This window comes from Carcharodon carcharias, chromosome 22 (assembly GCF_017639515.1).
Source record: "Carcharodon carcharias isolate sCarCar2 chromosome 22, sCarCar2.pri, whole genome shotgun sequence".
NCBI lineage: Eukaryota > Metazoa > Chordata > Chondrichthyes > Lamniformes > Lamnidae > Carcharodon > Carcharodon carcharias.
Window position 1 is genome coordinate 26,564,721 of NC_054488.1, and position 144,179 is coordinate 26,708,899.

The following is a 144,179-nucleotide window of genomic DNA, read 5'->3' on the forward strand; positions in this document are numbered from 1 at the left end:
CCCACTAGAGCTATACCTTGAGTGCCCTACCATCTATTCTTAAGTAGTACATTCGTTTAGATAATATCACCAACTTCAACACCTCTGTGTTCTTTTGTCTGCGACATCTTTTGATTATCTGCTCCTATCACTAGCTGCTTGTCCCTACAACCACACCACCCACCTTAAACCAGCTTATATTTCACCCCTCTCCTAATATTCACCCAGTTCTGTTGAAGCGTCATGAGGACTCGAAATGTCAACTCTTTTCTTCTCCGCCGATGCTGCCAGACCTGCTGAGTTTTTCCAGATATTTCTGTTTATGTTTTAGATTTCCAGCATCCGCAGTTTTCCGTTTTTATTTCTAAATACACCATGCGTTATGTTCTGGCACCGCCCCCTGTGGTCGGGAGGAGTCGGTGCTGCACCGCCCCCTGTGGTCGGGCCTAGTCGATGCTGCACCGCCCCCTGTGGTCAGACCGGCTGAGTTTTTCCTGTATTTTCTGTTTTTATTTCGGATTTCCGGCTTCCGCAGTACGTTCCTCGGCATCACGTCCCTTCACAATCCGATTGGATGACTGTCATGTATTTGGATTCTGAGTGGCTAAGGCAGCTGTCAATCAAACCTGATCGACCTTTCCAGGTGATGCCTCCTGTCATTGGTCTAATCAACCGTCAGTCAAAGCACTGCCACTTCCGGTGGTGGGGATTGTCCTTGTCCAGCCAGTGAGCGGGAGCGGTTCTGTGAGAAAGCCGGCCGGTGTCCGCCAGAGGATGGTCGGTTATGACCCGCGGGCCCGGGAAGACGGCCAGGGGCTATCTCCCACCAAGGTGGCTGCGGCCGGGTCAATGTCCGGGCTCCTGACCCGGGTCCTTATCAACCCGCTGGATGTCATCAAAATCCGGTTCCAGGTAAAGAGGGAGAAGAGCAGCGGATAAATACCCAGTAATGCCCGGTAAATATACAGGATAACGGTAACCGTGTGAATGTAGAGGAGGATGGGTAAATACCGGGTAAATGTACAGGGGGGTGGGTAAATACCAGGTAACCTAGCTACTTACATAGGGTAAAGGTTAAATACCCTGTTATTGGGAGTGGTAGCCTACTTGATAATGTTGTGGTATCAATAATCCAGATGCCTGGACTAATGCTCCATGGCGGAATTTAAATTCAAGCAATTAATAAATCTGGAATTGAAAGGTGGTCTCAGTAATGGCAACCATGAAGCTACTAGCTTGTTGTAAAAGCCCATCCAGCTCACTCGTGTGCTTTAGGGAAGGAACTCTGCCGCCCTTACCTGGTATGGCCAACATGTGAATCCAGATCCACAGCAATGTAGTTCACTCTGGACTGCTTTCTGAAAGGCAGTCCAGCCTTTCAGTCCTACCAAACCACTGCAGAGATGTCGAGAAGGATTTAAAACTGGATGGATCACCTCACATTGAGTTAGGCACCAAAGGCCCAATCAACTCTACAGAGTCCTTCCCACTGACATTTAGGGACTTGTGTCACAATTGAGATGAAGACGAATTTTTTCATTCACCTTGAACTGCTGCAGTCCATGTGGTGTAGGTGCACCCACAGTACTGTTAGGGAGAGAGTTCCAGGATCTTGATCCAGCATCAGTGATGCAGCAGCGACATATTTCTAGGTCAGGATGATGTGTGGTGTGGAGGGGATCTTGGAGCTGATGATGTTCTCAGGCATCTGCTGCACTTGTCTTTCTAGGGGTAGAGCTTGTGGGTTTGGAAGGTGCTGTCAAAGAAGTTTTGGTGAGTTACTGCCGTGCATCTTGTAGATAGTACACATTGCTGCCACTGTACACAGTGGAGGGAGTGAATGTCTTAAGGTGGTGGTTGAAGTATCAATCAAGCGGGCTGCTTTGTCTTGGATGGCACTAGCTTCTTGAGGACTGTTGGAACTGTGCTCATCCCAGCAAGCAGAGAGTATTTCATAGCTTATATAGATGACGGACAGGTTTTGAGGAGTCAAGTGGTGAGCTAGTCACTGCAGAATTCCCAGCCTTTGACCTGCTATTGTAGCCATGGTATCTATGTGGCTGGCTGAGTTAAGTTTCTGGTCAATGATAACCCACAGGATGTTGATGGTGGAAGATTCAGCTCGAGCCTGAATGTTGCCCAGGTCTTGCTGCATATGGATACAAACTTCTTCAGTCTGTGATTGGTAGTCGGCATGTTTCCTTGCCTATATTTGACCTGATGTCCTTAGACTTTGTGGGGTCCAGAATCAATGTTGAGGAATCCCAGGACAACTCCTTCCCAATTGTAAACCACTGTGCTCACCTCTGGTGAGTCTGTCCTGCTGATAGGGTAGGACATACCCGGGGAAAGTGACAGAGGTGTCTGGCACATTGACTGGAAGGTATGATTTGATGAGTATGATTATGCCAAGCCAGTCTGTTGCACAGCTGCCGGAATTAGGAACATAGGAGGTATCTGGTTCGTCAAGCTATTCAATTAGACCATGGCTGATCATCTCCCTCAATGCCACTTTCTTGTGCTATCCCCATATCCCTTGATGGCATTACCATCCAGAATGTATAGATTCCTGTCTAGAATATGCTCAATGATTGAACTTCCACAGCCTGTCTGGGGTGGAGAATTCCAAAGATTCACTAACTTCTGAGCAATGAAATTCCTCTGCGTTTCAATTTTGCTACAAATCCCCAGATGTTAGTTGGGAGGACTCAATTCGCTTTCAGTGCGTATGTCAATACCGGGTGAACCATCTGGTTTTAATCCTCCTCGATTTCTCTTTAGTGGTTTGGTTGAACTGAGAGGCTTGCTAAGCCATTTCAGAGCTAAGTTCAGAATGAATCACATTGCTGTGGATCTGAGTTGCCTCCACTTTTTCAAGGGCAATTATGATTGGGCAATCAATGCTGGCCTGGCCAGCAATGCTCATATGCCAAAAAAACTAAAAAGAAAAAGTATACAGGGCAGTGGATAAATACTGGCATTACCAGGTAACTGCTAGAAGATAGGTTACCACATTAATGGGGTAACAAAAGAGCAGCCCACATGGATTTCAAAATGGAAGGACATGCAAAGTAACAGTAACCAAAAGTAGATGTAATGCAATTGGACTTTCAAAAGACCTTCACTAAGGTTTCATAATAGATTAAATAATAGGCTCATGATGAAGGTTAGAATACATGACTTCAGGGCACAAGTAACAATGGATAATAAGCTAGCGACAAAACAACAAACTCCGTGTAGGGGTTAAGGGTAGCTGTTCAGGCTGGCAGAAGGTGGGAAGTGGTGTTCCACAAGGACAAGTACTGGGACCACTTCGTAATTTACATTAATAATTTGAACTCTGGGATTAGAAGTCCAATTTCAAAATTTGTGAATGACACCAAATTGGAAGGTATAGTTAACACAAAAGGAAGATCGCACCAAGCTGCAATAAGACAATAAATTAACAGAATGGGTGTGTAATTGGCAAAATAAATTCAATTCCATCTCCTCAAAAAAAAATCCTTGACACCACTGTCATTACAAACCACCCAACTCCCTTTCCTCTCAAGTCTTTGAACATGTTGTAGCCGTACAAATTCATGCTCATTTTTCCTGGAACCTACACGTTTGAATTTCTTGAATCAGGTTTCTGCCCTTGCCATTGTGTTGTAATAGCAATTATCAGAGTCACATATGACATCCTATACAACTGTGACAAAGGTAAACTATGTTTCTGCACATCCTTCTCGACCTGTCTGCAGCTTTTGACAGAGTCAACCACACCATCAATGCCTCTCCACTGTCATCCGGCTGGGTGGGCCTGCTCTCACCTGGTTTCATTCTTACCTATCTAATTGTAGCCAGACAATTACTTTTTAAAATTTATTCGTTCACAGGATGTGTCTAGGCCAACACTTATTGCCCATTCCTAATTGCCCTTGAGAAGGTGATGGTGAACCACTACAATCCATGTGGTGTAGGTATACCCATAGTGCTGTTAGGAAGGAATTTCCAGGATTCTGACCAGCAATAGTGAAGAAATGATAGCATAGTTCCAGGTCAGGATGGTGTGAGACTTGGAGGGGCACTTGCAAGTGGTGGTATTCCCATTTATCTGCTGCCCTTGCCCTTCTAGGTGGTAGAGGTTGCGGATTTGGAAGGTGGAAGGAGCCTTGGTGAGTTTTTGCAGTGCATCATGTAGATGGTACACACTGCTGCCATTATGCGTCAGTGGTGGAGGGAGTGAATGTTAAAGGTGGTTGTTGGAGCCACACTCATCCAGGCAAGTGGAGAGCATTCTATCACACTCCTGACTTGTGCCTTGTAGATGCTGGGCGGGCTCTGGGGAGTCAGGAGGTGAGTTACAAGTCAGGAACATAGAAAATACGCGCAGGAGTAGGCCATCCGGCCCCTCGAGCCTCCTCTGCCATTCATTATGATCATGGCTGATATTCTAACTCAATGTCATACTCCCACTCTCTCCTCGTGCCCCTTGACGCTTTTAGAGTCCATAAATCTATCTATTTCCTTCTTAAAAATACTTGGTGACTTGGTTTTCACAGCCTTCTGTGGTAGAGAATTCCACAGGTTCACCACCCTCTGACTGAAGAAGTTTCTCTTCATCTCAGTCCTAAATGGCCTACCCAGTATCCTGAGATTGTGACCCCTTGTTCTAGACACCCCAGCCAGAGGAAACATCATCCCTGCATCCAGCCTGTCCAGCCCTGTCAGAATGTTATATGTTTCAATGAGATCCCCTCTATTTCTTCTAAACTCCAGTGAATACAGGCCTAGTTGACCCAATCTCTTCTCGTACGACAATCCTGCCATCCCAGGAATCAGTCTGGTGACACTTCGCTTCAATCCCTCTATGGCAAGTACATCCTTTCTCAATTAAGGAGACCAAAACTGCACACACTACTCCAGGTGTGGTCTCACCAAGGCCCTGTACAGTTCAGTAAGACATCCTGGCTCCTGTACTCTAGTGTTTATGTTTTAAGTCTATATGACTCTTCTTCCTCTGAAGAAGAGTCATGCGGACTTGAAACATTAACTCTGTTTCTCTCTCCACAGATGCTGCCAGACCTGCTGAGTTTTTCAGCATTTTTTGCTTTTGTTTCATAACTGTCTTCTTTTGTGCTAGGAATTGCTCCAACTGGCTTTCGCCCGATTCCCATTGACTTCAGTTTTCCTAGGGCCTCTTGATGTCACAATTGGTCAAATGCTGCCTTGATGTCAAGGGCAGTCACTCTCACAGCACCCCGGGAGTTCAGCTCTTTTGGCAATGTTTGGACCAAGGCTACAATGCGGTCAGGAGCTGAGTGGCCCTAGTGCAACACTCTGTATCAGTAAGCAGGTTATTGCTGAGTAAGTGCCGCTTGATAGCACTGTTGACGACCCCTTCCATCACTTGCTGATGGATGAGAACAGACTGATAGGGTGGTAATTGGGCAGGTTGGATTTGTCCTGTTTTTTGTGGACAAGACATAGCTGGGCAATTTTCCACATTGCTGGCTAGATGCCAGTGTTTATAGCTATGCTGGAACAGCTTGGCCAGGGACACAGCTAGTTCTGGAGCACAAGCCTTCAGTACTTTTGCCAGAATGTTGTCAGGGCCCATAGCCTTTGCAGCATCCATTGCCTTCAGCCGTTTCTTGATGTAGCATGGAGTGAATTGAATTGGCTAAAGACTGTCATTTTGATGCTGGGGACCTCGGGGAGGCTGAGATGGATCATCCACTCGGCACTTCTGGCTGGGCCCCTCCATCACTGAGGATGGGGATATTTGTGGAGCCTGCTCCTCTAGTTAATTATTTAATTGTCCACCACCATTTCACAATGGATGTGGCAGGACTGCAGAGCTTAGACCTGATCCATTGGTTATGGGGTCACTTAGCTCTGTCTATAATTTGCTGCTCCTGCTATTTGGCACACAGGTAGTCCTGTGTTGTAGATTCACCAGGTTGGCGCCTCATTTTAAGGTATGCCTGGTGCTGTTCCTGGCATGCCCTCCTGTACTCTTCATTGATCCAGGGTTGATCTCCCAGCTTGATGGTAATGGTAGAGTGGGGGATAGGCTGTGCCTGAGGTTGCAAATTGTGGTTGAATACTTGCAATGGCTTCTCTTCCTGTTCTCTGATGTCCCCCAGTGATATATCCTTGGCCACATCCTTTTTTTTATATCCAATGCTGCCCCTTGGTGACATCATCTAAACGCACCTTGTTAAAGTTCACATGTACGCCCAGCTCTGCCTCACCACCGTCTCTTTTAACTCCTCCACAGTTAAATTATCGGACTGCTTGTCCAACATCAAGTACTGGATGGGCAGAAATTTCCTCCAGTTAAATATTAGGAATACTGAAGCCATTGTTCTCAATCCTCAGTCCAAATTTGGTTCTCTGGCTGCTGCATCCATTCTTCTCCCTGGCAGCAATCTGAGATTAAGCCAGTCTATCTGCAACCTTGGTGTCACATTTGATTCTGAGATCTGCCTCTGACCTCATATTCGAGCCTTCACTGGAAGCACCTATTTCCATTACAAAAACAGAATTACCTGGAAAAACTCAGCAGGTCTGGCAGCATCGGCGGAGAAGAAAAGAGTTGACGTTTCGAGTCTTCATGACCCTTCCACAGAACTTGAGTTCGAGTCCAAGAAAGAGTTGAAATATAAGCTGGTTTAAGGTGTGTGTGTGTGTGTGTGTGTGTGTGTGTGTGTGTGTGTGTGTGTGTGTGTGTGTGGTGGGCGGAGAGAGAGAGAAGTGGGGGGGGTGGTGTGGTTGTAGGGACAAACAAGCAGTGATAGAATCAGATCATCAAAAGATGTCAACAACAATAGAACAAAAGAACACATAGGTGTTAAAGTTGGTGATATTATCTAAACGAATGTGCTAATTAAGAATGGATGGTAGGGCACTCAAGGTATAGCTCTAGTGGGGGTGGGGAGAGCATAAAAGATTTTAAAAATAATGGAAATAGGTGGGAAAAGAAAAATCTATATAATTTATTGGCAAAAAAAAGAGAAGGGGGAAACAGAAAGGGGGTGGGGATGGGGGAGGGAGCTCAAGACCTAAAGTTGTTGAATTCAATATTCAGTCCGGAAGGCTGTAAAGTGCCTAGTCGGAATATCAGGTGTTGTTCCTCCAGTTTGCGTTGGGCTTCACTGGAACAATGCAGCAAGCCAAGGACAGACATGTGGGCAAGAGAGCAGGGAGGAGTGTTAAAATGGCAAGCGACAGGGAGGTTTGGGTCATTCTTGCGGTCCAGAACACCTGCGGTCTGTCCGCAAGAATGACCCAAACCTCCCTGTCGCTTGCCATTTTAACACTCCTCCCTGCTCTCTTGCCCACATGTCTGTCCTTGGCTTGCTGCATTGTTCCAGTGAAGCCCAGTGCAAACTGGAGGAACAACACCTCATCTTCCGACTAGGCACTTTACAGCCATCCGGACTGAATATTGAATTCAACAACTTTAGGTCTGGAGCTCCCTCCCCCATCCCCACCCCCTTTCTGTTTCCCCCTTCTCTTTTTTTTGCCAATAAATTATATAGATTTTTCTTTTCCCACCTATTTCCATTATTTTTAAATATTTTAAAATCTTTTATGCTCTCCCCACCCCCACTAGAGCTATACCTTGAGTGCCCTACCATCCATTCTTAATTAGCACATTCGTTTAGATAGTATCACCAACTTTAACACCTATGTGTTCTTTTGTTCTATTGTTGTTGACATCTTTTGATGATCTGCTTCTATCACTGTTTGTCCCTACAACCACACCACCCCCCTCCACTTCTCTCCCCCCACCCAAACACCCCTCCCCCCCAAAAAAAAACACACCTTAAACCAGCTTATATTTCAACTCTTTCTTGGACTCGAACTCAAGTTCTGTGGAAGGGTCATGAAGACTCGAAACGTCAACTCTTTTCTTCTCCGCCGATGCTGCCAGACCTGCTGAGTTTTTCCAGGTAATTCTGTTTTTGTTTTGGATTTCCAGCTTCCGCAGTTTTTTTGTTTTTTTATACCTATTTCCATTGTCTGAGTTCACCACGTGTTTGGCTCACCTGCTGCTAAAGCTCTCATTCTTTCTTTTTTACCTTTAGACTCAACTATTCCTGGCTGGTCTCCCCCATTCACCCTCCATAATTTTGAAGTCATCCAAAACTCTGCAGCCCGTGTTTTAACTTGCAGCAAGTCCTGTTCCCCTATCACTTATGCCTGCTGGCCTTTGTTTGGTCCCGGTCAAACAACATCTTTACTTTAAAATTCTCATCCTCGATTTCAAATCCCCCCAGGACCTCGCACTTCCTTATCTCTGTAATCTCCTCCAGACCCACAACTCTCTGAGGTATATGCACTCCTTTAATTCTGACCTCTTGTGCGTCCCTAGTTTTAATTGCTCTATCATTGGTGGCCATGCTTTCAGTTTCTTAAGCCCCAAGCTCTGGAATTCCCTCTCTATACGTCTCCGCCCCTCTACTTCTCTTTTCTCCTTTTAGACATACCTTAAAATCTGCCTCTTTGACCAAGCTTTTGGTCATTTGACCTACCATCTCCTTACGTGGCTCACTGTCACACTTCTGTTTGTTTGTATAATACTGCTATGAGGTGCCTTGGGATATTCCAATATATTTAAGGCCCATGTTATAGGTAAGTGTGAAGTGGTACATTTTGATAAGACTAAGGAGACTTGGAATAATAAGAGTCAAATGAGATAAAGGAGCAAAGGGATCCAGGGGTTATTCATTCACAAATCAGCAAAAGTAGCGTTGCAGGTTGATGAGGCCAATTTCTTTTTTTAAAAAAACAAGCCGAGCACTGGGGTTCATTTTCAGATGGATGGAATTGAAAAGCAGAGAAATTGTGTTAAACTTGCATATAATCTCGATTAGACCACACTTTGAAAACTGTGAACGTTTCTGCTCTCCATATTATGAAAAGGATTTAGAGAGGGTGCAAAAAAATTCACAAAAATAACATCGGCATTGAAAGATTATATTTATTGGCGAAGTCTTCCTTCTAGAAAGGCGAAGGCTGAAAAGTGAATTGATAGATATCTTTAAAATTCTGAAAGGATTTGCAGAGAGCTGCATAGGCACATTGGGCTGAATGGTGTCCTGTGCTATAACCATTACATGATTCAAAGACAGGGTAGCTGGGACAGGGTACCCTTGTGGGGTATCCAAACCTTGATGTCATATGTTTAAGATCAATGATTATTGATAAATCAATAGAGAATTTAGGAGAAACTTCTTCACCCACAGCCTGGTTTAAAATGTGGATCTCGCTACCAGGCTATATGTTTGAGGGCTATAGTGTAGATGCATTTGGATTGGGGGAGAGTGGATTTTAGTAAAATAAGGCAGGATCTGGCCAAGGTAGATTGGGAACAACTACTTGTGGGGAAATCTACAGAGGGGCAGTGGGGGGTGTTCAAAAAGGAAATGGGGAGGGTACAGGCTCAAGATGTTCCCTCTAGGGTGTTAGGAAGGAGTAACAAGCCCAGAGAACCATGGATGACCAGAAATATTCAGGATATGATGAGAAGGAAAAGAGAGGCTTTTAGCAGGTACAAGGGAGGCAAATCAGCGGAGGCATTAGTGGAGTACAGAAAGTACAGGGTGGAGCTTAATTGATTTCATGGAAATAATGTTTCCAGAGATTGAATCTGGCATGGATCATAGGGTGATGGCCACTCTTGTGTTTGGAAACCAGCCTGCAGCAGATCCCTGCCTCCCCTCCCCTACCCCATCACCCTCTCGTGTTGTGTGGCTGCTAACTTCAGGATTATTCTCATATCTACTGCTCTGATTTTGTTTCCTCAGCTTCAGATCGAGCAGTTGTCACTGTCTGAGCCGGCAGCCAAATATCAAGGCATTCTGCAGGCGACTAACATGATATTCAGAGAGGAGGGTCCGCAGGCATTCTGGAAAGGCCACCTCCCAGCCCAGCTACTCTCCATCTCCTACGGAGCTGTCCAGGTGCGATGCATGTTTTCACCTCTCTCCCCGAACCGTTTAAGAGTATCTTAAAATATGGCAAAGCATCACTTTCTTACTTTGTTTTATTTTCAAACTTAGTTTGTGTGTGAATTTTTCTGCTTCCTGAGCTGAGGGATGTGAGTGCTTGAGAATGGAATGGGGCCCTGGGAGTGCAGTGGTTATGTTATTGGATCAATCATCCAGTCCAAATTCCACAATGGCAGTTTTAGGTCATTAAATTCTTAAATAGAACATTTTTAGGATTTATTGGAAAACTCTCTGGTACTAAAGTAGTCGCACTCTCATCTCTGAGTCAGGAAATCACAGGTTCCAACCTCACTCCAGGCCCTGGAAACATTCTCTAGATTAGCACTTTATGCAGTACTGAGAAGTGTCAATGTTTTCAAAAGAAATGTTAAACCAAAGGCCCATTTGCTCTACCCAGTGCACGTAAAAGATCCCACAGCACTATTTGAAGAAGAATTGGGGAGTTATCCCTGGTGTCCTGGCTAATATTTATCCCTCAATCAACATCACAAAAACTGATTATCTGGTTGTTATCATATTGCTGTTTGTGGGAGCTTGCTGTGCGCAAATTGGCACCTGCGTTTCCTACATTACAACAGTTCGAATTAAAATTTAATACAAGCACATGTCAATGGCTCTAAAGCGCTAGATTTAAATGCACGTCCTTTCCATTTTGATTATCTCTTTGATGTCGGGTGGCTAATTTACTTGAGCATTTTTTTCTTTGTCTTCCAGTTTGTGAGTTTTGAATTTCTAACAAAATTTGTCCACAATGCCATGCTTTATGACTCAAGGAATCCCACAATGCACTTTGTGTGTGGGGGCCTGGCGGCATGTTCGGCCACTGTTACTGTGCAGCCACTTGACACACTCCGCACCAGATTCGTGGCACAGGGAGAGCCCAAGGTGAGGAAATGGGGTCTTGGGGGAACAGGTATGTGGTGGTGATGGGGAGGGGATAATTGTGATGGTAAATGGTTGTGGAGGATGGGGGTAAAAGGCACAGCAATTAAACAAAGGCATCTGTATCTTATAAAATCATAGAATGGTTACAGCATAGAAGGAGAGGCCATTTGATACTTAATGTCCTTGCTGACTCTGCAAGACCAACTCAGTTCCCCTTTCCCCCCTGCCCTTTGCCCATAGCCCTGCGTTTTTTTTTCTCTTCAGATAATTATCCAATTCCCTTATGAAAGCCATGACTGAGTTGCCTCCACCACATTTTCAGGCAATGCATTTCAGATTCTTACCACTTGCTGTGTGTACAAAAAAAAATTCTCATGGTTCTTTTGCCATTCCCATAAATTGATGTCCTGTGGTTCTCAACCCTTCTGCCACATAAACTATAGATAGGTAGTTTCTATCTACTATGCCCAGACCCCTCACGATTAAATCTCCTCTCAACCTTCTCAGACCAATAACATTTCAAAGAATGGCATCCCCACGACGCCACCAGAAAGAAAGCCACTGGACAATATTTCACTTTTTAAAAAATATTTACTATAACTAATCAACTAAAACCAACATAATTCAAACATTTATTAACAGACGAAAAATATTTCCAACAAAGAGGTAAGTTTCATTTTAAATAGTTGATATAACAAAGATATGCCTCATAGTTACAAGCATTTGCATTACTTCTCACACAAATGGGACACTGCGTTTCCAACTTGCTATGTAAGACCTCTCAGTTCCCATTTAATCATTTTGGTCCTTGAGTCGCATTCACCAGCAGCCTTTGGAAGTCTGCAAGCACAGTTACCACCGATGAGCCACATGTCCACAAACCCCCTCTCTTTGGCCTGTGACAGTCTTGGTGGCACAGAATCCCCAGAGAATCCCTTCTCTGACCCCTTTAAGTAGTCTGGTGGGCTTTGGCAATACTGAAACTGCAGTAGTGGGTCTTGTCCAATCCATGTCCCTTCCTGTCTTCAGCTCTGTTCTTTCCAATTGAGTAACATACAGTAATACAATCTCTTGCCCTATTCCCAGATACCTGCTTTAACACGAGGATCTGTTTAAAGCATGACAAACAGAAAACTGTGCCATTCGGAGAGAACCTTGCTTGTTTCCTCTCTGAACAAATTCTGTGTGTTCTGAACTGCCAAACAGAAAACACAGGCTGACCCAACAGAAAACACAGGCTGACCCAACCCCACTGCAGTTAGCATTCTATTTACCCTTTGCTTCTTAATTGTTCATTCCCATGGCAACCTTGGGTCACATGAGGAATCATGCTTAGCCAATTTATTGGAGTTCTTTGAGGAAGTAACAAGTGCTGTGGATAAAGGAGAACTGGTGGATGTACTGTATTTAGATTTTCAGAAAGCATTTGAGTGCCACATCAAAGTTTATTGTGGGAAATAAAAGTTCATGGTGTGGGGGTAACATATTGGTATGGATAGAAGATTGGCTGGCTAGCAGGAAGCAGAGAGTAGGCATAAATGGGTCTTTTTCAGGTTGGCAAGATGTAACAAGTGGTGTGCCACAGGGATCAGTGTTGAGACCTCAACTACTTACAATTTATATAAATGACTTGGATGAAAGGATGGTTGCCAAATTTATGATGACACAAAGATAGGTAGCAAAGTAAGTTGTGAAGGGGACATAAGAAGCTACAAAAAGATACAGATGGGTTAACTGAGTGGGCAAAGGTCTATCAAATGGAGTATAATGTGAGAAAATGTGAAATTGTCCATTTTGGCAGGAAGAGAAAAGAGAAGCATATTATCCAAATGGTGACAGATTGCAGAGCTCTGCGATGCCGAGGGATCTGGGTGTCCTAGTGCATGAATCACAAAAAGCTAGTATGCAGGTACAGCAGGAAATTAGGAAAGCTTATAGAATATTATAATTTATTGTGAGAGAACTGAATACAAAAGTAGGGAGGATATGCTTCAGTTGTACAGGGCACTAGTGAGATTGCATTTGGACTGCTGTGTACTGTATTGGTCTCCTTATTTAAGGAAGGGTGTAAATGTGTTGGAAGCAGTTCAAAGAAGGTTTACCAGACTAATACCTGGAATGGGTGGGTTGTCTTATGAAGAAAGATTGGACAGACTAGGCTTGTGTCCACTGGAGTTTAGAAGAGTAAGAGGTGACTTTGATTGAGACATATAAGATCCTGAGGGGTCTTGACATGGTGGATGTGGAGAATCTAGAACTGGTGGGGGGGGAGGGGTCACTGTTTAAAAACAAGGGGTCACCCATTTTAACAGAGTGAAGGCAACATTTTTTCACTTGACTGTTGTGAGCCTTTGGAGCGCTCTTCCTGAAAAAATGGTGGAAGCAAGGCTTTGAATATTCTTTAAGGCAGAAGTGGGTAGATTCTTGGTAAACAAGGGATAAATGGGATGCAGATTTCAGGTTACTATCAGATCAGCCATGATCTTAGTTAATGGTGGAGCAAGCTTGAGGAGCTGAATGGCCTAACCCTACTCCTTGTTCATATGTACACAGGCATTTCTTGAATATAATGTCATAATCAGGAAACCAATTAGCCCTCTTTCAGAATATTCCCCAGCTCAGCTGGACTTAGAGCAAATATTGCACAGAAAGGAAATGCATGATTTTCCAAAAGCACAGGGATCATCATATGAAGAATAACCTCAGCTTTTCCAATCTATCCACATAACCGAGTTCCTCTTCCCTGGAATTATTCTCGTAAATCTTCTGCATCCTACCTAATGCCTTCACATCCTTCCTAAAATGCAATGAAGAAAATTGAAAACACAACTCCAGTTGAGGATGAGCCTATGTTCTATACAGGTTGATCATAACTTCCTTTGATTTTGTGCTGTATGCCCCTGTTTATAAAGCCCAGGATCTGAACTTTTAACTACTCTCTCCACTTGTCCTGCCACCTTCACTGATTTTTGCACATGTACCTCCAGGTCCCTCTGCTCCTATATCTACCTTAGAAATTGTATCCTTTTTTTTATTGCCTCACCTCATTTTTCCTATCAAAATGAATCTTTTCACATTTCTCTGCATTAAATCAATCTGCCACTTGTCTACCTATTCCACTAGCCTGCCTATGTCCTTTTGAAGTTATCACTATTCTCCTCATACTTCCCAATACCTTGGAGTTATCTGTCATCCGCAAATTCTGAAATTGTGCCCTGTACAATCAAGTTTAAGCCATTAATACAGATCAAGTAAAGTGGTGGTCCTGACACCAACCCCTGGGGAAACCCCACTGTATACTTTCCTCCTGTCCAGAAAACAACCATTCACTGTTTCTTGTCGCTCAGCCAACTTCTTATCTATGCTGCCACTGTCCCTTTTATACCATAGGCTTTAACTTTGCTGACAAACCTGTTATGTGGCACTTTATCAAACATCTCTTGGAAATCCAAGTATACCACATCAAGTGAATTGTCCTCATAACCCACACTGTTACCTCAACAAAAAGCTCAAGCAAGTTAGTTAAACACAATTTGTTTTCACAAATTTGGGCTGGCTTTCCTTAATTATTCCATATTGACTTTTTTTGTCCCTGAATTATCATTTCTAAAAGTTTTCCCACTGAGGTTAAGCTAACTGGCCTATGATTGCTGGGCTTATCCTTGCACCCTTTTATTAACAATGGTATAAAATTTTCAATTCTCAAGCCCTCTGGCACCAACCCTGTATCTAATGAGGTTTGGAAGATTATTGCCAGGGCCTCCATAATTTCCACTTCCACTCAGTACCCTCAGATGCATCTGATCTGGTCCTGGTGACTTATCAATTTTAAGTACAAACAGCGTTTCTAATAACTCTTCTTTACCAATTTATAGCCCATCGATATATCTCAACCACTTCCTCTTACATTATAACTTTGATAGCACCTTGGTAATGACAGATGCAAAGTACTCCTTTGGTACCTCATCCATGCCTGCTGCCTCCATGCACAAAGTCCCCTTTTGGTCCCTAATTGGCCCTACTCCTCCCCTTACCACCATTTTTACCAGGCATATTTATATGCCTGTAGAAAACTTTTGGGTTCCCTTTTATGTTGCCTGCTAGTCTCTTTGGGCACTCTCTCTTTGCTTCTCTTCACTTTCCCTTTCAAATTTCTATATTAAGCCTGGTTCTGTCATGTATTATCGACCTGGCAACTGTTATACGCAATAAAAGCAGAAAATGCTGGCAATACTCAGCAGATCAGGCAGCATCTATGGAGAGAGAAACAGGATTAACATTTCAGGCCGATGACCTTTCATCAGAACTGGGAAAAGTTAGAGATGTAATAGATTTTTGAGCAAGGGGTGGATGGGCAAGGACAAAGGAAGTTCTGTAATAGGGTGGAGGACAGGAGGGATTGAATGACAGAATAGTTATCTTAAGGGCCAAAGGGAGTGATGATGGGGCAAGAAAAGAAATAAACAAAAAATGTGCCTAGAGCAGGTGTCTGAAGACAAAAATATAAGAGAAACACCGAAACATGAAAAGAAAAGGATACAAAATGGGAGGGCAGAGTTTCTGGTGTGTAATTGAATTCAATGTTGTGCCTGGAAAACTAGAAAGTGCCAAATCGAAAGATGAGATGCTGCTCGTTAAGCTTAAGTTGAGCTGCACTGAACAGTGCTTCAGGCCAAGGACAGGGATGTCAGTATGTTTCGGGTTTTCTCTTCGTTTTGCTTTCAGACAGCTGCACACTTAAGAGAAAAACTGAAACATACTGACATCTCTGTCTTTGGCCTGAAGCACTGTTCAGTGCAGCTCATCTTAAGCTTAAGGAATAGCATCTCGTCTTTCGATTTAGCACTTTCTAGTTTTCCAGACATAACATTGAGTTCATTTACAGACCATAAACTCTGTGATCCCATTTTGTATCCTTTTCTTTGCATGTTTCAACTTTTCTCTTACTTTTGCCTTCAGACAGCAACACGCCTGCTCTAGGCAAATCTTCTGTTTCTTTGATCTATTCCTTGCCCAATTGCCATTCCTTTTGGCCTTGGAAGTCTAACTATTCTGTCATCCAGTCTCTCCTGTCTTCCACCCTATCGCAGAACTTTCTTTGCCCTTGTCTTATCTACCTCTTGCTATTAAAATCTCTAACTTTTCCCAGGTCTGATGAAAGGTCATCACCCTGAAATGTTAACTCTGTTTCTCTCTCCACAGGTGCTGCCTGACCAGCTGAGTATTTCCAGTATTTTCTTGTTTTATGTCAGATTGCCAGCATCCACGGTATTCTGCTTTTCACTTGCACCTTTTTTTTCCTGTTCATCTTGCTGTCTCTCTCTTTCATCATCCAGGGACCTCTGGCTTGCTTTGTCCTACCTTTCCCTCTTTGGGAATGTCTCCTTGACTGTGCTTAACCTTTCCCCTCTTTTAAGGACAGCCCGTTGTTCTATTACAGTTTTGCCTGCTAATCATTGATTACAATTTACCTGAGCCAAATTTGCTCTCACCCCACTGAAAACGCTCCCCCTCGCCCCATACAAATTAATTATTTTTACTCTGGATTGCTCGTTGACCTGTTCCAAATCTAACTTAAACCTTATGAAATAATGATCACTGTTGCCTAAATGTTCTCTTACTGACACTTGATCCACTTGTCCCACCTCATACCCCAGATTCAAATCCAGTAATGCCTCCTTCCTCATTTGGCTGGAAACAAAATGGTCTAGAAAATTCTCCTGAACACGCTTCACACTTCAGAAACTCTTCCCTCTCTGCCCTTTACACTATTAATATCCCAGTCTATATTATATAATTAAAAGCCCCCCAGGTATGACTCTTTAGCTTTTGCATCTCTCTCTAATTTTCTTTCAAATTTGTTCCTCTATATCCTTCCCATTGAACAGTACCCTATAGAATACACTTCAGTAGTAGAATGGTACCTCTATTGTTTCTGAGTGCTAAACAAATAGATTCTGTCCTTGAACCCTCTAGGGCAACCTCTCTCCAACACTGTAATATTATCCTAAATCAATACTGTTACCCTTCCTCCTTTCTTTTTCTTCCTATCTTTCCTAAAAGCCTTGTATCCAGAAATATTTAGTACCCAGTCCTGCTATTCTTTGAGCCAGGTCTCTGTTACCTCCACAACATCATATTCCCACATGGCTATCTGCACCTGCAGCTCACCAATCTTACCACATTATGCAAATTTACATATGAGCACAGTAAACAGTTTAGATGTTATTACATTCCATCTTATTCTGACCCCATCTAATATTTTACTATTTCTTAACCTAGTGTTATCTTGTCTACCTTGTTTCTCCTTTCTAATGTTACGTCCTGGTCCCCGCCCTCTGCCAAGTTAGCGCTTTTAAGAGAATATTTAACCAGGGTAGGCAGGAAGCTGTTACTCACCCAACATTGAGGCAGCTGGCCCTCTGGTTGGCTGTGGAATTGTTGAGGGTAGGGGCTGGTGTGTGATAGTTAGCCTCATGGTCTTTTGGGCTAAGAAGAGAAATTTTACCTTAATTCCTATCCCAGCTATGAAAATTTTTTAAAAATGGCTGAGGACCCAATTGGATTTGGGTCAGAGGCTCCAAAATGCTTAAAGTCTTGACTCTAACATGAAGAATGGACATTTGGGTGAGGTAGTGGAGCAAGTCTGAAATTTGAGCAACTGAATGCTAGCAGGAGGAGGGGAGAATAATATGGAGGTGAGGACTTGATGTGTTGGAGAGTTGGTGCTTAAATGTTTACAGATCACTAATGTTAAAGGGATCTTTTGTTTCTGCATGTTTGCTTTTGGGATGTTGGAGACTCATTTGGGTTACTGGGATCAGAACTTCAAGTCAAGGTGTTTATAGATGAGGAAAGCTGTTCATTGCTGTCAATGCAGAAGGCTAGCCTCTGTGGCTTTGGGCTGGTGAAGAGGGGGTTGGCCAGTGTCCCAGCCCCCAATCACCCTCCAGTCCTGCTTTCAATCCCACTGCTTTATCAGGAGTTCAATTCTGTGTGTAAAGGATGCTTCCTAATATCAGTTCTTTATTCACTGTTTATCAGCTCATACCTGTGTTGCCTTGTCCAATCTATCCTGTTTACAGTCCTATATTCGTCTGTAATGTGGCAAGTTTGTGTGGGCTGTGTGTGGGTGAACAGAATTGGGAGTTAAGTAAAGCACACACACACACACACACACACACACACACACACACACACACACACACACACACACACACACACACACACACACACACACACACACAATCCTTCCATGGTTAAGAAGCATACCGACAAAGTTAAAATGGTAAGTGTGCTGCTTTAGAATACTGATCAGCTCTGGAATATGCTGATACGAACATATACTTGTTTTGCAGGTTTACAAGAGTCTCTGGCATGCAGTGGTCACCATGTACAGAAAGGAAGGACCCCTGTCGTTCTATCGGGGCCTCACTCCCACTGTCTTAGCCGTCTTCCCCTATGCTGGGTTCCAGTTTGCCTTTTACAACATCTTTCACCATATCTCTGAATGGGCTGTGACACCTGGAGAGACCAGGATGGGTGAGTGATCAGTGGTAGGAGGGGTCTACGTATTGACTGGAACACTGGCTAAATGAGACAGGAGAGCTTCTGTGGAGGGGGGGGTAGTCATGATCTCATAGTGAGGCATTGGCCCTGGATAGTCAAGAGGGGGAGCAGGCAAAAGGGAAGCCAAATCATTCAGCTTCTGACAGGTAGGGTGGCATTTTTCAGACCTCCTATAGAGGTGTCATGGGGTAAGCTGGAAGCAGCATTGTGTTTTCATTGTTCCCACCAAGCAGCTGCTCATGATCATCATCTCAACAGTCCACCTTGCTGCCCTTTCCAGACACTGCCCCATTTCTCTTTGATACCCTTGGTCACATTGTTGCTAAGCAGCTATGGGCTCATTCCTCCCACACTTTCTTGTTCAAATACCTCTTTGTTTCTTGCCCTACTGTATTGGGATTGTCCAAGACAGTCACCCTTTCAGTACTCTATCATGGTGTGCTATCCCTTTTGGCCTTCTATCTCTACTGGGTCCATCTGGTCTATCATTCCGTTCCTAATCTGTCTCCCTCTGGCTCCATGTTGAGGTACAGCCCTGTTTTCCAGCTCAGCCAGCACCTCACCTGCAATGGATTCTCTTTTTCAACAGGTTTGGTTATCTTTGGAATGCACCATGATTCCATTCTCTTTCTATTTTCCATCCCTCGCCTACATACTTCGCCTCGGCAACTTCAGTATGTAGGCGAGGAATGAAATCTTTTGAGTATATTGACAACACCCGGCTAGACTTACTTACAGACCCCTCAGACACTACTGCCTGACCACTTGTCTGACATCATGTGATGATTGAGCAGAACTTCCTACAAGTTGACATTGCTGAGTTTGAAGCCAGCCTGTTCTGCTGCCACCAAACATCTCACATCTTGTCCTCTTCCCTCAGCTCAGTGTTTCCTTCACCCACCCTATCTAATGTCAGTGTCCTTTTTGACCCTGAGCTAAACTTCAGAACCACCAAGACCGTTTGGGTCCATCTCCACAATGCCTGCCCGCACCCAACCACACTCTGCCTCTGATTGAACCTTCCTTCATGCTTTTGTTATTTCTAGACCTCTACCCTCCAGTACTCATTTCATCAAGCTTCCCACCCACAGATCTCCAAAGTTCCATTCTACTCCTCCTGTCTACTTTATCACATGCTGCCCCATTCACCCATCACTTCTATTTCACTGTCTCCCCAATGTTGAACACCTTGAATTTTAAATCCTTGTTTCCAGACACCTCACCCCCTTCATCCCTATGCAACTTCCTCCAGCTCTCAGCCTTCAGTCACTTCACTCTAGCCTCTTTTGTGTCCTCAGCATCACTGTTGCCTTCAGCTATCTTTACTGCATTCTGCGCTTCCAGTCCTGATCTGCAGCCCCTTTCTCCACCTTAAAAAGCTTATCTCCAACCTTATTTCTTTGACCTTGCCTTCAGTCATCACCTGCTACAGATATTCAGCACTATTTCCGCACTGTAAAGAGCATAAGACATAGGAGCTGGAGTAGTCCAAATGGCCCTTTGTGTCTGCTTTGTTATTCAGCAAGATCACAGCTGATCTTCAGCCTTCACTCCATCTCTCCACACTATCCCCACATTTATGGAATGTGTGCCGTTTTGGACACCCGGTTATAGATGGGATATTGGAGCTCTGAACAGGGGGCACGGTCTACCTGATAGCCTTGTAAGGAAGAGAAGCTCAAAAAATTGGGGCTTTTTTCTCCAGAGTGTTTCAAAATTGTGAAATGGTTTGGTGGGGGTAAGCAATGAAAGTTCATTCCCACTAGTTGGAGAATCTGTAACAGTAGGACAAATATTGAGGATTATCACCAGAGGAACAGAGTGGATAATTAAAAGCTGTTGATTGTTCAAGACAAAAGAAAGTTTAGTACCTGGCATGCTTTACCATATGGGACCATTGAGGCAGAAACTCAAACATGTTAATGTAGACAACTCCAAATCCAAGACAACTCCAAGGCAGTACAGACACAATAGGTTGAATGGCCTCCATTTGCAAATTTTCTTGAGATTTTGGCAGGTAGGGGCATTGTAAGAAATCATGAGAGGCTAAAGGTATTTACTAGTTAATCAGAAATGAGACTGTTATATAAATGTGCTGGTTGCTTAGCTGGTGAACTAGGTATTGCGTTGCTGAGTGACTGCACTCTCATTGTGGTTGTCATGCTAAAACCTGCCCCCGGCACTTGCCTTCTGGCATTACCCCATCTACTGGCAGCAGGGTGAATTGCTCATGTTTTTCATATCAAAGTCCCACTTGAAGATGATTGGGATATGTTGCTGGTTTTGTATTTTCTCCACACAGCAGTCCCTTTGAGTGTTAACATGTCAGAGCTTTCAGTTTTTCTATTGTCCCATAATGTAGCAAAGTTGCCTGTGGCAGAGCTGCTTTTGATCCAGTCAGAGGTGCTCCCAGTCAGAGGCCACTTGGCATTTCTGTGGACAGACTGAGCTTATGATTTTCCCATGTAAGGAATTGCAGGCAAGGATTCTCATCCTGTTCAGCACCTGTGCCCTTACCCAGCTTAGCAGAGCAATGTTTATGGTGTATCATTCTGTGTGTATTCTAAAAGAAAAGTGGTGACTGTAAAATTAAGAACTTACATTTATATGCTGCAATTTCATGGGCTCAGCTCAGCCAAAGCATTTTGTATTTTTGAAATGTCACTATTGTACTGCAGGAAATGTAACAGCCAATTTGCACGCAGTAAACTCCCTCAAACAGCAACAATCGGATTGTCTGTTTTAGGTGCTGGTTAAGGGACCCAGGGATATCTCTTCAGCACTTCACATAACCCCATGGAATCATCTTACCTCCACCTGTGATGGCAGGTTTAGCATCAGACCTGAAAGATGGCACTCTGTTACTGCATTGGGAGTGTTGGCCTGACTCAAATCTCTGACTGAAGAAGTGAGAGTGCTTCCGTTGAGCCACATTCTTAACTTATTCTTTTTTGCCAGGTAATATAGAGAATCTGGTGTGTGGCAGCTGTGCAGGGGTCATCAGTAAGACACTGACATATCCCTTCGACCTCCTCAAGAAGAGACTGCAGGTGGAAGGATTTGAGCAGGCACGTGCTGCTTTTGGACAGGTGAGGGCTTTGCAGACCTATATGCACCCCTGATGCTTTGGCTCCATTGCATGTGTGAACATCTTGACTGGAATCTTGAAAGCCGCCAGATTTTGACGAACGCAATGTTTGATCACAAGCTCTTTCCACCTTGGTTTTGGAGAGGTGGGAAAGGGGTTTGTCCCAAGGTGTATATCCTACATGGTCTTGTAGCTTTTCTATTCAGTGTGCACAGGAATTTGTTTTCAAAATATTAGTCACCAGGACCCAAGGCAGGCACTATTATAATATGTCCAATCCTAGTGATCCGTGAGGATATTACATATTTGTACCATGTCTGCTCACATACATACTGGTTGGGGGATATTTTCATAGTATATTTTCATAGATATACACAATATCAGGAATAATGCTGAGATGTTTTGCCCTTCCGTACATAATAACACACCTTGCTCTACTGTATCATTTTTTTATTTACTTGACAGTGCAGAACTTGAGAAATACTGAAAAGCAAAGACATCCTGTCAAAGCTTCTTGGCTTGCAATCATCAGGACAGATGCAAAAATAGCAAATTTCAAAAGGAGCAACAATTTATACTGTATGAGAAAAGGGGTGATAATTGGTTGGCAGGTATGCACGGACCAGTGTGCAGGCAAAAGGAATATGACAACACCCCTTTGTCCTTTTGTCTATGACATCTTTGGCAGTCTCTTCTTGGCCTCTACCTATTACTGGCCCCCTATCAAGCTCTCCTGTCCCACCCCCTTCTACCAGCTTATATTTCATCTCATTTCTTTGTGTCTTAGTTCTGAAGAAGGGTCATATGGACTTGAAATGTCAACTATATCCCTCTCCGCAGATGCTGAATTTTCCAGGTATTTTTGTTTTTGTTCTAGATTTCCAGCATTCGCAGCATTTTGCTTTTATATTATTGCACCTGGTGCATTTGCCATGGAAATGCCTCGACCAATCAGAGCCAACTTGCCATAAATTGTTGTTCCCTTGGGATTATTGCTTCTGTTGATGAGTGCAAGATGAGAAGCTTTGACAGCATGTCTTTTTCTACAATAATCATTCTTTTGTCCATGTATAATCATGTAATAGTTTTTCAGATCTGCAGTGCTTCTGTTACTGGACTATTAATCCTAAGAACAGGAGTTTGAATCCTGCCATGATAGATGGAGAATTTGAATTTTGTGTTTAAAAAAAAATCTCATTGTCAGTAATAGCTGACAGATTGATGTAAAAACCCAAATAATTCAGTAATATCCTTTAGGGAAGGAAACTTTAGCCAGTGGTTCTCTGAAGTTGTCTAACAAACCACTCAATTACCATCAAAATCGAGGCCCATCACCAACTTCTTGCAACTAGAGCTGGGCATTAAATGGCTTGCCAAGGATCCCCACCTCCTAAGAATAAATGTTTTTCAAGGGTGACTGTGATGATTCTTCAACCAGCTAAATCAATGTCACACGATTCTCTGTGGCTTGCATATACTGCAGTCCGTTACCACAAGGGCAATGTTTTGACACAACATTACTTCAAGGAATTCAGATGACATGAAAAGCCATGAAGCAGTTGGACTGCTCTGCAAATCCCAGTGCACCTGAATTTTTTTTAAATGTCAGTAAGCCATAAAATTTGTCCTGGGGAAACCAGGGTGTAGCAGCCAAGATGGCTCAGTGGAATCCACCCCCATATACTGTTCTTCCCTGCTATCTAGTCTGTGAATGTAACCTCCGTTGCTTCTCTCTTTCTTCCCATCCTAGGTCTTACTGCTCAGTAGAATCCAATAACAATTTGCATTTCTTTCCATAGAAATGTTATTGAACAGGATTTGACACCAAGGCACATGATGCACTTGGATAAGTGTCCAAAAGCCCAGTTAGAAACAGGTTTTAAGGAGCTTCTAATCATGTAGAAAAATGGAGAGGTCCAGGAAGGGAATTCAAGAGCTTGGGACTTGGAGAGCTGAAGGCAGGGCTACTGATTGTGGAGTGAAAGGAATGGGGCTTGTGCAACAGAATATTGGAGGAAAGCACGAGGGTTGTAGAGCTGAGGAAGGTTAGAGAGTGAGGCAGGAGCCATGGAGGAATTTCAGTGCAAACTAGCATTTTAAAATTGAGGCGTTGCTGGACTGGGGGCCAATGTAGCTCAGAGAGTAAAAGCAAGGCGGGTGAATGGAACTTTGTGATATGTGCAGCAGAATGTAGGTGATTTTTCCTCTTTTTTAAATTCTGAAACTGAGAATTATGATTGACACAAACTCACAATCCAACACCTTTGCTGAGAATGTTAAACAAAACAGTTTTAATTAGCTCATACAGTTACTCCTTCAGGCGGTCAGTCTGAGATGAGTGTAGGCAGCTTAAACTTAGATCTTCCTGCTTGGATTATCAGAATTCTTCCTCTCGGATGCGTATCTTCCGTCTTCTTTCTTGAGAGTTCAATTGAGGGACTTTTTAAGGGGATTAAATATAAAATACACTTTGTGAAGGGGCTCAAAGAGCTCTTCTAGATGTGGATTGGTTAGTTGGGTATGTTGGTTGGTTAACTTGTTTCCAAATTGTCCTGCATTACCATAGCCATAAAAGGAAACAAATTGTTGTGGTGAGAGACAAAGCCTCAGTAGATAATTGGCAGGAAGTTCTCATCCAGTATTGGTATTACAACTATGTAAAAAGCATTTCCTCAAAGTGGTCCATGAGCTAAGAATTTGTGTGTGTATGCAGTCCCCTTTTTTGTGAATGATTTAATTTAAAAATAACCTACAAAGCTTTCGGTCTTAAATAAGGTCAAGGTTCATTTATTACAAAATTACTGCTGTAAGTTACTTAAGTAAAATTAACAAAGTCGTTAACTGAGTACATAGAGATTGAGTGCAGGCAAGGATAAAAGGTACTTATAAAGATGAAATTTAGTTCAGCCCTTTAATGTGTTGTTTCAGGCCCATAGCTTACAGTTAGTATTGGTTGTCTGGAGTGAAGAGTTGTGTTCAACAGCTGCGATAGCTTCTGTAGTCAGTTAGTTGGTGTTTGCATTTTCATGTGGATTCAGCAGGTTTTGGGAGAGAGCGGTTTCTTGTTCCTCACTAGTTCTGTCGTTATGGCACATGAAAATTGCTTGGATTCTTTTCAGCAAAACAACTGTTGATTTCTGGATAACTTCCTCTTTGTTCTCCCTTGGCCAAGAACCCTCTCTGATGAGATCTCTAAAACCAGGGGTCACTGTTTAAAAATAAGGGGTCAACCATCTAAGACAGAGATGAGGAGAATTTTTTTCTCTGAGGGTATTGAGTCTTTGGAACTCTCTCCCTCAAAAGGCAGTGGAAGCAGAGTCCTGCGGGACTCTGCACAAAATGCCCTTGGCAGCCTGTCTTTATCACAAACAAAACAAAATGGCAGCAAAATGAGCCATTGTATCATCAGGCAAACAAACTAATTATGTTGAGATCCTTTGAAGTCTCTTCCTGTCTCCTGTTTTCTCAGTGGCTAAGACATCTTCACACCTTTAGAAGATTTAATGGGCAACCTTGGAAGAGTCTGATCAGTTTTAGAGATAATAGTCTGAATCACAAGATATGAACAACCACACAAAGGTGCCAAGATGCCCGTTTCTCTATTTTGAAAACAAGAATTATGAGCAGGAGTAGGCCACTCGGCTCCTCGAGCCTGCTCCACCATTCAATAAGGTCATGGTTGATCTGATTGTAACCTCAACCCCACATTTCTGCCTACCCCCGATAACCTTTCACTCCCTTGTTAATCAAGAATCTATCTAGCTCAGTCTTAAAAATATTCAAGGACTCTGCTTCTACTGCCTTTTGAGGAAGAGAGCTAAGAGTTAAGAGGCTCACTACCCTCTGAGAGAAAAAATTTCTCCACATCTCCGCCTTAAATGAGTGATCCCTTATTTTTAAACAGTGACCCCCTAGTTCTAGCTTCTCTCACAAGAGGAAATATCCTCGCCACATCCACCCTGTCAGGACCCCTCAGGATCTTAAAGATTTCAGCGCCTCTTACTCTTATAAACTCCAGTGGAGACTAGCCTAACCTGTCCAACCTTTCCTCATAAGACAACCCACCCATTCGTGATATTAGTCTAGTAAATCTTCTCTGAACTGCTAACACATTTACATCCTTCCTTAAATAAGGAGACCAGTATTGTACACAGTACTCCAGATGTGGTCTCACCAGTGCCCTGTATTATTGAAGCATAGCCTCCCTACTTTTTGAATTTAATTTAAAGGTTTGAAAGCAAAAATGTATCTTTAAAACAGTTGTCCTTAAAATCTATAATATTATAACCACACATTCGTGACAATGGGATAGTGAACAAGCAGTACGAAAAGTCTAGAGGAGTTTAGATAGATGTCATCAAAACGCATGTGGAAACTGATGAGCTTTTGGCTCATGTTGTTGAAGGGCACCATTTATAGGAGAAATAGGGGATCAAAGATAATCCTTCGGGGAATCCAGAGGCAATGTTGCGAAAGCAGAAGGAGAAGCCATTGTGAGACATTTTCTGGTTACAACTGGAAAGATAAAAATGGAACTAGGTAAGGACAGTCCCACCAACTGAACGATGGTGGAGAAGCATTGGAGGAGGATGGTGTGGTCAACACTGTTGCATGCTATATCCTGTTCCTCTTTCCCCTTCCTGTTCCCTGCTTCCCATCGCCACAGAGTGTCTGGTACTCTACATGTGAAATCCTTTGGAGTGTTTACTTTCATTGATTTACACACACATTCCAATTTATGAAAATACAGAGAAACTAATGGTTAAGACAAGCCTATGTGGCAGGCACAGATAGTGGGAGAATTCCACTCTACCTGTGTCATTGGGGACCTATTAATAAATGAGTAGAAGGGTAATGTATGGAGCAGATCCGCATATCCTGCGTAAAACGTGCTGAAATCCAGGTTTGACTCTATCTGTGTAAAGATAGCCAATGCTACTCAGTCATCAGTCTGGACCCTTCATTGGGCCTGAACATCTTGAATGGGGGGAAGAGGAAAATTCCAGCTGCGTGATGATCTTTGCTGTAAAGTGGACCAGTGTAGTTGACAGGTGAGGGCAGGATCTGGTTGTGGAGCTCCCCTTGGTCACATTGTCTCTGGACGCTCATTGTCTCAGTGCGCTTTTGGAGATTGGCTCCAGTGAATGAAGAGTGTCCACAGAACCGAACATAAAACTTTGAGAGCAAGAGAAAACTAAACAAATACACTTGGTTTGTAATTAAGCAGCACTAGGGCTGAACTGGGGCAAAGTGCTATGTTGGGGGCCATGGTGTTAGGTTGAGGCTGGGCGCGAAGTAGCAGCTGCTAACCCCCTTTTGGTTTTTGCATTCCAGGTCCAAACTTACAATGGGTTCCTGAACTGTGCCTATCAAGTGGCTCGGAGTGAGGGCCTGAGAGGATTCTTCAAGGGCCTGTCGCCCAGCATGCTGAAAGCAGCCTTCTCCACTGGATTCAGTTTCTTCTGGTACGAGCTGTTCTGTGATATCTTGGGAAACCACAAAGAGTACAGGACATCAGCAACACCTGAATAAAGACGTCAGACACAAAACTCCCTCGCAATGATAACTGATTGGCTCCTTTTAAGTCATCAAATCCCTTTGACAGCCCAAATATGGCACTGATTTCTATTTTGAGTGTGGGCTCTTGCAATTCATTGGGAAAGATTGTGTCTCTTTAGGATCCCACTCACCCCAGTCCATCCCACAGTGAATCTTTGCACTATTGTTCTTTCTGGGTCATGTGGAGGTGCAAGTGGAACTGTCTGAACCACCTGCTGTTGTGAGATGTTTATAAAGTATGGCCCAGGATTCAACAGCACTCAGCTGTTGCTTTAAATGGCGAGATTACAACTGCTCTTGTTCTCAGATTTTAATTCCTAAATATAGACAACAATGAAATACAAAGTAGGCTATAATTATAGTGCTGTAATGGAGGTGATTTTAATATTTATTTTTCTAAAGAGATGCATGTATTTGGCAATCTGCTTGTCATTTTGTCTTAATTTTTGTGCCTAAATGCTAATATATGTAAATGTACACATTTAAACATTTATTGAGATCTTGGGAGTGTCGCACTGTTGAGGTTATAGGTTGCCAGCTCCTGTCAAGTATTTGTTTTCTGTAAGTCAGTACTGTACTGCTATGGTGTTTCCACTTGAAGTGGAGAAAGAACTAGGGTTCTGGGGAGGGGTGAAGGACTTAATTTATTTTATTGTTCAGATGAATATTTAATGTATTGTAATATAGGGGTGTCCAAACCACTACATGTGGATCACAAGTCCTGGTACAAGGTTCCAGGACTGATTCTCAGTTGGGTCGAAATCAGCAGATTGGGTAATTGCAGTCAATCTTGGGAGCAGGGAGAGGGAAAATCTCAGTCACTCCTGATCACTCTCTGCTTAGTGCATGTTAGCCACGAGCGGGATCAAGCTGAGCTGTGCTCTCTGTGGTCAAGCAGCCTTGTAACTTAGTGCCTGGACTTGAATGTCATTGATGACGCAGGTGATGTGCAAGTATCTGCCAGCAACAGTCAGCAACTCCAGGATACGGGAGGAGAACAGTGGAAGAAAAGATTGAGGTGAATGCTAAAGCAGTGAAACACCTTGAATCATTCTAAAGCTATTATGCAGTTATGTATCTTGTGGAATTGTCTCTTTGTATGGTTTATACCTCAAAAATATTTATAGTAGAATGTATTTTTAATAAAAGGGAATACTCTTGCTTGAACTTGACTGCCTAGTCTTCCGGTCTTCATTAGACACAGGGGAAGTGCCAGAGGACTGGAGAACTGCAAATGTTGCACTCCTGTTCAAAAAGGGGTGCAAGGATAAAGCCAGTCAGTTTGACCTCAGTGGTAGGGGAACTTCTGGAAACTATAGCATGGGATAAAATCAATATTCACTTAGACAAGTGCAGGATAGTTAAAGAAAGCCAGCATGGATTCATCAAGGGAAAATGATGTTTAACTAACTTGCTGGAGCTTTTTGAGGAGGTAAGAGAGAAGGTTGGTAAAGGAAATGCTGTTGATGTGTATATGGATTTTCAAAAGGCATTTGATTCAGCGCCACAACAGACTTGAGCAAAATTCTTGGTCGTGGAATAAAAGAGAAAGTAGGAACTTGGTTAAGAAATTGGCTCAATGACAGGAAAGAGAATAAAGGTAAATAGTTGTTTTTCAGATTGATGGAAGGTTTGTAGTGGAGTTCCTCAGGGGTTAGTGTTGGGACCCTTACTCTTTCTGATATAAATGACCTAGAATGTGGTTATGCAGGGCATGATTTCAAAATTTGCAGATGATACGAAGATTGGAAATGTCAGCTGTTTTGGGGATAGTCTTGAACTTCAAAAGGACATAGGCATCTTTGCAGATTGGGCAGACAAATGGCAGATGAAGTTCAAATCAGAGAAGTGTGAGGTGATTTATTTTGGCAGGAAAGATATGGTGAGACAGTATAAAATAAAGGGAGATCCCCTAAAGGAGATGCAGGAACAGAGAGACCTTGGTATATACATACATAGGTCATTGAAGATGGCAGGGCATGTTGAGAAAGTAGTTAATAAAGCATATAGTATCTTAGGCTTTTATTAATAGATGCTTTGAGTACAAGAGTAAGAAGGTCATATTGAACTTGTATAAGACACCAGTTAGGCCTCATCTGGATTATTGCATCCAGTTCTGGTTGCCATACTTGAGGAAGAATGTGAATGCATTGGAAAGAGTACAGAGATTCACAAGAATGATTCCTGAGATGAAGAACTGTAGCTATGAGGATAGATTGGAGAGGCTGGGACTATTTTCTTTGGAAAAAAGAAGGCTGAGAGGAGACTTGATAGAGGTATTCAAGATCCTGAGGGGTATGGACAAGGTAAATAATGCCAAACTGTTCCCACTCAAGAGAATACCAAGAACTAGAAGGTGCAGACTCAAAATAATTGGCAAAAGGAGTAAGTGTGATGTGAAGAAACCTTTTTTCACCCAGAGGGTGGTTGGAACCTGGAACAAACTCCCTGAAAGGGTGGTGGAGGCAGGTTCGATCAAGTTATTCAAAAGGGAATTAGATTGCTACCTGAAAAGAGAGAATGTGCAAGGTTACAGGGATCAGGCAGGGGAGTGGGACTAGGTGGAATGATCTTTCAGAGAGCCAGTGAGACTCAAAGGGCCGAATGGCCTCCTGCACTGTAAATATACTGTGATTTATCTCTAAATGAGGGTTGGGTTTTTGCAGGACATATCAGCTACATCTTATGTGCATAGAATGATCCCAGTTCAAGATAATGGAACACTTAGTCTGCTTGAGGGAGGAATGTTGACCAGGGCACAATGTAAACCTGGTGCCAGGGTCAAAGTCATCTTGTGGTTTGAGAAGAACTTGAAGTTGGAGCAGGAGGATCTGGTTATTGTGGTCCATGTAGGAATGAATAATGTAGAACTAAGAATGTGATTCTGTGGAGAATTTGAAGAATTCTAAATAAGAACCTCAAGGGTAATAATGTGTGGTTCAAAGAGTAGTGTGGGGAAAAGGGGTTTTGATTCATGGGGCGCTGGCACCAGTACTTGGGAAAGAGGCCACTGTTCCATTGGTGTGGGCTCCACTTATCTCAGGCTGGGATCAGTATCCTAGTGAATATTATTACTAAGGATGTGGATAAAGCTTTAAACTAGAAGTTAGGGGAGGCAAGGGTTCCTTAACTTCCTTATTTAGCCACGGATGATTCACCATTCTCAATCTTTCTTTCTCACTGGGATAAAGCTTTCCTGAGAGCTATTAGATATCCCCTTAAAAGTCTGCCGCTGCATATCTACTTTCCTATCTTTAAATCTATTTTCCTATTTCATTTTAGCCAACTCTGCCTTCATGTCCTTATAATTACCTTTATTTAGGTTTAAAACACTAGTCTTTGACATACGCTTCCCACCTTCAATCTAAACGTGAAATTCTATTATGTTATGATCGTTGTCACTTAGAGGCTCCTTTACTATAAGGTTATTGATTAATCCTGTCTCATTGCACATTACCAGTCTAGAATAACCTGTTCCCTGGTTGTGTCTAGAATGTACTGCTGCAAGAAGTTGTCTTGAATACACTCTTAGGAACTCATTTTCCAGGCATACCAATTTGGTTTGCCTAGTCTACATGTAGATTAAAGCCACCCAAGATTATTGCGGTACCTTCCTTACATGCTCCATTTCTTCCTGTATACTCTGTCCCACTGCTAGGGGGCCTATAAACCACTCCCACAAGTGACCTCTTACGATCCCAGCCAATGTTAATATTGGATAAGTCAGATTCTAGTGTGAAACCTGGCTTGATAGATCCTAACTTTTTTTTAGAAACCTTGGAGGAAAGTTACTGAACAAATTCACAGGTCTGCTGATGAACCTTTAACACAGAATTAAATATTTATTAAAACAAAAATGAACTAAATTATACCAAATAGGTTGGAAAGATCTCAATACAGAAGCAAGATGATGATTCAATTTCCCAATATTCCTTTACCCAGCAATATCTTTACAGGCATATGAACTACTAACTTGACACAAAGGCTCCTTGCTTGGTACTGGCACATGTGCAAACTATTTTCCCCCCAGTGAATTCTTCAGCATTCACTTGAGGCTTCTCACCCAACTAGTATCTCTTCCCCAAAACAACACTCACTATTGCTTCAACTGCAGAGCAAACATGAGTTCCCTAAACTCAGTCTCTCAGGGCTGAAAATACCTGTCATCACACTCTGACACCCACTGAATGCTCCCTGTCTTTCTCTGTCAGTTGACCACTTGTCACTTGACCAGTTGCTGCTGGGCAACAGCCCAGTTTTCTCAGCTTCATTTTTTTTCCAAAATTACTAAACTGCTAACCCCTTTTTAACCCATCTCTTTAATTTCAGAGGTTGAAGACCTCATTAAAATGTATATATACATAAACAAACCCATAGGTCCACCCAGACTACTATGCACCAAGGCTCATAAAAAACCTAAGTGAAACTGGGACCACTCTACCTTAACACAAAAATACATATATAATTAAAATTTATACATTGTTCATCACAGAGAGCTGTGACTAGTGGTGTTCCACAGGGATCAGTGCTGGTACCTTTTCTGTTTGTAGTATACGTAAATGATTTGGAAGAAAATGTAACAGCTAATTAGTAAGTTTGCATACGACACTAAAGTTGGAGGAGTTGCAGATAGTGAAGAGGATTGTCAAAGGATACAACTGGATATAGATCGGTTGGAGACTTGGGTGGAGAAATGGCAGATGGAGTTTAATCCGGACAAATATGAGATGATGCATTTTGGAAGGGCTAATACAGGTAGGAATTATACGGTAAATGGCAGAACCTTTAAATGCATTGACAGGCAGAGGGATCTGGGTGTACAGGTCCACAGATCACTGAAAGTGGCAACGCAGGTGGATAAGTTAGGCAGGAAAGCATATGGCATGCTTGCCTTCATCGGCAGGGGTATTGAGTATAAAAGCTGGGAAGTCATGCTGCAGTTGATTAGAACCTTGGTTAGGCCACACTTGGAATATTGCGTGCAATTCTGGTCACCACATTACCAGAAGGATATGGAGGTGTTGGAGAGGGTGCAGAGGAGGTTTACCAGGATGCTGCCTGGTCTGGAGGTTATTAGCTATGAGGAGAGGTTGGAGAAACTCGGATTGTTCTCACTAGAGCGACGGAGATTGAGGGGCGACTTGATAGAAGTTTACAAATTATGAGTGGCATGGACAAAGTAGATAGTCAGAATCTTTTTCCCAGGTGGAAGAGTCAATTACTAGGGGACATAGATTTAAGGTGAGAGGAGAAAACTTTAGAGTTGTGCGGGGCAAGTTTTTTACGCAGAGGGTAGTGAGTATCTGGAATTCGCTGCCATTGGAGGTGGTGGAAGTAGGTACGATCGTGGTGTTTAAGAGGCAGCTTGACAAATACATGAAAAGGATGGGAATGGAGGGATACGGACCCTGGAAGTGCAAAATGTTTTAGTTTGACAGGCAATATGATCGGCGCAGGCTTGGAGAGCCGAAGGGCCTGTTCCTGTGCTGTACTTTTCTTGGTTCTTTTCTACTACCCAAGCTGATTCTACATCTTGGTCTTGCGAGCTAAGGTCATCTCTCACTACTGTACTAATGTACAGAGCTACCCCACCACCTTTTCCTAGCTTCCTATCCTTTCAAAATGTCAAATACCTTTCAATATTCAGGTCCCAACCTTGGTCACCCTGCAATCATGTCTCTGTGATTGCTATCAGGTCATACATATTTATTTCGATCTGTGCTAACAATTCATCCATTTTGTTACGAATGCTGTGTGCTTTCAGATACAGAGCCTTTGACTCTGTCTTTTTACCATTTTTGCAATCTCTGACCTTATCTGCTGATACATTCTGCAGTTTGTATGGCCTTCCTGCCGCAATCTGCTGATTATTTCTCAAATTGCTACTTTACCATATCTCCATATACATGATCCCTTTCCCCCACTATTTATTTTAAAGCCCTCTCTACTATCCTAGTTATACAATTGACCAGAACACAGTTCAGGTGAAGATCGTCCCAACAGTTCAGCTCCCACCTTCCCCAGTGCTAGTGCCAGTGCCAGTGCCCCATGAATTGAAACCCATTTCTCCCAAATGAGTCTTTGCCCTATGCATCCATCTCTCCAGACTTATTAGCCCTACACCAATTAGCTTGTGGTTCAGTAATAATCCAGAGATATGACCTTTGAGCTTGTTTTTTAATTTAGCCCGTAGCTGCTCATACTTCCTAAGCAGAACCTCCTTCCTAGACTTGTCATTGGTACCTACGTGGACCACAGCAACTGGATCCCCGCCTTCCTACTGCAAGTTCCTCTCCAGCTCTGAGCAGATTCCTGAACCCTGCCACTGGGCAGGCAGCCCAGCCTTCCGGATTCTCGTTCTCGGCCACAGGTCACTGTGTCTATCCCCCTGACTATACTGTACTACCACAACATTCCTATTTACTCTCTCCATTTGAATGGCTTCCTGTACCACGGTGCCATGGCCAGTTCACTCATCCACCTTTCAGCTCATATTCTCATTCATACAAGCTGCAAGAACCATGAACCTGTTGAACAGTTGCAAGGACTGAGGCTCCTCCACTTCTACCTTCTTGATCCAAAGGTTGTTACCTTTGAGGCTCTGCTTTTTAATTTAGCCCCTAGCTGCTCATACTCCCTTAGCAGAACCTCATTCCTAGTCCTATCTATGTCTCCTCACTCGCAATCATGGTTCTTGACCATTGACCAAATCAGAAGACCTAGGGTGTGACTGCCTTCTGGAACAAAGAATCCAGATAATTTTCCACCTCCCTGATGCATCACAGCGTTCGAAGGTCAGAGTTAAGCTCATTAACTCTGAGCCAAAGTCCTCAAGCTGCAGACACTTACTGCAGACATGTTTGCTATGGATCATGCTGGTATCCAGCAGCTCCCATATTGCAGTTGCCATAAATCGCCTGCTGTCCTTATTGTGTGTTAGTTAATTGATTTTTCTAAATTAGTTTATAAATAATAAATGCTACTATTACTAATAAGCTTTATTACTGCTATTAAACCTTATTACTACTAATAAACCTGTTAAAAACTAATAAGTTATCTGAGTTTTATAAGGTAAATGAGAAAAATATTCATCAACTAATCACTTGCGACATCATACTTTGCTTTTTTTTCAGAACGTGGCCAGTTCACAGACTGGCTGCCACTGCTCTTTTTAAAATGAAGTCTCCCTGCTCTCTGCGCTCTTTTTAAATGAAACCATAGACGCGGCATGCAATAGACAGAGCTAAACTATCCCACAAGCAAAGGACCTGGCCGAAGTTCTGTAGTCCTATCACATCAGTTGTGGTGGACAGTTAAACAACTAATTACAAATATCCTCATGCTCAATGGTGGGGGAGCCCAGCATTTTAATGCAAAAGTCAAGGCTGAAGCATTTGCATCCATCTTCAGCCAGAAGTGCCAAGTGAATGATTCATCTTAGCTTCCTGCATCACAGATGCTAGTCTTCAGCCATTTTGATTCACTCTAGGTGAAATCAAAAAAACAGCTTAAGATACTGAATACTGCAAAGGCTATGGGCCCTGACAACATCTGACATCAACACTTAAGGCTTGAGCATCAGAACTAGCCATGTCCCTAGTCAATCTGTTCCAGTACTGGCATCTACCCAGCAATGTGGAAACATTATGAGGTATGTCCTCTTACAAAAGCAGGACAAATCCAAATGACCAAAAACTGCCCATCAGTCTACTCTCGATCATCAGCTGGAAGATATTGTTGACAGTGCTTCAAGAGGCATTTACTCAACAATGACCTACTCACTGATGCTCAGTTTGGGCTCCACCAGGACCAGTCAGCTCTTGACCTCAATATAGTCCAAACATGAATAAAAGAGCTGAACTGAGCTGAGGCAGAAGGATTCTAGAGAGTGGATAAACCAACCATGGTTAACCAAGGAAGTTAAGGATAGTATGAAATTGAAAGAAAAAACATACAATGTGGCAAAGATTAGTGGTAAACCAGAAGATTGGGAAAGTTTTAAAAACCAACAAGAGATGGTCAAAAAAAATGAAGAGGGAGAAAATAAACTTTGAGGGTAAACTAGCAAGTAATATAAAAACAGACGTAAGAGCTTCTTTAAATATATAAAAAGGAAGAGGCCAAAGTAAACCTTAGAGAATGAGGCTGGGGAAATAATAATGGGGAACCAGGAAATGGCAGAGGAGTTGAATAAATACTTTCCATCAGTCTTCTATCAGACACTAATAGCATTCCTAAAATACTAAATCATCAAGGGGCAAAAGGGGGGGAGGAAATAAATACAATAACTATCACTAGAGAAAAAGTACTAGGGAAACGAATGGAGCTAAAGGTGATTAGTCCTCTGGACCTGATGGGTTACATCCTAGGATGTTAAAGGACGTAGCTACAGAGATAGTGGATGCACTGGCAGTAATCACCCAAGAATCCTTAGGTTCTGGAAAAGTCCCAGAGGATTGGAAAATTGCCAATGTAACACTTTTATTCAAAAAGGGAGGGAAACAAAAAACAGGTAACTATAAGCCAGTTAGCTTAACACCTGTCATTGGGAAAATGTTAAAGTCTATTATAAAGGATGTAATAGCAGAGCATTTAGAAATGCATAATATAATCAAGCAGAGTCAGCATGGCTTCATGAAGGGGCAATCATGCCTGACAAATGTATTAGAATTCTTGGAGGAGGTAACAAACAGGATAGATAAAGGTTAACCAATAGATGTAATATATTTGGATTTCTAAAAGGTGTTAGATAAGATATAGCACATAAGACTAACTAATATGATAAGAGCCATGATGTTGGGCGTAGTATATTAGCATGGATAGAGGATTGGCTAACTAGAGTTGGGATAAAGGTTGGCAACGTGTAACTAGTGGAGTACCACAGGGATCAGTGCTGGGGCCACAATTATTTACAATATATGTTAATGACTTGGATAATGGAAGTGAATGTACTATCGCCAAGTTTGCGGATGACATAAAAATAGGTGGGAAGGCAAGTAGTGAGGATGACACAAAGAGTTTACAGAGGGATATAGACAGGTTAAGTGAGTGGGCAAAAACTTGGCAGATGGAATATAATGTGGGAAATGTGAGATTATGCACTTTGGCAGGAAGAATAGAGGAACTGGATATTATTTAAATGGAAAAAGACTGCAGAAAGCTGCAGCACAGAGGGATTTGGGGGTCCTCATGCATGAATCCCAAAAAGCTAGCATACAGGTTCAGCAGATAATAGGGACAGCAAATGGAATGTTGGCCTTTATTTCAAAGGGAATGGAGTATAAAAATAGGGAAGTCTTGCTAAAACTATACAAGGCATTAGTTAGACCACACCGAGAATACTGTGAACAGTTTTGGCCCCCTTATCTAAGGAAAGATATACTGGCATTGGAGACAGTCCAGAGGAGGTTCACTAGGTTGATCCTGGGTATGGAGGGATTTTCTTATGAGAGGTTGAGTAGTTTGGGCCTGTGCTCATTGGAGTTTAGAAGAATGAGAGGTGACCTTATTGAAAAAATAAGATTCTTAGGGTGCTTGACAGTGTGGATGCTGAGAAGCTGTTTCCTCTTGTGGGAGGGTCTAGGACCAGAGGGCATAATCTCAGAATAAAGGGTCACCCATTTAAGACAGAGACGAGGAGGGATTTCTTATCTCAAAGGGCAGTCAATCTATGGAATTCTTTACCACAGAGGGCTGTAGAGGCTGGGTTGTCAAGTATATTCAAGGCTGAGATAGACAGATTTTTAATCAGTAAGGGAACCAAGAGTTATGGGGAAAGTGGAGTTGATTATCAGATCAACCATGTACTGAATGGCCTCCTTCTGCTCCTATGTCTTATGATCTTCTGGTCTGAAGAGGAGATGTTACACTCTCCGATCCCGCAATGACCACACAAGACTCAGGCTTCCTTTTAAGCGATTTTATGCAAGCATATGCAAGGGAACTGCACTCATTCCTAAGAATGAAGACCCAGCTCCCTGATTTAATACATTTCACTATTTTGTACTTTTTTTATCATAATACATTTGAGTGCATTTGAATACATCTAATTGGTAACCGACATACTAACTCTATCCTATTGAGTACATAAACATGTGATTTTGCAGACCAAGTATTCTAAAAGATGTATACATAATTATATTATCCAAAAATTAAAACATGTACACAAAGACCTTGGTTCTTACAACTCAAGACTGTTTGTACTTCATCAAAGCCCCCTCTTTGTCCATTGTTCATCTCCCCATGTCTAAGCTAAAACCATCTGCCCCTTCCCTATCAGAAAGAGGAGTACAATTAATCTAATTTATATCATACTTTTGTCTCCAGTCTGACTCTCAAGGCTGTGCAATGTTCATCTTCAACTCATAATATGTTTAGCAGCCATGTCTGCCTGGAGATTTTAGGGGTTTTTCAGTAAATTCTTACTGTATTCTCTTTTAGCATTTTTACTTTCCCCCTAACATGGCCTAACTCAAAAGGTGAGGTGAGAGTGACTGCCACTGACATCAAGGCAGCATTTGACCAAGTGTGGCATCAAGATACCTATCAAAGCTGAAAGCAGTGGGACTCAGGGGAAAATTCTCCACTACCTAGCACAAAGAAAGATGGTTGTGATTATTGGAGGTCAATCATCTCAGCCCCAGTTCATTGCAGCAAGAGTTCCTCAGGGTAGTGTTCTAGGCCCATCTTCAGCTGCTTTATCAATGATCTATTGTCCATCATAAGGTCATTGATGATTGCACAATGTTCAGCACTATTCAGAACTCAGATACTGAAGCAGTTCGTGCCAGCATGCAACAAAACTGAACAACTTTCAGCCTTAGGGTAACAAGTAACATTCGTGCCACACTAGTGTCAGGCAATGGCTGTTTCCAAGAAGAGAATATAAGCAGGAGTCCAAGAAGACAGCTCAATACTACCTTCATAATAGTAATTAGGAATAGATAATAAATACTGACCTTGCTATCAACACTCACATTCCAAGAACAATTTTAAAAAGGCCAAGACCTGGATCAGATGAGGAGTATAGTGGGAACATTCAATTCTCTGCATCAAAGACTGCAACCAAAGACCCTTTGAAACCCAAGATTTGTGTCATTTGAATTAAAGGAGGTTTGTAATGTAGGAAATACATAGCAGGTTCCCTCAAACAACAATGGTGATAATAACCATAGATTCTGTTTTTGTAATGTTGATTGAGACATAGATTTTGGCCATGACAACAGTGATAACTTGCCTAATCTTCAAAATAGTGCCATGGGATCTTTTACACCGACCTGAGATGGGAGATGAGGCCATGACTTAACATCTGCTGCGACAGTGCCTCAGACAATACAGCACTGCATTAGTGATGAGAGTTATCCCACTAGGCCGTGGCTGATAGTATTTTTAGGCAATCTAGCGTGGTATAAGGGTATCAGGCAAAGCAAGGGTTAATGTGGGACTGGGAACAGTACTGCCCACTGTGTGATGTAAAGGGTCCCGTAATTAGAGTTTGAGAGAGCTGTGGATTGGATAGAGACCTATGCAGAAGCCAGCATGGAGCTAGCTCCGAGCTGGGACTATACCTTGTGTAAATGTACATAGTTATGTGTTATCAATAAACACTTAGGGCTTGAACTCCCGCTGAATGTTGGATTGCCACTCTGCTATTTTTTTACCTTAAAATCTTTCCGATCCTTTCTCGCCCGACCTCCTGACTCAGGCCGGGCAAGAAGTGTGCAGAGCAGAGCGCTTCCAGGGCCTTCAGTCGGAGGTTTCAGAGTCTGATGCAAGGAGGCCACACCCCCTTTCTTACTGCACTAGCTGCTGTAAATCAAGTAGGTTTAAAGGTCCAGCAAGAGAGAAGGTAGGTTTGTCAGGTAAGTGGTTACAATTTGGAAGGGGGGTGTGGATGGAGGTGGGTAGGGTATTCATGGTGGTGGGGAGGGGGAGTCCTGTGGTCAGGTAGTCCCCTTGGGATTCAGGGGTGTGTGATTAGGGGGATTGGGCTTTGGGGGAGTCCTGTGGGGGGGGTGGGGGGGGGGGGGGGGGGGGGGGGGGGGTCGGTGCCCAATAGTTGCCCAGAAGCCAGAAATGGTTTTAATTCTTCTAAATTTTTCTGGGTAACTATTGCAGTAAGAAAGTCGGAAGTTGCATTTAAATTGCATTTTCGGATGGTTCTCAGTGCAGGGGAATTACCCGTTGGAGGCTTGTACTTCCTGGGCAATTGCATGGAACCCTTACCTGGGAACTTTGGGGGATGGGGTTCCCCAGTGCACCTTTTAGGTACCCCCACCCCGATACACTGCATTGGAGCTCCAAAGTTACAGTTAACCATACAAGATTCAGAACCTCTTCATGAGACCTACTGAATATACAATATGAGACATTTGTGCTTCCCATGACACTTGCCTTTTACAATTCTTGTCTCTGAAATTTCTTGTTTCTCTCCTGTAGGCACTGACCTGTACTGAAGTGCGCTACAGTAAACGACAGCAGACCTCCGAAAGTTTGCCTGACTGGTCTCGGCTGTGCCTATCAGAAAGTTATTCAATTGTGCAAGGAATCACAGCTGCTTCTAACTTCACATAACAGCCACACATGTGCAGTCTCTGGGGTGGTGGAAGAGATGTCAATAGGTAGCAACTGGGAGCAGGAACTCTGACTGCAGCTGCCCTCCTTAGCTGACAGGTGCTGCTGCCCCAGGTTGAGAGCCACAGAGTCAGCGCAGACCTAGGATCTTCCCGACTAATATCAGATTTAAACTCAAAGACCCACATCGCATGAAAATACTCCAGTAAACTCATCAAAAACATGAGGAAACATCAAATAATCTGGCCCTCAGCCACCAAATAACAAAAGGAATGCTTTAAAGCAAACAGGGTCGTGAGACATAACGAATGAAAGATAGGGACATGGATGAGCCACTGAGGGGAGACTGGGAGCATGTACTAGATGTTGTATGTGTATATTCAGTACGTCTAGCCCTGTATCTAACCTATGCTGAACCTGTCCTGAGAGTCTTGAATGTTATAGTGTAGACGGAGCTTTACTCTGTATCTAAAAATTAACACACAGATAAAGCAAGCAATTAAGAAGGCCAATGATACATTAGCCTTTGTCATTGCAGTATAAAAGTAGAGTCTTACTACAGTTATGTAGGGGTTTGGTGAGACCACACAAAGACTGTTGTGTACAGTTTTGGTCTTCTTATCCAAGGAAGGACATTAGAGGAAGCCTTAGAGGGAGTGCAATGAATGTTCTTTAGATTAATCCCTGAGGGGATTGCCCTATGAGGAGTCTTTGAGTACATTAGGTCTATATTCTCTAGTGTTTAGAAGAATGAGAGCTGATCTCATTGAAACAGAAAATTCTCAGATGGCTTAACAGAGTAGACACTGAGAGGTTGTTTTCTCTGGCTGGAGAGTGGAGAATAAGGGCCATTGTCTTAGGATATGGGGGTCTTTATGACTGAGATGAGAAGAAATTTTTCCAGTCAGAAAGGTGTGAATCTTTGGAATTCTCTACCCCGGAGGATTGTGGATGCTTAGTCAATGACAAATGCAAGACTGAGATCAATAGATTTTTGGGCATTACGGGATCTAAAGATTTGGTGATAGGGTGAGAAATTTTCAAATGTCTCTGTATGCCAACATTTACTAGACTCTCATCTATTTAAAAGATTTTTAAAAATTCTTTTCAAAAATGACCTCAGAGGGTGATCGTCACTGGCCTGTGCAACGCGCCTCAGGCCCAGGTAGGGGTCCCATGCTTAGGGTAACAAACCATGGCCGAAAGCAGAACCAGTGAATTTTTGGTGGTGATGGCAGAAGAGAAAGAACAAAGGACAAAGAATAGTACAGCACAGGAACAGGCCCTTTGGCCCTCCAAGCCTGCGCCGATCATATTGCCGGTCAACTAAAACATTTTGCACTTCTGGGGTCCGTATCCCTCTATTCCCATCCTATTCATGTATTTGTCAAGCTGCCTCTTAAACACCACTATCGTATCTGCTTCCACCACCTCCTCTGGCAGCGAATTCCAGACACTCACTACCCTCTGCGTAAAAAACTTGCCCCGCACATCACCTTTATAGTTTTCTCCTCTCACCTTAAATCTATGTCCCCTAGTAATTGACTCTTCCACCCTGGGAGAAAGCTTCTGACTATCTACTCTGTCCATGCCACTCATAATTTTGTAAACTTCTATCAAGTCCCCCCTCAATCTCTGTCACTCTAGTGAGAACAATCTGAGTTTCTCCAACCTCTCCTCATAGCTAATATCCTCCAGACCAGGCAGCATCCTGGTAAACCTCCTCTGCACCCTCTCCAATGTCTCCATATCCTTCTGGTAATGTGGTGACCAGAATTGCACGCAATATTCCAAGTGTGGCCTAACCTAGATTCTATACAGCTGCAGCATGACTTCCCAGCTTTTATACTCAATACCCCTGCCAATGAAGGCAAGCATGCCATATGCCTTCCTGACTACCTTATCCACCTGCGTTGCCACTTTCAGTGACCTGTGGACCTGTACACCCAGATCCCTCTGCCCGTTGATGCACTTAAGGGTTCTGCCATTTACTGTGTAATTCCTGCCTGTATTAGACCTTCCAAAATGCATTACCTCTCATTTGTCCAGATTAAACTCCATCTGCCATTTCTCCGCCCAAGTATCCAACCGATCTATATCCCGTTATATGCTTTGACAATCCTCTTCACTATTTCCAACCTTGGTGTCATCTGCAAACTTACTAATTAGCCCAGTTACATTTTCCTCCAAATCATTTATGTATACCACAAACAGCAAAGGTCCCAGCACTGATCCTTGTGGAACTCCCTAGTCACAGGTCTCCATTCAGAAAAGCACTCTTCCACTGCTACCCTCTGTCTTCTATGACCAAGCCAATTCTGTATCCATCCTGCCAGCTCACCTCTGATCCCATGCGACTTTACCTTCTGTACCAGTCTGCCATGAGGGACCTTGTCAAAGGCCTTACTGAACTCATGTATATAACATCCATTGCCCTTCCATCATTGATTATCTTTGTCACTTCCTCAAAAAACTCGATCAAGTTAGTGAGACACGACCTCCCCTTCACAAAACCATGCTGCCTCTCACTAATACGCCCATTTGCTTCCAAATGGTAGTAAATCCTGTCACGAAGAATCTTCTCCAATAATTTCCCTACCACTGACGTAAGGCTCACTGCCTGTAATTTCCTGGATTATCCCTGCTACCCTTCTTAAACAATGGCCATTAAACATTGGCCATTCTCCAGTCCTCTGGGACCTCACCCATAGCCAGTGAGGATACAAAGATTTCTGTCAAGGCCCCAGCAATCTCCTCCCTTGCCTCCCTCAGTATTCTGGGCTACATCCTATCTGGCCCTGGGGACTTATCCACCTTAATATTCTTCAAGACGCCTAACACCTCTTTTTGATCTCAACATGATCCAGGCTATCTACACACTCTTCCCTAGACAAATCGACTGCTAAGTCCTTCTCTTTGGTGAATACTGATGAGAAGTATTCATTCAGTATCTTTCCCATTTCTTCTGGCTCCACACACAGATTCCCACCTCTGTCCCTGAATGGGCCAACCCTTTCCCTGGCTACCCTCTTGCCCTTTGCATATGTATAAAAGGCCTTGAGATTTTCCTTAATCCTGGTTGCCTGTGACTTTTCATGACCCCTTTTAGCCCTCCTGACTCCTTGCTTAAGTTTCTTCCCACTTTCTTTGTCTTCTCCATGGTCTTCATCTGTTCCCAGACTTCTAGCCCTTATGAATGCTTCCCTTTACTTTTTGACTAATCTCACAATATCCTTTGTTATCCAAGGTTCCTGAAACTTGCCATACTTAGACTTCACCCTAGCAGGAACATGCCAGTCCTGAATTCTTATCAACTGACGTTTGAAAGCGCCCCACATGTCAGTTGTTGATTTGCCCTCAAACATCCGCCTCCAGTCTAGATTCCTTAGTTCCTGCCTAATATTGTTATAATTAGCCTTCCCCCAATTAAGCACCTTAACTTGAGGACTCCTGTTATCTTTATCCACCAGTACCTTGAAACTTACTGAATTATGGTCACTTTTCCCAAAATGCTCTCCTACTGAAACTTCGACCACCTGGCTGGGTTGATTCCCTAATACCAGGTCCAGTATTGCCCCTTCCCTAGTTGGACTATTTAAATATTGTCTCAGGAAGCCCTCCTGGATGCATCTTACAAATTCTGCACCATCCAAAACCCTAGTACTGTGATTCCCTGTCAATATAGGGAAAGTTAAAATCACCCACCACAACAACCCTATTGCTCTTACATCTTTCCAAAATCTGCCTACATAACTGTTCCTCAATCTCCCACCGGCAATTGGGAGGCCTATAGTAAACCCCCAACATTGTGACTGCACCCTTCCTATTCCGGAGCTCTACCCATATTGCCTCACTGCATGAGCCCAACGAGGTGTCTTCCTGTCATACAGCTGTGATATTCCCCTTAACAAGAGTTGAAATCCTGAGGGACAACAGCTACTTACAGACAAAGGATCCTTCAGGATGAGGACATCTGTTTCCTTTAAGCACACAAGAGCAAGGCATCATTTTATTTTTCCCCGCATGACATTCCATCTGCCATTTTCTTACCCATCACTTAACAATACGGTGTTAGAAACAGAGTAAAGCTCCCTCTACACTGTCCCACTAAACGCTCCCAGGGCAAATACGGCATGGGGTTAGATACAAAGTAAAGCTCCCTTATATCCTTTTGCAACCTCTTTACATCTTCCTCTCAGCTTACTCTCTCACCTTGTGTCATTAGCAAACTTGGCCATATCACAATATTAAAAGCAAAATACTGGCAAGGCTGGAAATCTGAAATATAAACAGAAAATGCTGAAAAAACCTAGCAGGTCTGGTAGCATCTGTGGCAAGAGAAGCAGTTAACTTTTTGAGTCTGAATGGCTCTGGAAAAAAATAGTTCCCTATTTTCTCTCTATTTCTCTATTTTCTCTCTATTTCCTTTCTTGAATGGTGTTTGATGGGGACAGTGTAGGGGGAGCTTTACTTTGTATCTAACCCTGTGCTGTACCTGCTCTGGGGGTGTTTGATGGGCACAGTGTAAAGGGAGTATTACTCTATATCTAACCCCATGTTGTGCCGAATATTGTTATATTCCCATGAATGTGGAACATTCCTTGTTCCAGTCCTACTCCGGCCCCCTTCCACAACTCTTTCTCCGGTACATCGATGATTACTTCGGTGCTGCTTCGTGCTCTCATCAGGACTTGGAAAAATTTATTAATTTTGCTTCCAATCTCCACCCCTCCATCATTTTCACGTGGTCCATCTCTGACACTTCCCTTCCCTTCCTTGACCTCGCTGTCTCAATCTCTGGTGATAGATTGTCCACCAATGTCCATTACAAGCCTACTGACTCCCACAGCTACTTTGACTACAGCTCCTCACACCCTGCTTCCTGTAAGGACTCCATCCCATTCTCTCAGTTCCTTCACCTCCATCGCATCTGTTCCGATGATGCTACCTTCAAAAACAATTCCTCTGACATGTCCTCCTTCTTCCTTAACCGAGGTTTTCCACCCACGGTCGTTGACAGGGCCCTCAACCGTGTCCGGCCCATCTCCCACGCATCCACCCTCACGCCTTCTCCTCCCTCCCAGAAACATGATAGGGTCCCCCTTGTCCTCACTTATCACCCCACCAGCCTCCGCATTCAAAGGATCATCCTCCACCATTTCTGCCAACTCCAGCATGATGCCACTACCAAACACATCTTCCCTTCACCCCCACTGTCGGCATTCCGTAGGGATCGTTCCCTCCGGGACACCCTGGTCCACTCCTCCATCACCCCCTACTCTCCAACCCCCACCTATGGCACCACCCCATGCCCACGCAAAAAATGAAACACCTGCCCCTTCACTTCCACTCTCCTCACCATCCAAGGGCCCAAACACTCCTTTCAAGTGAAGCAGCATTTCACTTGCATTTCCCCCAACTTAGTCTACTGCATTCGTTGCTCCCAATGCGGTCTCCTCTACATTGGAGAGACCAAACGTAAACTGGGCGACCGCTTTGCAGAACACCTGCGGTCTGTCCGCAAGAATGACCCAAACCTCCCTGTCGCTTGCCATTTCAACACTCCACCCTGCTCTCTTGCCCACATGTCTGTCCTTGGTTTGCTGCATTGTTCCAGTGAAGCCCAACGCAAACTGGAGGAACAACACCTTATCTTCCGACTAGGCACTTTACAGCCTTGCGGACAGAATATTGAATTCAACAACTTTAGGTCTTGACCTCCCCCCTCCATCCCCACCCCCCTCCATCCCCACCCCCTTTGTTTCTTCCCCCTTCCTTTTTTTCCCAATAAATTATTTTTCTTTTTCCCACCTATTTCCATTATTTTAAAATATTGTTAAATCTTTTATGCTCCCCCCACCCCCACTAGAACCATACCTTGAGTGCCCTACCATCCATTCTTAATTAGCACATTCGTTTAGATAATATCACCAACTTCGATACCTATGTGTTCTTTTGTTCTGTCTTTGAGATCTTTTGATAATCTGCTTCTATCACTGCTTGTTTGTCCCTACAACCACACCACCCCCTCCACTTCTCTCCCCCCACCCAAACACCCCTCCCCCCCAAAAAAAACACACCTTAAACCAGCTTATATTTCACCCTTCCTGGGATTTGCCTAGTTCTGTCGAAGGGTCATGAGGACGCGAAACGTCAACTCTTTTCTTCTCCGCCGATGCTGCCAGACCTGCTGAGTTTTTCCAGGTAATTCTGTTTTTGTTTTGGATTTCCAGCATCCGCAGTTTTTTGTTTTTACCCATGTTGTGCCTGTCCTGGGAATGTTTAATGTGACAGTGTACAGGGAGCTTAACTCTGTATCTAATCCTCTGCTGTACCTGCCCTGGGAGTGTTTGATGGGGACAGTGTAGAGGAAGATTTACTTTTTAACTAACCCCTAAAGCATTTGCCCGTGCTAGTGAAGTGAACACGATCATACAATTCAGCGTCCAATGAGTCCCGCATTAATCAACATTGAAAAACCGTAACTTTAAAAATATAATTTTAAACTTAGGTTGAAATAAAGAAGCTTTGATTATGACAGATCAGAGCAATTGATGATTGGATGACAAAAGCGGGTTCTCGTGCTTGAATACAACTTCTCTCCGAAGGACGCGAATTAGTTTCATTCCCTCGCCTCCGCTGTAATCATAGGGAAATCTCACCTCCCAGAGAGCGAGCACAATCCCCTTTCCCGAGTTGACATTTTCATTTTTAATATCCAGTCCCTTGACCGTAGGTGACCGTGTTAGCTCCTTTCCCACTGCCTCCTTCCTCGCTCCCTCCATTGCCTGACTTTCCCCATCTCCTCCAGCTTCCTATTCTAATTCCAGTGAGATTGGACAACATTTAAATACAGGAACAGTCCTGGGTGCTGGCCTCTCTCCACACGGCTGGGCGTCTTGCCACTCTCCAGCTCGCTCCCGGCTTACCTATACAACTATCGAAATTCCTTCTTTGAAGAGTTCATTGACTTTAAATTGACAAATCGTTGTAGCCGGGAATCAATCCCACGCTCCAGCCACCCTCTGTTGTGAAGTCGCGAATCTGCTGGATATATTCCTGGAGATTGCAACACCTGATTTGCTGTATATAATCGTCCCACCCGGTCGAACAAACGATTTTTGCCTTTTTTGATATTTTAATAACCAGTAAACAAACGTGTTCATTATTGTCAGTGCTCTGGTGATTTTTCTCCGGAGTTGAAGATTAATCTTTCATTTCTGGAGACTCCAAGACGACACTGGAGTCAATTGGAAACACTAATTATGTTATCAATGTGAACCTACTTCAAAAAAGGTGAATGTACCGTTTCCAGAACCTGACTAACCACCACCCCCCCCCCCCAAAAGACAATTCGGCCCATCGCGTCTGTGCTGGCTCTTTGAAAGTCACCCAATTAGTCAATTCCTCTGTTCTATCCCCATAACACTGCAAACCTCTCCTTTTGATGTATTTAATCACCCTTTGAAAGTCACTATTGAATCTGCTTCCACCACCTCTTCAGGCAGCGCTTTCCGGATTACAGCACTTCTCCCCATTTCCCCCTTGGTTCTTTAATGTTTGTTCTGTTTTGGTTAGTGACCCACCTGCCAGTGGAAACAGCTGCTCCCTATCTACTGGATCAAAACCCACCATCATTTTGAATTGCTCTGTTAAATCACCTCATTAGCCCTCTCTGAGGGAGAACAGCACAAGTTTCTCCAGTCTCTCCTCATAACTGAAGCCCCTCTTCTCTGCTACCATTCTAGTAAATCTCGTCTGTACCCTCTTCAAATGTGCAGAGCAAAGATAGGTTATTGGTATTATTAGCGTTTCCCACCATGTAACAAATATGTCTCTATACTGTGGAATTCATCTTCGTGATGACTGGGATATGTTGCTGAGACTAGTTTACAGCCCAGTTAACAGCTTTGCATATAGAACTGCACAGAATGCGCAGTACAGCACAGAAACAGGCCATTCGGCCCATCAGATCTATGCTAGTGCTTATGCTCCACATGAGCCTCCTCCCATCCTTCTTCATCTTAGCCTATCAGTATATCGGGTTCAATTCCTTTCTCCCTCATGCTTGATCCAGCTTTCACTTAAAGAGGTCTATAATTTACCTCAACCACTCCTTAGTATAGTGAGTTCTGTATTCGCACTATCCCTCTTGGATTTATTAGTATTTACTATCTTATTAAGGACCCTATCTTTGAATGCTCCACCCACCAAGTGGAACTATTAAGTTTATCCTTTCATAATTTTAAAGACTTCTCTCACCACTCAGAAAACTGTCCGAAGCTTAATATGACAGTTCCTCTGTGGAAAAACCCCCCTCCAACTGAGAAAGGCCTCTCTTTCCCTGGTCTCTGCCGGAGGAGCGTCTGCAGGACACGGAAATGTGTGAGTTGAAGTTTGAAACAGAAACAAAGAGAGAGACAGACAGCAGAGGGAGTCTGCTGAGTTTCCACACGTAAGGAAATGACGAGGAGGAAGCAGTCTCCGGGACTGGGACTGGGGCTAGGCTGTTGATGCTGGAAGGATTCTTACTGAGCCCCGGGCCCCTTCCCTTCGTTGCCCAGAGATGCCCATCCCGCATCTACATTCGATGCTGGAGTTTGTCCCGTTCCTGCTCCTGTTGCTCTTGGTCCTGACTCTGCTCCTGATCTTTCTTTACACCCAGCAGCCCGACTCGGACTCTAAGAAGATCTGACCCGGCCAGGTGTGGACTTCACCTGGAGTCGCCGCCAGGTAAGTGTCACTTTCTCGGGGCTTCTCCTGCCCGACTCACCTGGGCAACTCCTCTTAAAGGGGCAGCACCATGCTGGGGCCCGGTCTGCAAGGGCAGGTCCCTCCGGCTCCCTCGGCCGTCAGGCTCCTTCTTCATGGGTCAGGCAATTCGATCGTAGCCAAGATCTTGATCCTGTCTGCTTCTGTGGGCACATTCAATTACTCATACTCTCAAACACTCAGTACAGCACACACACTCACTAGCACAAACACACTTAAATACAGTCACACATCCTAATAAACACTCCCACACAAACACAGTCATTCACAAACACACTTACTCAAAACGATCAGATTCACAAACACATTCACTCACTCAAATACAGTCACTGAATCACATACACGAACACATACACAAATGCACTCACTTGCATATATAAACATGCTCATTTACACACACACTCAAATACATACACACTCTCAAACTCACTCATGCAAATACACATAAACTAACACTCACATTAATTTGAATGCTGTAACCTACAGGGCTACAGACCAAGAACCGGAAAGTGGGATTAGACTGGATAGCTCTTTGTTGGCCAGCACAGTCAATGATGGGCTAAATGGACTCCTCCTGTGCAGTAAATTTTCTATGTTGATGTTTAACTAACATACCCACACGTTAACTCACGTACACTAACACACATTCACATTCTAAGACAAACTCTCACAAAAACTTTACACACATGCATGCTTACATTCTCAATTAATCTCACATTCTCATTCTCACTTTCTTATTCACACACATTCTCCAACTCCCTCACCCTCTCGCTCAGACTCCCTCACCCTCTCGCTCAGACTCCCTCACCCTCTCGCTCAGACTCCCTCACCCTCTCGCTCAGACTCCCTCACCCTCTCGCTCAGACTCCCTCACCCTCTCGCTCAGACTCCCTCACCCTCTCGCTCAGACTCCCTCACCCTCTCGCTCAGACTCCCTCACCCTCTCGCTCAGACTCCCTCACCCTCTCGCTCAGACTCCCTCACCCTCTCGCTCAGACTCCCTCACCCTCTCGCTCAGACTCCCTCACCCTCTCGCTCAGACTCATTCGAGATCATTGCCTTTCACTCTCACGTGTGAACTTTTCAGTAGGGAATCAGTGGTCCAGGGTGGGGTGGAGATTCTCATACCCCATTGCCCCGTCATCTGGGACACTACTGGAGGCATCAGAGGTCTACAAAACAACCTTTCATAAACAATTTTAAGAATTTTTGCTGTCAGTAATTCATTTTGGAAAGTTTTACTGGTGGCAGAGGGTAGATTTCAAATTCGATTGCAGTTTGACTCTTTCCTCCTGTTAAGTATGAGTCTTATGGGCTGTTTTTGGGGCTTTTCTCACATCTGAAGACCACAATGAAGATGTCAGCCATGCTCAATGTCCCCTCAGAGACATATTGTAGGCAGATACTCTAGTGTGGTACTGAGGGGAAGTTGCAGTGTTGTGCTGAGGGTGTAAACTTTGTAAATGGAAGTTTATTCTAATATTTGTCTAAGGGTAGTTAGATGAGGACAATTAATCCAACTCCATCTTCTGATTTCCACGCTTAATGATCGCACTTTGCAAGCTATTGTCCAGTGTATACCAAACAACAGGGCCAATGCCTCGTTGGTGGGACAGTCCATTCACTCCATGTGTTGTAATAAAGTCCAAGAGCGATTCTTGAGTTTTATCTCCTCCTCCGTTACCTGGTTTCTTGCCCTCTCCCTCCTGAAGTAGTTTACATGTGAAATATGAACTTCACTCCTCCATCACTGAGTGAGGACAGACACATTTGTGTGAGTGTGGGTAATCTAGGTTGGTTATTCAACTGAACGGGCACCACTGCCAGGCCGTATCCTGCCTGCACCTGATGTCTTGACACATTCCAGCAGGGGTCACTGAACGGAGAGCAGGAACAGTGTGGGGTGCAGATTGTGATTAGGAATTAAGATTCTCCTAGATGACTTCCTGTGAGGGAGAGGGACTGTGGCCATTGCTAGCCACATTGCTAGGAGAAGCTGTATAGAATGGGAATCCAAAGTAGGACCTGCCTTCTCAATTACTCAATGACTCAGTTACAATTGGGGGAAGACAGTGTGGAATTAGCTGATCACAGTCAACATGATCTTCAAGGTGCTGCAGCTAGTCCCAGTGTCCAGCATTGAGAGAGTGGAAGGATCAGCCAGGGTTCCTGTTCCCCAATTTAAAAAAAATCTTTAATGACATGGCAAGGCCAATCTTTGTTGCTCATCCCTAATTTTCCTTGAGAAAGTGGTGGTAAGCCATCTTCTTGAAACACTGCAGTCCATGTGGTGCAGTTTTTTTTTTGTTTATTCTTTCATGGAATGTGAACATCATTGGTAAGGCCAGCATTTGTTGCCCATGCCTAATTGCCCTTGAGCTGAATGGCTTCCAGAGGGCAGTTAAGCATCATCCACATTGCTATGGTTTGGGAGTCAGACTGGGTAAGGATGGCAGATTTCCTTCCATGGAGGGGGTTACTGAACCAGATGGGTTATCATAACAAACCATGATAGTTTCATGGTCACAATTACAGAGGCTAGCTTTATATTCCACTTTTTGTTAATTTAACTATCTGCCTTGCTGGCATTTGATGCTGTGTCCCCAGAGCATTAGTCTGGATTGCTAGTCCAGTGACATTGCGACTATGCCACTAGCACTGTGGTACACCACCATTGCTATTAGGGAGGGTGTTCCAGGTTTTTGATCCAGTGACAGTGAAGGAACAGCGATATAGTTTCAAGTAAGGATGGTGTGTGTCTTGGAGGGGCACCTGCAGGTGGTGATGCATCCCATGCATCTGCTGCCCTTGTCAATTTAATTAGTAGAGGTTGCTGGTTTGGAAGGTGTTGTCGAAGGAGGCTTGGCGAGTTGCTGCAGTATCATTCTGGTACACATTATTGCCAGTGTTGGTGGTAGAGGGAGCTGATATTTAAGGTGGTGGATGGGGTGCCAGTCAAGCGGGCTGCTTTGTCCTGGATTGTGTCAAGCTTCTTGAGTGTTGTTAGAGCTGCACTCAGCCGGGCAAGTGGGGAGTATTCCATTACACTCCTGACTTGTGCCTTGTAGATGGTGGACAGGCTTTGGGGAGTCAGAAGGTAAGTTACTCGTACAGAATTCTCAGCCTCTGACCTGCTCTTGTAGCCACTGTATTTATATGGCTAGTCCAGTTCAGTTTCTGGTCAATGGCAACTCCCAGGATGTTGATAGTGGGAGATTCAGTGATGGTGATGCCATTGAATGTCATGGGGAGATGGGTAGTACCAGTAAAGACTTGTGATCTTGTTGGAGGTGTTCATTGCCTGGCACTTGTGCATTGTCACTTAACAGCCCAAGCCTGAATGTTGTCCAGGTCTTGCTGCATTTGGGCATGGACTGCTTCAATATCTGAAGAGTAGTGAATAATGTTGAACATTATGCATTCATCAGTAAACATTTAAACCTCTGACCTTATGATGGAGGGAAGGTCATTGATGAAGCAGCTAGGACACTATCCTTGAGACCTCCAACCAGTGGAGAGTTTTCCCCCTGATTCCCATTGACTCCAGTTTTACTAGAGCTCATTGATGTCACACTTGGTCAAATGCTGCCTTGACTGTATCGGGCCAAGTGCTGGAAAATGGGATTAGAATAGGTGCTTGATAGCCAGCACAGACACGATGGGCTGAAGGACTTGTTTCTTGGCTGTATAACTCTATGACTTTATGATGTCAAGGGCGGTCACTCTTACCTAATCTCTTGCATTCAGCTCTTTTGTCCATGTTTGGACCAACGTGATAATGAGGTCAGGAGCTGAGTGGCCCTGGTGGAACCCAAACTGAGCGTCAAGCTAAGCAAGTGTCGCTTGATAGCACTGTTGAAAACACCATCCAACACTTTGCTGATGATTGAGGCAGTAATTGACCTGATTGAATATGTCCAACTTTCTGTGGACAGAATGTACCTGGGCAATTTTCCAATTGTTGGGTATATGCCAATGCTGTAACTCTTTTGTTACAAATAAACTAAATTAATGAAACCAGGGACAAAGTAAAAGGCAGCCCCTTAAAGGGAAACTGCAAAAACATAAGACAAAATTTAAAGAAAACTTACAAACATTAAATCAAAATGTGATTAAATGGGTCAATAAAGCACCCCAGTCTCCGCAGTGCCCACTGTGTATGGAAGGCTAATACTGTAGCTGTATTGGAACAGCTTGGCTAGGGGTGTGGCTCGTTCTGGAGCACAAGTCTTTAGTGGTACTGCTTGAATGTTGTCAGGGTCCATTGACTTTGCTGTATCCAGTTTCTCCAGTTTATGCAGAGCTGGCTGAGAGTAGCTTCTGGCTAAAGCACCTTTCACAACATCAGGACATCCAAATGAAACGTAGCCACTGTTGTAACGTAGGAAACATGGCAACCAATCTTTACACAGCAAACCCCCATAAACAGCAACCAGATAATCTGTTCTTTTGTGATGTTGACTGAGGCATAAATATTGACCGGTGCAGACAAGATGGTCTCCTGCTGTGCTGTAGGCATCTGAGTCTATTGGGTAGGACACTCTAAGATAAAAGCAAAATACTACAGATGCTGGAAATCTGAGATAAAAAACAGAAAATGCTGGAAGAGCTCAGCAGATCTGGCAGGATCTGTGAAGAGAGAAATAGAGTTAACTTTTCAAGTCCATTTGACTTATATCTGAAGAAGAGTCATAAGCACTTGAAATGTTAACCCTGTTTCTCTCTCCACAGATCCTGCCAGATCTTTCCAGCATTTTCTGTTTTTATCATATGATGGATAACTTCCCTGCTCTTCTTTGAAATAGTGCCATGGGATCTTTTATATCCACTGAGAGGGCAGGTGGGGTCTGGGGTTATTGTTTCACCCAGAAGTTGGCACCTCTGACAGTGCAGCACTCTCTCAGTACTGCATTAGTGCTTGGATTTTTTGCTCTGGGGTAAGGCTTGAACCCATAACCTTCTGCTGAAAGGTGAGAGTGCTATCAACTGAGTCACAGCTGGCACCAGGTTCAGAATGGGATCATACTCGATTGCCTCAAGATTAAATAACTCACCACCACTCACTACTTGGATTCATTTAAGTAGCATGAAACTCAGCTGAGGTGTCGGGAGACTGTGGAACCCCACCCAGTACAAGTCAGCAGCTCCAGGAGAGGAGCAGAAAAATGGAGACGTGACACTTTCAATATTTTCATTGTTTACTGCTAATCTACAAGCCCCATTGCCTGTGTTTGACCTTTGTTAGGCTCCATTGAACAGGAACTGATGAATTAAACCCTCAGACTTCAGCAGACAAAGGCTGTGTGGATTTGTGATCCTCCTGACCCCATTCACTGCTGTTAGCCCAGTGCTGAGCAGGCACATTGTAACAGACTCATTGTGTGTGATGTGGGTGGGGTTTCAAACTGGGGCCTGGCACAGGATGCTCCCTGGTCCTGTGGCGATCAGTAAGGAACCAGACCATCAGAGAGTGAGGGAAATCCAGGAGATCAACTTTACAAACACAGGATACGGTAACCCTGGGAAGGGGTGCTGGGCTGGATAAGGTCATTGGTTTGGGCCAGGAGTAGGGAGAGAGGGTGCTGCGATGTTGGGTCAGGATAGAAGGAGCGGTTGGGATCGGAAAAAGCCAGGACAAGAGTGGTAAAATTGCCCATGATTGGGTTAGTTCACTAATGTGCTTTAAGAAAACAAATCTGCCGTCCTTATCCAGTCTGGCCTACATGTGGTTGATTCTTAGCCCTCCGAATTGGCCGATCAGGTTGGACAAAGCAGGCCCAAAACCACAGCCTCCTCGGGACGATTAGGGTGGGTGAAAAATGCTAGCTTAGCCAGCGATGTCCACATTCCGAAAACAAACATAAAAATATGGAGACAAATCTAGGCCCTTCAGCATCTGAGAGAGCAAATATTGGGTTAATCTTTCATCCCAGACCTGGCTTGGAAGATCACACACTGATATGTTCTGGATCTCACCAGGAACTTTGAGCAGACTCTGCTTTTTATTGATACTGAGCAAGCTGCTGTATTTTTGCTGTCTTTAGGGTGTATGACGGTGCTGCAGTGGTTAGCTGTGCATTGGAAGTACTGCTGGACCTCTGGGCCCCTCCTCCCCTATCCCTCATTATCTCTGGTTCCTTCTTCCCATATCGTTTCCCTTCCAGAATCTAACAGCTTCCAGGTTTGGCTCTGGTGTTAATTCTGGACATCTCCTGATTGTCTCCTGGTGTTTCCTGCTTTGTCTGAATGGTCAATATATGGACGTTGCTTTCTCTGATAGAGATCCTGCCCATTCCAACAGGCGTTATGAATTAAGTGTTAATTGGTTAAACTGAACTATAGCCTGGTCAGGTTTTGTTTCCTCTCCACCTGCACCCTTCCCCTTCCCACTTTACCTCCATGCCAATGGTTTTATATAAGAACAGTACCAGACTTGTTTATGATATCTCTTACAGTGCATGAGTGCGACACTGCTCCCTTGTTTAGGTTGATACAGGAAGAGTGTTGGCTTTACTGAGCCAGCAGAAGGTTCTTGATGTCAATGGAACCAGTAATCCAGTAAAGAAGCTTGCAGCAAGGGCAGTTGGTGGCTGAACATGGGATCTTCACTTGGGACCTGTGCTAAAATCAGTGTATGGTCTCAGCTGAGTCTGCAATGCTTCAGTTTCAGTCCAGCATCTAAGGGCACAGATCCTCAGTCTGCTCTTGGCCTGGCACCAATCAGCAATCTAAAAGGGCCCACAAGTGTGGGAAATGGATAAAAGTCACATTAAAGGGTTCATTTCTATAGTAACACAGAGTAGAGGGATAAAAGCAAAATACTGCGGATGCTGGAAATCTGAACGAAAACAAAAATACCTGGAAAAACTCAACAGGTCTGACAGCATCTGCAGAGAGGAACACGGTTAACATTTCGGGTCCTCTTCATCAGAACTGAGGGAATATAGAAATGAGGTGAAATATAAGCTGGTAGAGGTGGGTGGGACAGGTAAAGCTGGATGGAGAGCCAGTGATAGGTGGAGACAAAAGAGAGATTGCCAAAGATGTCATAGACAAAAGGACAAAGGGGTGTTGATGGTGTTGATATTATCTAAGGAATGTGCTAATGGGGACATGAAGGGTAGCAAGCAGGATAAGCTAGTGGCAGATGACTCTAGTGGGGGTGGGGTGGGGGGAAGGGATCAGAATGGTCTAAAAGGTGGAGATAAAACAATAGATCGAAATACATTTAAAAATAGATTAGAAAATAGGTGGGAAAAGAAAAATATATATTTTTTTAAATTATAAATTATTGGAAAAAGGGGGTGGGGATGGAGGAGAGAGCTCATGATCTGAAATTGTTGAACTCAATATTAAGTCCGGAAGGCTGCAAAGTGCCCAGCCAGAATATGAGGTGCTGTTCCTCCAGTTTGCGTTGAGCTTCACTGGAACATTGCAGAAAGGAGTTTTACGCTGTATCTAACTCTGTGCCGTATTTGCTTGGGAGTATTTAATTGGAAAGTATAGAGGGCGCTTTACTCCTTGCCTAACCCTGTGCTGTACCTCCCCTGGGAGTGTTTGATGGGGACAGTGTAGAGGGAGCTTTACCCTGTATCTAACCTGTGCAGCACCTGCCCTAGGAGTGTTTGATGGGACAGCAGGTGTTTGAATTGGAAGTGTCCTGTCTCCAAGACTAATATCCATCTTTCAGTTGAACCCAAGAAACCAGAGTGGTAGGAGCAGGACTGATTGTTCCACAGCGTGTCCAATTGTCCCATCGTACTGTTGCTGTCTGCCTTTCACTGTCTGTTTGTCTGTCACTGATTGGCATCTTCTCTCTCCCCAGCCTGTTTCTGAAGTATCTGCATGCATGACCAAAACAACAACCATGGAAGGTTCAGCAAAGGATGATTATAAGATCCAGTCGTTTGATGCAGACACACAGCAGCTGCTGAAAACAGCACTGAAAGGTAACTGTGTGAAATGGCAGGAGCGACTGAAAATCCTGGCTTTTAGTTCTTCTCTCCTCCCTGCCAGACTTGGTGTGTGCAGGTTTCTTGGGCCATCGGCTGCCCTCTGATAACCTCACACAAGTGGTCACTTAGTGAGCAGAAACCTGTACGATGAAGTGTCAGTGGGCTGTTCGAACAGAGGAGGCATTACAGCCTGAACTTGATCTCTTTATCTCACCCAAAATATCCACACAACAAGTACCTTCCTATAGAGATCACCAAATGGAGCCTCCACCCATCCTGGCTAGCATTTATTCTTTCCTAAACTAGGGGGCCCAGTGGCTGGGTGTGAGGTCACAACTGCTTCCCTTCTAAATATTGGCTAATATGGGATCTTCCTGCTCCTTGGAACTCAGTTTCATGTTGAGCGATGTCTCCCACTCTGACTGGGATGACTGGTAATGGGCACCCCTCGCTGCTCAGTAACTCAGTGAGTCTCTTCTTGCATATGGGAGCTGGGGTTGGTGTCTTATCCCCAGCAGGTACTGTCTGGTGGGTCTGTCTGTATCAGTAAACGTGGTCTGGGGCTGATGCCCACTGGGTTCCACACCTCTAACTAGAGACAGCAAATTCTCCTGATTCAGCTCTTGTGCTGGGGCCCATGGGGATCAGGGCTGCGGAACAGACACCTGGTCTAGAGGCAGCACACTGATACCAACCGACGGCCATCACCCAACAACCTTGCAGTGGAGGACACTTACTTTGTTCCCCTTGCCAACTAATCAAATCAACCCCACTCCTGATGACTAAATGGGAAGGGGTACTGCCAGCGAGAGAACACCCATTTGCCTGGATGAGTGCAGCTCCAACATCACTCAAGAAGTTCGACACCATTGAGTGCAAAGCAGTTTGCTCCCTCCACTGTACACAGCGGCAGCATTGTGTCCACCTGCAAGAAGCATGCAGCACCACACCAAGTCTTCTTTGACTGCACCTTCTAAACGCACATCCTCTAATGCCTAGAAGGACAAGGGCAGCAGATAGATGGGAGCACCACCACCTGGAAATTCCCCTCCAAGTCGCTCACCATCCTGACTTGGAAATATATCGCTGTTCCTTCACTGTCACTGAGTCAAAATACTGGATCTCCCTCCCTAACAGCACTGTGGGTGTACCTACACCACATGGACTGCAGTGGTTCAAGAAGGCAGCTCACCACCACCTTGAGGCTTGAGGGCAGTTAGGGATTGGCAATAAATGCTGGCCTAGCCACGTCCCAAAAATGAATGAAAAGAAACTATGTTGGCCAGCCCACTCTCTGGTGTAGAAGAGATCTGGACCTGGCAACACTGACAAAAGCAATGGGGAATATTATGCAGTGAGTTGTTCTGATCAACAATACACCACCTGAAAGGGTGGAAGGACATTGGGGCTAAAGGGGTTAAATTATGAAATCAGTTTGTGTTAGGCAAACTGAGGTTTAAAAAAAATAAAGGACGATCTAATTGAGGTGTTCAAGATGACTAAAGGATTCACTAGAGTAGATAGAGAGGAAAATGTTAAAAACAAAAAACTGCGGATGCTGGAAATCCAAAACAAAAATAGAAATACCTGGAAAAACTCAGCAGGTCTGGCAGCATCGGCGGAGAAGAGCAAAGTTGACGTTTCAAGTCCTCATGAGAGGAAAATGTTTTCTCTGGTTGGAGGAGATCCAGAATGAGAGGACATAACCTTAACATTAGATCTGGACTATTCAGGGGTGATGTCAGGAAGCACAAAGGTGGCGAAAATATGGAATTCTTCCCCTCAAAAAGCTGTTGAAGTGAGGGGGTTAATGGAAAATTTCAAGAATTGAGATTGATATAGTTTTATTAGATAAAGATATCAAGGGTTACAAGATACAGATCAGCCATCATCTAATTGAATGGTAGGGCATTCAATGACGAGGAGCTGGATGTTATGCTACGCTGGGGAGCCCCTCCCCTTCCAGTGTAAATGTCAGTGGCGAGCCCACCCCCACACTGGCTACTTGCCCTGCAGCCTTGGCGGGGCATTAATGGGCTTGAGGCAAGGCTCCTGTCCCCATGTTTAGAGGAAGTCCTGCCTCCAAGCGCTGCAAATGACCGGGAGCTGTCTGGCCCCAGCACCACCACTGGGAGCTGGAGTGGGGTGATTCTCAGTGGGGCCAGGATAGCAGGCTCTCTGCCCATTAGAAGATACCCCTTTACCCCTTCACCAGCTCGAGCAATGAAAGCTGCCAGGCTTCCCACTTGGTGCCAGCCTCTGTCTGTCATGGGAAAAATTGCAACAGGGGCTCAAAGAGGCCCTTAAGTCGCCATTAATTAACCACTTCAGGGCGTCAATTGATCCATGGACTGGCGGGCCACCCGATGTCTCCCCATCACATGTATGATTTATGTGTAGGACAATATAACTCCCAATTTTACACTCCCACCTGCCTGCCAAACTGGCCCTGGGTGAGAGTAGTTTGCTGTTTGTTTCTAGATTCAACAGTAACTGGAAAAAGGGAATTGGATATTAATTTGGGAAGGAGGAATTTGCAGGGCTTATGGAGAAAGATCATTGTGCCATGGGAATAATCAGATAAGCTTTTAAACAGCTGGCACAATGGGCTCCTGTGCTGTAACATTGTAAGACTGGATTGGAGTAAATATGGAATAATAGACAGATCTGTACTTTGCGGTGCTCACTGGAATAGCAAAGATTGCTGCTCCTGTGCACCTCCCAGTGTCTGAATGAAGAGTGTTTCAATGAGGGAGGAACATCTCGGAGGGTTAAAAGTTTCTGCGATTCTTATTTGACAGAACCTGCCTCGGTTGACCTGGAGAAAGTGGCCTCTGTGATAATCGAACAGTCCATGAAGGACCTAGTGTTCAGTAAAGAAGCTGGACGTATTTGCTACACTATAGTACAGGTACGGTGTAGAACTGTGGTAGATACACTCCTCCCCCATACTTACTGCACAGGCCTCAGAGAGTTTGAAATCCGTATTGACTTGGGTGACACTAGAAGAAATGTCCCAATATGGAAGTGGTGGGGCATTCGACTCAATCAGCCCATGTTGGCTTTTACCCACCATACAAATAATCACTTCTACCTGCCCTGTTCATTTCCATTCATTCTGTTCCAATGAGATGTTTAACCAAACATGCTCTCTCAAATGGGTGTAAAATTCCTACAACCACTATTTTGAAGGCCAGCAGGTGAGATCATTCCGGTGTTCTGGCCAATATTTGTCCCTCAATCAACAATGTTAAAAACAAGTTATCTGGTCATTATCACACTGCTGTTGTGGAATCTTGCTCTGCACAAATTGGCTGTTGTGTTTCCTACATTACAACAGTGACTTTACTTCAAAAGTACTTCATTGGTTGTAAAAAGTTTTGGAATGTCCTGGGCAGGTGAACGATGCTGTATAAATATAAATCTCTCTCTTGTTCCCTTTCTCATTTGTTCCCTTTCATTTCCTCCCTCATTTGTTCCCCCTCTTGTTGTCTTGTCCATCATCCACCTATCCAATCTAATATTGAACGTTGACATAGCTTTTGCAACAGCCGCTAACCTTGGGAGTCAGTTCCACAGCCTCGAAACTCTTGAGTGAAGAAGTTTCTTTGGGCCTCTGTTCTATATCTCTGACATTTAACTTTGTGTCTGGTCCCTTGTTCCAGACCCCTCAGCTACTAGATACAACCTACTTCATTCCACCCTGTTGGACTTTTCAGAACTTTAAATATTTCTACCATATCATCATGAATTTTACATTGTTCTAATAATTTAGGGGAGAGTTTTTCCTATGGCGGGCAGGCTAGGTGGGGGCGGGCGCCGCCCACGATTGGCTGCACGCCGCCATTTTACGTGTGTGGACCAATTAAGGCCCGCCCAGCGTAACACGCGGCCGGTAGTGCGCAGCACTACGAATGTGGGCGAGGGAAGGAGGGAAAGTTGGGACCTGTGCTCTTTCGCGCATGTGCACAAAAGAGCGCAGAAATCTCCCTGAGGCACAGAGCTGCTTCGGGGAGATTGAATGGTTGTGAAAACTTTTTAATAAATAAAGTGAAAATTGATTTAAACATGTCCCCTCAGGTGACAGTGTCAGTGAAGTGAAATTTATTTATTTATTTTATAAAAATGCGAAGGCCGCTTGGGCTTAAGGTTGGACAGGCAGCGTTGTTAACAAGTTAAATTACTTTTTTAATGGCTTTAATAGGCTGTTGACAGTTTGGTGGGTGCGCAGCCACCTCTGGCACGTGCCCACTGAATGAAATATCGAAATGACGCGCGATGACTTCGGGACACGCGCCTGATGTCATCGCTTGTCATTTTACATGTAGGCGTATTGGGCCTGCTCCCGCACACCAACCAGAAGATTCAGCCCGTAGTATCAAGTCTCACTCAGTGACACTGTGGCCTATTGCGACTCAATTCAAGACTTGTTTCTTCCGAACAATTTCATGGGGCTTCTTCACGTCACAGTGCAGGGTTATTAGTTATTTAGATTGTATTGTTCGTACATAGAGAAGATCCAAGCAATCAACAGGGTGAGGGGAACTGAGGTCCTGACAGGGTTTGAAGCCTGGCCCCTGTTGCCCAGCTGCTCTCTCATTGTCTGCTTGTGTGGGTCAGCGACAGAGAAATTAGGCTGGATTCTGCTCTTTGGCCACTCAGTTCCTTGCCTCAGTATAGGCTGGAGCCCAGGGTCAGGCCCTCTGCTCCGGTACAGGCTGGAGCCCAGGGTCAGGCCCTCTGCTCCGGTACAGGCTGGAGCCCAGGGTCAGGCCCTCTGCTCCGGTACAGGCTGGAGCCCAGGGTCAGGCCCCCTGCTCCGGTACAGGCTGGAGCCCAGGGTCAGGCCCTCTGCTCTGGTACAGGCTGGAGCCCAGGGTCAGGCCCTCTGCTCTGGTACAGGCTGGAGCCCAGGGTCAGGCCCTCTGCTCCGGTACAGGCTGGAGCCCAGGGTCAGGCCCTCTGCTCCGGTACAGGCTGGAGCCCAGGGTCAGGCCCTCTGCTCCGGTACAGGCTGGAGCCCAGGGTCAGGCCCTCTGCTCCGGTACAGGTCAGATTTCAGGGTCAGCTGGGGTGACCAACTCTGAGATAATACAATAAGGGATACTTCACCGGCAGTGGGTGCTGGGCAGCGGGGTACTGGTGATGCCCATGATCGGGAGGAGGTTTCTGGAAAGACCAGCTCCCAGGAGAGTGGGTTGCCGGCAACACTGCTGACTGGGGAGGTGCTGGTGGTTGCTGGCAAGGCTGGGCAGCCTCGATTGGTGCTGATACTCCCCCACCCACCTGGCTCAGGGCTGCGGGTCCTAGATCTGGAAGCCTCCTTACTTTAACTACTCTTGCCAGTTGTAAATTCAGTAAATCCACTGAGGATCTGCTCAAGCACTCCTCCCCCAATCTCCCATGCTCCTTGCCTCTCTCTTTCTTGGCTGCAGTCCAATTCCAGGCAGGCATGGGTCAGGCTTCCTGCTCCAGTGCAGGCTGGAGCCCCAGGTCAGCCTCGTTTATTCCTTCTTATTTCTAGGCCGAGAACAAGCAGAGTGGGAACAGCAACTTCAGACGTAACATCCTGATTCGACTGCAGCAGGAATTCCTGGTGAAGGAGCAGGTTCGAGAGCGCTCGGTGAATGATTGGGTCTGTCTGGTCACGTTCATCTGCAACATTTTTGATTACTTGAAGGTGAGTGTCACCTTCCATAACCTAGGGGCTTGGGCTATGGCCTGGGAGCTTTTCAATGCAGCAGCTAATAACACTCAGTTATAACACTGTCCACGAACCCCCAGTATCAGGTTTTCAATAATAATACTGTCTGTTACACACTCTATCTCCATTATAAGATCTCAGTTATAACACATCCCTTTAGTATAAAACTCTCCTGTAGAACACTCACTCTAGTAACATTTTAAGCTGGTTGATGTGGTGTGAAAGGCTCTCCCATGGGAGAAGGTGAAGGTCGTACTTGGGAGATGCTTTGATTTTAAAATTGTGATTGGGTTGCCCTCATTAACCAGGTTTTCCTTCTCAAATTACCTGATTGGGCCCCTATATGTGCTGGTCTCAGAGTGACAGTAGCAGGATGCTGTGCTTCCAGGGTCTGAAGGGGAGGTGAGACCCTGGACCCTGATCCTGAATTCATTCTCCAACCGTTCTCCCTGGTCCTTGCTGTCTGTTCGTTTTGATTGTGCTGTTGCCAAGCATAGTGATTAAGAGCACTTTATAAATGCAGGTTGTTGCTTAGTGTAAGAATGTTGCTGTGCTCACCACCTTCTAGGACAGGTTAAGACTGACATCCTGACGTTAGTCACTCAGTGCGCCCGCTGTAGTCATCCACCATCTTGGGTGGATGATAGACTGGCACAGCATGAAGAAGGAAGCAGTGGGAAATGTGCTGAGACAACAAGCTGCTCCCTTTCCCACAACCCCCGCAACCGCTGCCCCCACAAAATGAGGTGATCAACAGCTGCTGCACAGGCACTCACCGAACCCTAGGCAAGTTGTGGTGTGCCCAGGATGGGTCATCGCTGCCAGATTCGGAATGGAGCTGCGATGAAGGGTGGATCTCCCGTGTGCCTGGGCTCTGATTCCTGTTTTATATTTCAGGTGAATAACATGCCCATGATGGCGCTGGTTAACCCTGTGTATGATTGTTTGATGCGTCTCACCCAGCCTGATTCACTGCAGAATGAAGAGGAGGTGAGGAACGACTCGAGTTCAAATACGCTGGATTACCGTGGAGCCCTGTTTCTTGTTTCTGTCTGGAGATGGTCTGATTATGTGGATCTTGTTTCTCTACACTTTTATTCCTATTTTTCTCTTTCTGTTTTTATGTCTATTCTCTTATCTCTCATAAATTCCTCTCTCTTCTTGTCAAATGTCCTTGCATTTCTCTCTCCTTGGATACTCTGCCCTCCTAAATCCCTACTGCAGCCCTTTGCCACTACTCAACCTTTCTGTTCTCTTGTCACCATGCCACACTTGACTCCCTGTTAGATAAGCCTACAGCTTCCTTCTGCTTCCTCTTGGTGTTCTCTGAAGGGCTCATGGAGGTATTTCATGCTACCTCCTCATGAGCGGCAACCCCAACATCCCCACCTGTCTGCCCAGTGTGCCTCCTGGGAGACAATCCTGCCAGTGCCCTCCCTGTCCAACTCAGCTTTCTGACCGTGTGGACTCTGCCAGTGGATCCGCTCTCACCACCTCTCCATGCATCTCACTCCAAAATGTCCATTTACTTGTGAACAAGACCCTCGCCATCCATGAACTTATTGTGGATGATTGCATAAACATCATGGTTTTGACGGAGACCTGCCTGAGGGATAATGTCACCTTCCCCCTAACTGAAGCCTCCCCACCTGGCTATACCTTTCACTACTTGCTCTGTCAAGACTGTTGTGGTGACGGTGTGGTGCTTATTGTCAAATCATGCCTAGGCTTCTTCCCTTAATTTTCTAGCACTTTTACCTCCTTTGAACATCTCATCTTGTTCTAACCCTCTCACCTCTCATTTAAAATCCTCATTTACTACCACTCACACCTACGACTATTTTCTCACTGAAGTACCTTCATTGTTTTCCTCCCTCAGCCTCCGCACCAGTGACATCTTTTATTCATTCTTGTGATGTGAGTGTTGCTGGTGAGGCCAGCATTTATTGCTCATCCCTAATTGTTCTTGAGAAGGTGTTGGGAGCTGCCACCTGGAACTGCTGCAGTACAGTGTTGAATCTCGCTGAAAAGAGAGACATGTTCTCCAAGGTTGTCATCTTGCACTCATCAGGATAAACACAAGAATGCCAAATTTCAAACAATCACAACAATTTATACTGCAGTAGAAAAATGGTTGGTTGATTGGCAAGTCAACTCTGATTAGCCAAGGTGGTGCCATGGAGACAGCAATAGGGAACTGTAGGCTCTCCAAGATCCCTGGAATTCAAAAAAGTTGCAAGGGTTGAACATATTCCAATTGGTTGTACAGAATGGGTACTTGCGTATGAATGTATGTTGCTTAAGCAAGGGTATGTTAAGGGCTTGACGGATTGCCTTAAATTGGCTGTTGGCACGCTCAAGATTGTTCAGTAACTGCTGCGCAACCGTGGAATTGCATCCAACACTAGACTGTTTGTTTTGGGTTTTGCAGTGGGCCGGTTGAGCATGGTCTGTACTCTGCCTATTACGAACAACGGAAGGAGCATGCTGTTTGATTCGATCAGCCAATCACTGGGACGTATAGCCTATGTGTCTAACATTGCATTGGTACTGAAATTCATACATGATATTGCTCAATTGTGTGGAAGGCAGAACATCGCTTTGGGCTGACAGCAACATCCTCTTAGTGGAAAATACAATTTGCATAGCCATTGCATAGTGGCAGCATCCTTAACCAGGATGCTGATTGGTCGAGGCATTGCCATGGAGAAAGAACAGGAAACCATAAGCTACCCAAATTCCTGCATAATTCATAACGGCACAGGGCTATTCCTTTGGTTTGTAGAGAATGGGTCCCTGCATATATATGTATGTCACTTCTAGCAAGCGTAAATGAGCCACGTTATGAGCTTGACCTTTTTCCTTACCCTTTTCTCCAGTAGTATAAACTGTTGTGATTATTTGAAATTTGGCATTCTTGCATTTGTCCTGATGAGTGCAAGATGAAAAGCTTTGGCAAAATATCTCTCTTTTCAGCAATATTCAAGCTCTGTACCCACATTATTATTAGGGAGGGAGTTCCAGCATTTTGACCCAGTGACAGTGATGGAATGATGATATACTTCCAAGTCAGGATGGTGAGTGGCTTGGAGGGGAAATTCAGGTGGTGTTGTTCCCATGCCCTTGTTCTTCTAGGTGGTAGAGGTTGCAGGTTTGAAAGGTGCTCTTGAACGAGATGTGGCGAGTTGCTGCAATTGCATCTTGTAGATGGTACACACTGCTGCCACTCTGTGTTTTGGTGATGGAAAGAGTGAATGCTTAGGATGATGGATAGGTACTGATCAAACAGACTGCTTTGCCTTGAGTCTCTTGAGCATTGTTGGAGCTGCACTCATCCATGCAGCAGGTATCACACCATTACACTCACATCAGGTACTCCATCACACTCCTGAATTGCACCTTGTAGAAGGTCAACCAGCATTGGGGACCCAGGAGGAGAAGAATTCCCAGTGTCTGACCTATTGTTGTAGTCACAGTATATATATGTATATATATATATATATATTTGGCTGGGCTAATTCAGTTTCTGGTCAATGGAAACCACCCCCCCCCACCAGATGGTGATGGTGGGGGTTTCGTCAAAGGCAATGCCAATTCTGAACGTCAAGGGGACATAGTTAAATTCTCTCGTTGGAGATGGTCATTGCCTGGAGCTTGTGTGACATGAATGTTACTTGCCACTTATCAGTTCAGGTCTTGCTGCATATTGGCATTGTGCAATCATCAGTGAACATCCCAATTTCTGACCTTAGGATAGAGGGAAGATCATTGATGAAGCAGCTAAAGATATTTGGGCCTAGGCCACCTGAGGAACTCCTGCAGTGATATCATGGGACTGAGATTGGCCTTCAGCAACCACAACCATCTTCCTTTATGATAGGTATGACTCCAACAAGTATAGTTTTCCCACTGATTTTGAATGACCTCAATTTTGTTAGGGCTCCTTGATACCACACTCAGTCAAATGCTGTCTTGATGCCAAGGGCAGTCACTCTTGCCTCACCTCTTGAATTCAACTCTTGTTCATGTCTGGATCACAGCTGTATTTACATCTGAAACCGAATGTTCATGGCAAAACCCAAACTGAGCAGAGGTAAGCGAGATATTGGTGAGAAAATACTGCTTGATAGCACTGTCAACAATACTTTTTACATCACTTTGCTGAAGATTAGGAGTAAACTGTTGGGGTGGTCATTGGCCGAATTGGATTTGTCGTTGAATTTCTTGAGCGTTGTGGGAGTTACACTCATCCATGCAGGTGGATATTGGGCAATTTACCACCATGTCGAGTAGATATCAATGTTGTAGCTGTACTGGAACAGCTTGGCCAGAGACGCGGCTAGCTCTGGAAAGTCTTCATTATTATTGCCAGAATGCTGTCAGGGCCCATAGCCTTTTATGTATCCAGGGTCTTCAGCCATTTCATGATATCACATAGAGTGAATTGAATTGGCTAAACACTGGCTTCAGTGATGCCAGGGACTTCAGGAGGAGGCCAAGATGGGTTATCCACTTGGCACTCCTGGCTGAGGTTGGTTGCAAATGGTTCAGCCTTGTCTTTTGTGATGCAGTGTTGGACTCCACCATCATTGAGGATGAAAATGTTTCTGTGATGATTTCAACCTACATCTCAACTCATCATATCCTTTCTCCTGATTTCACTGCCCTCTTATCTCCACAAATCTCTCCCTCTATGTATACTCCCCTACCCAAATTCACGGTCAAACCCTTGAATGTATCAATCACAGATAAAGCCATCACTGATCACTGCCTTGCATCGTTTTCTATCTGTGTCCACCCCTTACCTGCCGCCAACCCCTCAACTTTATTTCTTCTGTATCTGCTCCTCAAAAAAACTCTCTAATAATTCACTCCATCTCCAACAGCACTGTGGATGTACCTCCACCAAATGGACTGCAGCTGTTCAAGAAAGCGGCTCACTTCTCAAGCACAATTAAGGATGGCCAGTAAATGCTGACCTTGCCAGCATTGTTTATGAACAAATGAAAAAAAACTTACAGCTGTACGTTCAAAATCCCTCTGTTCTCCACGATATTTCTGAAGTTACTGACTTGCTCAATTGCACCCTCATCACCACCTTTGATGTTGTAGTCCCCATTAAAACCATTACTCTCTCACCCTAGCCATTCCCCCAGAATGGCCCTCATCTCCGCTTTCTTAAGCCCAAGGGTTGCTGACTTGAAAGGGTAGGCTGACAACTGGTTGAGCTGTTTACTGCCACACCTAGTTGGGCCAAACAGTTGAGTCCTGCCCTTGTCTGCTAAAACTGCTCACTATTCCAAAATCATCCTGGAATGCAGTGTTACCCCCCCTAGTCTTTTTTATATTGAAAAACCATCTTCTTAAATGCCTCTCCTCTGCCTGCTCCACTCTCACCTCCTAAAATAAGTACGAGGAGCTCTTTTTCACTAAGAATGAGAGCATCTGATCAGCAGCCTCTGCCATTTCCATCCCTTCCACTAGTCCACCTGTGCAAACTTCCTTTAATGCTCCCCCTGCCCTAGCTCTGAACTTGCATCTTTCTCTAGTTTCTCTCCTACCTCCTCATATGCCACCTCTGAGCTCATCTTGGCCATGAGACCTACCTTCTGCTCCCTCAACCCTATTCCCACTAAACTGCAAACTTCCCTTCCTGGCTCCTGTGTCAGTTCATATTGTTAATGGTTCTGTCTCTTCAGGTGTTCTCTCTCTCTCTTTCAAATCAGCCTTTATCACAACTCTCCTCGAAAAAACCCTTGAACCTTCCAAACTTGCAAACCACCACCTCATCTCCAACATCCCTTTCATCTCCACATCTTTGAATGTGTTATCGCATCCTCTAAACCTGCCCATTTTTCCCAGAACTCCATGTTTGAATCCCTCCAATCAGGTTTCCGACCCTGCCACAGTTCCGAAATGGCTCTTATTAAAGTCACAAATGACACACTTTGTGACTGTGACAAAGATAAACTATTTCTCCTTAACCTTCTTGACCTGTCTGCAGCCTTTTTCAGAGCTGACCACTCTATCCTCCTCCAATGCCTCTCAGCTTTTCTTCCAGCCGGTGGGACAGCGCGCACCTGGTTCTATTCTTATCTGTCCAGTCATAGACAGAGAATCACCTGCAATCACTTCATTGCCTGCTCCCACACTGTTCCCTCTGATGTTCCCCAAGGATTTATCCTTGGCAGCCTCCTATTTCTCATCTACATGCTACTCCTCAGCAACATCATTCAAAAGCATCACATGTATGCTTGACAGCATCCAGCTCTACCTCAACACCACCTCCCTCAACCTGAAACCACACTGTTTGTAAACTTGGTGACATTATTTGGCTCTGAGGTGAGCTTCTAACCATATATTCTAACAATAATATGCCATTATGGCCACTTATTTCCACGTCTGTAACATCGTCACCCCTGTCTTAGCTAATCTGCTGCTGAAACTATCAGTCATGCCTTTGTTACCTCTAGATTTAACAGTTCCATCACATTCCTGGCAGGACTCCCATCTTCCACTCTCCGTAAATGTGAGGTCATCCAAAACTTGATTGTCTGTGTCCTAGCTCGTAGCAAGTCCCATTCGCACATCACCCTGTCCTTACTGACCTTCATTGGCTCCAGATTAAGTAACATCTCAATTTTAAAATTCCCTTCCTTGGTTGGGATTTTTGGTCCTACCCATAGCGCCAATTGTCATGGCAGGATGGAAAATTTGATGGACTGGCCAAAGATCCGTTGACTTTGGGCAGGAATTCCCAGTCCTGCAGTGGGCAGGACAGTAAAATCCTGGCCCTTGTTTTCAATTCTCACCATGGCTTCATCTCTGTAAGCTCCTCCAACCCCACAACCCTCCGAGATCACTTGTTGTTGTCTGATTACTTGAATCTTCTTCGGAATATAGGAATATGAGTAGGCCATTTGGCCTCTTGAGCCTGTTCTGCCATTCAATGAGATTATAGCTAATCTGTGACCTAACTCCATATACCCGCCTTTGCCCCATTTTCCTAATACCTTTGCTTAACAAAATCTATCAATCTCAGATTTAAAGTTAAAATGGATCTAGTATTATTGCCTTTTGTGGAAGAGAGTTCCAAACTTCTACCACCCTTTGTCTGTAGAAGTGTTACCTAATTTTACTCCTGAAAGGCCTGACTTTAATTTTAGACTATGGCCCCTAGTCCTAGATTCCCCGACAAGCGGAAACAAATGTCTCTCTACCCAATGTTCCCTTTAATATCTTGAAATCTTTTACCAAATTACCCATTAACCTTCCATCATTATATCCTTAATTATAGTATCTTGTAATTTCCTGACAACAGATATTAGACTAACAGTTTATAATTCCTCGATTCCTTCTCTCTCCTTAAAGAGTAGAGTGGCACACATAATTTTCCAATCTAAAGGATAGTTCCTGAATCTAGAGAATTTTGGAAGATTATACTTGGGACATCCGCAATATTCTCACTTTCTTCCTTTAAAACCCTGGAGTGAAAGCCATCTGGCCCTGGGCTGTCTAGTTCGTGCATTAACTGGATCTTAAATCTACATTGAAATTAGTGCATTGCAAGACAGCAATTATGGGGTTCTGGGAGACTGAAGATGTCATTTTGATATCCCTCTAAGTTCCCTCTTTATAGCTATCTGCTTTGTACCTCTTTGCTGTTCTTTGTATCATTCTCATTCACCAAGATCTGTGTTAGTTTTTGAATTTTAGTTTGCTTTTTCTTTTAGTTTTATGCTGTCTCTTACCTCTTCAAGCATCCATGGCTGTTATTTCTGGCAAGTAGAACTCTTGCTCCTTAGGTTATAAACTGGCTCTGTATCACATTAAATTCTTTTTGCGTGCCACTGGTTGATCCTTTGTCTCATCGAGGCATTAAGTCAGCCTTACCTAAATCTAGAATCTTAGTAGCTGTTTTGCATTTCTCCCATTGTTAACCTCATTCATATAATGATTACTATTAGATAATTGTTCATGAACCTTTAGGGTGTGAACTAAATATACCTCATTACTACATCTAATATAGCTTGCCCCTTCCTTGCTTCTGGGACATATTGCTGTAGCAAATATTCTGGACACAAGAAATTCATTACCCTTCTGACTTGGGCTAATTTCTTATCCCAATTTATATGAAAGTTAAAATCACCTGTTAAAATCACTCAGCCTCTTCTCCGTGCATGCCTATCTCTACGTTTATACAATCTACCACTTCACAGCTGCTACAAGGTGTCGAAACACAACTCCCACGATAGCCCTAAGTCTTTTCCATTTCCTAATTCTACCCAGTAAGTCTCCACTACCTGCTTAGCTTTCATTACATCCTTTTTTATCATTGAAATTCTTTCATCCTTAATCATTAAGGCTACTACTCCCCCTCTACCATTTTCCCTAACTATCCTGTAGACCTTATAGCCTGACATTTTTAGTTTCCAGTCCTGACTATCCCCATAATGGCTACCTTGTCAAAGACTACAAGTTGAATTTGTGCCTGCAATTCATTCAATCTCTTACTTAAACTCCATATGTTTGTCTAATGAACACTTATTTGGATCACACAACTTAAACCTGTCCTCCTGCTCTAATGTTTTACTTGCTCTAATGTTTTACTCACTTTTCTTATTTCTTTCTCCTGGTTTAATTACTTTGTCTTTTAATTTTCCCTTTATCTGCAGTGACTAAAGTACAATTTCTACTTTCTACCTTTTTTTGAACTATTAGTTATACTACCTTTTCCAGTTAAGACCCTGACCCCAATCTCTATCCGTAGATGGTCTGACTAACTCTGTTTCTGTGTCCCTCTCTTTAGGTGGACTGCCTGGTGTTGCAGTTGCATCGTATCGGAGAGCAGCTACAGAAGATGAACACTCAGCGGATGGATGATCTCTTTTGCCAGCTGCGAGATGGCTTCCTGCTGCAGCACCAGCCCTCCTCCCTGTCCCGCCTGCTGCTGTTGGAGATTATTGAGTTCCGTGCCGGTGGCTGGAAGATGTCTGAGAATGCTCAGAAATATTACTACAGTGAAGTGGCAGATTGAGGAGGATGTGGAGATTGGGGAGGACCGAGAGAAGGGAAGAGCTGAGCCTTTTCTGCACATGACATTTCATGAAACCTTGCCATAATTTTAAAGGCGGCTGATGTATGGGAGATTCACCAGCTGAGGGAGCTAATGGCCCATGTTCCCAATCATCAAAGTTTGAACTCTTTTTGATAGTATTTTGATAAAGTTGAAACTGATTATTGGAATAGGTGGTTGGTACTAGTCTGCAACACATATGCTGACACCCAAAGATAAATTTTTACGCCAAGGTTTGTTTTTAATATACCTATTTCTTGAAAGCTTACCATGGTCACTGACAAATGGTACATGGGGTTATGCAGTGTTTGTTGTTTTGGGCCAGTGAGGTGCCTGCATCAGCAGTGCCCACTGCAATGCTTCAGTAACACTGAGTTTTAGCCAGCAGGGAGCTCATGCAATGACAATATTGGACAATAATGCCCAGTCTTTGAGTGGACTGGGGCAGGGAGTGCAATCACATTGCACATGTTCGGAATAATGAGCTGTCAAACTAACATGTTCAAAGTTCTTCATTCTGCCCCTCCCACTGACACTTTGCATCCCTCCTACTACCATGCGCCACCCCAACCCCAACGCCCCATGTCCCCTTTTCTGCTTCCGGCCTGTTGCAAAGAGCTAAGTGTAGCCCCAGAGCCCAGCAGCTGCTTTCTGCCAAGGAGCCACAGACTGATTGTTGCCTTTGAGTGACACTGACTGGGGGAATGTAGACACAGCCTGTGATTATCTCCTACCCCCATCACTCAGGGTGACTGACTGACCAGCCCAGGTCAGAAGTGCTGATGCTGCAGGTGCTTAACATTAGTTACAGATGATCAGTTTTGAGAAGTTTTGACATAATAAAGGAGCTGGTTTGAATTTGAGACCTTGGTAATCCTTCATTAACCAATAAGAGATTAAAACCGATCTGAGGAACAAAGGAAAAAGAGGAGACCTCAAGCCTGTTCACCCATTCCAATAGATCCTTAAGTTCATCTACCCATCTTAGTCCTTTAACCTTTAATACCCTTACCTAACAAAAATCTGTTAAACTCCATGTTGAAATTTTCAATTGATCCCCTGCATCAACAACTTTTGGGGAGAGAGTTCCATATTTCCACAACCCTTTGTGTGATGAAGGTGCTTCGTGACATCCTGCCTGTTGGGCTGGCCCTAATTTTGAAGCTGTACCTCCTTGTTCTGTCTACCCTATCAAATACTTCAATCATCTTAAATGCATTAATTAGATCAGCTCACAGGTTCATTAGATACAAACAGCTGATTCTAAAGGAGGCACTGATTATCTTTAGACACAACTTTTTTCATCGACAAAGTGGCATTCACTATTTGTGAGCTTGGATGATGAGTGCCTGTGAGTCATGGGTACACTGTCTCTCCCCCTTGTACTCTCTCATTGTTATTAGAATCCAGCTGTCTCGGCACTAGAACCAAACCCCAGTCCTGCTTGTAACCTCAGTTTCTCTCTCTCTCTCTCTCGCTTGATCTCCTTCTTTCTCTGCAGACAGTTCACACCCTTACCCCTGGTCTCCCACTGATTCCGGTCAGTTCTGGTTCCAAAGGCATGGACAACATTCTGGTACCTTGCCCACAGCATTAGATTACTCTGCCTGCTCCCACAGAGGTTGAATGACAGCAAGACACTCGAGCATCGGGCGTGGGGTTGGGGTAGGGCTGTGGTGGGAGGTGGGTGGGGTGTGATGATCCTGTTCTTGCTGTATCTCTGTGTGCCCAGTTGGATAGTATTCTGGACTGGTACTCAGCTGATTAGAGGTTGAGGGGCCCATGAGTGCACTGGCAGAATCAGCTGTCCCTGCATATCTGGGAATTGAGACAGGGCCCTACAGCAGTGTAGATCTCATTGAGACCTGTGCACTGACGCACCTGGTGCTGCTTCACTGTGTTGGTCAGAGAAACAGCAAGTCACAACATGGCAAACACATAATTTTATTCATTAAAAATCAGCGAGATGCAGCCGAGCAGAAGAAATAGAAAGTGCCAGAACAGAAATACAAATACAGTCGCTACAAGGGGCGGGCACTGGCAGGCGGACTTCATATATTCACAACACTCAGGGGACACTGGCCCTGATATGGGTGGCATTCAGCACCCAGCACAGTGCTACCCACACATGGTTCATAATTGGGCCTGAGCTAATCTTGTGTGCATCACATGGTGACAGAGCCACTCCTAGCTTGGGGAAGAAGCCTGGAAGGTAAGTCAGGCTGTGTATGGAAGGTTCTAGTGCCGTGGGGAGGTCCATAATACGGTACAGTATACACGCACAACATGGATAATCTGATTCTCTCAATCCCTCCTCCATATCTACTCTGTCGAGAAGCCTCCCTAACAATTTCTGACATACAAGCCAAGGACTAACAAGTGATTCAGAGCTGGTGAAACGATGTTTTTGAGTTAAAGTTAACACTGGTTAGTTTCCAAGGAAGAGGCTAGAAAGAGAGAGTTATTACTGTTTCCACCATAAAGAACTTTCTGGATGGCTTTGGATTAGCTTTGAATGTCCTATGGTTTCAGCTTTCTCTGCACAATGCAAGGACCTCAACAACTAAATAATTTATGCTGAAAATCAGTCACTTTGAAGTCACTCTGAAACTCCAAGGTGACGAGAATCTGCTTTAGTGATGTTAGCTGAGCGATATATTTTGAAGATAGCACCATGTGCAATTCCCTGCTCTTTTTCAAATAGTGCTATGGGATCTTATTTGTCCACCTGAGGGGGTGCCGGGGAGGGGGTGGGAGTGGGGGAGGGCCATATCTTGTCTGGAAGATGGCACCCCTGACAATGCAGCATTCCACCATACTGACCCGCCAACAGAAAAGCCTCAGTACTGAACCTCCGACAGTGCAGCGCCCCCTCAGTACTGATCCTCTAATAATGCAGCACTCCCACAGTAACTGGCCCTCCAACATTACAGAGCCCCCTCAATACCGAGTCAATGAGAGTGCAGCACTTCAGTACTGACCCCCGGACAGTGCAGAACCCCCTCAGTACTGACCCTCTGACAGTGCAGCACTCCCTCAGTACTTACCCACCAACAGTGAGCATTGCCACAGTAATGACCCTCAGATATTGCAGCTGTCCCTCAGTGCTGATCCTCTGACAGTGCAGCACCGCATCGGTACTGTTCCTCTGACAGTGCAGCACCGCATCAGTACTGTTCCTCTGACAGTGCATCATCCCCTCATTACTGATCTTCCGACAGTGCAGCACTACCTCAGTAATGACCCTCCAACATTGCAGCTCTCCCTCAGTACAGACTCTCCGACAGCGCAAAACCCCCTCAGTAATGACCCTCCAACACTGCAGCTCTCCCTCAGTACAGACTCTCCGACAGCACAGAGCCCCCTCAGTACTGACCCACCGACAGCTCTCAGTACTGACCTACCAACAGTGCAGTGCTCCCTCAGTACTGAACCTCCGACATTGCAGCGCTCCCTCCATGCTGATCCTTTGACAGTGTAGCACTGCCTCAGTACTGAATATCTGACAGTGCAGCACTCCCTCAGTACTGAACATCCAACATTGCAGCACTCCCTCAGTACTGGCCTGCTGACAGTGCAGCATTCTCTCAGTACTGAACCTCTGACAGTGCAGCGCTCCCTCAGTACAGAACCTCTGACAGTGCAGCGCTCCCTCAGTGCTGACCTTCCCACAGTGCAGCACTCCCTCAGTACTGCTCCTCTGTTATTGCAGCACTTCCTCAGTACTGACCCTCCAGCAGTGCAGCATTACCACAGTACTGAACATTCAACATTGCAGTTCTCCCTCAGTACTGATCCTCTGACAGTGCAGCACTCCCTCAGTACTGATCCTCTGACAGTGCAGCACTCCCTCAGTACTGATCCTCTGACAGTGCAGCACTCCCCCAGTACTGATCCTCTGACAGTGCAGCACTCCCTCAGTACTGATCCTCTGACAGTGCAGCACTCCCTCAGTACTGATCCTCTGACAGTGCAGCACTCCCTCAGTACTGATCCTCTGACAGTGCAGCACTCCCTCAGTACTGATCCTCTGACAGTGCAGCACTCCCTCAGTACTGATCCTCTGACAGTGCAGCACTCTCTCAGTACTGAAGCTCTGACAGTGCAACACTCCCTCAGTACTGGACCTCTGACAGTGCAGCCATCCCTCAGTACTGATCCTCTGTCAGTGCAGCATTCCTTCAGTACTGAACCTCTGACAGTGCTGCACTCCCTCAGTACTGAAGCTCTGACAGTGCAGCGCTCCCTCAGTACTGACCATCCCATAGTGCAGCGATCCGTCAGTACTGAACCTCTGAGAGTGCAGTGCTCCCTCAGTACTGCTCCTCTGACATTGCAGAACTTCCTCAGTACTGACCCTCCGGCAGTGCTGCACTACCACAGTACTGACCTACCGACAGTGCAGCACTCTCTCAGTACTGAAGCTCTGACAGTGCAACACTCCCTCAGTACTGGACCTCTGACAGTGCAGCCATCCCTCAGTACTGATCCTCTGTCAGTGCAGCATTCCTTCAGTACTGAACCTCTGACAGTGCTGCACTCCCTCAGTACTGAACATCTGTCAGTGTGGCATTCCCTCAGTACTGAGCCTGTGACAGTGCTGCACTCCCTTAGTACTGAGCTTCGGACAGTGCAGCACGTCCTCAGTACTGAGCCTCTGACAGTGCAGTACGTCCTCATTATTGAGCCTCTGACAGTTCCACACTTCCTCAGTACTGAGCTCTGACAGTGCAGCACTCCCTCAGTACTGACCCTCAGACTGCGCAGAGCCCCTCAGTACTGACCCACCGACAGTGAGTGCTCCCTCAGTACTGAACCACCGACGTTGTAGTGCTCCCTCAGTTTCTTTGACAGTGCGGCACCGCATCAGTACTGTTCCTCGGACAGTGCATCATCCCCTCATTAGTGATCCTCCGACAGTTCAGCTCTCCCTCAGTAATGACCCTCCGACAGCTCAGAGCCCCCTCAGTACTGACCCACCGCCAGCCATCCGTACTGAACCATCAAGAGTGCAGCACTCCATCAGTATTGCTCCTCTGACGTTGCAGCACTTCCTCAGTACTGACCCTCCAGCAGCGCAGCACTACCACAATACTGAACCACGGACAGTGCAGTGCTCCCTCGGTACTGAACATCCGACATTGCAGCACTCCCACAGTACTGAGCTCTGACAGTGCAGCACTCCCTCAGTACTGACCTTCAGACTGCGCAGAGCCCCCTTAGTACTGAGCCACCGACAGTGCAGTGCTCCCTCAGTGCTGAACAACCGACATTGCAGTGCTCCCTCAGTTCTGAACAATCGACATTGTAGTGCTCCCTCAGTGCTGATCATCTGACAGTGTAGCACAGCCGCAGTACTGATCCTCTGACAATGCAGTGCTCCCTCATTACTGACCATCCCACAGTGCAGCATTCCCTCAGTACTGACCTTCCCATAGTGCAGCCCTCCATCAGTACTGCTTCTCTGACAGTGCAGCATTCCCTCAGTACTGACCCTCCAACAGTGCAGAACCCCCTCTGTACTGAACTACCGACAGTGCAGTGCTCCCTCAGTATTGAACCACTGACATTGCAGCACTGCCTCGGTACCGGACCTCTGACAGTGCAGCACTGCCTCGGTACCGGACCTCTGACAGTGCAGCACTGCCTCGGTACCGGACCTCTGACAGTGCAGCACTGCCTCGGTACCGGACCTCTGACAGTGCAGCACTGCCTCGGTACCGGACCTCTGACAGTGCAGCACTGCCTCGGTACCGGACCTCTGACAGTGCAGCACTGCCTCGGTACCGGACCTCTGACAGTGCAGCACTGCCTCGGTACCGGACCTCTGACAGTGCAGCACTGCCTCGGTACCGGACCTCTGACAGTGCAGCACTGCCTCGGTACCGGACCTCTGACAGTGCAGCACTGCCTCGGTACCGGACCTCTGACAGTGCAGCACTGCCTCGGTACCGGACCTCTGACAGTGCAGCACTGCCTCGGTACCGGACCTCTGACAGTGCAGCACTGCCTCGGTACCGGACCTCTGACAGTGCAGCACTGCCTCGGTACCGGACCTCTGACAGTGCAGCACTGCCTCGGTACCGGACCTCTGACAGTGCAGCACTGCCTCGGTACCGGACCTCTGACAGTGCAGCACTGCCTCGGTACCGGACCTCTGACAGTGCAGCACTGCCTCGGTACCGGACCTCTGACAGTGCAGCACTGCCTCGGTACCGGACCTCTGACAGTGCAGCACTCCCTCAGTATTGATCCTCTATCAATGCAGCACTCCCTCAGTACTGAGCCTCTGACAGTGCAGCACTCCCTCAGTACTGAGCTCTGAGAGTGCAGCACTCCCTCAGTACTGAGCTCTGACAGTGCAGACCTCCTTCAGTACTGAGCTACTCTGACTGTGCAGCACTCGCTCGTTTCTGATCCCCTTACAGTGCAGAAATCCCTCAGTACTGACCCTCCGACATTGCAGCTCTCCCTCAGTACTCACCCTCCAAAAGCGCAGAGTCCTCTCAGTACTGACTCACCGACATTGAAGCGCTCCCTCAGTGGTGATTCTCTGACAGTGCAGCACCGCATCAGTACTGTTCGTCCGACAGTGCATCATCCCCTCATTACTGATCCTCTGACAATGCAGCACTACCTCAGTAATGACACTCCGACATTGCAGCTCTCCCTCAGTAATGACTCCAACAGTGCAGAATCCCCTCAGTACTGACCCACCGACAGTGCAGTCCACCCTCAGTACTGCTCCTCTGACATTGCAGCACTTCCTCAGAACTGACCCTCCAGCAGTGCAGCACTACCACAGTACTGAACCTCTGACAGTGCAGTGCTCCCTTAGTACTGAACATCCGAGATTGCAGCACTCCCTCAGTACTGACCTACCGACAGTGCAGCGCTCTCTCAGTACTGAAGCTCTGACAGTGCAGTGGTCCCTCAGTACTGACCATCCCATAGTGCGGCACTCCTTCAGTGCTGCTCTTCAGATATTACAGCACTTCCTCAGTACTGACCCTCCAGCAGTGCAGCACTACCACAGTACTGTACATCCGACATTGCAGCTCTCCCTCAGTACTGAACCTCTGACAGTGCAGCATTCCCTCAGTACTGAGCCTCTGACAGTGCTGCACTCCCTCAGTACTGAGCCTCTGACAGTGCTGCACTCCCTCAGTACTGAGCCTCTGACAGTGCTGCACTCCCTCAGTACTGAGCCTCTGACAGTGCTGCACTCCCTCAGTACTGAGCCTCTGACAGTGCTGCACTCCCTCAGTACTGAGCCTCTGACAGTGCTGCACTCCCTCAGTACTGAGCCTCTGACAGTGCTGCACTCCCTCAGTACTGAGCCTCTGACAGTGCTGCACTCCCTCAGTACTGAGCCTCTGACAGTGCTGCACTCCCTCAGTACTGAGCCTCTGACAGTGCTGCACTCCCTCAGTACTGAGCCTCTGACAGTGCTGCACTCCCTCAGTACTGAGCCTCTGACAGTGCTGCACTCCCTCAGTACTGAGCCTCTGACAGTGCTGCACTCCCTCAGTACTGAGCCTCTGACAGTGCTGCACTCCCTCAGTACTGAGCCTCTGACAGTGCTGCACTCCCTCAGTACTGAGCCTCTGACAGTGCTGCACTCCCTCAGTACTGAGCCTCTGACAGTGCTGCACTCCCTCAGTACTGAGCCTCTGACAGTGCTGCACTCCCTCAGTACTGAGCCTCTGACAGTGCTGCACTCCCTCAGTACTGAGCCTCTGACAGTGCTGCACTCCCTCAGTACTGAGCCTCTGACAGTGCAGCGTTCCCTCAGTACTGACCATCCCATAGTGCAGCGATCCATCAGTACTGAACCTCTGAGAGTGCAGTGCTCCCTCAGTACTGCTCCTCTGACATTGCAGAACTTCCTCAGTACTGACACTCCGGCAGTGCTGCACTACCACAGTACTGACCTACCGACAGTGCAGCACTCTCTCAGTACTGAAGCTCTGACAGTGCAACACTCCCTCAGTACTGGACCTCTGACAGTGCAGCCATCCCTCAGTACTGATCCTCTGTCAGTGCAGCATTCCTTCAGTACTGAACCTCTGACAGTGCTGCACTCCCTCAGTACTGAACATCTGTCAGTGCGGCATTCCCTCAGTACTGAGCCTGTGACAGTGCTGCACTCCCTCAGTACTGAGCCTCTGACAGTGCTGCACTCCCTCAGTACTGAGCCTGTGACAGTGCTGCACTCCCTCAGTACTGAGCCTGTGACACTGCTGCACTCCCTCAGTACTGAGCCTGTGACAGTGCTGCACTCCCTCAGTACTGAGCCTGTGACAGTGCTGCACTCCCTCAGTACTGAGCCTCTGACAGTGCTGCACTCCCTCAGTACTGAGCCTCTGACAGTGCTGCACTCCCTCAGTACTGAGCCTCTGACAGTGCTGCACTCCCTCAGTACTGAGCCTCTGACAGTGCTGCACTCCCTCAGTACTGAGCCTCTGACAGTGCTGCACTCCCTCAGTACTGAGCCTCTGACAGTGCTGCACTCCCTCAGTACTGAGCCTCTGACAGTGCTGCACTCCCTCAGTACTGAGCCTCTGACAGTGCTGCACTCCCTCAGTACTGAGCCTCTGACAGTGCTGCACTCCCTCAGTACTGAGCCTCTGACAGTGCTGCACTCCCTCAGTACTGAGCCTCTGACAGTGCTGCACTCCCTCAGTACTGAGCCTCTGACAGTGCTGCACTGCCTCAGTACTGAGCCTCTGACAGTGCTGCACTCCCTCAGTACTGAGCCTCTGACAGTGCTGCACTCCCTCAGTACTGAGCCTCTGACAGTGCTGCACTCCCTCAGTACTGAGCCTCTGACAGTGCTGCACTCCCTCAGTACTGAGCCTCTGACAGTGCTGCACTCCCTCAGTACTGAGCCTCTGACAGTGCTGCACTCCCTCAGTACTGAGCCTCTGACAGTGCTGCACTCCCTCAGTACTGAGCCTCTGACAGTGCTGCACTCCCTCAGTACTGAGCCTCTGACAGTGCTGCACTCCCTCAGTACTGAGCCTCTGACAGTGCTGCACTCCCTCAGTACTGAGCCTCTGACAGTGCTGCACTCTCTCAGTACTGAGCCTCTGACAGTGCTGCACTCCCTCAGTACTGAGCCTCTGACAGTGCTGCACTCCCTCAGTACTGAACCTCTGACCGTGCTGCACTCCCTCAGTACTGAAGCTCTGACAGTGCTGTACTCCCTCAGTACTGAGCCCTGACAGAGCAGCACGTCCTCAGTACTGAGCCTCTCTGACGGTACTGAGCTCTGACAGTGCAACACTCCCTCAGTACTGAGCTCTGACAGTGCAGCACTCCCTCAGTACTGACCCTCAGAATGCGCAGAGCCCCTCAGTACTGACCCACCGACAGTGCATTGCTCCCTCAGTATTGAACCACTGATATTGTAGTGCTCCCGCAGTGGTGATTCTCTGACAGTGCAGCACCGCATCAGTACTGTTCCTTGGACAGTGCATCATCCCCTCATTAGTGATCCTCCGACAGTGCAGCTCTCCCTCAGTAATGACCCTCCGACAGCTCAGAGCCCCCTCAGTACTGATCCACCGCCAGCCCTCTTTACTGAACCACCAACAGTGCAGTGCTCTCTCAGTACTTCTCCTCTGACATTGCAGCACTTCCTCAGTACTGACCCTCCAGCAGTGCAGCGCTACCACAATAATGAACCATGGACAGTGCAGTGCTCCCTCAGTACTGAACATCCGACATTGCAGCACTCCCTCAGTACTGAGCTCTGACAGTGCAGCACTCCCTCAGTACTAACCCTCAGACTGCGCAGAGCCCCCTTAGTACTGACTCACCGACAGTGCAGTGCTCCCTCAGTGCTGAACAACCGACATTGCAGTGCTCCCTCAGTGCTGAACAACCGACATTGCAGTGCTCCCTCAGTGCTGATCATCTGACAGTGTAGCACAGCCGCAGTACTGATCCTCTGACAATGCAGCGCTCCCTCAGTACTGACCTTCCCACAGTGCAGCCCTCCATCAGTACTGCTCCTCTGACAGTGCAGCATTCCCTCAAAACTGAACCTCTGTCAGTGCAGCATTCCCTCAGTACTGACCCTCTGTCAGTGCAGAGCCCCCTCTGTACTGACCCACCGACAGTGCAGTGCTCCCTCAGTATTGAACCACCGACATTGCAGTGCTCCCTCAGTGCTGATCCTCACACAGTGCAGCACTGCCTCGGTGCCGGACCTCTGAGAGTGCAGCACTGCCTCAGTACCGGACCTCTGACAGTGCAGCACTGCCTCGGTACCGGACCTCTGACAGTGCAGCACTGCCTCGGTACCGGACCTCTGACAGTGCAGCACTGCCTCGGTACCGGACCTCTGACAGTGCAGCACTGCCTCGGTACCGGACCTCTGACAGTGCAGCACTGCCTCGGTACCGGACCTCTGACAGTGCAGCACTGCCTCGGTACCGGACCTCTGACAGTGCAGCACTGCCTCGGTACCGGACCTCTGACAGTGCAGCACTGCCTCGGTACCGGACCTCTGACAGTGCAGCACTGCCTCGGTACCGGACCTCTGACAGTGCAGCACTGCCTCGGTACCGGACCTCTGACAGTGCAGCACTGCCTCGGTACCGGACCTCTGACAGTGCAGCACTGCCTCGGTACCGGACCTCTGACAGTGCAGCACTGCCTCGGTACCGGACCTCTGACAGTGCAGCACTGCCTCGGTACCGGACCTCTGACAGTGCAGCACTGCCTCGGTACCGGACCTCTGACAGTGCAGCACTGCCTCGGTACCGGACCTCTGACAGTGCAGCACTGCCTCGGTACCGGACCTCTGACAGTGCAGCACTGCCTCGGTACCGGACCTCTGACAGTGCAGCACTGCCTCGGTACCGGACCTCTGACAGTGCAGCACTGCCTCGGTACCGGACCTCTGACAGTGCAGCACTGCCTCGGTACCGGACCTCTGACAGTGCAGCACTGCCTCGGTACCGGACCTCTGACAGTGCAGCACTGCCTCGGTACCGGACCTCTGACAGTGCAGCACTGCCTCGGTACCGGACCTCTGACAGTGCAGCACTGCCTCAGGACCGGACCTCTGACAGTGCAGCACTGCCTCAGGACCGGACCTCTGACAGTGCAGCACTGCCTCAGGACCGGACCTCTGACAGTGCAGCACAGCCTCAGGACCGGACCTCTGACAGTGCAGCACAGCCTCAGGACCGGACCTCTGACAGTGCAGCACAGCCTCAGGACCGGACCTCTGACAGTGCAGCACTGCCCCAGTACTGACCCACTGCCAGTGCAGCTCTCCCTCAGTACTGAACTTCTGACAGTGCACCATACCCTCAGTCCTGAGCCTCTGACAGTGCAGCTCTCCCTCAGTACTGAACATCCGACATTGCAGTACTCCCTCAGTACTGACCATCCCACAGTGCAGCATTGCTTCAGTACTGACCACCCCAAAGTGCAGCACTCCCTTAATAGTTGCCTCTGACAGTGCAGCACATGCTCAGTACTGAGGCTCCAGCAGTACAGCCCTCCCTCAGTATTGATCCTCTGTCAGTGCAGCATTCCCTCAGTACTGAACCTCTGACAGTGAAGCACTCCCTCAGTATTGATCCTCTATCAATGCAGCACTCCCTTAGTACTGAGCCTCTGACTGCGCAGCACTCCCTCAGTACTGAGCCCCTAACAGTGCAGAACTCCCTCAGTACTGACCCTCCAACATTGCAGCTCTCCCTCAGTATTCACCCTCTAAAAGCGCAGAGTCCTCTCAGTAATGACCCTCCGACATTGCAGCTGTCCCTCTGTACTGACCCTCCGACAGTGCAGCGCTCCCTCAGTGCTGATTCTCTGACAGTGCAGCACCGCATCAGTACTGTTCCTCCGACAGTGCATCATCCCCTCATTACTGATCCTCTGACCGTGCAGCACTACCTCAGTAATGACCCTCCGACATTGCAGCTCTCCCTCAGTAATGACCTCCGACAGCGCAGAAACCCCTCAGTACTGACCCACCAACAGTGCAGTGCGCCCACAGTACTGCTCCTCTGATATTGCAGCACTTCCTCAGAACTGACCCTCCAGCAGTGCAGCACTACCACAGTACTGAACCTCTGACAGTGCAGTGCTCCCTTAATACTGAACATCCGACATTGCAGCATTCCCTCAGTACTGACCTGCCGACAGTGCAGCGCTCTCTCAGTACTGAAGCTCTGACAGTGCAGTGCTTCCTCAGTACTGACCATCCCATAGTGCGGCACTCTTCAGTGCTGCTCTTCAGATATTACAGCACTTCCTCAGTACTGACCCTCCAGCAGTGCAGCACTACCACAGTACTGAACATCCGACATTGCAGCTCTCCCTCAGTACTGAACCTCTGACAGTGCAGCAATCCCTCAGTACCGAACCTCTGACAGTGCAGCTTTCCCTCAGTACCGAAGCTCTGACAGTGCAGCACATCCTCAGTACTGAGCCTCTGACAGTGCAGCACGTCCTCAGTACTGAGTCTCTGACGGTGCAGCACGTCCTCAGTACTGTGCCTCTCACAGTGCAGCACGTCCTCAGTACTGAGCCTCTCACAGTGCAGCACGTCCTCAGTACTGAGCCTCTCACAGTGCAGCACGTCCTCAGTACTGAGCCTCTCACAGTGCAGCACGTCCTCAGTACTGAGCCTCTCACAGTGCAGCACGTCCTCAGTACTGAGCCTCTCACAGTGCAGCACGTCCTCAGTACTGAGCCTCTCACAGTGCAGCACATCCTCAGTACTGAGCCTCTCACAGTGCAGCACATCCTCAGTACTGAGCCTCTCACAGTGCAGCACGTCCTCAGTACTGAGCCTCTCACAGTGCAGCATGTCCTCAGTACTGAGCCTCTGGCAGTGCAGCTCTCCCTCAGGACTGACACTCCGACAGTGCAGCACCACCTCAGTACTGACTGTCCGATATTGTATTATCCCCTCATTACTGATCTTCAGACAGTGAGCACTCCCTCAGTAATGACCTTCCGACATTGCAGCTGTCCCTCTGTACTGACCCTCCGACAGTGCAGCGCCCCCTCAGTGCTGATTCTCTGACAGTGCAGCACCGCATCAGTACTGTTCCTCCGACAGTGCATCATCCCCTCATTACTGATCCTCTGACCGTGCAGCACTACCTCAGTAATGACCCTCCGACATTGCAGCTGTCCCTCAGTAATGACCTCCGACAGTGCAGAAACCCCTCAGTACTGACCCACCAACAGTGCAGTGCACCCACAGTACTGCTCCTCTGATATTGCAGCACATCCTCAGAACCGACCCTCCAGCAGTGCAGCACTACCACAGTACTGAACATCTGACAGTGCAGTGCTCCCTTAGTACTGAACATCCGACATTGCAGCATTCCCTCAGTACTGACCTGCCGACAGTGCAGCGCTCTCTCAATACTGAAGCTCTGACAGTGCAGTGCTCCCTCAGTACTGACCATCCCATAGTGCGGCACTCCTTCAGTGCTGCTCCTCAGATATTACAGCACTTCCTCAGTACTGAACCCCTGACAGTGCAGGGCTCCCTCGGTACTGAACCTCTGACAGTGCAGCACTCCCTCAGTCTTGATCCTCTGTCAGTGAAGCATTCCCTCAGTACTGAGCCTCTGACTCTGCTGCACTCCCTCAGTACTGAGCCTCTGACAGTGCAGCACACCCTCAGTACTGAGCCTCTGATTCTGCTGCACTCCCTCAGTACTGAGCCTCTGTGACAGTGCAGCACTCCCTCAGTACTGAGCCTCTGACAGTGCAACACTCCCCCAATACTGAGGTCTGACAGTGCAGCTTTCCTTCAGTACTCAGCCTCTCTGATAGTGCAGCACTCCCTCAGTACTGATCCTCTTACAGTGCTGAACTCCCTCAGTACTGAGCCTCTCTGACAGTGCAGAACTCCCTCAGTACTGAGCCTCTGACAGTGTTCCAATCAGAGGCAAGAACCCCTAAGCCACCTCTTTGAATGATGACACCTTCAGTCTCCCAGAGCCCCTAAATTGCTGCCTCGCAATTCACCAATTCTCAATGTTTGTGAAGATTTACGATCCGGTGAATACATGGTGCTCAGTCCGAGTGCTGACGACAGGGGGAGAGGAACTGAGATGGCTGAAATCTTCTCCCATTCTGCAGCATTGGAAGATCCCAATAGCACAAACCACATTGTCCAGTTGGTATTTCAATGGTACTTTCGAACGTGCTTGTAGGAAGGGTTGGGGGTTGGAGTTGGGGTGGTGGAGGTGAAGGGAGAGTCAGAGAATCAGGCATTCTGGTCAGTTCACTCAATCTACAGTGCGCACTGGAAAATGGGTGCTAATTCCACCTGGGATCCTCCAACCTATATTCCCAGAGACTGAGGATCCACAGTGGGAATGCAGTTTGGGATAGCCCGCCCCACGGTTGTTGTGAAGTGTGCAGATCGGGAGACGAAGGAAGGATGGAGCAACAAGGGGTGGGTGTGGGGTGTTGAGAGGCAGGGAATTAAGCAACAGACGGCGAAGTCATTGATGGGAGAGTCTCGTGCAGATTGGTAAGTAGCTTCGGTAGAAAGCCCTCCCTCCTCCCCTATTGGCACTGACACCCGCTGGAGTGCACGTCTACAGGGAGCAGCTGTTTGAATACGGATAGTATGTCCAATTCAGTGTCCAACACAACAGGCACCTTGCTGATCATCCCCCAACATAGCCCTCTCCTACTAACTAGTCTCAATCCACAATTATCCCTGAGACCTCAGAACAGGTTCAAACTCTGACTTAAACCAGGTGCAGTCACAGCCAACAGCTGTACCACCGGCTCTTTCCGACAATGCTTCCCTGTGCCTGTTCGAATGAGCGATGTGGATTTTAGATTCACACACTCTCCCCAGCAGATACAGGCTAAAGCTTCCTCTACATGGTCCCATTAAACACAGCTATGGTATTTCACTTGATTCATCATCAATGTTCATGATATTTACTAAAGATTTAACATTGTCAAGCTTCCTTCTGTTTCTTGTTGGATTTATCAGACCCTGCATACAGTACAAGACAAAGCTTATGACTGATATGTGCTCATCTCGCATCTCCCAGATTTTACGTTGGCGTGACCTTTCACCTATTGTTTCAGTTCCTGGTTAGTGATTCTCTGACCATTCCTTCTGCTCTTCCCAATGTTAAATGCCCCTCCTCCCTGTGTCCCTCCTCCCTGTATTATCCCACACACAGTCCCTCCTCCTTGTGCCCCTCCTCCCTGTATCATCCGACACACAGTCCCTCCTCCCTGTGTCCCTCTTCCCTTTGTCATCTCACACACTGTCCCTCCTCCCTGTGTCCCCCCCCACAGTTCTCTTCCCTGTGTCTCTCCTCCCTGTATCACCCCCACAGTCCCTATTCCCTGTGTCCCTCCTCCCTGTATCACCCCCACAGTCCCTATTCCCTGTGTCCCTCCTCCCTGTATCACCCCCACAGTCCCTATTCCCTGTGTCCCTCCTCCCTGTATCACCCCCACAGTCCTTCTTCCCTGTGTCCCTCCTCCCTGTATCATCCCACACACTGTCCCTCCACCCTGTGTCATTTACTGTGATGATAACAACAACAACCTGAGTTTAAATAGCACCTTTAACATAGTAACATGGTCCACAGTGTTTCACAGGAGCATAATCAGAGAAAATTCGAAATAAAGCGACAAAAATCAACATAAAGAGATATTAGGATGGGTGACCAAAATTTGTTCAAAGGGGTAAGTTTATAAGGAGTGACTTAAAGGAATAGAGGAGCAGAGGGGTTTAGGGTGGGAATTCCAGAGATTAGAGCCCAGGCAGCTGAAAGCGAGGCCACCAATGATGCAGCGATTAAAATCGGGGATGCTCAAGGGGTCAGGATCGGAGGAGCACAGATACTTTGGAGGATTGTAGGGCTGGAGGAGATTACATAGATAGGGAGGGATTTGGACACTGAAGGCACTAAACTAGCGTGGGTCAGTGAGTATAGCTGGGTGAATGGGATTTTGTGCTGATCAGAATGCAGGCAGCAGAGCTTTAGCTGACTTCAAGTCTACAGAGGGTGAATGTAAGAAATATGAGGAGGAGAAAACCACACGGCTCCTCAAGCCTGCTCCACCATTCAATACGATCATGGCTGATCTTGGGCTTCAATTCCTTTCCCACTGTTCCCCATATCCCTTGATTCCCTGGGAGGCCAAAAATCTGTCTATTTCAGTCTTAAATATAACAACCATTCACAACATTTTGAGTGAAGAAATTTCTCATCTCATGGGCAGGTGATGGCATAGTGGTACTGGATAAGTAATTCAGAGACTCAGGCTAATGCTCTGGGGACCTGGGTTTGAATCCCACCACAGCAGATGATGGAACTTGAATCCAATAAAAATCTGGAATTAAAAGTCGATTGTTGTAAAAACCCATCTGGTTCACTAATGCCCTTTAGGGAAGGAAATCTGTTGTCCTTACCTGCTCTGGTCTGGCCTATATGTGACTACAGACCCACAGCAATGTGGTTGACACCTAAGTGCCCTCTAAACTAGGACAACTAGGGATGGGTAATAAATGCTGTCCTGGCCAGTGACGCCCACATCCCATATCATGAACGAATCAAAAAAAAATTGGTCAGCCCCTTATCCTGAAACTATACCCACTTGTTCTTGAATCCCCAGTCAGGGGAATAAACCGCTCATTGTCTATCCTGTCAAGACCCTTCATAATCCTGAAAGTTTCAATGAGATAATCTCTCATTCTTCTAAATTCCAGAGTCTCCAGAGCCAATTTGCTCAACCCCTAGGGCAACCCTCTCATCCCAGGGACCAATCAAGTGAACCTTTGCTGTACCGCCTCCAATACAAATCTATCCTTCCTTAATTATGGAGACCAAAATTGCACACATTTTTCAGTTGTGGTCTCACCAAAGCCCTACACAATTATAGTAAGACTTCTTTATTCTTGTACTCCAATCCCCTTCAATAAACATGTCATTTGCTTTCTGAATTGCTTGCTGCATCTGCATGACCCAGATCTCCTGATCAGGATCTGCAAACCTTTTTCTGACCCTGATCAGAGAAAAAATTGCACCAATATTTCTTCTGATGGAGGATCCTTCACGTCCGACCCAGTGTAGCAAACCTCAGAGGGTGCAGCACAAAGGATCCATGCAGAATCCATGCCCCCTTTTATACGGCACAAGCAGCTTTATCCTGATAAGTAAATAGTTTAAAAGCCGCAAAGCTGTTTTGAAAGCTACGGAGGGAAGTGTATAAGGTAAGGGGCTAGGGTGTTAGGTGGGTAGAGTAACAGGTGGGTGAAGTGGGTAGGATTTAGGTGGGCTGGGGACAATCAGATCAGGTCAGTGGACAGTTGGGTAATGGGGCCCAGTCAGGTCTGGCCAGTGCGATGTAAGGTAATGGGGCCCACTCAGATCAGGTCAGTGAGGAGTAGGGTAATGTGGGCTAGTCAGGTTGGGTCAGTGGGGTGTTGGGTAATGGGGGCCAGTCAGGTTGGGACAGTGCAGAGTTGGGTAATGGGGGTTAGTCAGGTTGGGTCAGTGGTGAGTTGGGTAATGGGGGCCAGTCAGGCCAGGGCAATGCAGAGTTGGGTATTAGGCATTAGTCAGGTCGGGTCAGTGGGGAGTTGGGTAATGGTGACTTGTCAGGTTGAGTCAGTGGGGAGTTAGGTAATGGGGCCAGTCAGGTCAGGTCAAATCAAGGGAGAATCAGGAGGTCAGCTGGGGAGTCAGGTGGTGGGGCTAGTTCAGTCAGGTCAGCGTGGAGGTTGGGTGTCAGAGTTGGTGGGGTCGGGAGTAGTTGTGGGGTCTGGGGGTAGTCAGGAGGGTCAATGTGGGTGATCGGAAGGTCAGTTTTATAGACCAATTTATTTTCCTGTCTATCCCAAGTAAATAAGTTGGAATCATTCAAAACCTCCGATTCCTGGACAATCCCCACAGATTCCTGTGTTGGGGCTTCCGAGGGGACCCATAGTGCATCTTCCAGTATCCAATGGAAGGTCTGGGCCTTTGTGTTCCTTGTACGAGCATGTCCAAGTCTCTCTGAACATCAACATTTGCAAGTTTAAAAAATCCTGCTATTCCATTCTCAATGAATAACTTCACCAATTAAACTCCATCTGCCACATTGTTGCCCACTCACTCAACCTGTCTATATCTCTTTGCAGCCTCTTTGTGTCCTCCTCATAGCTTGCCTAGCTTTGTATCATCAGCAAACTTAGACACATCACTCTCGGTCTCAAATTAATTAAGTAATTAAATAGATTTGTAAATAGCTGAGGCCCAGCACTGATCTTTCTCCACTAGTCACAGCCTTTATCTACTTTCCTAGTTACAACCTCAAAAAACTCTAATAAATTTGTCAAACAGGGTGTAAGCTGGGAGGCTAATAGAGGAATTGCCCAGTCTGGAGGTAATATATTAATTATGGAGAAGATTTCAGCAGCAGGCCAACTGAGGTAGGGACAGAGATTCATTGCACTGTCTCTTTCCTTAACCCAGTCTTTCTCAGAATCTCACACTTATGGAAGTTCTTGATCTAATCAGTCCCCACACCCCCAAAATCCCCTTACGAATTGTCTGCTTCCACATCCCAAGCTTGGTGCCAGCTAGCTACTGCTTTCTGATTTATGTTCTTGAGTTGAAACGTACAACACAGATGTAGGTCATTCAGCCCATCGTGTCTGTGCCAACACTTTGAATCTATACAATTAATCCACTCCTTCGCTCTTTCACTGTAGCCCTGCACATTTTTGCTTATCAAGTATTTATTCAATTCACTTTTGAATATAACTACTGAGTCTGCTTCCACTACCTTTTCAAACAGTGTATTATAATTCACTGCATAAAAGAAAAAATCTCAACTCTCCTCTAGTCTTTTGTCAATTATCTTCAATCTGTGCCCTCCGGCTACTGCTCCTTCGATCACTGGAAGCAGTTTCTCCTCATCTACTCTATCAAAACGTTTCATCATTTGGAAAATTTGCTGTGGAAAGGCTTCTACAATAATACTGTATCACAAGATGTCTTGAAACACCTTTACAGACTTCCTGATGTCAGAGGTTAGGTGCAAGCTGAGTACAACAAGAGACTTCCTTCAACAAAAGGATAAATGGTAGGGGGATGGGGTGCAGTGCAAGACAGATTAAAACATGCCACTTCATGTACATGTGCTCTTCTGGGACACTGTGGTGGAGGTGCCAAGAATGGGCTAATGTTGCTATGGTGAGGGGCACCTCCACTTTTGGCATGAATAAGTCAGCAGTCACTTTCCTGAAAATTCTGTTACATAGCTTCCTGTTGTACAGTATTTTTTCAAAAGCTACATGACTGAAGAAACTTTCAGGTAAAACAAATACATCAGAACAATATCATTACTGAAAGCAAACATGTTTTTATATACAATTTTACTTTGGGATTAAAAAGCTATATATGTAAAATGTCTATCAACTGAACTGACCATCCCCATAACTAAACTGATGCAACTTTACTTAAAATCATGCTTAAAAGCAGAAACATACAGCACAGCATGGCAGGAGAGCAGAGCAAGATGGCGGCTGAACTGTCCGTTGCCATGATTTGCGGTACATCAAACTCATTGATTTCTGCACAGCCTTCATAAACATTGAACACATGTGGGTGATGCAGTGGGGGGAGTGTTGTGGTTCTGGGGATTGAGGGGAAGGGTTAAATTGTACTGTAGTCTGCATACTTCAACGAATACCCCATTTAAATGGGGCAGGGAGGAGAGGAAGTGGAACTGCTCTACACCTACTTTGGGTTAGAAACCCACTGGCCAATTCTGACTGCATGTATATGAGAAAGGTGCCCATATGTGCTGTGTACAAACATGCAATGGTCAACAGATCAATACTGGCTTTCACTTCGGGTTACATAGGAACAGAAGGAGGCCATTCAGCCCCTTGAGACTGCTATGGAGGTAGTGGCATAGTGGTATTGCCACTGAACTAGTTGTTGCTACTCATGTCTCCAGGGTAATGTTCTGGGGACATGAATTCAAATTCCACCACAGCAGATGGTGAAATTTGAATCCAATAAAAAAAATCTGAAATTAAAAAGTCTAATGATGATGATGAAACGATTGCTGTAAAAACCCATCTGGCTGATTAATGTCCTTTAGGGAAGGAAATCTGTCATTCTTACCTGGTGTGGCCTCCAGGCCTGCAGCAAGGTGGTTGACTCTTAAATGACCTCAGAAATGGCTTAGCAAACCACTCAGTTCTCAAGGGCAATTAGGGATGAGCAATAAATGCTGGTCTAGCCAGCCAGTGACACCCTATCCCATGAATAAAAAAACTGTCTTGGTTCTGTAACCCTTAGTCCCCCTGCCTAGCAAAAATCTATCTTAGTTTTGAAATTTCAATTGTTACTGCAGCCTCCACAGCCTTTTAGGGGAGAGAGTTCCAGGTTTTCACCCTTTGTGTAACGATGTGCTTCCTGATATCACCCCTGAATGGCCCAGCTCTAATTTTAAATTTATGCTCCCTTGTTCTGGAATGACCCCTAACAGAGGAAGTAGTTTCACTCTATCTAGCACATTAAATCCTTAAACCACCTTAAACACCTCAATTAGGTCACACTAATTCTTCTGCACTCAGTGTATGAGCCTAGTACTTGCAACCTGTGTCCGTAACTTAACCATTGTAGACTCAGTATCATTCTGGTGAATCTATGCTTCACTCCCTCCAGAGCTGAATGGATGTTTATCTTTCTGAATACCAAGGCCATAGAACCCTCCAATGGACCATCCAGTTCCTATGGCGAGGGTTGCTGCAACCATTTATGCTGAGAAAGTCAATTGTGGACAGCTCTGGAGGAAGTCCACTGACTGAATAATGGACTGGAGGAGCTGGGATGGCTGGGTTGAGTGGGAAGCTGAGCAAGCGAGAGTGGATGAGGCTTTCAGCTGACAGCAGCATGATAATAAAAATCCCCAGCCCCAGTCCAGGCATTTCCCACCTGTACCCTCGCTGAAAGCCTGTAGGATCAATGGGAGGGTGCCTAATGCTCATTGGACCAGTGGGTTCCTATGGGACTCTGGTTGCATCCCAAGCACCTGTCCACTCTATGTAGCGGGCTTCTTGGAAATGTGGAGGGAGCTACCTGTGACCTTCTGATTTCCGCAGACACCTTGCAGTGTTCATTCGGCTCCCTACGTAATGTTTTAAGGAATGGCCAAAAAGGAGAGAGAAGGGAAGAAATTTATTGAGAAAATTCCAGAGTTTAGGGCCTAGATTGTTGAAGGCACCACTGTCAATGATGGAGTGAAAGTGTCAGGGATGTACAAGGGGTCAGAATCGGGATCTCAGAGGGCTTCGGGGCTGAAAGTGGTTACAGAGATAGGGAAAGGCAAGGATAAGTTAATAGACCAGGAGCGTATGTAGGTCAGCAAGTACAGAGGCTTGTGTCTCATCGATATCATTACATGGGACCTCTCAAAATCACGGGAAACGAGCAGACATCCCACTAACATCACTGATCAGAAGAGAAGCACATTTCAAAATGGCAGAAGAGGGAAATCTTATTTTGTGTTGCAGATGTCACATCACATGGTACGGGTACGGGATAGGACAGGTACAAAAGGGTATGAAACAGGCACGGATACTGGATTGGATAAGGAATGGGTTAAGAGAATGGGATGGGACGAACTTTGGGCAGGGGACAGGTATGCCATGGAACAGGAATGTATTTGTGATTTGTACAAGTATTGGTATGGGTATGGGATGGATACTGGATGGGGATAGATATGGGGATGGATACAGGTACGGGATAGATACGGACAGGGATAGGTATGGGAAACATTACTGGGAATGGGATAGATACGGTATGGGTACGGGTATGAGATGGGGATGGTTGTGGGTACAGGTATGGATTGGATATGGGCTGGGTAAGCTGCACACCAAGCTGAGTGTGAATGCCAATTTACAAACAGTGCATGTTTCACCACCCCTTCAAAGCCAATCATGGAAGCTGATTGCTGCTCCATGCCCTGAGTCCTCCAATCAGATCAGCTCCTTATTCAAACCCACAACAGCTGGACTTTTCCCTCTGAGATTCGATGTACTCGTGGATTTGGAATTTCGGTTCATTGGGTTGATTGACAGATCTGTGTTTCAGCTCCCTGGAATGAGAGGAAGTTCGTTACTGGTGTGTGTAATTTCATACTTCACCTCCCTGCCCCCCAACTCCCCACCCCCCTCCCGACATCACCCCCTTTCCCCCACTGCTGCCCCCCCCCCACCCCGGTGAAGTTTCGGGCCTGTTTCTGGAGTACAGTTTCCATAGGCCTCACCCTTCCCAATCCATTAACCCATTTGTCTATTGGCATTCCAGATGGTGTGAACAAAGCAAATCACTTGATGGAGCCATGCATTGTAACAGAGCCAAATCCTGTCCGCACCTGCAAACCTTCCAGCAATTCCCTCTGGATAGTAAGAAGGGCAGGTACAAGAGGATATGAAACAGGCACAGATACTGGATTGGATAAGGAATGGTTTAAGAGAATGGGATGGGATGCACATTGGGTATGGGGCAGATATGGGTAGGACTTGCATATAATTTGAATATAACCTTTTTCTTACAACTTGTAAAGACAGTAAAATGTTAAAGATGACTGGGAATGGGATGGATACGGGATGGGTATGGGTATGAGATGGGGATGGGTATGGGTACGGGTATGCAATAGATACGGGCTGGCTGGGTAAGCTGCACACCAAGCTGAGTGTGAATGCCAATTTACAAACAGTGCATGTTTCACCACCCCTTCACAGCCAATCAGGGAAGTTGATTGCAGCTCCGTGCCCTGAGTCCTCCAATCAGATCAGCTCCTTATTGAAACCCACAACAGTGATTATGGGACTGGGCTAAGAAGCCTTGAAGTCATAAATTCAAATCCCAGCAAATTCAGTCAAACTGGTAATTTGTGGGCTGGCACCCAAAAAATGACCACAAAAATCTGCTAGGTTATCTTAACTCAATTGGTCATCCTTTAAAGGACAGAACCTATTACCCCTCATCTGCATGCTCTGAATGCCCTCAGGGTTTGACAGTGAATGTTGTCTTGGCAGTGTGACCCACAACCCAAAATCAGATCAAATCAAAACGTACTTAGCCACGGCCAGGAATGCTAGCTCAACATTGATGCCAGTTTTGGCACTGGTCTCTATGAAAGGAACTCCATATTCCTGTGGGTAAGATACAGGCACATTATTAATGTCGGGTCAGACACAGACATGTTACCAAATCTTGTGCAAATGTCACAGTGCATCATGCATTGGTGCAGATATTTCCTATTTCTGAAAGGACAGAATATATAACAATATGGGGGCTCATTTTACAACTGCACCAAGCTGGCCAACCAAGCTGAGTACACAATGGCACATGTCAGGAACCTATGAGCTGAGTGTGAAGCTCTGGGTGCTGGGCACATTTGTGGGTTTGAACTGTGAATCCATGGGTTTTTATAGCTGATAATTAAAGAAGAACTTGCCTTTTTATAGGACCTTTCATAACATCCCCAAGCTCTTCATAGCTAATGAAATACTTTTGACGTGTAGCCACTGTTGTGATGTAAAATATATAGCAGCCAATTTCTACACAGCAAGATCCCACAAACAGCAATGTGATAATGACTGGATAATATCTTATTATTATTGCCGCTTGAGGCATGAGGTATTGGCTAGGACACTGGGGAGAACTCCCTCGCTCTTGCTTGCATAAGGTCATGGGATCTTTTACATCCTGAGAGTTTAACATCATATTTGAGAGACTGTACTTCTGACATTTTAGCACTCCCTCATACTGCACTGTAGCATCAGCTTTGATTTTGTTGCTCAAGAGTGGAACTTTAGCTCACAACCTTCTAACTCAGATGTGAGAGTGCTACTCACATGGCTGACACTTGCCAACATAACATTGTTGAAAATGAGTTGTGTGGTCAGAATTACATGTCAGCTTACCCTGGCCAGTTTCTCGCCTTCTTCTCTCTTGATGGCTCTCTCACTGGTTATGTCAGCCTGCAACAATGAAACAGATGAATCTGGCTGGACACTGGGTATTTCAACAGGATATGTATCTGGAACACAATTGGTGACTCAGGTTGGGTGAGCTGAAGAGCTGTGTGATGATCAAGTGTGAGTGACAGGCCATACCAGGTCAAAGCAAGCATGAAGATATTGAAGAAGGTGGAGGGTCAAAAACACTTTGGGAAATGGAGATGCAAAGATACACATGAGGCAAAAGAGAGATTTCTGAATATGATTTTGAATAGGTAAGGCAAATCTGCCCACTGCATTTCCATGGAATCACATTATTCCCAGGAGAATGATGGCCACTGTGAATATATTGGATTATTCAATGATAAACATGTGTCTTGGAGGACTGGAAGTGGAGGTACAGACACTCTGAATGATAGATGGAGGGATTAACACAAATCGAGGGAATGCAAATGGACAGAAGGGTTGGAAGTTGTGTGAAAGCCAGAGGTGAGCATACATTGATGTATGAAAGCTTTGTTAGAATACAATAGCAGTGTGATGAAGACTTCACAAAACAGTCCTCAGCTTTGGGTATCAAATCCCAGATGATGTAAGGATATGATTACATCGACAGTGAATCGGCAACTTGCCCCTTCTACTGATATTACACTGTATAATGCTCCCCTTCATTCTCCTGTCAACCAGTTATTTCAATTGTATATTTACAATCCAGGTTGATTTTCTCTCACTCTTCCTGGTTGAAGATGTTCAGTTCCCTATGTGCTCACCATAGTTCCTCATCCAAGTCACCATTTGTGTTGGAGCAACAGTCAATATCTCAAACTATTTGGCCATGGACGGTATCACAGCTGGCTCTAAACACCTCATCGATTTCCATTGTGAATCCTGAAATGCCAATCAGGAACCCTCATTAATTTCCCTCCTTCAGGCGAATGGCCCTGAGGTCAATTGTTGCGCCCATATTACTCACTGCTTCCAGTGGCCCAAAGATGTCAGCTTTGCGTTTAATTAAATCTTTGCATATTTGTCTTTTATAAATGATGAAACCAAGTTGGGATTCTGGTGATGTGACATTTTGTTAAAATTGTGCAATAGAACATAAAATGAAATTAGGAATTAGTACCCACCTTGTTACCTAGCAACATGATGACTACATCCTGCTGTGCATATTCATGTACCTCTGTTAACCAGGCCTAAGAGAGAACGTAGCAGATAAAATGTTAATAACACCTTTTTATTAAAAACATCCTTTACCTTTTGGAAATAGAAGTTGAATCGTGACACATATCTCATTGACCGATCTGGAGGCTCATATAGAATGGTCACCTGGTACTCCAATCTACCAACCACCAATTAAAATCATCTTCACAACTCCAAACTGGTGTAATGCCAGCAACAAACAGGACAGTGAGTGCAGCGTTTAGATACAGAGTAAAGCTCCCTCTAAATAGCCCTATTAAACACTCCCAGGGCAGGTACAGTACGGGGTTAGATACAGAGTAAAGCTCTCTCTACAAAGCCCCCGTTAAACACTCCCAGGGCAGGTGCAGCATGGGGTTAGAAACAGAGTAAAGCTCCCTCTACACTGTTCCCATCAAACACTCCCAGGTCAGGTACAATATGGGGTTAGATATAGAATAATGGTCCCTCTACACTGTCCCCATCAAACATTTCCAGGGCAGGTACAACATGGATTAGATACAGAGTAAAGCTCCCTCTACACTGTCCCATCAAAAACTCTCAGGGTAGGTATGGCATGTGTCTAGAATACATGTGACTTTGATCTAATAATGTTTCTAGAAACAGCCAGAGATGAACCCTTTCTATTGCTGTAGGGTTAGTGCTGGATCACTGAGGATACAGCAGCAACTTGATGGATCTCCTGCCCTCCTCTTGATGGTCTGTACCTCATTATAAGAGTATCCATGGACCCCAGTCGACCTCTGATGCCTTATACCCCATCAGCCCCCCCAACATCTCCTGCCATTTTTCATGTTATCAACCCAAGTGGTAATACTTGAAGACTAAGGTACTGAAGGGCAAATCTGGGGCAATTAGAGAGAGGTGTTAAATACTGTCTTGTCAGGTTGGCTCCCATCCTGAATGTAGGTTGAGTGAGTGAGTGCTGGGAGCTTATTATCCAAGCACCATACATCAGGAAGAATATATTGGCCTTGCAGAATTTGCTGTGAGCATTGACTAGAATAAAACAGGTGTTAAAATGGTTAAATTCTGAGGACAGGGTGAATAAACCATCTTGTATTTCCTGGAGAATAGAAGATTACAGGATGATCTAATTGAGATATTAAAGGTGATTAAAGGATTCATAGGGCAGATGGGGAGAAACATTTGCCTCAAGTTGGGGGAGTCCAGCATAAGTGGGCATAACCTTAAAATTAGAGCTGTTCAGGGATGATGTCAAGAAGCACTTCATTACACAGAGAACTGTGGAAATGTGGAACTCTGTCCCACAAAAAACCTTTGAGGCTGGGAGTAAATGAAAAATATCAAAACTGAGATTAATAGTTTTTTGTTAGACAAGAGTATTGAGGATTTTAGAACCAAGGCAGTTAAATAGAGTTAAGGTACAGATCAGCCATGATCTAATTAAGTGAAAAAACAGATCCCAGGGGCTGAATAGGCTCCTCCTGTTCATGTGGGGCTCAGAGCCTTTGGAAAGAGTGGGAAACATAACATCTGAAAGTTGCTGTCAGTCACAAATAGGAGAAGCAGTGGTTAAATTTAGCTTTGCTTCTAGCCAGTCTGACTCACCAGCATACTCCAGTTAGAAACAGATAAAGAGAATCTAATATGATGTTTTGAGAGTTCATTGCTTCAAGCAGTATTACAGCTCATTTAGTAATGAGTTGGGGGTACGGCAATGGGAGTTTTGTAGCTCTCTAACCTTGACCTGCTGCTCTCGATTGATTTTCCTCAGTTTGTCTCCATTCAGAAAACCTCTATCTGTCTGTTTGACGTCAAATGTGTGCCAACGCACGTCATCTTTTATAATGAAGCACTCCAAATGAGCCTTGACATTTACACTATCAGCCTCAACAAGGCTCTTGTTAAACATAATAGATGGCAGTAGCATTCTAAGCCCTGCCTCTTGTGGTAAACAAATATTCCTCTTAAGCTTCCAATTCTCCATCCTGCACTTTCCCTCCCTGTTTCCTGACTGTTTTGAAATCAAGGCTGGTCACACTCTCCCCGTCTCTACCTCATTCTTTACCTTGGTCTCAAAGGGATTGTTCTACTGTGCTGTGCTCATGGTGGAGAGCTCTACCCACTGAGCATGCCTCTTGGCAATTTAAGGGTGGGTAGGACACCTGCCAGGGAAACTGGCAGAAGCATGGATACCAATTCACTATACATGCAACTGATGAGTTGGCTCTACATTGGGTCACTGATATTGTAAATTAACCTCTCACACTCTCTCAGTCGTCCCTTATGCCTACAATTCACAAGAAGTCAGAGAATCTGAGCTTGGTATTCACATATACGCTGGGATTTCCACCACCTGCTCCCACTTGCTCCAGTCTTGGGGTCTGTGACCCACTCAGGGCATGTGAGAAGTTTTCAAGGCATCTGCCAAAGCAGCATCTTTCAAGAATAAAATCTTTTTAACAATCTCATTCTGTGAACAGGGTTGAGAAGAGAAAGAGAAGTGAGGCTGATCACTGCCATTATCAGTGGTGCTACATTTATCAGTAAGATAAATAATCTATCTTGGGCCTGAATTTTACCCTTGGTGTGCGAGTGATCGGCGGGCCCGGGACCAGTCGGGGAACAGGCCCCCGGCTGCCATCGGCTCATGACCATGATTTCACACTGGCTGGCCAATTAAGGCCCGATTAGGGAGAAACGCCCAATAGTTGGGAAAGGCTGGGGCCTGTTGGGCGCCGGGTCCAGTGGCAGCCCGGCAGGCAGTTTAAAAACGGCACAGGCAGCTCCTTGAAGGCTGCCAGGGCAGAATCATATATTCTGCATTCTGGAGAGTAAAACAATGGCCTCAACAGTGGCTGCAGTCATCAGGCAGGAGGGCAGGCCGGGTGGGCACTTGGGTCCCCGGTTTTCGGACAAGGTGCCTCATGGTGCACTTGGAGGAAGTGGCTGCCAGGAGGGACACCCTCATCCCCAGAGATGGAAGGAGGAGGCCACTGCAGTAGACAAAAAATGGTTGGGAGGAGGTGGCAGCCAAGGTCAGCAGCCACAATGTTGTGTGGTGCACATGGGTGCAGTGCCGTAAAAGGTTCAACAGTGAAAATGTTAGGTCTGGCCATCCCCCAGTGGAGCTCAGGGGTGTCTGAGTCTGAGTGCCAACTGCCAATGATGCTGGAATTGGCCAAGGGGGTGAACCCTGGCTGCTTGGACTGAGTCCCTTGTAGCTCGAGGGCCACAACTTGGTTGTGCCCTGAAAGGTAGGGTTGGCCAGGCTGCAATGGCACTGCAGGTGTGGACTATTCCATGCTCCTCTGTCCTTTCAGGAGAAGACAAGCCAAAACAACACTGAAAGGTCACGGGCAGGCAGAGGCCCCCAAACCTCCTAATTGTTACAAGTTTTGAGCAGGACGCCTTGGAGCTGGAGAGTCCTTGGTCAGACCAGCTGCGGAGAGGCTGGGGAGTCAGACGAAGGTAAGAGTGCAGTGCACAGAGGTGAGAGTTTCAGATGGTGCAAACATTCTAGTGTAGTCTCTTCATTGATGGGAGCCTCAAAAATGGAGTCCCCATTGATCACTGAAAGACGATGGTACTGTGATGCAGATCTTCATGGTCTCACCAGGGTGCCTGGCATACACAGTGACAGTGTGATGACTTTAACTAATGACATACCATTGCTCTCCCTTAGATTCGCCAACACGCAATTGTTCGCAGGACCCCAAAAAGCCACCACTCATACCAGAGGACCGCCGGGCTTCAGCTCCATCTGTGTCACACCCGCTCTCTGAGCCAGGTACCAGCGCAGATACCAGCACCTAAGTGGATGTGAGATGTTTGGCTAGAATGTTGGTGCACAGTGGTGAGGGCACTTTGGACTCACTTGAGTTACAAGCGGAGGCAGAGAGTGCCCAGGGCTCCGACAGTTGGAGGACTGCTGGGGACCAGGACGATGCTGAGCTGAAGACTCATTAAGTTGCCCATTAAGTGGCAGATGCTGGATGCCCAGCAGGATGTGCAGGAAGATCTGGCAGAGATCCATGAGGATATGTGTGCCATGGTCTCTGTTGTGCAGGAGTCCATGCGGAGCATAAGCACTGCGTTGACCCTCATGGCTGAGTGCATTGCCTCCTCCGTTGAGAGAGTGGCGACTCTCCTGGAGAGGCAGCTCCAGGGACAGAATCAGGTGGTCAGTGCCAGTGTGGGAGATGGATGAGGCACCCAATATCCCAGCCAGGTGCCCGTCCATCAATGGTGAGCAGGGAGGTCCAAAGAGACCTCACGTTGCCTTGTCATCTCTGTGGGCTCCTCTCAGGATGCTATGGATGATGGCATGATGCCCCTCTGCCAGTGACCATGGCATCTGATGATGCTGTGGCAACTGGGGAGGTGCCAGCCGTGGCACTGGCCACTCCCTCCCGGGGGGGCCAGCACAAGCTCCACTGGCCAGAGGACTGCCAAGGTCATCCAAAGCCTACAAGATAGATGGGTCAGCAGGCTGTCTCCAATGCTACTGCCAGTGAGGGAGGGGCGGTGGGGGGGGAGCACCAAGACATAGCGGTTCTAAACATAAGTATAAGGCACCATGAACACATGAAGAACTGGTCATGGGTGATCTTCTGTTCTGTAATGTTTTGTTTATATGTTTACTGCTGTGGAAATGAACACTGGAGATTGGTAACGTTAATTTGTTTTGAGTCTGAAAATTACATAAATTTTGTTTTTGTCGTACTGGCCTGAGTATGCTTCACCTTTTCTTTTGGTGCAGGGTACACCAGTATGGAATGCTGGACGTGGGTGGCTCTAAACGTTATTGTACAGGCACTGATTGAATTTTAGGTTCAAATGAAAAGGTCATTTCAGACATCCTGGATGGAGGTGGCAGCCCTGGCATGAGGTGGAAGCAGATCTTTGGCAACCTGGCTGAAGGAGCGTTGGATCAAGATGTCCCTGGTGTTCCTGCCTCCCTGGAGGTTACAGAGATCTGCCTCAATGCCCTCAGCATTCTCCTCACCATGTTCCTCTTCTGACTCATTACTGAATCATCCTCTGTGGCCTTTGGAGCGGCCTCAAGATCCTCTTCCTCCAGTGGGTCCCCCCCTTGCTGGTGCCAGATTATGGAGAGCACAGCATGCAACCCCCATCAGTGACACCTGCTCTGGGGGGTATTGTAGTGCACCCACTGAATGGTCCAGGCATCGGAAGTACATCTTCAGAAGACCTATGGTCCTCTCTATCACTGCCCTTGTGGAGGCATGACTCCTGTTATAACGCGGCTTTGCCTCTGTTCTTGGGTGGTGGATAGGTGTCATAAGCCACCTCTTCATTGGATAGCCCCAGTCACCCGGGAGCCATCCATCCAGTTGGGCTGGAGTACTGAATAGCTTTGGCATCTGGGAGTATCTGAGGATATAAGCGTCATGGGAGCTGCCAGGGTACCTTGCACAGACTTGCAGAATCTGTGTCTTGTTGGTCACACACCATCTGGACGTTCATGGGGTGGAATCCCTTCCTGTTGACAAAGGCACCCGGCTGATCTGCTGGTGCCTTGATGGCCACATGTGTGCAGTCGATGGCACCCTGGATGCAGGGGAACCCAGTTTTTGCTGCAAACCCTCTTGCTCACTCAGCCAGTCGACTTCAGATTACCCTGGAAGGGCAAGGTATCTCAAAAATTGGAGCAACTGGTGAAACTAACTGTTTCACGCTGCTACTAAGCTGTAGCAATGAGTGGTATTCGCCACTAACAGGATGCTGCTGTCAAGCCAAAAAGACGTTCTGCCCATCACACAAATGAGTAATGTGGTATATGAACTTCAGTGCCAGAGTGGTGCTAGGTTTGTAGGAGTTATGTCCCAAAGACTGGTGGATTGTATCAAACAGCATGTCCCTTCCACTGTTCGCAATGGACAAGGTACAGACTGTACCCAACCAGCCTGTGATTGCAAAACTCAAAACACAATGTCCAACAATAGATGTGATTCCACGATTGGACAACATTTGCTGAATAACCCTCACTGTGCTAAGAATTATGCTGACAACTAATTTAAGATTGTCAGTTGGGCTCACAGTGTGGCGCGTGTGTGTGTACTGGCAGCTACATATTATTAATACACTGGGCCCTGTTCTTTACAGACAGAAAGAGCATGAAACATTGCGCCTGTTTCAGCTAAACAAAATAAGTGACAGCCTTTTGCTGGTTCATTCCTCAATGCAATGCCTTGACCAATCAGAGTCAAGCTGCCTGGTTTAAATTTCAAACAATGCTTGGCAGTTAAATGTCAGTCATCATCACTGGTGCATTCTCCATGGCAATTCCTCTATTAATCAGAGTCCACTTGCCAACCAACCAGCACTCTCTTCTCATATAGTAAAAAGTAGTTGCTTCGCCTGACATTGCAACTGCCTGGATGAGTGCAAAATGTAAAGCTTTGACAAAATGTCTCTTTTTTCAGCATTAATCACACTTTATACTGCTCCTGGAGTTGGTATTGGACTGGGATTATTGCAATGCTGGGTTCAGAACTGTGCTGGCATCATGAGCTGTACTGGGATTGGGCTGTGCTGGAGTCATGAGCTATGCTGGGATTGGGAGTTGTGCTGGATTGGGAGCTGTACTGGGGTTGGGAGATGTGTTGGGATTAGGAGTTGTGCTGGGATTCAGAGCTGTGCTCTGATTGGAGCTGTGATGGGATCAGGGCCTGCGCTGGGATCATGTTGTGATGTGATTGGAGCTGTCCTGGGATTGGAAGCTGTGCTGAGATCGGGAGCTATGAAGGGATCGGAAGCTGTGATGGGATTGAGAGCTTTTCTGGGATTAGGAGCTGTGCTAGGATTAGCAGTTGTGCAGTGATTGGAGCTGTGATGGGATCAGGAGCTTTTCTGGGATCGGGAGCTGTGTTGGGATCATACTGTGCTATGATTGGAAGCTGTGTTGGGATCTGGAGCTATGATGGGATCGGACAGGAGTCATGTGGCAATGATGATAAAACTTTGGTCAATCTAATAGAGCTTTTACTCCTACACACTTGAAAGTGAAAAACCTCCCATTCATGAAACCCATTGAAAACTTTTAAATCTGCTCACATGATTAATTTCTTATAAAAACAAACAAACTTCTATTCAGACCTCACATCAAAGGCAACTAATCCTTTAAAATCCTCTTTAAACTGTCAAGCAAACTGTGAACTCCAATCACCCTGCTGAAATAATTGTAACTAGATTGATAGGTTCAACCTGTTATTTTCATGTTTAAAAAAAAACTTGGGACTATGACACTTAAGCATACCTTATCTGCCATTCAAGAGATTTGTGACTCCCACACTGGGTTAAGGTCCTTGGACTAGCCAAAATAGAGTCCGCTTGAACTCAGCACTAAGTTCAAATGGCTCTGCTAAGCTCAGGTTTCCCTCCACTATAAGTCACATACTGCCTCCTGACAGCAAACACTGGGTCTGTTGGAATTGTGGGTGGGACTTTCACATCAGGTTGCCGCCTGCCATTTTTAAAGGTTTGCGGGCCTTCAGAATTAAGCCTGATGCTGACCTCCCCCTGATAGCCACATAGACGTACTTGCCAGCAGGAACCACTGAATGGCAATAGGAATAGGATTGTTACCCAATTCCTGAGCACTGTGGCCAACTGAGGCCCTAGCGAGAGCAATTCCAATTGTATAAATAGGGGGCCAGAAGGGCAGCCATCTCTTAAATCTCTTCTCAGTGTGTCAGTACTGCCCAGATAGCCTCCCTATCCAGCACAAATCAGGAACTGAGCAGAGTGGGGAAGGAGCCTGTGTTCTGCATCTCTGCCACTGTGTGTACATATCAGGCACTGAATGGCACTGTGCAATGCTGAAATACCATCCATCTCTAACATAGAAACATAGAAAATAGGAGCAGAAGTAGGTCATTCGGCCCTTTGAGCCTGCTCCGTTCATTCATTATGATCATGGCTGATCAACCAACTCAATAGCCTGCTCCCGCTTTCCACCCATATCCTTTGATCCCTTTCACCTCAAGAGCTATATCTAACTCCTTCATGAAAACATACAATGTTTTGGCCTCAACTACTGTCTGTGGTAGTGAATTCCACAGGCTCACCACTCTCTGGGTGAAGAAATTTCTCCTCATCTCAGTCCTAAATGGTCTATCCCAAATCTTCAGATTGTGACCCCTGGTTCTGGACTCCCCCACCATTAGGAACATCCTTCCTGCAACCACCCTTTCTAGTCCTGTTAGAATTTTATAGGTTTCTATGAGATCACCCCTCATTCTTCTGAACTCCAGCGAATATAATCCTAACCAACTCAATCTCTCCTCATATGTCAGTCCCGCCATTCCATGAATCAGTCTGGTAAACCTTTGCTTCACTCCCTCTATAGCAAGAACATCCTTCCTCAGATAAGGAGACCAAAACTGCTCACAATATTCCAAGTGTGGTCTCACCAAGGCCCTATATAATTGCAGTAAGACATCCCTGTTCCTGTACTCAAATCCTCTCGCTTTGAAGGCCAACATACCTTTTGCCTTCTTTACCACCTGCTGCACCTGCATGCTTACCTTCAGCAACTGATGTACAAGGACACCCAGATCACATTGCACATTCCCCTCTCTCAAATTCTAGCCATTCAGATAATAATCTGCCTTCCTGTTTTTGCTACCAAAGTGGATAACCTCACATTTATCCACATTATACTGCATCTGCCATGCATTTGCCCACTCACTCAGCTTGTCCAAATCACACTGAAGCATCTCTGCAATCTCACCCTCCCACCCAGCTCTGCATCATCTGCAAATTTGGAGATATTACATTTAGCTCCCTCATCTAAATCATTAATACATATTGTGAGTAACTGGGGTCCCAGCACCGATCCCTGCGGTACCCCACTAGTCTCTGCCTGCCATTCGGAAAAAGACCCGTTTATTCCTACTCTTTGTTTCTTGTCTGCCAACCAGTTTTCTATCCATCTCAATAAACTACCCCCAATCCCATGTGCTTTAATTTTACACGCTAATCTCTTATGTAGGATTTTGTCGAAAGCCTTCTGAAAGTCTAAATAAACCACATCCACAGGCTCCCCTTCATCAACTCTACTAGTTACATTCTCGAAAAATTCCAGTAGATTTGTCAAGCATGATTTCCCTTTCATGAATCCATGCTGACTCTGTTCAATTCTGCCACTGTTTTCCATGTGCTCAGCTGTTAAATCTTTTATAATGGACTCTAGAATTTTTCCCACTACCGACGTCAAGGTAACTGTCTATAATTCCTTGTTTTCTCTCTGCCTCCCTTTATAAATAGTGTGGTTACATTAGCTATCCTCCAATCTGTAGGAACTGTTCCAGAGTCTATAGAATCTTGGAAGATGACCACCAATGTATCCGTTATTTCTAGGGCCTCTTCCTTAAGTACTCTGGGATGTCGATTTTAGGCCCTGGGGATTTATTGGCCTTCAATCCCATCAATTTCTCCAACACCATTTCCCTACTAATACTGATTTCTTTCAGTTCCTCCCTCTCACTAAACCCTGTGTTCCCCAACATTTCTGGTATGTTATTTGTGTCCCTCTTTGTGAAAACAGGACCAAAGTATGTATTTAGTTGGTTAGCCATTTCTTGTTCCCCTTTATAAAGTCCCCTGTTTCTGACTGTAAGGGACCTACATTTGTCTTCACTAATCTTTTTCTCTTCACATACCTAAAGGAACATTTACAGTCAGTTTTTATGTTCCCCACAAGCTTACTCTTGCAAGTAAATGCTGTTGCAGCTTCTTTACTGCTCCAGCTCACAAGGCTGACAATGGTATTTTCTGTCCTTAACAAGCAATCCCTACTATTGCTCTCAGCAACCAACTAGTTAATTGGAAATCAAAACTGCACATTATCTGAAAGGGAAAAGACAGTTAGGCAGAGTCCTTCCTGGTCACTTTTTGAATGAGGGCAGAATTCTCCTGAGCACACTCTGACTGAGAGCAGGGTTTTTCCAAAGTACATTCTAACTAGGGGTAACATTCTTTGTTGGGTACGCCATGTGTCAGCTGTGACTGAGTGGACTTGCCTCTGAGTCAGGAGGTTCTTGGTTCTAGACCCAATCCATCACTTTGGCACAAATGAACTTTGAGGGATGTGGTACTGGCAGGGTTGCCACCTTTTGGATGGGATGTTATACTGAGGCCCTGCCTCCCTTCTGAGGCCGACATAAATCCTGTGGCACTACTTCAAAGAAGAGCTGAGGAGTTCTCCCTGTGTCCTGGCCAATATTTATCCCTCAATCGACATCACAAATGAACAGATTATTTGGTCACTGTCACGCTGCTGTCTTGAGAAATTGTTGTCATTTTTCCAACAACAGTGACTTCACTGAATGCCTCAAAAAGTACTCCTTTGGCTGTAAAGTGCTTTGGGACATCCTGTGGTCATGAAAGGTGCTATAGAAATGCAAGTCTTTCTTTCTAACTAAAGGAAAGACACTTCCTGGATGTAAAACACTTCCTGGGTGTGTTCTAGCTGAAGGTGGGATCATTTTTAGGTGTTAGGTATTAAATCATTCAGCCATGAAACCTGTTCCAACATTCAATTAGATCATCGATAATCTGCATATCAGCTCAATATACCCTCTTGGTTTCACAAACCTTAATCTCCTTACCAAATGTGTATCTTTCAATCTTAGTTTTGAAATTTTCCACTGACCCCCAGTCTCAATAGCTGTTTCATAGAATCACAGAATTGTTAAAGTGCAGAAGGAGGCCATTCAGCCCATTGTGTCTGAACCAGCTCTCTGTGCATTTTGATTTAGTGGCAATCTCCTGCCTTTCCCCCGTGCCCTGCACATTGTTTCAATTCAAATAATCATCCAATGCCCTCTTGAATGCCTCATTTGAACCTGCCTCCACCACACTTCCAGGCAGCGCATTCCAAACCCTAGCTACTTGCTGTGTGAAAATGTTTTTCACACCTCACATTTGCTTCTTTTGCAAAACACTTTAAAACTGTGCCCTCTGGTTCTCGATCCATTTACGAGCAGGAACAGTTTCTCCCTATCTACTCTGTCCAGACTCCTCATTATTTTGAAAATTTCTATCAAGTCTCTATCAAGCCTCCTCTTAGCCTTCTCCTCTCCAAGGAAAACAGTCCCAACTTCTTCAATCTTTCCACATAACTGAAATGTCTCATCCCTGGAACCATTCTCGTAAGTCTCTTCAGCACTCTCCCCAATATGTTCACATCCTTCCTAAAGTGTGGCGCTCAGAACTGTGCACAATACTCCAGATAAAGTCTAACCAGTGTCTTATATAAGTTCATCATAACCTCCCTGCCCTTGTACTCTATGCCCCTATTAATGAAGCCTAGAATACTTTATGCTTTAGTAACAGCTCTCTTTACCTGTCCTGCCACCTTTAATGATTTATATGCATACACACCCATGTCTCTCTGCTCCTGCACACCCTTTAGAATAGTATCCTTTACTTTATACCATCTCTTCATGTTCTATGTCTCAAAGTGTATCACCTCAATCTTCTCCGCATTGAACTTCATCTGCCACCTATCTGCCCACCCCACCAATGTGTCAATGTCCTTTTGAAGTTCTGCACTATCCTCCTTACAGTTTACAATTCTCCCAAGCATTGTGTCATCAGTAAACTTTGAAATTGTTCCCTGCGCACCAAGACCTAGGTCATTTATATATATCAGGAAAAGCAAGGGTTCCAATACCGACCCCTTGCCTATCCATTATGGGGTGGAATTTTCCCAAATTTGCACTAAGTGTTGTAGTGGGTGGTGCTGCCTGCTGATGGTGATGGTGGGTTTTCATGCTGTATCATCCCGAGCCCAACTCATTATTTACGCACTCCCGGGAAACATGCCATTTCCATGGTGGCGGGCTCATCATTCGCCCACCCACCATCGCCCCGCCCCGCATCAGACCGGGTGCAGCTGCAAGCACAGCGCTCATTGCTTTCAGCTCACCACTGCTGCCCAGGAGACATGGCCCTCAAAGGCAAGAAGACTGCAGCCCCCGCTGGTTTAACGATGGGCCCCACGAATGACTGCTGGATGCTGTGGAGGCCCACTGGGATGTCCTGTACCCCTGCTCTGGCCTCAGGATGGACAGCAACATGACCAATTTGGCTTGGGAGGCTTTGGCAGTGGTGGTCAGCACCAACACCCTTCAGAAGAGGACAGTCATCCAGTGCCGCAAGAGGATGAATGATCTCATCCATTCCGCCAGGGTAAATCACTCTTTTCATCAATCTCAAATCACACACTTTCAAACCCATCACACATCCACAGGGATCTCACTCACTGCCAGTTCAAGGGACATCACCATTCACTCTCTCGCACTCACCGTCATTGTCCTCATCCTGTCTATGGGACCACTCACCACACACACAGGCCAGGAACATTTATCATCTGGCCCGGCAGGCTGTGGCAAAATTAGCTACCAATGAATACACTTCAATAAATATATACATGATTGATTATAAAGGCTTTGGAATGCCTTGAAGCTCTGACAGTCACCATATAAATGCAAGTTCTTTCTTTCTGAACAACAGTACCGCCAGATAGCTAAATTCAATTAGCTAATGGGCTTTGTTAAAGCGAGAAGCTGCAATTGAAGTGCCAAGGACCTGATAGTGTGGGGCAGCAACAAGATATTGCAGGTCAGAGGAGAGAGCATGAGGTAAATTGGGGAGCAGTGAAGCAAGCTTGGGTTGTATAAGCCTGCAGATTGGAGAAGGGAAGACTGATGGGGGTGAGGGGTTCCAAAGTGTTTAGTTCCTGCGGGAGAATGGATCTGAAAATAAAAGAAAGATTTGAATTTATACATTGTCATGATTAGAAAACATGAAGGAAAATATATATGCCTATATCACCCTGGCTACTTGCTAAACCTGTTTTTAAAATGGACAAACTGCTGGACTAAATCTGGTCATGATGGTAGTTCTGGAAGTTTCTGAGCAGTTTAAAAATGGACAAAGGCTAACACATCAAACTCCAAGAATGTAACACTCCTTGCATTGTATAAACATTTCAGCCAAGCCAACACAAAGGGCTAGTAGACCAGTCTGCACCAGCCAGTGCTGGACAAAGACAGAGCTATTGGGACTCTTCATCTCCAACATTGTGCTAATGGTTCTACAGTTACCTTCTCAAAACACAATGAGTTTTAACAAGAGGGCCTTGTTAGTTGACTAGCTCGACCCAAAACCACCCTGTCACTTAACGAGACTTGAGCTGCTTGACTTGCTTTAGTTATGCAGCTTTTGGATTCCATCTTCAGCCACTATTTGACCTCAGAAGAGAAGCAGGACTCCAGGTGAGCAACCTGCCTCTGTCTACCATTTACCACATAACAGGTAGCAACAGAAAGAGCTCTGCCCAGGTTAAATTACCTGGCTTGCATCTACACCGTGTTCTACTGGAACATTTGAACTTCTTGTACCTGTGCCTACCAGACAAATTCATCTCTACATGCTTGTCCCATCACAGAAGTCAGCGCTATTGGAAAATGTGCATCCCTCAGTATCAGCTTCAGCTAGCTAACCTCCCTGAAGCAATACACCATGGGACTTATGATTCTGGAATCTAGACTCATGTGAAACCACAACTCTTATTTTTGTCTGTGGTCTTTGCCCTGAACCCCTTTCTTTCCCTTAAGCCTCTTCTATTGTATTAATACCGTAAAAAGACAAAGACATTGCAAACGCCCTTCCTGTGTTTTGTGTGTGTGTAAAATAAACTAACCCTCTTATTTTACCTTATGTCAAGTTTTCTCTGGGGTTATTAATAGAGGATTGGATCACTCCAAAACTGAAGGGTTGGGAAAAATACATTTACAAAGGGGGAAATCAAAAAAAATCAAAACACCTTTCTGTTTACAGACGGGTGGTGAGAGGGGAAATCAGGGCTGTTTAAATTAAACCCCCTCCTGTCTGTAACAATGGCAACTTTCACGGCCTCAGAATGTTCAAGTGGTGGTGGTGTAGTGGTATTGTCACTAGACCAGTAATCCAAAGACCCAGAATAATGGTCTGGGGACCTGGGTTCAAATCTCACCACTGCAGATGGTGGAATTTGAATTCAATAAAAATTAGGAATTAAAAGTTTGACTGCTGTAGCAACCCATCTGGTTCACTAATGCCCCCTTTAGGGGGGGGAAATCTGCCATCCTTACCTGGTCTGGCCTACATGTGACTCCAAATCTACAGTAATGTGGTTGACTCTTAAATGTCCTGTGGACAGTTGTATCAATAAAAATGAATGGCATTGACTGAGGCAATAGAAACATGGCAAAGTGCTCTTTACTAATATCTGGGGGCTTGGGAGAGCTGATTCACAGACTAGTCAAGCAACAGCCTAACATAGTCATACTCACAGAATCATACCTTACAGATCATGTCCCAGACACCACCATCAGTGGTGGTATACAGTCAAGAAGAAGTTGTCCTGGGAACCCTCAACATCAACACAGCACCCTTTGAATTCTCATGGGCAAAGAAACCTCCTGCTGATTACCATGTACTGCCCTCACCACCACCCCCCACCTCCACCTCAGCTGATGAATCAGTGCTCCTCCATGTTGAACACCACTTGGAGGAAGCGCTGAGGGTGGCAAGGGTGCAGAATATACTCTGGGTAGGGACTTCAAAGTCCATCACCAAGAGTGGCTCTGTAGCACTATCACAGACCAAGCTATCTGAGTCCTAAATTACATAGCTGCTAGACTGGGTCTGTAGCAAGTGGTGAGGGAAAATCATACTTGGCCTTATCCTGACTGACCAGCCTGCTGCAGATGCATCTGTGTTGACAGTAGTAGTAGGAGTGACCACTGCACAGTCTTTGCAGAGTTAAAGTCCTGTCTTCACCTTGTGTGTCACGGCCACCGTGCTATAATGGGATAGCTTTCAAAGAGATCTAGTAACTAAATAGTGGGCATCCATGAGGCACTGTGGGCCATCAGCAGCAATAGAATTGTACTCAACCGCAACCAGTAACCTCATGGCCCAGCATATCCCCCAATCTACCGTTAACACCAAGTCAGGGGATCAACACTGGTTCAATGAAGAGTGCAGGAGGACATGTCAGGAGCAGCACCAGTCATACCTAAAAACGAGGTGTTAACTTGTTGAAGCTACAACACGGAACTGTGTGCATGCCAAACAGCATAAATAGCAAGTGATAGACAGGGCCAGAGATTCCACAACCAGTGGATCAGATCTACGCTCTGCAGTCCTGCCACATCCAGTTGTGAATGGTGGTGGATGATTAAACAACTCACTGGAGAAGGAGGCTCCACAAATAGTTCCATTCCTAATGATGGAAGAGCACAGCAGTGCAAAATATATAGCTGAGGCATTCGCAACAATCTTCAGCCAGAAGTGCCAATTGGATGATCCATCTTGGCCTCTTCTGAGGTCCCCAGCCAATTCGATTCATTCTACGTGAAATCAAGAAATGGCTGAAGGCACTGGATATTGCAAAAGCTATGGGCCCTGACAATATTCCGGCAATAGTACTGAAGACTTATGCTCCAGTACAGCTACAGCACAGGCAGCTACCCTGAAATGTGGAAAATTGCCCAGGTATATCCTGTACACAAAAAAAGCAGGACAAATCCAACATGGCCAATTATTGACCCATCAGTCCACTCTTGATCATCAGTAAAGTGATGGAAGGGGTCATCAACAATGCTATCAAGTGGCACTTGCTTAGCAATAACCTGCTCACTGATGTTCAGTTTGGGTCCCACCAAGGTCACTCAGCTTCTGACCCCATTACAACCTTGGTTCAAACATGGGCAAAAGAGCTGAACTCCCGAGGTGAGAGTGACTGCCCTTGATATCATTTGACCGAGTGTGGCATCAAGGAGCCCTTGAAAAACTGGAGTCAGTGGGAATCAGGGAAAACTCTCCACTGATGGGGTCATACCAAGCACAAAAGAAGATGGTTGTGGTTGTTGGAGGTCAATCATCTCAGCTCCAGGACATCGCTGCAGGAGTTCCTCAGGGTAGCGTCTTCGGCCCAACCATCTCCAGCTGCTTCATCACTGACCTTCCTTCCATCATAAGGTCAGAAGTGGGGATGTTCGCTGATGATTGTACAATGTTCAGCACCATTCGTGACTCCTCAGATACTGAAACAATCCATGTCCAAATGCAGCAAGGCCTGGACAATATCCAGGGTTGGGCTGACAAGTGGCAAGTAACATTTGTGCTACACAAGTGCCAGGCAATGACCACCTCCAACAAGAGAGAATCTAATCATCGCCCCTTGACATTCAATGGCATTACCATCGCTGAATCAACATTCTGGGGGTTATCATTGACCAGAAACTGAACTGGACTAGCCATATAAATACTATGGCCCCAAGAGCAGGCCAGAGGCTAGGAATCCTGCAGCAAGTAACTCACCTCTTGACTCCCCAAAGCCTGTCCACCATCTACACAGGGCACAAGTCAGGAGTGTGAAGGAATATTCTCCATGCCTGGATGAGTGCAGCTCGCACAACACTCAAGAAGCTGGACACCATCCAGGACAAAGCATCCCACTTGATTGGCACCCCTTCTACAAATACTGACTCCCTCTCCCACTGACGAACAGTGGGAGCAGTATGTACCATCTACAAGATGCACTGTATAAACTCACCAAGCCCCCTTAGACAGCACCTTCCAAACCTATGACTACAACCATCTAGAAGGGCAAGGGCAGCAGATATATGGGAACACCACCACCTGGAAGTTCCCCTCCAAGTCACTCACCATCCTGATTTCGAACTATATCGTTGTTTCTTCATCGCCGCTGGATCAAAATCCTGGAACTCCCTCCCTAACAGCACTGTGGATGTACCTACACCATGTGGACTGCCATGTTTCAAGGAGGCAGCTCACTACCGCCATCTCAAGGGCAGTTAGAGATGGGCAATAAATGCTGGCCTAGCCAGTGATGCCCACATCCTATAAATGAATTTAAAAAGCACCTTACAGCTCTTTAATGGAGTATAATTTTGAAGTGTAATCACTGTTGCAGGAAATGTGGTGGCCAATTTGTACACAACAAACTCCCAATGTGATAATGACCAGATAATCTGTTTTAGATGTTGGTTGAGGGATAATACTGGCCTGATCACTGGGAGAAACTCTCCTGCTCTTCTTTGAAATAGAATGTCAAGGAAACAAGCAGTTGTAATATTTTTCATCAGTTAATATCACTGTCATTTTTATTATGTACTAGAAGACAGGTGATTGGGGTAATTAGAGTAAGAGCCAGAGTGACTGCACAAGTCTAAAACCAACAGTAAGAAGTGGTTTTCATATGTCAATGAACCAAGAGGAAATTCAATCAGAGTTTTACATAAAGCAATAACAGGAGTATTTTTGAATTGAGTTATTTTAGTTCAAAGGGGATATACGCAGGTTGCAAAAGGTGCAAGTAAGGTAAAGATAGGGTAAGTTTGTTTTTACAAGTTTAAGAGCTAGGGCAATGAAACAAATTTAATCAGTTCTGGGAAGAAAGCATTTCCAAAGAGACTGGATGAGACAATGGAGTGATCAAAGGGAAGGAAAGCATTTAAGGGAATACTGATGCCTAGATGGGGGTAACTGGTCAGATCTCCAAGAAGATAGTAGGGTAGCTGGTCAGATGTCTCGGAAGACAGCAGGGTAGCTGCTTAGAACTCAAAGATCACAGTATGAATAAGGCTAGACCTGAAGACCCAGTTGTTGTCAGCCTCAGAGGATACCCTAAGGAAAAAAGGCACTGTATGTTAAAAAATACTCAAATTCTATGGATTATGAAAACCTGTAAGGATAGTTGCTGAACAGAAAAGTGGAAGGTTAGCTCTGAGGGTAGTCAAGTTAAGATCTTGTGGAACTGTTTTAAAGTAATGTTTTTGTGTGAAGCCATTCATGTGTTTAAGTGTAATTGTGTTTTTTTTCTTTCTATTTTCTTTTAACAAATGTTTACTCTACTATAAAATCATCACAAGTAGTTAGGGACATCATTTCCTGATTTCAGAACTTCTCCTCATACTATACAATTTGTAAAAACCATTTTGGCAGCCGTTTTAACTTTCCCTCTGGGAGTCGGGCAGCTCGGCATTTACCATCGGCCGTGCCATAACAAGTGCCATGGGATTTTTATGAGCACTTGAGAGGGCAAATGGGGTTTCAATTTAATGTCTATCTCGCAGTACTGCAGTGAAGTGCAAATCTAGGGTTGTGTGCTGGTCTCTGGAGTTGGCCTCAGTTTAACATCTCATCCGAAAGATGGCACCTCCAACTGTGCATCACTCCCTCAGCACTGCACTGGAGTTTCAGCCTGGATTGCGTGCTCAAGTTTCTATAGTGGGTCTATGAACCCAAAACCTTCTGGCTCAGAGGTGAGTGTGCTCCCACTGAGCTGACATCTAGTTAGAGTAGGTGGTGATACGATGAGGCTCGAGCACAGTGAGAATGTAATGGCAATGAAAGAAGGATGGTAAAATGGATTGTTTTATTGCAGCATTAACATGGGATCAGTCCACCATCTGAATTCCCCAAATTTATTTGTCTGAGAATCATGAAATTTGAAGCATCTTACCCTAATGTTGTCAAACGATGACTTGCTCGTGATGTCATACAGCAGCAGCAATGCTGTGAGGAGACAGAGAGAGTTTAAATTTCAAGCAGTGTTCATGTTCAGAGGCCAAGCACCAACCTTTGCACCATGTAACAGTCAAACACTCTCCCCCCTCCCCCAGGGCGACCAACTGTGATGAAGTAAATCAGGAGACACTTCAAAGGGGGGTGTGAGTGGGGGGGTGGGGAGCATGGCTGATGAGACTGTTGTAGGGAGAGGGGTGGGGGGAGGGTGCTAAGGACTGGGGTGGGGGTACTGCTGACACTGTACACTGGGTCTGCTAACTTTGTTAACACACAAACACAAGCACCCTTGCCTGACCCACCTTCCCTGACAGATGTATTCAGAAGCCCCACTCCTCCAGCCCTCCAACCTTCAGAGGTTAAATGTTCCTTCAATTCTGGTTTTTTCAACATCCCCAGTTTTAATTGCTCCACCATTGGTGGCCAGGCCTTAAGCAATGAAATGCCCTCCATGCATCTCTTGACCTCTCTATCTTGCTTCCCACCTTAAAGACAATCCATAAAATCTACCTAATTGACCAAGCTTTTGGTCACTTGTCCTGATATCCCTATATGTGGCTCGGTGTCAAATTTTGTTTGATAATGCTCCTGGGAAGTGCCTTGGGCTGTTTTATTATGTTAGAGGTACTAGATAGATGCAGGTTGTTGTTGTAGTGACTATTTGGAAGAGGGTGTTTAATTTTCTGCCTTTTTACACCAAAATTAAATCAAAAAGCTCAGCTGTACTGGCTAGGGAATACCTGAGCTCTTGGGAGCCAGCTACTTTAAAGTAAGCATTAGAAGATTTCAATGTAGGGCTGGCAATTGGTTCAACAGGGTAGGGAGCCAAAAAAGTTTGCAAGGGTTCCAACTTCTGATCACCTGCCAGTGACCTCCTTCTAGGGAATGCAGGTCAGGTGAGGACAGAATCAAGAAGTGATGCCTCTGATGTCAAACAGCTGATTAGCATGGACATCTATGAGCATGCACAAAAAATGGGCACATGGGTGAGGTACCAGAGGGTCTGCAGTGCCCATCCAACATAACCCACAATCAGCCAGTGTCTTAGGAAAGAATTAAAATGGACAGAAGTGATGAAAGAGGAGGGGGAAAGCCACTTGAATCAGATCTATCCTTAACCAGGTTAAATTGAATTAGCTGGCATTTCTGGCCTAGATTTGCTTATAGTATCCAAGAATTCTTCAGTGCTTGTGTGCAAAAACTTACCAACTTATCACTTTGCTTTAGTGGTAGATTTTGTGATACTGGAAAACTTCCAGTTTCTTTGTAACTTTCACTTTCTTTCTGACTTTCACTTGGGACTGTAGGAGGAACTTGGACTCTAGGAGGTTTCTCATGCTCTCCCTTTCTCACATTTTCTCTTTCAAGCAAATGATCTACCTGACACTGGTGAAGTTTCTCTCCAGTCTTCACTAAATATGCAAATGCGCCTAGTCTCTTTACAACAACTCGAATCACGTACTTCTCCCTATTACCTCAGTGGTATTTCATCATGACCTGACCAGTACCAAAATCAAAGTTTTATGCCTGGTTATCATGACTCATCTTTACTTTGTCTTGCTCTTGCATTGCTTTGAAGTCAGGCTTAAGCAAACTAAACCTTGTCCTGGGAGTGTGTTTAAACACTAACTAGTGAGCAACCTATTGTAGACTGTGGGGTTATTCTGTAAGAGAACAAAAAATTATCTAACCTGTTTCAAACAAACATGGAAATTACTGCCTAGCTTGTCATCTAGCAAATACTTTTGCAAAAACCTCTTCACAATCTGTACACTTCTTTCTGCAGCATCATTTGATGTTGGGTGATATAATGTTATTAGAGTGTTTAACTTCGTTCTTATTCAGAAATAATTTAAACTTCTGACATAAACCGTGGATCATTTTCTGACTGGTGGCAACCCATAAATTGCAAAGTAATTTTTCAAAACATCAATAGGTTTGGCACTTGTGCTATTTGGCACAGACTCAACATTTATCTACTTGTTAAAGCTGTTGAGCAAAACAAGATACTCTTTCCTTTCCACCTCAAAGAAATCAATACATAATCGTCCCCACTATTTTCTTATGCTTGACCATGTTCTTTCTCATCTAGCCAGCTCTCTATTTACTGCTTTTAATTGTGCATAAGGCACTGGCCTAACCTTGCAAAATGTCAGATATACATTATCTTGACTTCAGCCTTGTGATGTCTAATTTCATCATTTGGTCCCTCTTGTTCAAAGACCGTTTTTGTGCTCTCTTAGCACTTTCTCAATGTAAGACATATTCTTACTTATACCAACTGTAAATAAGACAGTCCAGTTTAACCGTATTTTCTTAAGCTAATTTCTTCCCATTAGGGAGCCTTTGTTACCAATACTACCAATGGCAAGAAATAGGATGCATCATTATATTCCACCGAAACACTAACTTCACCTCTCACAGGAATACTTTAATTGGAATGACTAGTCAGTTTCACAGTAGTTTTGCAAAAGTGAATGTGGCTCAGGGATTTTTTGTACTCTTCTTCTGAGATAACAGACAGTGCTGCAGCTGTATCAGTGAAGAAAGTAAGCTGTTATGATTAGGTGAGGAGGGATCGAATGGATTCCTCTTTTCCCTCTCTTCACTTGAGCGCAATAGGAGTTTTTAAAAATCCTGCCAATTCTGGGAGAGTTGATCTGCTTATGTTCAAAATACATGATCAGACAGATTTCTTGAGGTTTTTCTTGAAAGAAAAGAGGATAGTTTTTATTGTACATAACCCAGTATAAGAAAAATAATAAAAAACACTCAATTTCTCTCCCTCACACACACACAAACACACACTTGAAGATCACACTCACACATACAAATATAATATGGAGCAGGGAGGATAGATTAAATAATCTAGAGTCCATTAAAATTAAAGGTGCATATAACTCTTGAAGGTTGGCGGCTTAGCTGGCTTCAGGCTGAATTTGGTGGTCGCTCTGCTTTCACTCGGTGGTCCTGCTGTTTTTGGTGCCGAGGCAGTTTAAAGATGTAGATGGACGATGTATCTGTTTTTCTGGAAACAATAGCACTGGGTGAGTTCTTTTTAAACTCTTTGTCTGCGGTACCTGGATAATCAAAATCAGCAGTCAGGGTTCAAAATTTGCAAGTTGGATGGAAAGAGATAGAGAGGTCTTGTTCCTTCAGCATCTCACTTTCTAGTTCTGTTCTGTAGAGAAAATAGGCGCTTAAACACACAAAGCGTTGGCTTGTCACATGACTTTCTCTTGCCAACTACTCGGTAACCCAAATATGGTAATCACTAGAACATTCCAGTTCCCTTGATTAGATCATGGCTGGGAATTTCTAACTTAGTTAGGGACCCATTGTCCAAGTGATTATGTCTGATGGTGTGTCCCCACCCAGTTGAGTACTCAGATGATTGTGTGGGTGCTTTGTGGAATAGAAGATGGCCCCCATTCATTCTCTTTCAAGGCCATTGTTCCTGGCGTGACTTTGCAGAAAGATTGTCTCCACTTCAATAGCTTTGGATTGCTGAAGTTGCAAGGATTCAAATGTGCAGCCATCTTTGGCTTTTAAGTCACGGGATTGTGGCTTTAGTCTTTAAAAAAATTAGGGCTTTCTAGCTAGTAAATTCAAAAATCATTTTTTGATATAAAGCATGATTTTGCATCACCTCCACATAACACGGGATGAAGTGCTACGATGTTAGCATTTCATTACAAAGTTGTTAAAAAATACACTTTCATACTTAAACACTCACTCACACATACATCAGACACCCATGGCTACACACTGTACAGCTTTAAACCGGCTTCCCATTATCCACAGTTTTCAGGATGATTCTGTGCTGAGTTAAACTCTGGATAAAGTATGAGCTATCACATTAATTTTCTCTGCAACGTCAGTAATCTTCAGGTGATTAGGTTGCAAAAACAGACTCCGTCGAAATAGCCTTAATTTATGGGTTTTGAATTTCTCCACAAATGTTAAGGGGTTGTGACCTGTATAAATTTCTCTCTCGATTCATCTCAGGCATTTATTTCAAAGTGCTTGAGAGACAGTAACTGCCCCAGAGTTTCTTTCTCCACAGTGGAGTATCTTTTTTGGTGTCTGTTCAATTTTCTTTCCCAACATCTTGGGGCAGGACAGCACCTATCCCTATGTCACCACTTTAAAGGGTTGGTTTAAGTTTTGAGCTGATTCATTGGTTACTATGGTTTTTAGCCTTTTAAAAGCTATTTGGGACCTCCCTGACCAACGCCACTTTTGCTATTTGGCACCTCCCTGACCAACGCCACCTTTGCTTTTGTTCTATAACAATTATGTCAGTTGGGTGGCTACAGTGCTGAAGTTAAGGATTTACTTGTGGTAGACCCTCACACCCCCAAAAAATGCAACATGTCCTGTTTAGTCATGGGGACTGGCTAATCCATCACTGCCTGTACCTTTGCTGCCCTGAGCAAGACCCACCCTTGATTCATGCCCTAGGTAGGTTAGGTTAGCTTTAGCAAACTTGTTCTTTGTGAGATTTACCACTAGATCAGCAGACTGTAACCATCGGATTAGGGCTTCGTGGCCTAGGTGGTCTCTCCAGTTTTTGCTGTATACTAGCTGATTGTCCAGATATACTATACAGTTGAGTAGAAGAGCCACTACCTGGTTCATCAGCTTTTGGAATGTAGCTGGGGCATTTCTTAATCCAAATGGCAAAATTTGGCATTGGAATAAGCCAGGTGCTGAGATCTCATTGGCTTGGATGGGTAAGGGGACCTGCCAGTATCCTTTTAACAAGTCTGTTTTTTGTTATGTAAATGGTGTTTCCTACTCTAGCGATACAGTCTTCAAGGCAAGGAATCAGATGGGCGTCAGCTCTGGTCACTGAATTAATCTTTCTGTCGTCAGTGCAGAGCCTTGTTGAGCCATCGGGCTTAGACACAAGCAGAACTGGGGAACTCCAGCTGCTCTGGATGGGCTCAATCATGTTGTTCTCCAGTATTTACTGAATTTCCTCCTAAACCTGGGTCAATTTCTCGGGATCTAGGCGACAGAGATTTTGCTTTGTGCTAGGGGTCTGTCCTACATCCAAATCATGTAGGGCCAGGGATGTGTATTCTGGTTTGTCCCTACAGATCTCTTTAAAAGCTGTCTACAGCTTTATCACGTCTCCATTCTGTGTTTAAATAAGAGGGTATGGTGTCTAGTCTTCCTAACATTTCTGTGTTGCCCCGTCGCTCTCCTGTTTTCTTATTGCCTGGCACTCTTGTGCTCGTTTGTTCCTTTCCCAGCTGTGATACTGCTTTATCATATTGATGTGACACAGCCTTTGCTTTTTCCTATGATCTGGGATGTCAGCCAAATAACTTACCTCACCAATCCTCTATACTACACTGAACTTGGCTTTCAGTGGTTCACCCTGTATTGGTCTCCTGGCTTGAATATTCTGGTCTTGGCATGTTTATCTGCATGCCGTCTTTTAGCTTCTGGGAGGTTTAGGTTCTCTTGAGCAACAACACAGGCTCTTGTGAGCCTGGATATATCATCTAACAAAGAAGACCCTTGCCTTTGCTCTAAAAATCTTTCCTGGATTAGTTTAAGAGGAGCTTTCACCTCACGTCCATAAACTAATTCAAAGGGACTAAAACCAGTGGACTCATTGGGCAAGTCCCTGGTAACAAGCAAGAGGAATCCCAGCCCTTTATCCCTTTGGCTGCTCTTTGCACTGACCATGGTCTTTAGCATCTGGTGGTACCATTTCAAAGGCCCTTGTGACTGTGGTTGGTAGACTGAGGACTTTAGCTGTGTTATGTCCAGATTACTCATGACCTACTGAAAAATACTGGATATAAAATTCGGGCCCTGATCCTACTGGATCTTGGTAGGCAGCCCACCCAGATAAAAAAAATTGAGTCAGCCCCTCAACAACTAATTTGGCTGAGAGGGTTCTTAGGGGAATGGCCTCTGGAAAACAGATGGTCACATACATAATGGTGAGAAGATATTGGTAACGCCCTTTTGTTTTTGGGACAGGACCAACACAATCCACCAACACTCTGCTGAATAACTCCCCAAGAGCTGTTTTGGGAATTAGTGGAGAAGGTTGAATTGTAGTTTGGGGTTTCCCCAATCCCTGTGGAGGTATGGCCAATAAAAATGCTGTATTATGTGGGCTTTGGGTTTTTTGGACACCGACATGTTCAGCCATTGAAATCTCGTGAGCTACTCTCAATATTTCCCCTCAGTACCTCAGTGGCACCATTAGCTGATGGACCACTGTCCACTCTTCATCCACAGGCCTGTGAGGAAGTTTCCACTTCATTTTTAAAACGGGAATACTCTGGAACTCCCTCTGCTTCAGCTTCAGAGTTGGCATTCTGTGCCAACCTTTTCAAAACAGGTTGGCTTGCTGAGCCTCAATCAAGGAATAGCTGCTTAACATTCCCTTTGGCTCATTTAAATTTCTGAAGAAGGTCTCGGATAACCAGACAACAGGGTCATCGGTCTGTAGTACCATTTCAGCCTTCTCTGATGGAACTTGTTTAGCCATTGGCTGGGTCACCGCACAGTCAGGGAAGTGCCAGGGACATTCTCCTGTAACTGCTCTGTTTCTCTGACCTTGTTTGGCCGCTCTAAGACTAGTGGGGAAGTTAACACCTTTGCCCCTCCGGGTTAATACTAAGCAGCAGGCTGACCTGTCCACAGGTAAACTAGAGAAAACACCCACAGTTACTGGTCCCAAAATAAGGTCACATCCAGGTACATCCGATATAAAGATATGAGCATATACCTCCCACCTACACTGTTCACGAATACTTTCACTCTCAATGCACTCTCGAGTGGAAAGATCATGTCTTTTACCAGCAGAAGAGATTGAGTAGCCCCTGTAACCCTAAGTATGACTACAGACTTACTCACCTCGCTCGAGGAGGTATGGGCACATTTTTCCTTTAGACACAAATCCTGGTACCCCTCAGGGATTTTATTAAATTCTACCACACTCATAGCGGTATGTTTACAGAGGCTTACTGCCGCAGTTAGAGCCATAGCCTTGTCTCCTGTGCTTTCCATCAGGACCCCTTTGCCTGCATCACTCTAGTGTATCCCGACAAATCCTACGGATTTTCCCCATAATTTTCAGCAGTCAGCCCAGAGGTGCCTTGATGTAACGGAACACACACAGGCTTCTGGGCATCACTTCTGATCTCAGTATTTTCCTTTTTGGCTTGAGGAAAACTCCCTGTGCTTCCAGCTTTCCCTTCCTGCCCATAGTTGTTCAATCTCCTATCATCTCCCTCCTTCCATCCTTTTTGGGTTTTTGCGGGTGACTCAGGAAAGATTCTCCTTGGGACAAGGGCTTTTGGACAAGCTTGTAATCGTCAGCCAGAGTTGCTGCCTGTCTGGCTTTTGAAACTTTACGTTCTTCCACATGGGTCTTTAATGGGGAGGGGAAGTGAGTCTTAGAACTGCTGGAGGACAATCACCTCCCTAAGGTTCTCATAGGTGGGCACTATCTTAACCACTTGTACCCATCTGTTGAAAGCCAGTTGTTTAACCCTTTTGAACTCGATATAAGTTTGCTCGTGCCATTTACGATGAGTTTGGAATTTTTGGCTGTATGCTTCTGGCACCAGCTTCTATGCAATCAGGATTGCATTTTTGGTCATTTCATAGTTTGATGAAGTCTCATTGGACAATAGGGAATAAAACTCATGGGCATTCTCTGCTAATCTTCTAATGATGTAGCAGATGATGTGTGCCATGTGGACTAAATCCACAAGGGAAGCTTGGCCACGCTGTCCAAACAGTTTTGCCATTTGTATTTATTATGAGATGTATGCACTGAATTCAGAGGTAATGAGTCCACCAAGACCTTTAGAGATTTTAAAAATTAAATTAAAATATTCATTGACAAAATAAAATATTTCAATTACATAAGGTTATATTGTTTAATACTGTAACAACTCCTAAAATTCCTAATTAACCTAACTCCCAGTTATACACCCCCTTTAAGGCAACAGTCCAAATTAGATTTTAGATTAAAAAAAAAGGACCCAGCAAGTTAACACAGCACCCACTTGACAGTGGAATTCCAAATGGCTTTTTCCAACTTTAGTTACTGGACATAACAGACTTCTCTCTCTTTCATATGTAAATTCCATTGCTCAATATATCTTTGGAACTGTACCTTTCCTATAATATAAAAACTTTCTTGTTGCCAATATTGTCAGTAACCTTTGGGAAAAATAAACACATTGCTTAGCTTTACTTATCTGGCTAGTTGTAAACATACTAACAGCCCTTTGAAATCTAAACAATTCCTTCACTGACCTAAAAATATAAATTCCCTTCATACCTTATATGCCAAGACAGCATCCATGTTTACTTATTAGGATTTCAGGTACATTTCTACACATAGCTTCTTTTGATAATTTCAAGCTTGCATTCTACCTGATGTAATTAATGTAATTAAATCACACAGACAGAACCATCCACACTCACACCCATAAACCTACTTTACAACAAACCAGAATAATATTACAAAAATTATTATACTTTCGTAACACCTCCATCCTCATCGAAAAATGAACCATCAAATTTTAAAGGATGGCTTCATCTTCTCAACCCATCTTACACCAGTTACTATACTCATCTATATACTCAAACTATTACATTACCAGGTGCATGGATTAACATAACTATATATATATATATAATATATATATAAATCCTTTGTATCAACAGAGGCAATTTCAGTCCAGTGTCCAGGCTTTAAATGTTCAATTTCCTTTGAACTTTAAACTCTCAACAATGCATCTGTAATTAGATTTTCTCATCCAGCCATATGTATAATCTGTAAATTAAATGGTTTCAGTAATAAGCTCCATCTGAACAGTCTTGCACTTCAGTCTCTAAATTTGTCCAGAAATTTTAAAGGATTGTGGCCTCTATAAACAACTGTTTCTCATGAATTGCTTGCAATCTTATCCTCAAAATGCTGCAACACCATTATCAGACCCAGGGTCTCCTTTTCTATCATTGAATATCTTCCCTGTTGTGCATTCAGCTTTCATGAAAATTACCCTATCGGTGTCTCATTTCCAGTTTCATCTTCTTGAAACAGTACAGCACCAATGCCTACATCACTTGTGTCAACTGCCAACTTAAACTGCTTAGCATAATTGAGTACTGACAAAACTGGTGTCGTAGTCAATACAGCTTTTAAACTGAATTACCTGGAAAAATTCAGCAGGTCTGGCAGCATCGGCGGAGAAGAAAGGAGTTGACGTTTCGAGTCCTCATGACCTTTCAACAGGACTGAGTAATATTAGGAGAGGGGTGAAATATAAGCTGGTTTAAGGTGGGGAAGGGGGTTGGGGGGAGAGAAGTTGGGGGAGGGTGTGGTTGTAGGGACAAGCAAGCAGTGAAAGGAGCAGATAATCAAAAGATGTCACAGACAAAAGAACAAGGAGGTGTTGAAGGTGGTGATATTATCTAAAAGAATGTGCTAATTAAGAATGGATGGCAGGACACACAAGGTACAGCTCTAGTGGGGGTGGGGTGGAAAGACTAACAGGGCATAAAAGGTATAGATTTTAAAATAATGGAAATAGGTGGGAAAAATCTATATAAATTATTGGAAAAAACAAAAGGAAGGGGGGAAAAATAGAAAGGAGGTGGGGATGGAGGAGGGAGTCCAAGATCTAAAGTTGTTGAATTCAATATTCAGTCCGGAAGGCTGTAAAGTGCCTAGTTGGAAGATGAGGTGCTGCTCCTCCAGTTTGTGTTGGGCTTCACTGGAACAATGCAGTAAGCCAAGGACAGACATGTGGGCAAGAGAGCAGGGTGGAGTGTTAAAATGGCAAGTAACAGGTTTGGGTCTTTCTTGCAGACAGACCGCAGGTGTTCTGCAAAGCTTTTGACCAGTTTACGTTTGGTCTCTCCAATGTAGAGGAGACTGCATTGGGAGCAACGAATGCAGTAGACTAAATTAGGGGAAATGCAAGTGAAATGCTGCTTCACTTGAAAGGAAGGTTTGGGCCCTTGGACAGTGAGGAGAAAGGAAGTGAAGGGGCAGGTGTTGCATCTTTTGCATGGCACACTGAACAATTTCTCCTTTAGCTCCTCTCACTTCCTCCAAATAAAAGGTGTTGGCATGGGTACCCGCATGGGCCCCAGCTATGCCTGTCTCTTTATGGGGTATGTGGAACATTACTTGTTCCAGTCCTACCCCGGCCCCCTCCCACAACTCTTTCTCCGGTACATCAATGATTACTTCAGTGCTGCTTCATGCTCTCGTCGGGACTTGGAAAAATTTATTAATTTTGCTTCCAATCTCCACCCCTCCATCATTTTCACATGGTCGATCTCGGACACTTCCCTTCCCTTCCTTGACCTCTCTGTCTCAATTTCTGGTGATGGACTGTCCATCAATATCCATTACAAGCCTACTGACTCCCACAGCTACCTCGACTACAGCTCCTCACACCCCGCTTCCTGTAAGGACTCCATCCCATTCTCTCAGTTCCTTCACCTCCGTCGCATCTGTTCTGATGATGCTACCTTCAAAAACAGTTCCTCTGACATGTACTCCTTCTTCCTTAACCGATGTTTTCCACCCACGGTCGTTGACAGGGCCCTCAACTGTGTCCGGCCCATCTCCCGCGCATCCGCCCTCACGCCTTCTCCTCCCTCCCAGAAACATGATAGGGTCCCCCTTGTCCTCACTTATCACCCCACCAGCCTCCGCATTCAAAGGATCATCCTCCGCCATTTCCTCCAACTCCAGCATGATGCCACCACCAAACACATCTTCCCTTCACCTCCCCGGCGGCATTCCATAGGGATCATTCCCTCTGAGTCACCCTGGTCCACTCCTCCATCACCAGCTACACCTCAACCTATGGCACCTCCCCATGCCCACGCAAAAGATGCAACCCCTCACTTCCTCTCTCCTCACCGTCCAAGGGCCCAAACACTCCTTTCAAGTGAAGCAGCATTTCACTTGCATTTCCCCTAACTTAGTCTACTGCATTCGTTGCTCCCAATGCAGTCTCCTCTAAATTGGAGAGACCAAACGTAAACTGAGCAACCGCTTTGTAGAACACTTGCGGTCTGTCCACAAGAAAGACCCAAACCCCCCCTGTCACTTGCCATTTTAACACTCCACCCTGCTCTCTTGCCCACATGTCTGTCCTTGGCTTGCTGCATTGTTCCAGTGAAACCCAACGCAAACTGGAGGAACAGCACCTCATCTTTTGACTAGGCATTTTACAGCCTTCTGGACTGAATATTGAATTCAACAACTTTAGATCTCAAACTCCCTCCTCCATCCCCACCCCCTTTCCGTTTCCTCCCTCTTCCTTTTGTTTTTTCCAATAATTTATATAGATTTTTCTTTTCCCACCTATTTCCATTATTTTAAAATCTATACCTTTCATGTCCTGTTAGTCTTTCCACCCCACCCCCACTAGAGGTGTACCTTGTGTGTTCTGCCACCCATTCTTAATTAGCACATTCATTTAGATAATATCACCACCTTCAACACCTCTTTGTTCTTTTGTCTGTGACATCTTTTGATTGTCTGATCCTATCACTGCTTGCTTGTCCCTACAACCACATCCCCCCCACTTCTCTCCCCCCAGACCCCCCCCCCCCCACCTTAAACCAGCTTATATTTCACCCCTCTCCTAATATTACTCAGTTCTGTTGAAGGGTCATGAAGATTCGAAACGTCAACTCTTTTCTTCTCTGCTGATGCTACCAGACCTGCTGAGTTTTTCTAGGTAATTCTGTTTTTGTTTTGGATTTCCAGCATCCACAGTTTTTTGTTTTTATTACAGCTTTTAAACTGTCAAATGCCTTCTGATATTCCTGTGAAACTTCTTGTTATTTTTAAATAGTTCAGTCAATGGAGAAAGCACACTGCTAATGTTCAGTACGAACTTCTAGTAAAACCCATCATTCCCAGAAATCTCAATACTTTGTTGTAGGTACAGGGAAATTCAAGATGGCTTTTACTTTCACATCTGTTGGAGTCACCTTACCATGTCTAATGGTATGGCCTAGATATGTACCTTCAATTTTGCAAATTCACTCTCTGCCAAGTCCACCATCAAATTAGCTTCTTGCAGTCAATTAAACAGTTCTTCCAGATGTTGTAAATGCACATCCCACATGTGACTGAAAACTGTCAAGTTGTCAATATAAACAGCACAATTGCTCAACCTTGCAATTACTTTGTCAGTCTTTGAAATGTTGTTGGTGCATTTTTCATACCAAATGGCTTAGCTTTAAACTGATATAGTCCATCTGGCATCACAAAAACTGATATCTCCTTTGTTCTCTACTAGAACCGTACTTGCCTCTATCCTCTCAACAAGTAAATCTTTGTGATAAATTTTGATTGCCCCACTCTCTCAATGCAATCTTCCAACTGTGGTATGGGATATGAATCCGCTTTTGTCACTGCATTCACCTTCCAATAATACACACCCAGTCTTTGGCCAGGATTTTCCGGCACTGCTGCGGGTGAGGTGGCGCTCCAGCCAGAAGTCCATTGACTTGCGGCTGGACCGGATGATCCCGGCAGTGGGCAGGTGTGGAAAATCCGGCCTTTGTGTTCCATCTGGTTTTGGTACCATTACATTAGGCAAACCCTAGTTTCTGCAACTAGACTCAATTATGTTATTTTGAACATGAATTCAATTTCTTTATGTACTTGTGATAATTTTGCTGGACTTAATCTATAAGCATGTTGCCTTGTCAAAACTGAATCCTCCACATTTACCTCATGTGTAGCTCATATGTCATCCTCAGCTTATTCTCACAAATAGCTCTGTGTGACTGTAATAGCCTCTCCAAATCACTTTGACACTTAATTGGAAGGTAACTCAATATTACATTAAAATTTTTAATTACCCCCTCATTTGCCAATTTTATTAGAGGAAAATCAATTTAAGAATCCTTAATTTCTCCCTCTTTCTCTTTATCTACCACCACTTTTTCCCAGCAACAAAATTACGAGCTGTGGCTCTCCTATCTGTCTTCATTTTCATCACCTACTGTGATATCTTTAAATGTTCCTTAGCTAACTCACATGCTCTGTTCAATCTTTCTCTGAAGTTTGTCACATAATACAGGAGAGTCGTTTCCGAATTTTGACCCACCAATTTCTCATGAGTCAACTTCAGTAGCCCCCTTACCTCATGACCATAGACTAATTCAAAAGGACTAAATCCTGTTGATGCATTAGCAGCATCCATGATAGCAAATAATAAGAATGGAATTCCCCCAACCCAATCATGTGGATAGTTTGACTATAAGCCCTCATCATTGTTTTTAAAGTTTGATGCCATCTTTCCAAAGCACCTTGTGATTCAGGATGGTAAGCTGTTGGACTTAAACTGTTTTATCCCCAAACTATTCATTACTTCCTTAAACAGCTATGACATGAAATTTTAACCCTGATCTGATTGTATTTAGTCAACTCTTCCACAATTCACTTTGCTGTGATATTTTGCAAAGGTATCGCTTCTGGAATCTTGTAGGCACATCCATTATTGTCAGCAAGTACTAATTTCCACTTTTAGTCCTAGGGGTGCTACGCAATCAATCAGGACCCGAGTAAAAGGTTCCGCAAATGCTTGAATTGGAATTAAAGGTACCGGCTTAATCACTGTTTGTGGTTTTCCTGTCACCTGACATGTGTGACTATTCTATAGAATTTAACTACATCTTTATGCACCCCAGGCCAATAGAAATGTTTTTATATTTTTGCCAGAGTCTTTCTAATTCCTAAATGAACCCCTATCAGAATTTCATGAGCTACTCTCAGTATCTCATTTCTATCCCAGATGTTATAAATATCTGATGCACTTCCATCCATTTATCAACAGCTGAAATCTGGTATGGCCTCCACTTCCACATTAACACATTACTTTTAAGGCCTGCTTTATTCATAGATCCTTTTGTTGTAACCCTACCAACTTCCGCGAGCTAAACACTTCAGCTTCATTCTGCTCCATTCTCTTTCCCTGAATGATCTTATCAAAGATAGGATCAGCTAATTGAACTTCAGCACCTTTCCCCTGCCTTTTAACTTCCTCCTCTTCCTGTTCCAACCTGTGAGCTTGTGATCTTATTACTACACAATCTAGAAACAATCCAGGATGCTCTTCCTACAAACCTCTGTTGAATGCACCTCTGCAGTCTGCTTGACAACTGTAGGCATCACCCACATCTGTGACCCAGCTACACCATTACCTAAAATAAATTGAACTTCTGCAATGGGCAATTTTTCCACTACTCCAACAATCACCTCATATGTTTTCCTCTTACTCTTTAAATTTATGTTCCATTATGGAATAGGTTTAGCATTTCCATGAATCCCACTTTTCATCTTTTCATGCAGTACTCTCTGTGAACAAGAGATATCACTATTCCATAACATTAAGGATTGACTAGCCCCGTGTCTCTTAAAATTTTAATATCTTTGCCTATTTCACTCTGTACACATGGAAAGATTTCCCATCACATACAAAGTCTTTAAACACTGCAGCCTGCTCTTCAGAACCCCCTTAGGTAAACTGTGAACACATTCCCACTTCTTTACCTATCACTGATTCTTCCTGTTTTACCTGTACACAAAGCACTGGTTTTTCCTGTGCCTCGACCTCAGAACCCATGGTACTCTTATTTCCAGAACTTTCCTGCATTCTAATCACTGCAATAGATTTTCCCTGTAACCTCCAACACATTGACTTTGTGAGGCCAACCTTATTACAATGAAATCACCTCAATTTTCAAGTGTCACTTCTACCTTCAGCACTTTCCTTTTTCGTTTGAAAAAACTTCCTGAGAATTTCCAACTACTCCTTTTCTCTGACTGCCTACCTTCCTTTCATCTTCCCACTTTCCATCCTTCTCTGGTTTAATGGATTTGGATCTATGAACTAACTCATAACTACCAGCTATCTCTGCTGCTTCTCTTGCCATTTTAACCCTCTGTTCCTCGACATGAGCTTGCACTATCAAAGGAGGTGAATCTTTAAATTCTTCCAAAAGAATTACTTTTCTAAGAGCTACGTATGTTTTCTCTACCTTTAATGCCCAGTCAAAATTACTTTGTTTTACTCTCTCAAAATCATTATAAGTTTGGCCAAGCTGTTTCCTTATGTTCCTAAATTTTTGCCTGTATGCCTCAGGGACAAACTCAAAGTAGCCTTATTTACTGCGTCATAATCCACTGACAGAAAACTTCTTCTAACAGCACAGCATAAACCTCATCAGCTCTATCCACTAACGCAAGCTGTAAAAGCAATGTTCAGATTTCCTGTGGCCATTTCATCTGTTTAGCTATCTTCTTAAACAAGATAAAGAATGCCTCTACGTCACTTTCTTCAAACTTTGGAAGTTTGCACAAATTTAAACATCTTCCCACTGGGCTTTAGACTGGAAGTGGTTGCTTCCACATCAGAACTTTCTTCAGCATCTGAGATCTCTATTTTAACTTCCAGCTTTCTAAGCTGATATTCTCTCTCTCTCCTTTTCTCTTTCCTCCCTTGCTAATTTCTCCACTTCCAATTTCCTTTCCTGTTTTCTTTCTCTTTCCTTACTTTCTGCTTGCTCCCATTAGAATGCCCTTTCTCTCTCCTTTTCTTTTGCCTCTAGTTCAAGATTTTTCATTTCCTTTGTTTGTTCATGTTCAAGCTTCTTCATTTGTAACTTAAGTCTCACTACTTCCAGCTGTGATTCACCAGTTTCAGGTATCCCTTTCAACTTCAAATGCTGTGCTATCACTCCTTTGCATTCTTTGCCCCTACAGTTAGCCTCAACTGCAACTTGTCCAACATTTTTGTTGACTTATCCTTAGATATATTTTGTAACCCAATCAGAGTTACATCTTCTCCTTCCAGACAAGATTTAGCCATGAATAAAGCTATTTTTGCAGTTTCACCACTTTAAAATCCCTCACACCAACTCCTGAGTTGATTGCGCTTCTCGTACTCATAGCCTTAAGATTCACCAACTCCAAATCAACAAGGAACTTCAAATATCCCACAAAGAGCCCCCATTTTTGTTATGACATGGCAGATGATGTGTGCCAGATGGGCCAAATCCATAAGGGAAACTTGGCAACACTATCATGATGGTTTTGCCATTTGTATTGATTATGAGAAGGTGTGTGCACTGAATTCAGAAGTAATGAGACCACCAAGACCTTTAGAGATTAAAAATTAAATTAAAATATTAATTAACAAAATAAAAAATTTCAAGCACATTCATAAGATTACAATCATTTAATACTATACCAACTCCTAAAATTTCAAATTAACCTGAGTCCCAGTTACACACCCCCTTTAAGGCAACAGTCCAAAATAGATTTTAGATTTAAAAAACAAGCAAGTTAACACAATGCCCATTTGACAGTGAAATTCCAAATGGCTTTCTCCAGTTTTAGTTATTGGGCACAACAGACTTATGCACAAATAGCTGGAGGCTTCTTCAAGGCTGTTTCACACACTCCTGTTAAATCTTACATGGTCCCTAACATAACCTCTCGTTCACCTTTATATATGCTTCTCTCTCTTTAATATGTATATTCCATTGTTCCATATACTTTGGAACTGTACCTTTCCCATAATATAAAAACTTTCATGTTGCCAATATTGTCAGTAACCTTTGGGAAAAATAAACACACTGCTTAGTCTTGCTTATCTGGCTAGTTGTAAACATACAAACATCGGTTTGAAATCCAACTACTTCACTTATCTAACAATGCAAATTCCCTTCATATCTTACATGCTAAGGCAGCATCCATGTTTACTTATTAGGATTTCAAGTACATTTCTACACCTAGCTTCTTTTGACAGTTTCAAACTTGCAGTGCACCTGACTCCAAATGTAATTAAATCACACAGGCAGAACCATCTACACCCACACCCATAAACCTATTTTATAACAAACCAGAATAATATTATGAAAATTATTGTACTTTCATGACAACTTGCTTTGCAGTAGAAACATCCAAACCTCTACCAGCCAGTTGAGCCATTTTGCAAACGTTTCAAATGAGACAAAAAATGTCTTCTCTCCTCCTTCCATTCCTGTCTCTCTCTTTCATTTTCTTGGAATTCTCTTTCCTTTTCTTTTTCTTGTCTCTATCTTTCTTTTTCTTTTGCTAGGAACTCCAGCTCTAGTCTCCATTGTTCCAGCTGTGTTATGATCCCAATTGATGTTACTACTGGACAAGTCAAATCTCAGAGTGAAACCTGGCTTGATAGATCTTAACTATTATTTTTAGAATCTATAGAAGTAAGTTACCGACCAAATTCACAGCAGTCTGCTGATGAACTTTTAACAGAAAGAATAAAATAGTTATTAAACAAATTAACTATATTACAGCAGACAAAAAGGTTGGAAAGATCTCAATACAAACACAAAAATATGTTTCAAATGTTCACTATTCCTTCACCCCAGCTATATCTTTACAGACACTTACGAATTAGGAAAAAATAAAACAATTTACCATGTCTATCTTATACTCTAATATTCAGGTGCACTGTGGCCGGACACACCACACTTCAAAGTAAATGACAGATGAGGCCAAAGCAGATTCTATGGATTTCTCAACAACCCACCCAGCCACTTGTCATACCTTAAACCAAATGATCTCCCTGAAACTCGGTCTCTCTCATGAGGGTTTCCAATCTCCACATTTGAAGAATTTGCCTTGGACTTTTCTCTAAAAGTCTCTCCCACTTGGACAGCTTCAACAAGGATCCACCTCTAGAGTTTTAATCTCACTTTCTGAGATTCCTTCCCTTGGGTCTCCGAGTACACTCAACTTTGCCATCCAAGCACACTTCCAGATCTTCGGCTGTGCCAAGCAGAACAGCATTGTTCCAAAAGTGTATCTTTGCTCTTAGGGCCCACAGCACAGAGTCACCAACCTTCGGCTGCCCTCTTGGATCTTCTGGGGCTTCTCTTGAGCCCCCTTTGCTTCAAGTCTGCTCTTCCTAGCTCTTTCTTTAACCTGAGGTCTTTTTCCTTGCTGCCTTCTCTCAACTTTCTGATCTCTGTCCTTGCTCTTTACCTTAGACCTTTTTCTGGGACCTGTTTCCGTCCCACTCCCTTGTTTGGGATCTTCTTCTTTGTGTGGGAGCTCCTGGCCACCTCCTGCCTTGTTTCCTGGGACATGTTTTCTGCAATGGGCTCCTCTTCATGTCACCTGAACTGCTTTTTGCACTATTTCACTTCTTTTCCTCTTTTTTACTTCTGCGCAAGTGCGCAGGGCTGGTTCCCGGCCTAAAGAATGCCAAGAAAAACTATCTGTACATGTGTGGCCCTTTCTGGGCCAGCACATGTGCAGAAGCCCCAAGGCCCACCGAGAAATGTAGTCCCTGGCCTCTGAACCCCTGATCTTCAACTGCTAATTGAGGTAAGTATCAGACTTTGCTTCCGATACATCTTTGCTATTGCTAACCTGTCCATTTCAGATTCTATGCCTGTCTCCGGTTCTTCAAGTTTAATTGTAAAACGGTGGACCACAAGTCTTCATATTTTGGGTTTCCTAGCTTTTGGGCGAATATTTCTCTCTAAATGTAAATGCCTAACTATACATCTTCACTCTTTTCACTCATTTAAGACAGAGATAAGGAGAAATTTTTCTTCTCTCAGAGGGTTGTGAGTCTTTGGAACTCTCTTTCTCAAAAGGTGTTGGGAGGAGAGTCTTTGAATATTTTTAAGGCAGAGCTAAATAGATTCTTGATTATACAGGGCATTGGTGAGATCACATCTGGAGTACTGGGTATAGTACTAGTCTCCTTATTTAAAGAAAGATGTAAAGGCTTTTGAAGTAGTTCAGAGAAGGTTTACTAGACTAATACCAGGAATGGACAGGTTGTCTTATGAGGAAAGGCTGGACAGGTTAGGCTTGTATCCACCGGAACTTAGAAGAGTAAGAGGTGACTTAATTGAAACCTTAAGGATCCTGAGGGGTCTCGACAGGGTGGATGTGGAGATGATGTTTCCTCTTGTGGGAAAATCTAGAACTAGGGGTCACTGTTTAAAAATAAGGAGTTGCTCGTTCAAGACAGAGATGAGGAGAATTTTTTTTCTTTCAGAGGGTAGTGAGTCTTTGGAACTGTCTTCCTCAAAGTTGGTTCTGTGTTCACAAAGGAGGACACTAATGACATATCAGAAATGTTGGGGAACACAGGGTTTAGTGAGACGGAGGAACTGAAAGAAATCAGTATTAGTAGGGAAACGGTGTTGGGGAAATTTATGGGATTGAAGGCTGATAAATTCCCGGGGCCTGATAATCTACATCCCAGAGTACTTAAGGAAATGGCCCGAGAAATAACGGATGCATTGGTGGTCATCTTCTGAGAATCTATAGACTCTGGAACAGTTCCTACAGATTGGAGGGTAGCTAATGTAACCCCACTATTTAAAAAGGGAGGCAGAGAGAAAACAGGGAATTATAGACCAGTCAGCCTGACATCGGTAGTGGGGAACATTGTAGCATCCATTATAAAAGATTTATTAGCTGAGCACATGGAAAACAGTGGCAGAATTGGACAGAGTCAGCATGGATTTATGAAAGGGAAATCATGCTTGACAAATCTACTGGAATTTTTCGAGGATGTAACTAGTAGAGTTGATGAAGTGGAGCCAGTGGATGTGGTTTATTTGGACTTTCAGAAGTCTTTCGACAAAGTCCCATATAAGAGATTAGCGTGTAAAATTAAAGCACATGGGATTGGGGGTAGTGTATTGAGATGGATAGAAAACTGGTTGGGAGACAGGAAACAAAGATTAGGAATAAACGGGTCTTTTTCCGAATGGCAGGCAGTGATAAGTGGGTTACCTCAAGGATCGGTGCTGGGACCCTAGTTATTCACAATATGTATTAATGATTTAGATGAGGGAATTAAATGTAATATCTCCAAATTTGCAGATGACACAAAGCTGGGTGGGAGGGTGAGCTGTGAGGAGGATGCAGAGATGCTTCAGTGTGATTTGGACAAGATGAGTGAGTGGACAAATGCATGGCAGATGTATAATGTGGATAAATGTGAGGTTATCCATTTTGGTAGCAAAAACAGGAAGGCAGATTATTATCTGAATGGCTATAAATTGAGAGAGGGGAATATGCAACGAGACCTGGGTGTCCTTGTACACCAGTCGCTGAAGGTAAGCATGCAGGTGCAGCAGGTGGTAAAGAAGGCAAATGGTATGTTGGTCTTCATAGCCAGAGGATTCGAGTACAGGAACAGGGATGTCTTGCTGCAATTGTACAGGGCCTTGGTGAGACCACAGCTGGAATATTGTATGCAGTTTTGGTCTCCTTATCTGAGGAAGGATGTTCTTGCTATAGCGGGAGTGCAGCAAAAGTTTATCTGACTGATTCCTGGGATGATGGGACTGACATATGAGGAGAGATTGAGTCGAGTAGGATTATATTCGCTGGAGCTCAGAAGAATGAGGGGGGATCTCATAGAAGTCTATAAAATTCTAACAGGACTAGACAGGGTTGATGCAGAAAGGATGTTCCTGATGGTGGGGGAGTCCAGAACCAGGGGTCACAGTCTGAGGATATGGGGTGGACCATTTAGGACTGAGATGAGGAGAAATTTCTTCACCCAGAGAGTGGGGAGCCTGTGGAATTTGTTACCACAGAAAGTAGTTGAGACCAAAACATTGTATGTTTTCAAGAAAGAACTTCTGGGGCAAAAGGGATCAAAGGGTATGGGAAGAAAGCGGGAGCAGGCTGTTGAGTTGGATGGTCAGCCACGATCATAATGAATGGTGGAGCAGGCTCGAAGGGCCGAATGGCCTATTCCTGCCCCTAGTTTCTATGTTTAAAAGAGGCAGTGGAAGCAGAGTTTTTGAATTCTTTTAAGGCAGAGCTTAGATTATTGATTAACAAGAGGGTGAAAGTTTATCAGGGGTAGGTAGGAATGTGGGGTTGAGGTTACATTCAGATCAGCCATGATCTTATTGAATGGCAGAGCAGGCTTGAGGGGCCAAGTGGCCTACTCCTGCTCATAATTTGCATATTCATATGTAAAATTCCTGCTATATTCCTTAACTCTTCAATGGATAGGGTCGTAAAAGCTAATTTACTCTGTTTTAGAAAGGGACTGAACTCGAAAGTGGACATTTTAAGTACTCTAATATTGCAGATCACAAGAAAGCCTGTTTTCATGAAAAGGTGCTTCTAATCCACCAGCTGGAAACCCGAATTGAACTTTTTAAAACAGAGACTAAAGATGACTTGAACTTGCAGCCAAAGTTGGCTTCCAAATTTGCATCACTGTAACAATCTATTCCACTGTTCCAATCTATTGAGATAGAGACACCATGTCTGCCTAGACCCATCAAGGTTAATGACCAGGGAATATGAGTGAACCACATACCCTTACCTATTAGCAAGGCATCAAGGCATTCAACTGAGGTATTCAACTGGTGGAGATGAGCCATTAAACCTAATTGTTTTGACAATGGGAGCCTAGCTCAGAGTGGGTTCCCAGACATTAACTCATCAATCCTCAATGGGGATTCTTTAAACCCAATCACACGAACAACGGGACTCTGAATGAGAGGAAAATTTACATACATGAACTGATTACATTACAATGGAGAATACACAAGTAATGATTAAGTTTGAATCACTAGATGACTTAAGTGACAGGCCCACCTTTTGTGTGTTTAAACATCTGCTTTCTCTGCAGCAAGGGGACAAGCAGCTGAGACACTGACGAGAGAAGACCCAAGTGGGGTCCCTCATTCTCCCTCTCTCTCCAATCTACCTTGCAGGCTTCAATCCTCCCTGTTTGCTGACTGTGGCCACCCAGGAACACCCCTGCTGGAGATAGACACTTCTTGAAGGAAATCAGCACCACACTACTGCCTCGAGAAGGACAGCCAAATCAGCCAGCTACATCTTTAAATCGTATTCACAAGGGAAACAGCAGGAGTGCTGAAGCCAGTCTAGTCACCAAACTATGAACCATATACCTCTTCTATTTTACTGGACTCTAATTCAATTAATCTATCTTTCTGCACTCTAATCTATTCATGTTGTGTGTGAACTTCAAGTGTTAAGTGCAATAAAGATAACCTCTTTCTTTGTTAAAATCAAGAACACCTGTCCGATTGCTTTTTCTATGATCACAGCATGTGAACAAGTTAAATGCTCACTGAATTGGCAAGTATATTCTTTTCACAAAAACCCTGTTACTGTTAGACTAGGAGAGGGAAATGAGGAGAGCCATTTGACCACTCCTCACTTGATTGTTACAGGTGTTTGGGGGTTTGCCCAGGATCGAACCCACAGAAAAATGAGAAAGTGTCAATGGGAAATCAAACTGAGCTCTAGAAGTAATTTAAAAAAAAACTTCAATTCAGATTTTCTTGCGATTTTCAGTGATAGAGTACTAAAAAGGTCCACACTCAAGGCCAGTGCCTACCTAGAACAGAATGAGGTAACTTGGGACAGTTTAAAAGCCTGGTCCATTGAAGAGTTAAAGAGTATAGCTAGGCATTGAGACATAAAGATCCAACTGAAAGCTAGGAAATCTGAAATTCTAAAACTTGTGGCCAACCATTTTGAAATTGAACAGGAGACAGGCATAGAAGCTGAAATGTACAAGTTAACATTTGCAAAAATGCAGCTGGAGCAGTGCAAACCAGAGTTAGAATTCCAGGAATGGAAAGAGGGCAGAGAAATCTAGAAAGGTAAGACAGGCAGGGCTTTCCTATAGGAGAGGCAGGGAAGAGAATTAAAGCAGCTTAAACCAAATAGGAAGTGATCCATTGTATCCAGTGAAGGCACCTCTAGTAAGGGAACTGCACCTAGCTCAGGACTGAGTGATGAGCTCTTAAGCATGGCTGAAGTTAGCATTTCAAACCTAGCTTCTTGTTGGTGACTCAAAGCTTCCAGATCAGCTTTTTCAATTCAATTAAATCCTACACACACACATACACATAGTGAAACTATTCAGACCCCAATATTAACTCACCTTTATAATAAATCACAATAAAGAATCCTATGAGAATTATTATGTTTTCATGACACACAGGTGAGAGATGCTGAGATCAGGAGTGAAGCATGAAAACCTGTGTGTTTCCATTACAACAGGTCACCTCTGGGTTGACTGCTGGAAATTATGGGGGAAAATCCCCATAAATGTACCACTGTGAGTGCAGAAGAATTTAACAATATCCCTGAGAGTTACCAGAGTTTTATTTTTAAGGGAGAACTGACCCCATACCCCTTGAGTGAGGCGAGTAAACCCTTAGGCACACTTAGGGATACAGGGGCCACACTGTAAAAGGCATTACCTTTCCACCAGAGGGCATACTGAATACCAAAATAGTAGTGAATGGATCGGGGGAAGATATATATCCATATCTTTGTATCAGGTGCACCTGGAGTGCAACCTTAGACCTTGCCCTCAGTAGTGAATCAGCGGGGCGAAGATGGTAACTTCCACAGTGGTCTTAGACCCTACTGGTCTTCGGCCCAATAGGCCATATGAGATCAGGGAGACAAAGCAGTTCCAGGAGAAGGTCCCTGGCATTTTCCTGGTCTGTGTGGTGACCCAGTCCATGGCCACAAAAGCTCTGTCAGAGGATCCGAACCAGCACCTGAACACGCTGTCAGTTATCTTAAACCTTCTTCAGAGATTTAGATGAGCCAAAGGAAGTATTAAGCAGGTCTTCCTTGGTTGAATTTCAGCAAGTGTTTAAAAAGTTGGAACAGACTATCTAAACTGAAGCTGAAGTAGAGGGAGTTCTGGAGTATTACGATGTAAAAAATGAGGTGCTGATGAGGAAGTGGAGACTTCCTCACAGGTTTGCAGATGAAAATAGACAGTGTTCCACCAGATAGTGGTGCCGCTGAGGTACAGTTGAGAGATACTGAGGATAGCCCAGGAAATTCCAATGGCTGGACATGTCGGTGTTTGAAAATGCCAAGCATGCATAAGCCAGCATTATTCCTGGCCACACCTCCACAGGGATGTGTTGGAGTCCTGTAAAATGTGCCACATTTTTGCCAGGTTGTGGGGAAACCCCAACCTGCAAAAAACCTGCCCCCTTGATTTTAATGCCAGCTTTTGGGGAGCCATTTAGCAGAGTGTTGGTGGATTGTGTGGGTCTCCTGCCAAAAACAAAAGGGGGTTACCATTATCTTCTCACCATTGTGGATGTGGCTACCTGATTTACAGAGGCAATCCCCCTAAGAACTTTCTCTGCCAAGGTATTGGTGGAGGGCTAACCCAATCCTTTACCATGAGAGCTGCTTCTGAGATCCAGTCGCATCAGTGCACGGATTTTATATCAGTATTTTTCAAAAGGTCATGTGTAATCTGGGCATAACACAGCTAACACATGTCCACCCACTGTCACAAGGGCCTTTGGAAAGGTACCACCAGATCCTAAAGACCATAGCATACTGCTATGAGTACCTCATGACTGGGACAAAGGGCTGGGATTCCTCCTGTTTGTTACGAGGGACTCATCCAATGAGTCCACTGGTTTTAGTCCCTTTGAATTAGTTTATGGACATGAGGTGAAGGCTCCTCTTAAACTAATCAAGGAGAGGTTTTTAGGACGCAGGGAGAATCATCCATGTTAGACTACATATCCGTGTTCTGTGAGCAGCTCATGAGAGCCTGTGTTTGGCTCAGGAGAACCTTGAAACCTCACAGAAAAATTATGAAGAGGCAGATAAACATGTCAAGGGCAGAACATTACAGCCAGAAGACTATGGGCAGAATTCTTCCCTCGTTGGGCTGTGCGCCCGACCTGAACAAGTGTAAATTAGTACGCGATGACATTGAGCGAGTGTCCCGACGTCATCGTACAGTCTCGCGAACTTTTGCTTGGTGGGTATGCTTGGGTGCTGGAGCGGCACCCGCCATTAATTAATAGGCCACTTAAGGCCCTTAACAATGCAATTGTCTGAGATCTTTCATTGCCTGTACGATTTTCTGCTCATCGTGGGGCAAAATTGGCAGGCGGCTAGCTGACATTTCCTCAAGCCTCATCCAAGGGCAGGATAAAAAGGGTGAGCAGCATTGCTAGTGTGAATAGTGAGGAATTTTGGAGATAGTTTGCAACTGGTTGCTTATTGGTTCTTGGCAACTTCATCTCTGTTCAGGGCTTCATTCTTCGCATTTCCAGGCTTCATTTCCAGGCTTCATTTTCAGGATTCATTGCTGTCTGTCAGGCCCCCGGAGGATTCAGACCATGTGGACCCCTCCAGGTATCAGACAGCCTCCTGTAACCCTGATAATGGGGATTGTGATCTCCGCTGGAGTCACCTCCTCTGAGGAGGAAGAGGAGGGCAGAAGGGACAGGAGACCACGTGTCCCTATGTAGCTTCCAGGGGAGGGACCTGTGGGAGGAGAGGAGCAGGCACAAGGGACGCAGGACCAGCAGGAAGTCCAAGGCAGAAGGGGCTGCAGAAGATGCCACAATCCTGCTGCCAGGGTTTACTGGCAGCGATGCAGCTACCTCAATATGTCTGAGGTGCAATGCCGAAGGAGGCTTCACCTCTCAAGGAAGACAGTGACCACCATTTGCCAGATGATTGAGCCTGAGATCAGCTCTGACTGTGTAGGTGGACACCCCATGCCAGTGGCTCTGAAGATCACAGTGACCCTCAACTTCTATGCCTCCGGCTCTTTCCAGGGGTCAGTGGGGGTTCTCTGTGGATTCTCCCAATCAGCTGTCCACAGTTGTGTCAAGCTGGTGACAGAAGCTCTGTTCAGGTGGCTACTGAACTTTATTCTTTACCGTACAGACAAGGCCAGCCAGGCTGAACGTCCAGGGTGCTGTCTACTGCACACATGATGCCATCAAGGTGCCAGTGGGTCAACTGGGTGCCTTCGTCAACAGGAAGGGATTTTACTCCATGAACGTGCAGATTCTGCAAGTCTGTGCAAGGTATCCAGGCAGCTCCCATGATGCCTACATCCTGAGGCACTCCCAGGTGTCGAGGCTCTTCAGTGCTCCAGCCTGGCTGGATGGATGGCTGCTGGGTGACAGGGGCTATCCATTGAAGAGGTGGTTCATGACGCCTCTCCGGCACTCAAGAACAGAGGCAGAGACGCATTACAATATGAGTCTTGGCTCCACCAGGACGGTGGTAAAGAGGACTATAGGTCTTCTCAAGATGCACTTCCAATGCACTGGACCGTTTGGGGGGGGAGGCACTACAATACCCCCCAGAGCAGGTGTCACTGATCGTAGTTACATGCTGCACTCTCCACACTCTGGCAATGGCAAGGGGGGACCCATTGGAGGAAGAGGATCTTGACCCAACTGCACAGGCCACAGAGGATGAGTCCAGTGGTGAGTCAGAAGAGGAGCACAATGAGGAGAATGCTGAGGGTGTGGAGCCAGACCTCGGTAACCTGCAGGGAGGCAGGGACACCAGGGACGTCTTGATCCAACGCCCCTTCAGCTAGGCTACTAAAGGTCAGCTTCAAACACATGCCAGGGCTACTGCCTCCATTCTGGATGTCTGAAATGACCCTTTCATTTGAACACAAAGAACACTCAGTGCCTATGCAATAAAGTTCAGAGTCACCTACGTCCAGCATGATACACTAGCATTCCCCATACCAATGAAATAAAAAGGTGAAGCATACTCAGGCCATGCCGATAAAAACACAATTTATGTAATTCTGACAATTCAATAATCTTAACAGAAATGTTTCTGGTATTCAACATCGGACCAATAGGCATAAAGTAAACAAAGATGAACATAAAATCACCCGTGACCTGTCCCTCTTGCGCTCATGGTGCCTTTAACATACGTTTGCGAGTGCCACGTCTAGGTTCTCCCCCCTCGCTGGCACCGACATTGCAGACAGCCTACTGACCCTGCTGTCTTGTTGGCCTTGATGACCTCGGCAGGCATCCTCTGGCCAGTGGAGCTTGTGCTGGCCCCACCTGGGAGGAGCGGCCAGTGGCACGGCTGAAATCTCCCCAGTCACCACAGCCTCATCAGATGCCACGGTCACTGGCAGAGGGGTGGAGGAGCTGCTGCCATCATCTGGAGCGCTCTGAGAGGAGCCCGCAGAGATGACAAGCAGCTCGTGCACCAATGTAATGTCGCTGTGGACTTCCCTGCTCAACACTGACGGACAGGCACCTAGCTGGGGTACAGGGGTACATATCCATCTCCCACACAGACGTTGACCACCTGAGGTCAGTGCCTGTGTGAGGTCTTGTAGGTCCGAGCACAAGCCCAGAGACTCCTCATTCTGTCCATGGAGCTGCCTCTCCATGAGAGTCGCCACTCTCTCTATGGAGAAGCAGGAGGCAGTGCACTTGCCCATGATGGTCAGTGCAGTGCTCATGCTCTGTATGGACTCCTCTATCATGGAGACCATGGCATGCAGATTCTCATGGATCTCCGCCAGGTCCTCCTGCACATCTTGCAGGACATCTGTCGCATAATGGACGACTCCAGAGGCTCATCATCAGCCTTCGACTGCGCATCACCCTGCTCCCCAGCACTTCTCCGACTGCTGGCGCCCTGGCCACTCTCTGCCTCCGCCTGCTCCTCAAGCGAGTGTGAAGTGCCCTCACCAATGTGCACCGAGGTACTAGACACTAAACTAATGTCCACCGAGGTGCTGGTATCTGTGCTGTTGCCTGCTTCAGAGAGCGGGTGTGACACAGGTGTTTGGGGAGCATGGTGATCCTCTGGTGTCAGGGGTGGCCCTTCGGGGTCTGTGGGTGGGACGCCTGCTGGTGAACCTAAAAGGGAGAAGAAGGACATGTCGTTAGTTAAAGTCATCACACTGTCACTGAGCATGCCAGGCTCCCAGGTAAGACAATGGAGATCTGCATCATGGTGCCATCGTCTTTCAATGATCAACGGCCCGGTTTGAGTCTCACATCAATGAGGAGACTACTCTAGAATGGTTGCACAATCCGAAGCTCTCACATCTGTGCACTGCACTCTTACCTTTGTCTGGCACCCTCGCCTCTCCAGGCCCAGTTGCACGGGGAGCGTGCCAGCTCTCCAGCTCCAGGGCATCCTGCTTGAACCTGGTGAGTAGCAGCAGGTTGGGTGGGCCTCTGCCTGCCCGTGACCTCTCCAATTGGTTATGGCTTGTCTTCTCCTGAAAGGACAGAGGAGCATTGATTAGTCCACTCTCTACCTGCAGCACCATTGCAGCCTGGCCAACCCCAGCTGAGGAACACCTCACAGGGCACATCTGAGTTGTGGCCCTCAAGCTGCAAGGGACTCAGCCCAAGCAGCCAGGGGGCACCCCTTGGCCAGCTCCAGCGTCATTGACAGTTGGCACTCAGATTCTAGTGCCCCTGAGATCCACGGGGGGGTAGGGGGCTGCCACACCTTAACACTTCTGCACACTGACCGATGCTAACATGATACTCACCCTTCCTGAGCACAGCAGGACATTGAAGTGCTCCCTCTACTGTACCCATGTGCACCGCACCACATTACGGCTGCTGACCAGTGCTGCCATTTCCTCCCATGCCTTCTTGGTGAGGTGCGATGGCCTCCTCCTCCCATCCCTGGGGACAAGGGTGTCCCACCTGGCCGTCAGACGGCAAGGTACTTTTGGAAAAGGTGGGGGGCTGAGTGCCCACCCGACCTACCCTCCTGCCTGGTGTTTGCTGCCGCACTTGAATGCAGTGTCTGAATGGCAGCCAGACGTCCTTCCCTAGCAGCCTTTCTGGGCCTGCCTGGGCCTTCTTTACACCGGCCGTAGGGTTGCCATTGAACCCGACGGTTAACAGGCCCCTGCCTATGCTTGGCCCTTAATGGCCAGTGATGAGCTGCGTTTCAAGCTGGGCAGCCTTAATTCACCCACCAGCATGAAATCGCGGTCAGGGCCCGATCGCAGGCAACAGTTGGTTTTGCAGCTGCTCCCAGGCCTGCCCACCACACCTGCCCGACAAGAGCAAAATCTAGCCCTATGTGTTAGTGCTACTACCAAAATAGGGTGAACTGCTGAAAGCCTGGTTCAGAGGCACCTACAGTGTAGTAAAGACCGATTGGCAAGGTCAATTATTTGATTGATACCCCAGACTGTAGGTAAAAGCAAAGGCTGTGACATGTCAATATGTTAAAGCAGTATCATAGCTGAGAAGGATACAAACAGGCACAGAGCTGTCAGGCAGACAGGACAGAGGAGGGTGAAATAGACAGTGGGGATGAGTTAGAAGGTAAAAAAGACAGTGAGG

General features: G+C 45.3%; 3 protein-coding genes across 4 annotated transcripts in view; 2 read left to right on the top strand and 1 right to left on the bottom strand.

Moving 5' to 3' along the window:
* The first annotated feature begins 680 nt into the window (after window positions 1-680).
* On the top strand, window positions 681-28,256 carry slc25a19 (solute carrier family 25 member 19). 2 transcript variants are annotated; one of them, XM_041216626.1, is made up of 6 exons: window positions 681-891; window positions 9,780-9,935; window positions 10,698-10,868; window positions 18,227-18,410; window positions 21,396-21,526; window positions 26,860-28,256. In XM_041216626.1, the coding sequence occupies exons 1-6, from the start codon at window positions 754-756 to the stop codon at window positions 27,055-27,057; spliced, it is 978 nt and encodes a 325-aa protein (XP_041072560.1). In that variant the 5' UTR covers window positions 681-753; the 3' UTR covers window positions 27,058-28,256. The 2 variants fall into 2 exon arrangements, with proteins under 2 accessions (XP_041072560.1, XP_041072561.1); XM_041216627.1 differs by lacking the exon at window positions 10,698-10,868.
* Window positions 28,257-48,090: 19,834 nt separating this feature from the next.
* Window positions 48,091-72,027, top strand: mif4gdb (MIF4G domain containing b). The gene is made up of 6 exons (XM_041217400.1): window positions 48,091-48,390; window positions 56,255-56,378; window positions 59,186-59,295; window positions 61,909-62,064; window positions 62,986-63,078; window positions 70,898-72,027. The coding sequence occupies exons 2-6, from the start codon at window positions 56,279-56,281 to the stop codon at window positions 71,123-71,125; spliced, it is 687 nt and encodes a 228-aa protein (XP_041073334.1). The 5' UTR covers window positions 48,091-48,390; window positions 56,255-56,278; the 3' UTR covers window positions 71,126-72,027.
* A 19,441-nt stretch (window positions 72,028-91,468) lies between these two features.
* The window catches only part of LOC121293652 (ras-related protein Rab-37-like), a 63,144-nt gene continuing 10,433 nt past the window's right edge, over window positions 91,469-144,179 (bottom strand). The window contains exons 3-7 of the mRNA XM_041216819.1: window positions 114,904-114,956; window positions 96,296-96,361; window positions 95,130-95,186; window positions 94,279-94,355; window positions 91,469-93,292 (exon numbers count right to left, since the gene is read on the bottom strand). Coding sequence (XP_041072753.1) covers window positions 93,187-93,292; window positions 94,279-94,355; window positions 95,130-95,186; window positions 96,296-96,361; window positions 114,904-114,956 — 359 coding nt within the window. The 3' untranslated portion in view covers window positions 91,469-93,186. The remainder of the gene's footprint in view (window positions 93,293-94,278; window positions 94,356-95,129; window positions 95,187-96,295; window positions 96,362-114,903; window positions 114,957-144,179) is intronic.

What these genes read in the sequence shown, in the direction of transcription:
- mif4gdb (XM_041217400.1), top strand. Translation starts at nt 56,279, where the DNA reads ATGACCAAAACAACAACCATGGAAGGTTCAGCAAAGGATGATTATAAG. An exon ending in GCTGAAAACAGCACTGAAAG is followed by an intron (nt 56,379 to 59,185) that starts GTAACTGTGTGA and finishes CTTATTTGACAG; the next exon opens with AACCTGCCTCGGTTGACCTG. An exon ending in CACTGCAGAATGAAGAGGAG is followed by an intron (nt 63,079 to 70,897) that starts GTGAGGAACGAC and finishes CCCTCTCTTTAG; the next exon opens with GTGGACTGCCTGGTGTTGCA.
- slc25a19 (XM_041216626.1), top strand. Translation starts at nt 754, where the DNA reads ATGGTCGGTTATGACCCGCGGGCCCGGGAAGACGGCCAGGGGCTATCT. An exon ending in TCTCCTACGGAGCTGTCCAG is followed by an intron (nt 9,936 to 10,697) that starts GTGCGATGCATG and finishes TTTGTCTTCCAG; the next exon opens with TTTGTGAGTTTTGAATTTCT. An exon ending in ACCTGGAGAGACCAGGATGG is followed by an intron (nt 18,411 to 21,395) that starts GTGAGTGATCAG and finishes CTTTTTTGCCAG; the next exon opens with GTAATATAGAGAATCTGGTG.